Source organism: Tiliqua scincoides, chromosome 5 (assembly GCF_035046505.1).
Source record: "Tiliqua scincoides isolate rTilSci1 chromosome 5, rTilSci1.hap2, whole genome shotgun sequence".
Taxonomy (NCBI): domain Eukaryota; kingdom Metazoa; phylum Chordata; class Lepidosauria; order Squamata; family Scincidae; genus Tiliqua; species Tiliqua scincoides.
The window spans coordinates 88,884,388-89,026,296 of NC_089825.1; the positions used below are offsets into that span (position 1 = coordinate 88,884,388).

At 43.8% G+C, this 141,909-nt stretch overlaps 8 protein-coding genes and 1 pseudogene across 12 annotated transcripts; 6 read left to right on the plus strand and 3 right to left on the minus strand.

The window, feature by feature from the left end:
• The first annotated feature begins 15,324 nt into the window (after positions 1–15,324).
• LOC136651442 (uncharacterized) lies at positions 15,325–16,489 on the plus strand. Its single transcript, XM_066627824.1, has one exon. The coding sequence runs from the start codon at positions 15,343–15,345 to the stop codon at positions 15,910–15,912; it is 570 nt and encodes a 189-aa protein (XP_066483921.1). The 5' UTR covers positions 15,325–15,342; the 3' UTR covers positions 15,913–16,489.
• Positions 16,490–19,718: 3,229 nt separating this feature from the next.
• Positions 19,719–20,883, plus strand: LOC136651545 (uncharacterized). The gene has a single exon (XM_066628052.1). The coding sequence runs from the start codon at positions 19,739–19,741 to the stop codon at positions 20,306–20,308; it is 570 nt and encodes a 189-aa protein (XP_066484149.1). The 5' UTR covers positions 19,719–19,738; the 3' UTR covers positions 20,309–20,883.
• A 3,406-nt stretch (positions 20,884–24,289) lies between these two features.
• On the plus strand, positions 24,290–24,916 carry LOC136652332 (uncharacterized). Its single transcript, XM_066629267.1, has one exon. The coding sequence runs from the start codon at positions 24,290–24,292 to the stop codon at positions 24,914–24,916; it is 627 nt and encodes a 208-aa protein (XP_066485364.1).
• A 1,280-nt stretch (positions 24,917–26,196) lies between these two features.
• CALCOCO2 (calcium binding and coiled-coil domain 2) lies at positions 26,197–65,807 on the minus strand. 3 transcript variants are annotated; one of them, XM_066626906.1, is made up of 13 exons: positions 65,628–65,807; positions 51,013–51,212; positions 48,476–48,569; positions 47,713–47,846; positions 43,891–44,016; positions 43,096–43,254; positions 42,744–42,871; positions 38,237–38,327; positions 36,647–36,769; positions 34,526–34,621; positions 33,830–33,953; positions 28,574–28,602; positions 26,197–28,101 (listed from the first exon to the last, which is right to left on the minus strand). In XM_066626906.1, the coding sequence occupies exons 2-13, from the start codon at positions 51,202–51,204 to the stop codon at positions 27,916–27,918; spliced, it is 1,482 nt and encodes a 493-aa protein (XP_066483003.1). In that variant the 5' UTR covers positions 51,205–51,212; positions 65,628–65,807; the 3' UTR covers positions 26,197–27,915. The 3 variants fall into 3 exon arrangements, with proteins under 3 accessions (XP_066483003.1, XP_066483004.1, XP_066483005.1); XM_066626907.1 differs by lacking the exon at positions 65,628–65,807 and adding an exon at positions 59,948–60,050; XM_066626908.1 differs by lacking the exon at positions 65,628–65,807 and adding an exon at positions 55,280–55,446.
• A 136-nt stretch (positions 65,808–65,943) lies between these two features.
• ATP5MC1 (ATP synthase membrane subunit c locus 1) lies at positions 65,944–76,081 on the plus strand. Of its 2 annotated transcripts, none has more exons than XM_066626910.1 (5): positions 65,944–66,020; positions 69,246–69,294; positions 72,377–72,454; positions 74,341–74,516; positions 75,846–76,081. In XM_066626910.1, the coding sequence occupies exons 2-5, from the start codon at positions 69,256–69,258 to the stop codon at positions 75,958–75,960; spliced, it is 408 nt and encodes a 135-aa protein (XP_066483007.1). In that variant the 5' UTR covers positions 65,944–66,020; positions 69,246–69,255; the 3' UTR covers positions 75,961–76,081. The 2 variants fall into 2 exon arrangements, with proteins under 2 accessions (XP_066483007.1, XP_066483006.1); XM_066626909.1 differs by having other exon boundaries at positions 66,007–66,092.
• A 3,940-nt stretch (positions 76,082–80,021) lies between these two features.
• Positions 80,022–99,339, plus strand: UBE2Z (ubiquitin conjugating enzyme E2 Z). The gene is made up of 7 exons (XM_066628038.1): positions 80,022–80,368; positions 84,516–84,588; positions 86,157–86,344; positions 89,389–89,500; positions 90,125–90,237; positions 94,285–94,375; positions 97,020–99,339. Exons 1-7 carry the CDS (start codon positions 80,022–80,024, stop codon positions 97,188–97,190), a joined length of 1,095 nt encoding a protein of 364 aa, XP_066484135.1. The 3' UTR covers positions 97,191–99,339.
• A 244-nt stretch (positions 99,340–99,583) lies between these two features.
• Positions 99,584–117,961, minus strand: SNF8 (SNF8 subunit of ESCRT-II). Of its 2 annotated transcripts, XM_066628039.1 has the most exons (8): positions 117,811–117,961; positions 111,116–111,166; positions 110,456–110,594; positions 107,713–107,817; positions 106,316–106,388; positions 104,465–104,606; positions 103,513–103,587; positions 99,588–102,138 (listed from the first exon to the last, which is right to left on the minus strand). In XM_066628039.1, exons 1-8 carry the CDS (start codon positions 117,865–117,867, stop codon positions 102,001–102,003), a joined length of 780 nt encoding a protein of 259 aa, XP_066484136.1. In that variant the 5' UTR covers positions 117,868–117,961; the 3' UTR covers positions 99,588–102,000. The 2 variants fall into 2 exon arrangements, with proteins under 2 accessions (XP_066484137.1, XP_066484136.1); XM_066628040.1 differs by lacking the exons at positions 110,456–110,594; positions 117,811–117,961 and having other exon boundaries at positions 99,584–102,138; positions 111,116–111,149.
• LOC136654698 (5S ribosomal RNA) lies at positions 106,861–106,977 on the plus strand (annotated as a pseudogene).
• A 7,393-nt stretch (positions 117,962–125,354) lies between the features above and the next one.
• Positions 125,355–130,179, minus strand: GIP (gastric inhibitory polypeptide). Its single transcript, XM_066626866.1, has 4 exons — positions 130,106–130,179; positions 128,181–128,321; positions 127,579–127,710; positions 125,355–125,451 (listed from the first exon to the last, which is right to left on the minus strand). Exons 1-4 carry the CDS (start codon positions 130,177–130,179, stop codon positions 125,355–125,357), a joined length of 444 nt encoding a protein of 147 aa, XP_066482963.1.
• Between the last annotated feature and the right edge of the window lie 11,730 nt (positions 130,180–141,909).

Below are 141,909 nucleotides of genomic sequence, written 5' to 3' on the forward strand. Positions count from 1 at the left end.
TACAGTCTAGACAATATTGCATCATATAAAAGATAGAAGGTATAAATCTTAGCTTTAGCTGCAACAATATGTGGCAAAAAGATCAATTTTTCATTAGTACAAGCAGTTTCTTATGGTGACTATATTAAATAGCAGTGCAGCTACAGATATTTAAAAACATATTTGGAAAGATTACATCAAATTAAAAATTGCAGCAATTACTCTTTAGTAGTTCACAGCTATGCTGGGTACTAAACAATACTGAAGACTAAGCAAACAAAACCCGTGAATAATGAATAAATGCAATGACGTATTTTGTTTTCCATCAATCAATCGGACTGCTGAACAAAAATATATACATAAGCAAACAAGATGGATTATGAAATAGACGTTGTTAATTTAGGGCCCAATCCTATCCAATTTTCCAGCACCGGTCTAACTGCAATGCAGCCCCAAGGAAAGGGAACAAATGTTCCCATAACTTAAGGGGGCCTCTGTGACTGCTGCCCTACCACAAGATGTGGTGCCTGACCCATTGGCACAGCTGCACCGGCACTGTAAAATTGGATAGGACTGGACCCTTAGGCTACAATCCTGGTTACTTGGAAGTAAATTCCACATAAATCAATTGAACTTACTTTTGTGGTTAAGGAGAAAGGATGTTTGGAAAAGATATGCTGACATTTGGAGTCAAAGAAGAAGTATATTTTTAAATGTATGAACTTTGCTTCAAGTCAAAGTAGTCTATTGCTCAACATCCAGGACTTTGAGAACCATTAGGAAACAAACAAGCACATATAATTTGAATTTTTTTAAAAATGTTTACAGCCATGAGTCCATCCCTTGGATTTCTAACCATTATGTACTAAAACTAACCTGATCCTTTGGCTCCATTCCTTAGAATGTGTTTTAGTCTCTTCCCACATCTGTTGATAAGGAAAGGAATATGTTGTTGTGGTTGTCATCTTGATGTCTCTAAGAAAGGTAAAAATCACAGAAAAAAATAGCCAACTAGCACAGAAGCCATCTAAGCCATCTAAGACACAAGAATGGAGTCATCAGACTGGAACACAACTCAGAAGTTATTTTGAAGTAATAATTAGCAGAGCCACAGGGAAGGAAAACCTGCTCTGTTAGCAGAATCAGTCCCACCGTCACCAAGGAAAGGTTTATTTGTTTTGTTCTCAGTTGTCTGAACATGTCTTTCTATTACGGATGATTGCAATTATCAGATGACAAGCAGTGTATGTGTATATATGCACAGTTTCAAGTGATAAAAATATAGAGGCTTTTTTAAAGGCCTGAAAGTGTTGCTTTATACATATTTATTTTTTAAAACTCAATAGAAACATGCTTTTTATTTAAATAATGTTTGGATATACAAATGTTTCCCCATAGAGTGTGCTGTACAAAGGTTGTGGCTTTATGATATTTAAACTGATAATCAAGTACATACTTCCACTCCCACTCCTCCAAACAGCCTGGCAAACAAAAAGGAAGCTTTAAATCCGCCTGTATTCAGTTGTATACTAAATGACACCTGCAACAAATATCAATACTGAACATAAATGAATGTTTCTGCCAAACTCCTAACTCTTCAGTCTGAACCCCCACAAGAACAGAAATCCCAAATTTACATGTTTATATGACAGAGTCCCTGCTTCTGCTTTGACAGTGCCAGAAACATGGATTTCCAATATGAATGTTGTCCATAGGTGTGGGGTGTGGGGCTACAGCAGTGGTAGAGCTCAGTATAGCTTCAGATGCAGAAGGTCCCGAGTTCAATCTCTAGCATCTCCATTGATGTGTATTTATTTGCTATGTGGCATTTTAAGTAATGTTAGTACAGTGTTCGTTTAAACTTTTGAAACTTCCACTTTTTATAATTACACTCTTGTCTATTGGGACAAGAGTGTAATATCCACCTAGTGTAATATCCACCTAGCTTTACAAGACTAAAAAAAAAAAAAAAGCTTCAATTTACCAGCCACTCAAGCCTCTGTTTTTATTCTTTCTGCTATAGTGGGGGAAAACATTTCTGGAGTGTTTGTTGAGATTCATAGGATCAGGACTGTTCTGATGGCCTTGCAGTCCCCTTTGCCTAGCCTTTGATAAGAGCAGAGGCATGGTTGCTTACTTGCAAGTAAACATACACATGGCTGAGTTTCACTTTCCATTGGGCTCAATACATTTTTCTTGTCAGCTATCAGCTTGTCAGTTTCATGACTCACCAAAAATCAGGTCATGACCTCCTGGTGGGTCATGGTCCACAGTTTGGGAACCACTGCTTTAGACTGAACAAGCAATGTCCCATCTGCCCTTTGTTCCAGGCTCTGTATGGCACCTGGCTCTGATCAGTAGATCTTAGGATCCTAGAAACAAAGTAGCTTCAGCAAACCTGTAGTTTGCCAGTCCCTATGTGAAGGGATTGGAACTCGGTAGACACAGGGGTAGATTGGGAAAAAATAGTGAGAGAAAAGGGGTTCTCTGGAGTAAATACTGTAAAGTGCTTTAGTTTTGGAGCTTATGCTATTAAGTCTCCAGAGGGCCAAAGGCTCATTGGAGACTGGGAGTTCCCCGAAGGCTGGACTGGACGCCTCCAAGGGCCACAAGTGGCCCCCGGGCCGGGGTTTGGGCACCCCTGCCCTGGAATGACTGTAAAGCAGTGATTCCCAAACTGTGGATTGCAACCCAATATTTGGTAGGTCCCATAGCACCCGAGCAGAGCCTCCAATGAAAATAAAGGTGATTAGATAACCAGTTTCCTCAAGCCCTGAGGCTATTTCGACCTGAGGCTAAAAATCATATAGCTGCTAATTGCCCTATATAGAGAGCTCAGCTCCTGCAGTTTGCAAGTATGTGCAAATATAGGGAGATAAATGTTTGAGCATCTTTTGTTGGGGTTATTATTATTTGTAAATAAATACATATTTTCTTTGGAGATTTCTTTTTTTTTAAAGTCTTGTAAACCTAGGTGGGTCTTGATAGAGTATTGTTTTAAAAAATGGGTTCCAGTGCTAAAAAGTTTGGGAACCACTGCTTTAAAGGTTTGGCCCCGGCACAGTGGTTGAAAATGGCTGGTCTACACACACATACTATATCTTATAGTATACTATACTATAAATGTATATAGTATAAATGTACTACAGTATAAACATTGGTTCTCACACATTTAGGACCAGGACCCATTTTTTAGAATGAGAATCTTTCAGGACCCACCGGAAGTGATGTCATGACCAGAAGTGACATCATCAAGCAGGAAAATTTTTAACAATCCTAGGTTGCAATTCTACCCACGCTTACCCAGGAGTAAGTCCCATTGACTGTCATTGTCAAAAGCATATACATAGTAGTTTGCTAAAAGTAAAGGTCCGTAACATTTCCCCAAATGCAGTCACATACCATGGTAGCATCAAGTCTGATATATTAAAAAATAAAATATTGAAATGAATGGGGACCCACCTGAAATTGGTTCATGACCCACCTAGTGGGTCCCGACCCACAGTCTGAGAAACACTGCATACAGATAGAAAAAATGTAAGGTCTCTAGCAGCCTTGGAAGTGCAGGACACTGATTATTATTATTTAATGATTTATTTATTATTACTAAAAATAAATAAAAAATATTTGTTGGGGGTCTGGTGGGTCACCACAGACTGTGATGTCAAAAAGTGGGTCCCTGGACTCAGCAATTTGGGAAGCCCTGGTGCAGACCAAATGCCCTGTTCCCAGGCAAGCCTGCAGACAACATGTGTGAGGAGCCACACTGGACTCTGCCCTGGTGACCCTGGCAGGGCGTGACTGAACCCACTAGCTAGGGGGCGTGGCTTCCTTCCCTGCGCCTCATTTTGCCCTCCCCCTTTCCCGCCTCCATTTCCCCCTCAACCAACCTGCGCATGCCCCGCCCACAAGCCCCTTGGCTCCTCCTCGTCTTGCGTGATTGGTTGAAATCCGAGCCTAAAAGGTTCCGCCATTTCCAGTTCATCGGAAAAAAATTAAGCATCCTGCTTTCCCATTGGCTCAAATGGCATCCCGGGACGGGGAGGGGCGGTTTTGGTTACGTGTCTTTTTTAACTGGCTGACGTCAACTCGGAAACGTGGAGTGGGCGAGACATGGTTGTCATGGAGACTTCAAAGATGCCGCCGGTCCCTTGGAAGCAAATGCGGCTGCGCGGCGGATTCTAGCCTGGCCGCGCGCGCCCCTCCCCCGTCTCTCCCCAATCACATTCTGTCTCCCGCTTGGCCCGCCCCCTCCAATTCTGCACATGCGTACTTCTGATTCCAAACGAATCTTCCCCCACGTCTCCTCCTACCCATCCTCCCCCTGTACGAAAATTGGCGCGAGGCCAACGGTCGCTAACCGTGGTTCGCGGTGGGGAGGGGAGGAGAGGAGAGGCAATAGCCAATCAGAGAGCCCCGAGCCTTGGCTAATTTGCATGTTGAGGTCCCCCCTTCTGAAGGGCTCCTCCCTAACTGAAAATGGGCGGGAGAGGTGTTCAGTTGAAACACACACTGTACAGTACTCGACTGTCCCCTTGCTCGCTTCCTCCCTCCCCAGTCAAAGTGCACCACAGACAATCATGAACAAAATGGCTGACCCTCTGCTGTTCCTGTTTTGTGCTCCCAATTATAAGCCACTCTCTGTATTAGTTGCTGGAGAGGAAGTGTCTGAGGCTGGTTTTAAGACATTTCACTAGTAGTGAGTGCACACAGTACACAGAGCTGCCATTCTTGGAGTCAAAGCAGCCCCTTCCTCCAGGGACGTGTGGTGGGTGCGGAGGCAGGTGAGGCAGTGCCTTCCCACCAAAGTTCTTTGAAAAGTGCTGCCATCTTGTGAGGTGCCCAAGCACTCACAACCTGCCTGTTTGTGGGTGCCCTGGGAACCTCTCAAGATGGTGGCGCTTGTCAAAGGACTCCGGTGGGGAGGCACTGCCTCACTTGCCTCCCCACCCACTGCATGTCCCTGCCTTCCTCTGCTGTATAGGTCCTGCTAGAGCAGTGGTTCCCAACCTTGAGGAGCTTGCACACCAGTGAGGCAAAAATTGCAATTATTGTGGACTGTACTACTCCCCTACACACACAAAATACAATTCAATTTGTAATAATTAAGAGAATATTTATTAGAGATTTATTATTTATAGAGAAGATTTCTAGGTTGCTGCTTTTGTTGCCAGCTGTGGCTGCAGGGGGTCCATTCTCTGCTCTCTCTGGTGGTCTATGGGGAGGCATCTCCCAAGCAAGTGCCCCCACAATGGACTTCCAGAAATGGCAGAGATGGACCCCCCACAGCCACAGATGACACTTCATTGATGACAGTTTGTTCTCCACCCTCTCTGGTGGTCCATGGGGAAGCAGCTCCCAAGCGAGTGCTCCCCTCCATGGATTACTTGAGATGGCAGAGAATGGACTGCCCACAGCCACAGATGACACTTCATTGATGGTTACAGACAAATCTGTTCTCCACCCTCTCTGGTGATCTGTGGGGAAGCGCTTGCTCAGCAAGATGCTTGAAGTAATCAAAGGTTATCTTTTTTCTGAGATCTCGTGGACCACTTCTCAGGGTCTCACGGACCACCTGTGGGCCCTGGATCACAGGTTGGGAACCAGTGTGCTAGAGAAAGGCAGATGTTCAGAAGTGTAGTGAAAGAGAGTCATATAGATGGAAGGACATGAATTCTGAAAACAAATGCCTGAAAGCTGAGCTACACGTTTAGGCAGACGGACTGAGGCACTAGGAAAGACCACAGTGACAGGATTCTGGACTGTACCACTTCAGGTGGAGGAATACCCTTGTTGCATGTTCCCCAATATAATAACATCTACAAAAGTAAAAAAAAAAAAATTAAGACATCACTGGAAAAGATGTGTGGGGAAAAAACTTTTCCCTGTGTACAGTGTACTATACCTAGAAAAGCTTCTTTTCATAAGGGTGATTTTTTAAAAATATGATTTCCACCTCTAAAATCTCAAGTGGTACAGTCCACTCTACTGTTTACCCCCCCCCCTATTCTGCTATCTCATTCTCTACAGCAGTGTTTCTCAACTGGTGGTACTTGTACACCACTTGTACCACCAGTGGTAGTTGAGGTGGTGCCCAGTGGTACATGCAGGATCCCCTGAGGTGCCCAGACTCAGGATCCCTGAGACCAGCAATGCAACATGACAATCAGCAGTAGTAGGCTCAGCTCAGCAGGCAGAGCTCCACGTGCACTTTTTATGCACTCAGAAAAGCCCTCCCATCTGCCCTGAGCCTCTTACCAGTGTTTGTTATGTTGCATCTGGCCTGCCTATCCAGAAGTAACTGGTGATGACATCACCACCAGTTACTTCTGGTGGTACTTCCAATAGGTGGACCATGTGAAGTGGCACATCGGGGGATAAATGCTGAGAAACACTGCCCTACATAATGCCACATCTGTAGACAGGCTTTAGAATGTAGCAAATGTATGTTCAAACCACTTCTAACACACTAGTAGTGCAATCCTATACATGTCTACTTAGAAGTAAGTTTTATTAAATTCAATGGGGCCAATTCCCAGGGAAAAAAATGTATAGGATTGCAACTTTAGACTGCCTTGTCTTCACGAGTTGTCTGAGGTGAGGACATACATCTTCTTGGCCACATGGATGTAAATGCATGCACATCTGATGTGAATGTTAAACTGCAACTTCGTTTACTGCTGCGGTTCAGCTTCCACCTTTATGACATATTAGCCTAGGAACTTGTGATATATTAGGAACTTGCGTTGGCCCATCTACCACTCATGATTGCGCCCAAAGTAATCTTGAATATTTTATTTGTTCAGTTCTTATTTTCTGATGCCATTCCATGACCAAGACTGTCATGCATCTTTACATTTATTTTACATAAAATAAATGTGTCTTGAACTCACAAATATATTTGTATAATTTAAAATGTTCACATTTTATCTTTTTCCTGAACATAAATCTTAACTGCTCTTTTGGGAGGTCAACACCTTACTGTTTATAACTATTGTAGGTAAAGTAACTAAAGTGACATGAGTTCTGCAACTGTCAACCCTAAAAACAAACCATATATAATTAGCAAAAATTTAAGTTACTATACTTTGAACAAGAGACAGAAAGGGTGAAGGCTGTTAGAGGAAAACAATAATATCCAAATAAACATAAGCTTTTAGAGAGAAACTGATGGATGAGCAAATTAATTCCAGACGGATAGCCATGTTAAGTCTGCCAAACAGAAATTATAAAGAAGCTTTGTTAAATTAACTGTCCATTATTGTCCCACCCTAGAACCCTTCAAACTACACTCATTCATTGTGTGGAAGAGAACTGCATCTGCTGGTCTACCTACAGCCTTTTGCACATTCAGTGCCAGTGGAAGGTGTGAGCCGGGTTCACAACTGTGTGTACACAGAGGCTTTCATCTGACTGAGCATGCTGTGTAACCATGTCTACAGAGTCTATATACATATACAGTGCATATGCACACCTATAAACCTATTCATTACTACTGCTAAATTTGTGAAAGTCAAGAATGGGACCAATAGCACCTATCACACAGTCTCCTTCAAAGTGTTCTGTGTGCAATGGCTGTAGATAAACAGCCTGGCCTTCTGACCAGAAAATACAAATAGGTCTTCTTGGGCTTATTAAGGGGGCTACTTATAGTCAGGGAATTTAAGAAGCACTTTATTTATGTTAAGGGACACCATACTTTCTCTCTTGTTCCATTTTTATTTATCCAGAACTGATGGATAAATGCTCCTTCACCCAAATAATAAAAGCAGCACACTGAAGAGGGAAAGAAATACATAAAAAGCAGTTTTTGTAAATTAAGATATTTTTCTCTAAAGCAATCAATCTTCTGCATGCAGTCCTTCTACTCAGAAGTACCATTGAGTTCAGTGGGTCTTACTAGTATTTAAGTGAGTATACAATTGCAGCCTGAATCAAATAAGCATTTCTTATTTCAACCACTGCACCAGTTAAATGTCTCTTTTTTATTTGCATGCTTTTAAAAAAATGCCAATGTACCGCATGATAATGAGGCAAGCACAGACAGCTAGTCATGCAGAAAGCAATGGTATTCTTGATGTACTCTTGGGCTGTATAATGTTGCCAAGGGTGACAGCTGCAATGAGTTGAGCTTCCTTACAATGATGTTTTGTTGGTTTGTTTCTAAAATTCATATGCCATGTCATTGGCCAGGTAGATTGTGGAAGCACAGTTAAAAAAGAAAACAAGACAACATAAAATATTAAAATAGCTTGGGTTTATCTTGAAACATGCAGATAATTCCACACACCGATGGAGACTTGGGGCTGAGTTTCCTGAACAGCAGTCTACCTTTGCTTCAGCAGCTTCCCCTATGCTGAGAGGAGGTTTACAAGCAGTTTGTGATGTGCTTTGGGGGTCTTCCCTTCAAGGTAAAAAAAAAACAACACCTAGCTACCCTTGAGTACACTTCAAGTAGCTCTTTGAATCATCACCATTATACTTCTGTCCCACTGTTTGCCCTGAAACATCTTGAAAAGTAACATCTCGTTTTATATAGCAGGAAGCAAAAGTGAGGGGGGGACTGCAGCAGCTCTAATCTACTGTATATAGTGATGGGATAAAAAGCTCCCTGGCTGCCCAAGATATACAAGCAAGCAGAGAATGACTGGGCAAACTGCCTTTATCCCCTCCAGCCTTCATGGTGAGGTTATCTTGCCATTCCCCAGTATGAAATCCCCTTCCCCCACTGAAGTAGGAAAGAGGTTAGGTGACTCTAGCCGACCACCCAACAGCTGTTTTCCTTTTACCAACTGTTCTGATTCCCTAGCCCCTTCTCAGTGTCTCCCAACCTTTCCCTCCCCTCCCTTCTCTTCCCCTGTGCCCTATCAATCTATGTTGCCTGATACATGCTGCAGACTTGCAGTCCCACAGGAGTGATCATGTGATGGAAATTAGGGAGGGCATGTAGACAGAACTGCACAGATTTACAGTGCTCACAGGGCTTCCATTAAAATCCTTGACAACTTGTAATTGATGAGAGGGCCCTCCTGCTTCACTAATAGCCCAGACCTAGGAACTATCCTATTCCCTTGATGCTGTCTTTGGAAACGGAACAAAAATAGGCTTGACTAGAGATTAGAAGCTGGTTTTGCCAGTGAAATGTGCGCAATCTGAATAGGCTTCACAAAGCAGCTAAATTTTCACAAGACATTTTTTTACCTGATTGATAAAACCCTCAGTTTTTAATTGCGTAGCCTTTATTAGGATTCTGTGGGTCAAATAATGCACAGGTTAATGTAGAGATCGGCAGAAAGATTTTCCTCATAAATGGCTCCAATACAGAGAACAAAACTATCTAATGCTCCCCCATAGTTCTCCAGGTAAAGGTTCTTATATATTTGTTGTATGAAACCAGAATTCTATTAATGTGGAATGCTATTTAAAACAAAGTATCTCCAACCACCTTCATAGAACAGATAATTTCTTAGATCCTCAGAGTCCTATTAAAAATGAGGTTTATGTGGTAAACCCCTTTCTCTACCTATTAGAATTTTTATCTAACAGTAAATTAGCATCATACTGATCACTAGCATAATTATTCAGAGGGCATCTAGACATTTGGCTGTGACCAAATAACAAGTGACCTTAATTAAGAATACAGTATCTTCTTTTTCCATTCTTTTTAATGGTATGGAATTCCATTAAATTTTTCTTTCCCTCACATCTTGTTACAGCCTGACCAACACAGCGTGAATACTAATTACAGAGCAATTATTACAAATTAAGGTTAGCAGTAGTATATTCATCTCCCTTTCACAAACAGCCACCATTTACCAGTAAAGGCCAATATGAACCGTGGCTTAGGAACTGATGCTGAAAACAAGCCTCGTGATTTTATCATGTCAGGCATTCACTAGTATATTTGTATGCCTTCAATAAATGTCAGTGTTTTTCAACTTCTTTTTCTAGTAAATGTCAGCATTTGCCACAGGATGGCAAACGTCCAGAATTCTAAAGAAACTGCTTTTCATACATTAGGCTGCAATCATATACTGTACACACTTCCCTGGACATTCTTCCTAATGTCTAGCCTAGTATTTTTCAACCTTTTTCATCTCATAGCACACTGAGAAGGTACTAAAACTGTCAAGACTCACCATTGGTTTTTTGACAATTGACAAGGCACACCTGATTGCCAGTCAGGTGCTCACATTTCCCAATGGCCTACGATGACCCCCCCCCACTCCAGTGGCATACCTGCAGACCATTCATAGCACACCAATGTGCCACGGTACAGTGGTTGAAAATTGCTGGTCTAGCCTAAATCTCCTTCTCTGTAGTTTCAACTCATTGGTCATCCTGCCCTAGACCCCTAGAAAGTAAATCCATTCCTTCTTTCATATGATAGTCCGTCAGATATTTGAAGACCACTAACCATAGTTGAAATAAATGAAACAAGTTAGTTGTGGCTAACTTACCGTAAGTACCATTCATTTGGTGGTTAGGCAGGATTCACTTTCTCTGGATACAACCTAATGCATATAGACATGTATAAAGACCAATAAAGGAATAACTGAGTGGAACCGGTTCAAGACCTTCTGGCAACTGTGATGGTATGTCAAATGCTGCACCTCCTTTCCTGGAGATGGACTAACCTCTCCTCCGTCCAATCCCTGTATCAGAAATGGAAGGGAGGACAGAGAGGAAGCACTTCCTTCACACTTCCTCTTTTCCACCCTGTCCTCTGTTTCCATTTCAAAGAGTGGGAGGAAGGAGGAGCAGCAGTTAAAGTGCATGGACAAACAGAGGTATTTCCATTGACCTCCTCCTCAGTTGACCTAGTGGCTGAAACCGTAATAGAAGGACAGGAAACAAGAATGAAAGAAAAGCTGACAGTGGCACTTGCTCAGGAGGATTTGTGCCTCATAATGTCATGTAAAAGCTAAGCTGGATGTTAATTTACACAAAAGTACATGTGTTCACAGATTTATGAGTGAACCATGATTCTGAAATGAATACAGTGTATGTTGTGAATTAGCCACTTATTTATAACATTGTTGCATGGTCTTCCCTGTTGCTTTCGCTGTTGTTCTCCTCCAAATCATGGGCTTTGTTGCCATACCCCTGCTAATTGGGTATTACCCCTGCTAATTGGGTAAGAGGCACTTTTTCAAGTGGGTGCTCCTTTTTTTAGCAGGGGGAGAGTAACTGGCCCACCTCACCCCAGCACTGTCTGTTCTAGTGGCTGTCTGCTGGTATACATTTGCATCTTTTTAGATTGTGAGCCCTTTTGGGACAGGGAGCCATTTAGTTATTTGATTTTTCTCTGTAAACCACTTTGTGAACTTTTAGTTGAAAAGTGGTATATAAATACTGTTAATAAAAAAATACAGAAAAAAAGACTGTGTTCCAAATAAATGTGCCAGTTCTTTCACAGTGTTTCTCAAACTGTGGGTCAGGACCCAGTAGGTGGGTCATGAGCCAAATTCAAGTGGGTCCCTATTCATTTCAGTGTGTATTTTATTTTTAATATATTAGACTTGATGCTACCATGGTATGTGACTGCATTTGGGGAAGATCTGTACTTTGAACAGACTACCATGTATATGCTTTGAACAATGATAGTCAATGGGGTTACTCCCAATAAGTGTGGATAAGACTGCAGCCTTTGATATGTTTGGGGAATGTTTTTAAAGATCAGCAACTGCTTTTGAGGGTTAGGAGAACTCTTTATTTTAAACAAAATTTTTAACTTAGACTTATTGTAAACTTTTAATTTACTTAATTGATTTGATTTTGTTGTATGGTGGTGTTAAACATTTTCCTGCTTGATGACGTAACTTCTGGCCATGACATCGCTTCCAGGTTAATCACATTACTTCATATGTGTTCCAACACATATGTGTTCACATGTGTTCCAACAGATTGTCAACCCAATCCTATGCATGTCTACTCAGAAGTAAGTCCCATTACAGTCAATGGGGCTTACTCCCAGGAAAGTGTGGATAGGATTGGGCTGTGTCATTCTAAAAAGTGGGTCCTGGTGCTAAAAAGTTTGAGGACCACTGCTCTATGAGATTCAGCTGTCCTTCTGTAAAATACAGGTTGTCAGTCAGACAAAAACATGCTGGTGTTCAAGCTCTGCTTCTCACACAATGGTTAAATGCCCATGTGCTACATTACTTTAAAAACTTTGGCTGCAATCCTAACAAGACCTGGTTAGGATTGTGCCCTTGCCCTATCATATGGCTTCACAATGGGCATTAACCCTGTCCATCAAAGTGTGTGGATATGGATTAAAAAGCTTTCTTGGCTGCAAGAGAAGCCAGTTCATAACTTGTATAACCAGAGCTCCTCCTATCAGCTGACCAAGCTCTGATTACATCAAAACCTCCTGTGTCAGACAAGCTAGTCTGCAAAACTTCCAGCATGCTACTGCCAACAAGACAGTCAGGGAATTCCCTCCCCTTAGAGCTAAGCCAATGAAAGGACAGTTCATTTACACTTTATAGCCCTTAGTTGTATTTTCATTTTATGATTTATGACTGTTGCTCTTTGCCTTCCATATTGAATTAAAAGCCAGACTGCATATAACTGAAATTTTAAAAAACAAAATTTTAGTAAAAAGTGCAATTTTGATTACACATTTTATAAAAATTATCCTACTACATCTCCACCAAAGAAAAAAACTGTTCCTAGTGCACAGTATAAGCTCCTTCTCAGTGAGATTCATTGCTCTTTTGGAGAAAAAAAAAACTGTACAGGGATGTCAATATCTAGCCAAGAAATTACTGAATGTTATGCTCTGCTGCTCACATGATGGATGACTGCATGTGGTGTGTTAAATTACTTTGAACGTGTTTATCGCACCACAGGTTTCAGCAACTAATGGAGTAGTAATAACCATTCCTGATCAAATTTGTTGAAATGGATTTAAACAAACCACAAAAACCTTAGTAGAGAGAGGCAGAGAAGCCATGCCGCTTTAGAACTCTGAGTTCCTCCTATGCCAAGGTTACATTAAATCATAGAGGGACAAAAATTATTTGAACACCACTCACACCTTGAGTTCCAGTTTATTTTGATTAGTCATTTTAAAAAGTTCAGCACAGCATATCTGCAAGCAAGTCCATATAATCCTACCCGTCCTCTCAGGTCATCTAAGGGAGCTCTTCTGACTGTGCCACCATCTGTAGAGGTGAGGGGGATGGTGGTTAGGAATAGGGCCTTCTTGGTGGCGGCGCCCTGTTTATGGAATTCCCTTCCCCTGGAATTAAGAACAGCTCCCTCTCTGGAAACCTTTCAGCGGGGCCTCAAGACTTTCTTACTTATGAAGGCTTTAAACTGACACTCTGGGCTGGTGCTTTTTAAATTACTTCTATTTTAAGTGTGGCAATCCTGGGTATTTTAATGTTTTAATTGTTTTTAATGTATATTGTTCTATTTTATGTTGATGTTGTGAGCCACCTTGAGTCCCCTTTGGTGTGAGACAAAGGTGGGATAGAAATCCTATAAATAAATAAATACTGTAAGTCTGAATGCATCTGCATTCATCTGAGAGGGGCTTTGCGGGTGGAGTTTGAGTGGACAATTGAAGCAACAAATAGATTTCCTCTGGTATTTGACTCCTGCGGTAAAGAATCTGTGAGGCTGAATTCTCCAGTAAAGACAGAGTGCCATTTCTTAAATGCTTTATTTGACAGTTGTTGTAAGTCTCTATGGGCCCAATCCTATCCAACTTTCCAGCACAGGTGCAACCTCAATGCAGCCCTAAGGTAAGGGAACAAACGTTCCCATACCTTGAGGATGCCTCTCTGACTGCCTCTCCATCACAAGAAGCAGTGCATACCCCATTGGCACAATAGCACCAGCACTGGAAAACTGGATAGAATTGGACCCGATGTTGACTTACCATGCTCCCCCAACTTGCATAGATTACAATGCAGTGCATTTGAAACCCACACCCCAATTTTTAATACTGGCTTCTTCCCAGGGTCCTACATTTCAGGAGTGTTGTACAGTGAGTGTCTTCTTCCCAGGGTCCTACATTTCTTTCCAGGGTCCTACATTTCAGGAGTGTTGTACAGTATACAGTGAGTGTCTAGACAACCCTGTAATGTTGCCCACAGTTGTACCTATGGCGTGGGGGGGTAAAGAGGGTAATTTGTACCCAGGCCCAGGGTCCGAAAGGGAGCTTGGGAGCCAGAGGACGGGGTCCAGAGTCATACAGGTTCCTGAGACCCTGAGAACTCATACAGGTTCATACAGGTTCCTGAGTCACACAGGATCCTGAGAGCTCAGCACAGCCAACCCACCTCCCAAACCTTCCCCATGTGCTTTCTGTTCATCCAAAAGGAGATATGTGTGGAGGGGGATCGCTCCGCAACACTGAACACCAGGACTATGAGAAACACTGTGAATTCTTTCTCCTTATCTGCACTGTTAATTCTTTCTCATCTGCATTATAGCATAAATATATATGTTCAGATCAAATGTGCATTCTTATCCTCTTTTATTTACTTCTTCTGCCCACCCACACCCCCATCGCTGCCCTCCCCCCTCCCCCTTTGGGAAGGCCCCAAAGAAACATTGTACCCCCTGAGAAAATTCCTCTCCAGGACATTGATTGTACCCTACAGTGTACAACCAAAAGTGTACTAATATTACCTTATTAATAGTGTACTAAGATTACACTATTAATAGCGTAACAGTGTACACTATTATTTCTCATCTCTCTTCCAAATTTCTTGTAGGGTACAACAGTGGGCTACATTACAGGGTTGTCTAGACACTCAGCTCCTCTCCCTCGCTCTGCCCTCTGTCTCTGAGCTGAATCCCCTAGCTATCCACACTACAGTCCAAGGGAAACAATACTAGTAGTATTTCCCTCCCTCCCTCCTATCTGATTTAGAAGCATCTGCAAGAAAAAATTTTTTAAATCACTTATTTATTATTAAATAGGATGGCCAGAGCTGGAAAGAGCAGGAGTGTTTTGCTTCTGCTTCGGGATGAATGGAAAGGGGGAGAAGAACCCAGTGCTGCCAAGTCACTACTGGTGGTTGTCGACCAGCAGCAGCAGCTATCACTTTTACCTGTCTCACAAGGAGGCTCATAGCATCGAAGGTACCCAGGAAATCCGGTCCTGCAAGCCAGGCATAGGCAGTACAGCACCAAGTCAGCGCAGGACTTCCTTGTGTGTCAGAAGAGGAGTCGACAAAACTTCCAGCCTGTTTGATGCCAACAAGGCAGTCCGGGCATCCCCGCGCCACACCTCCTAGAGCTGAGCCAATGAGAGGGCAGCCCGTTGCCAATAAGAATGGACGCGGTCCCGCGCAGGTCGACAATTGCGGCTGTGTGTGGGGTGGAGCGCTGCGTGCAGTCATGGGGCTTCTATTCAGCCGGATCCACCAAGCTTTCCAGAGTTTCTACGGGATGGAGGCTCGCATTCTCCTGCTGGGTCTGGACGCTGCTGGCAAAACGACCATCCTCTATAAGCTGAAGTTGAATGAGACCCCCATGACCATCCCTACCCTAGGCTTCAACGTGGAGACGATACAGCCCATCAACAACATCACCTTCACCATGTGGGACATAGGTGGTCAAGACCGGATCAGGGCTCTGTGGAGATGTTATCATGCCAACACACATGGGCTGGTGTTTGTGGTGGACAGTGTGGATTCCAGTCGCTTTGAGGAAGCCAGGTTTGAGTTGGAGGCCCTTCTGGGTGCTGATGACCTGCAAGGAGTGCCTCTGGTGTTGCTTGCCAACAAGCAGGACTTGCCTGGAGCCTGGGCCCCCATGGAGGTGGCAGAAAAAATGGGACTGAGGAAGGTGTATGGTCACAAATGGCATGTGCAGGGCTGCTGTGCTATGAGTGGAGAGGGGATCCCTGAGGCAATGGCAAAGCTGGCTGAGATGGTCAAAGCATATCGTAATGCCCAGGGGACATAGGCTGTTTGGAAGGCATAAAAAGAACATCTCTTACACAGAACAAAACCCTGTTTGGTGATCGCCTGTTCTGAATCTGGTTCTCTTGCCAAGACCATTTGATCTGCATAAGGCCTAGAAAAGTTTGTCTTCCTTATTGGGACAGTTGTTGGACTTGTGAGAAGATGCACACACACTTTAGTTCTGGGTTTGGTTCCTGGGCACAACAGCATGTACTGTACAGGGCTGTTCTTTCAGGAGTGTTTTTATTCAAGATGTCATCAGAGGCAAGAAGACAGAACCAAGTTGGAGACTCCTGAAGTTTGGGCCTGAAATCATCAGAACCACTATCCCATCTCAGCATGTTTGGCTGGGACCACAGTGGACTATTGCAACCCATTATAAAAGTAATACTATGTATAACCCCCCCCCCCATTCACTGATCTTTTTTTTCATCCGAGTACCAGGAAAAACCCATTTCTTCCCTGATTTCATGTCCATAGCCTTGGTTCTCTGCTTTTGTATTCTTTGAGATTGCACTTTGACACTAATAATTTTTAACATTGTTTTATAACTGTTGAAATAATTCATTTCTATTACAATAGGCAACATTCTTATTATCTAAATGTTTTAAATTAAATAAATACAATGGAAACTGAAATCTTGCTTATTGACAACCCCTGTTTTCTCTTGCTCAAGAACGAGAGTTAATCATGTTGTAAAACACATTAGGATTGGTGGTGCTTCCAGAAATGGACATCATGCACCTGTGTGTTGGTAAAAAGATTTATTTTATTTATTTTTAATATTTTTTATCCTACTTTTCTCCCACATCAAGTGGACTCAAGGCAGCTAACAATATGAAATATAAAAACAATACAGTATATATTCAAAGCAATTAAAATATCAAAACAAAACATTAAAACACCCAGGATCTGCACAATTAAAATATAAATCATTTACAATAAAATATAATCATTTTTATTTGCTAAAAATAACATGATTTTATATATAAAAGGTGCCAGCCCCCAGTATCAGTTCAAAGCCATCCTGAAGAGGAAGGTCCTGAGGCCCTGCCAAAAGGTCTCCAGAGAGGGAGCTGTTCTTAATTCCAGGGGAAGGGAATTCCAAAATTGGGGTGCAACCACTGAGAAGGCCCTATTCCTAATCGCCACCCCCTCACCTCTACTGGTGGTGGCACAGTCAAGAGGGCTTCCTCAGATGACCTGACAGGACTGGTAGGATTATATTTACTGTGCAATCCTATACTTACCCTTGGCCAGCGCAGCAGCTGCTTTGCTGGCCTAGAGTGTCACAAACATGCTGTAAAGCACATCTGTGACTACTCTAGTGCAGGTAGCACCAGTGGAAAGGCCTGTGCCTGCCTGCTGGTGCTGCATCCCTGCTGATGTCAGAGGTGAGGAGAGTGGAATGAAGGTGGGGAGAGGATATTTTGGGGCAGGGAAGGCAGGGAGGCACAGTTCAGGCCCAAAGGAGAGCAAATATGGCAGAGCAGACTCCTGCTGTATCCTAACCTGCTTTCCAGGCCTGGCAGCATTACATGGGTCTGCTTGGATTTGCACCATCGGTTTAGCAGACACACATCTGAGTAGACCCATTGCGCAGGCTGGAGCGTTACACAGGGTAAGGGGAAAAATATCTCTTCTCTGCCAATCCCACCCTCATCCCAGGCCTCATTTGCCCCATTCTGTCCTCCCCCCCAAACCGGAACAGCCCTTTCCTGCCTCCTTTCTGCCCTTCCCATGCACCTGTGCTGCTTGGTGGTTTCCTTAACAGTGGTGGTCCAGCACAGGCCTTTCCACCTATGCTGCTGTCACCCAAGTAGTTATAAATGTGCTTTATGGTACGTTTGTGATACTCTAAGTCAGAGCAGCAGTTGCTGTGCCAGCAGAACACTCCATTAGGATTGCGCTCTTACTTAGTTGAGTACCTAAACACTTTGTTAGTAGTACAGAACTAGTTAGAAGGCCTGGGGAAACACTGAAAAAGAAAAAGGAAAAAAAGAAAGAAAAAACCTACTCAGGAGAAGAAAAAGCAGGTGAACAACCAGAATAAATTTTATTGTACCTTTAAATTATGTTACAGTAAACAAAGAATAGCTTGAGTTAGGAAAAAGAAGCCTCTGGAGGGGGCCAGAAAATAAACATTGATACCCACAGCCAGCTGGTGCTAACTAGTCTTGTTACAAATTCAAATTTCAAAAAGTGCCATTTTTGTACAATTTTTTAAAATATTCATTCTATGACTCCACCAATGAGAAAACTGTTGTTCCAAGTGCACAATGTCAGCTTCTTCTGGGTGTCATTCAGAGAGCTCTTTTATGAAAATACTAAGATGCCAATCAGCTAGCCAGGACCAGGAGACTGCTGAATCTTAAGTTCTGCTGCTCCCATGATGGATGGATGACTGCCAGCCCTACCCTATCCACTTTCTTGGGAGCAAACCCCATTGACTCTAATGGGACTTACTTCTGAGTAGGCACAGGCTTGGGCTGTGCATGTGGTGTGTTAAATTATTTTGCACGTGTTTATCGCGCCACAGGTTTCAGCAACTAGTAGTACGTACTAAGAGAACCATCCCCAGCTCAGAGGGATTGCAACAAGTAGCTAGAGGCAGTGAAGCCACGCCCCTTTAGAACGCTGAGCTTCTCCTATGCTAAGGCTACACAAAACCAGAGAGAGAGAGAGAGAGAGACAGATTTGATCATCATTCACGCCTTGAGTTCCAGTTTGATGTGGGGGACAGTCATTCAACGCAGCATATACCCGCATTAAAGTGTGCAAGCATCTGCATTCAGCTGAGTGAGGCTTTGCGCGTGCAGTTTGAGCGGGCATTTGAGGAAATGGCAAGATCTCTGCTGTCTGACACCCCAAGCCCATGCATGTCTACTCAGAAGTAAGTCCCATTCGAGTCAATGGGGCTTACTCCCAGGAAAGTGTGAATAGGATTCGGCTGTGACTCCTGCAGGCACGTTGAATTTCACTGGTACAAACAGAGTGCCATTTCTTAAAGGCTTTATTACAGGGTGCTTGTTGTAAGCTACTATCTTGCCTTATCAACCCCCCTTCCTCTCCCCCCCCCAGTCTTGTGGGGATCATAATGCAGGGTGTTTGTAACCCACACCTCAATTCTCAATGCTGACCTCTTCCCAGGGCCCTACATTACAGGGGTGTTGTACACACAAGGTCTCATCTTTCTCCCAGATCTGTCTTATGAGAGGTCCACTGTAGGGTACATTACAGGGTAGTCCAATCACGCAGCTCCTCTCCCTCTTCCCCCCCCCCCCAATACAAGTGCCCACAATAAGGGCATCAGTACAAGTCTCTCTCTCCCCCCCATCAGAATCAGAAGCATCTGCCAGAACATTTTGTTTAAAATTTTACTACATATTAGAATAGTTATTAGATAAAGTGAGCAGAGTTTGAAAGAGGATGAACGTTTTGCTTCTGTTTGGGGGTGAAGAGAAAGGGGGAGAAGAACCCAGTGCTGCCAAGTCACTACTGGTGGTTGTCGACCAGCAGCAGCAGCAATCACTTTTACCTGTCTCACAAGGAGGTTCATAGCATCGAAGGTACCCAGGAAATCCGGTCCTGCAAGCCAGGCTTACGCAGTACAACATCAAGTCAGCGCAGGACTTCCTTGTGTGTCAGAAGAGGAGTCGACAAAACTTCCAGCCTGTTTGAAGCCAACAAGGCAGTCCGGGAATCCCCGCGCCACACCTCCTAGAGCTGAGCCAATGAGAGGGCAGCCCGTTGCCAATAAGAATGGACGCGGTCCCGCGCAGGTCGACAATTGCGGCTGTGTGTGGGGTGGAGCGCTGCGTGCAGTCATGGGGCTTCTATTCAGCCGGATCCACCAAGCTTTCCAGAGTTTCTACGGGATGGAGGCTCGCATTCTCCTGCTGGGTCTGGACGCTGCTGGCAAAACGACCCTCCTCTATAAGCTGAAGTTGAATGAGACCCCCATGACCATCCCAACCGTGGGCTTCAACGTGGAGACGATACAGCCCATCAACAACATCACCTTCACCATGTGGGACGTGGGTGGTCAAGACCGGATCAGGGTCCTGTGGAGATATTATCATGCCAACACACATGGGCTGGTGTTTATGGTGGACAGCGTGGACTCCAGTCGCTTTGAGGAAGCCAAGTTTGAGTTGGAGGCCCTGCTGAATTCCCATGACCTGCAAGGAGTGCCTCTGGTGTTGCTGGTCAACAAGCAGGACTTGCCTGGAGCCTGGGCCCCCATGGAGGTGGCAGAAAAAATGGGACTGAGGAAGGTGTATGGTCACAAATGGCATGTGCAGGGCTGCTGTGCTGTGAGTGGAGAGGGGATCCCTGAGGCAATGGCAAAGCTGGCTGAGATGGTCAAAGAATATCGTAATGCCCAGGGGACATAGGCTGTTTGGAAGGCATAAAAAGATCGTGCCTCTTGCACAGCACACAGAACAAAACCCTGTTTGGTGATAACCTGTTCCGAATCTGGTTCTCTTGCCAAGACCATTTGATCTGCATAAGGCCTAGAAAAGTTTGTCTTCCTTATTGGGACTATTGTTGGACTTGCGAGAAGATGCACACACACTTTAGTTCTGGGTTTGGTTCCTGGGCACAACAGCATGTACTGTACAGGGCTGTTCTTTCAGGAGTGTTTTTATTCAAGACATCACCAGAGGCAAGAAGACAGAACCAAGTTGGAGACTCCTGAAATTTGGGCCTGAAATCATCAGAACCACTATCAAATCTCTGCATGTTTGACTGGGACCACAGTGGACTATTGCAACCCATTATAAAAGTAATACTATGTATAACCCCCCCATTCACTGATTTTTTTTTTCATCCGAGTACCAGGAAAAACCCATTTCTTCCCTGATTTCATGTCCATAGCCTTGGTTCTCTGCTTTTGTATTCTTTGAGATTGCACTTTAACACTAATAATTTTTTGACATTGTTTTATAACTGTTGAAATAATAAGAATGTTGGCTATTGTAATATAAATGAATTATCTAAATGTTTTAAATTAAATACAATGGAAACTGAAATCTTGCTTATTGACAGCCCGTTTTCTCTTCTTGCTCAAGACTGTGAGTTAATCATGATGTAAAACACATTAGGATTGGTGGTGCTTCCAGAAATGGACATCATGCACTGTGTGTTGGTAAAAGGATTTATTTTATTTATTTATTTTTAATATTTTTATCCTGCTTTTCTCCCACATCAAGGGGACTCTAGGCAGCTAACAATATGAACTATTAATAATAATAATAATAAACTTTATTTATATGCCGCCCTTCTCCCCAAAGGGACCCAGGGCGGTTCACAACATATTAAAAACAGATTAAAAACATAATTTAGCCACAAATAAAAACATATTAACACATTAACATATACCCATAAAGCAGTTTTATTTTATATAAAACTATAAAAACAATACAATATATATTGAAAGCAATTAAAATATTAAAACAAAACATTAAAACAAACACCCAGGATCTGAACAATTAAATATAAATAATTTACAATAAAATATAATAAATCATTTTTATTTACTAAAAATACAATGATTTTGTATATAAAATCATTTATACATAAAAGGTGCCAGCCCCCAGTATCAGTTCAAAACCACCACGAAGAGGAAGGTCCTGAGGCCCTATCAAAAGGTCTCCAGAGAGGGAGCTGTTCTTAATTCCAGGGGAAGGGAATTCCCAAAATGGGGTGCAACCACTGAGAAGGTCCTATTCCTAATCGCCACCCCCTCACCTCTACTGGTGCTGGCACAGTCAAGAGAGCTTCCTCAGATGACCTGAGAGGACTGGTAGGATTATATTTACTACGCAATCCTATACTTACCCTTGGCCAGCGCAGCAGCTGCTTTGCTGGCCTAGAGTGTCACAAACATGCTGTAAAGCACATCTGTGACTACTCTCGTGCAGTCACCAGTGGAAAGGCCTGTGCCTGCCTGCTAGTGCTGCATCCCCACTGATGGCAGAGTTGAGTAAGCTGCCGAGTAGCAGAAGAGGGGAGGGAGGCAGGAGAGTAGAATGAAGGTGGGAAGAGGATATTTTGGGGCAGGGAAGGCAGGGAGGCACAGTACAGGCCCAAAGGAGAGCAAGGATGGCAGAGCAGGCTCCTGCTGTATTCTAACTTGCTTTCCAGGCCTGGCAGCATTACATGGGTCTGCTTGGATTTGTGCCATCGATTTAGCTGACACACATCTGAGTAGACCCATTGGGCAGGCTGGAGCGTTACACAGGGTAAGGGGAAAAATATCTCTTCTCTGCCAATCCCACCCTCATCCCAGGCCTCATTTGCCCCATTCTGTCCTCCCCCCAAACCGGAACAGCCCTTTCCTGCCTCCTTGGTGGTTTCCTTACCAGTGGTGGTCCAGCACAGGCCTATTCCACCTATGCTGACTTGCTGTCACCCAACTAGTTATAAATGTGCTTTATGGTACGTTTGTGATACTCTAGGTCAGAGCAGCAGTTGCTGTGCCAGCAGAACACTCCATTAGGATTGCACTCTTATTTAGTTGAGTACCTAGACACTTTGTTGGTAGTACAGAACTAGTTAGAAGGCCTGGGGAAACATTTTAAAAGAAAGAAAAAAAAACCTACTCAGGAGAAGAAGAAAAAAAGCAGGTGAACCACCAGAATAAATTTTATTGTACCTTTAAATTATGTTACAACAAAACAAAGAATAGTTTGAGTTAGGAAAAAGAAGCCTCTGGAGGGAGCCAGAAAATAAACATTGATACCCACAGCCAGATGGTGCTAGCCTTGTTAGTAATCAAATTTCAAAAAGTGCCATTTTTGTACAATTTTTTAAATTCATCCTATGACTCCACCAATGAGAAAACTGTTGTTCCAAGTGCACAATGTCAGCTCCTTCTGGGTGTCATTCAGAGAGCTCTTTTATGAAAATACTAAGATGCCAATCAGCTAGCCAGGACCAGGAGACTGCTGAATCTTAAGCTCTGCTGCTCCCATGATGGATGGATGGATGACTGCCAGCCATATCCTATCCACACTTTCTTGGGAGCAAGCCCCATTGACTCTAATGGGACTTATTTCTGGGTAGGCACAGGCTTGGGCTGTGCATGTGGTGAGTTAAATTATTTTGCACGTGTTTATCGCGCCACAGGTTTCACCAACTAGTAGTACGTACTAAGAGAACCATCCCCAGCTCAGAGGGATTGCAACAAGTAGCTAGAGGCAGTGAAGCCACGCCCCTTTGGAACGCTGAGCTTCTCCTATGCTAAGGCTACACGAAACCAAAGAGAGATTTGATCACCACTCACGCCTTGAGTTCCAGTTTGATGTGGGTGCAGTCATTCAACGCAGCATACCCGTATGAAAGTGTGCAAGCATCTGCATTCAGCTGAGTGAGGCTTTGCGGGTGGAGTTTGAGCGGGCATTTGATGAAATAGCAAGATCTCTGCTGTCTGACACCCCAAGCCCATGCATGTCTACTCAGAAGTAAGTCCCATTCGAGTCAATGGGGCTTACTCCCAGGAAAGTGTGAATAGGATTGGGCTGTGACTCCTGCAGTCACGTTGAAGTTCACCGGTACAAACAGAGTGCCATTTCTTAAGGGGTTTATTACAGGGTGCTTGTTGTAAGCTACTATCTTGCCTTATCCCCCCCCCCAGACTTGTGGTGATCATAATGCAGGGTGTTTGTAACCCACACCTCAATTCTCAATGCTGACTTCTTCCCAGATCCCTACATTACAGGAGTGTTGTACACACATTATTAGGTCTCATCTTTCTCCCAGATCTGTCATATGGGAGGTCCACTGTAGGGTACATTACAAGGTAGTCTAATCACACAGCTCCTCTCCCTCGCCCCCCCCCCCATACAAGTGCCCACAATAAGGGCATCAGTACAAGTCTCTCTCTTCCCCCCCCATCAGAATCAGAAGCATCTGCCAGAACATTTTGTTTAAAATTTTATTACATTTTAGTTTAGTTATTAGATAAAGTGACCAGAGTTTGAAAGAGGATGAACTTTTCGCTTCTGCTTTGGGGATGAAGAGAAAGGGGGAGAAGAACCCAGTACTGCCAAGTCACTACTGGTGGTTGTCGACCAGCAACAGGAGCAATCACTTTTACCTGTCTCACGAGGAGGCTCATAGCATCGAATGTACCCAGGAAATCCGGTCCTGCAAGCCAAGCTTAGGCAGTACAGCATCAAGTCAGCGCAGGACTTCCTTGTGTGTCAGAAGAGGAGTCGACAAAACTTCCAGCCTGTTTGATGCCAACAAGGCAGTCCGGGAATCCCCACGCCACACCTCCTAGAGCTGAGCCAATGAAAGGGCAGCCCGTTGCCTGTAGGTCCTTCCTTCTTTCGCAAGGCTGTGTGTGGGGTGGAGCGCTGCGTGCAGTCATGGGGCTTCTGTGCAGCCGGATCCATCAAACCTTTCAGAGTTTTTTCGGGATGGAGGCTTTTATTGTCCTGCTGGGTCTGGACGCTGCTGGCAAAACGTCTGTCCTCTATAGGCTGAAGCTGAACGAACCCCCCAGGACCATCCCAACCGTGGGCTTCAACGTGGAGAAGTTGCAGCCCGTGGACGACATCACCTTCACCATGTGGGACGTGGGCGGTGGAGACAAGATTAAGTCTCTATGGAGACATTATTATGCTGACAAAGATGGGGTGGTGTTTGTGGTGGACAGCGTGGACTCCAGTCGTTTTGAGGATGCCAGGTATTGGTTGCAGACACTGCTGCAGGACTATAAACTGCAAGGAGTGCCTCTGGTGTTGCTCGCCAACAAGCAGGACTTGCCTGGAGCCTGGGCCCCCATGGAGGTGGCAGAACAAATGGGACTGAGGAAGGCATGTGGTCTCAAATGGCATGTGCAGGGCTGCTGTGCTGTGAGTGGAGAGGGGCTCCCCGAGGCAATGGCAAAGCTGGCAGAGATGGTCAAAGAATATCGTCATACCTGGGGAACATTGGCAAGCCATAGTATGGACCTGCCTCTTGCACAGAATACAGAGCAATCCCCTGTTTGATCACCTTTGCTGAGTCTTGTTGTCTTGCCAAGAGCTTTTGATCTGCACAAGGTCTACATTTACCTTACATATTGGGACTCTTGTTGGACTTGTGAGAAGATGCATGTATACGGGTACTTTATTTCTGGGATTGGTTCTTGGGCACAGCAACATATATTATATAGGGCTGCTCTTAGGAGTGTCTTGATTCAAGATGTCACCAGAGGCAAGACGACAGAACCAAGTTGGAGACTCATAATGGACTTGGGGTCCGAAATCATTAGAGCCACAACTACCCCATATCTGCACTTTTGACTGGGACCACAGCTGGTTATTACATCCCATTCTTTGTTAAATACTGTATATTATTCCTCCTCCCCCCTTTTCTGATTGTTTCATCAGCGTACCAGAAAATGTCCATCTCTCTATTTCATATAGCCTGGGTTCTCTGCTTTTGTATTCTTTTAGATGCTCACACCAATGATTTGTTTAAATATTGTTTTTTAACTGTTAAAGAACTGTAGCTGTAGTAATAGAAAAGCTTCTTTAAATGGTTTAAATAAATACAATGGAATTTGAACTCTTGTTTATTAACTCCTGTTTTCTATTTTTGCGCAAGAGTGTGGGTTAAACATGTTGTAAAACACATTAGGATTGTTGGTGCTTCCGGAAACAGAGGTCATGCAACGTGTATTAGTAAAGACTTAGGGCCTAATCCTATCCAACTTTTCAGGGTTAACACAGTTATGCTAATAGGGCATGTGCTGCAGTGGGGGTGGCAGTCATGGATGCCTCCTCAAGGTAAGGGAGGAGTTGTTCCCTTACCTCAAGACTGCACTGTTGCTGCATTGGTACTGAAAGGTTGTATAGGATTGGGCCCTGTGACTGCTATTTCACAAGCACTTACCTGGGAGTAAATGCACTGAAATAAATTGGAATTACTTTTGAGCAGACCTGTGCTATATTTGAGTTCTTTACAGTGAAATCTACTGAATCAATCAATCTTAATTGTTTTGGACCCCAAAACCCAAGGGGTTTTCCAGCCTGCCAGCTCACAGTTCTATTTGACCTTCTCCCTTTATGATCCTGCCATAGTCTTCTAATAACATGCAAGACACTCTTATTACTATGCCTTCTCATGAAACCTAGCATATCTACCTTTACACACAGTTCTCCTGGGAAGTAATTCTCCTTTGCTTCCAACCTTATAAGAATTATGCAAGTTGTACCCATTGGCATAAACATGCCAATGACCAAAAAAATCAGCACAGAACTCAATGACTGCTTGAAACAAGAAGAGGTCAAACTGAAGTCTGTTTATTTAACTGTAAGAGACTGAACAGTGCAACTTTAGATCTTCAGCACTAAAAATAATTTTTTTTTTACATGCCACACTCTTTAAAGCAGTATCAAATATAATTGGAAACAGGATGCTATGAGAACTCAAACAGAATCCCCAACAACATTAGGTATTTATCAGTAATTAATACATAGTATAATACCAGTAGGTGGTTAGTTACTGCTACAGCTTTTGGTCATGCATAGAACACGTGCTGACAGCACCAAAGCACATTAAAAAATGCAGTCATTTTTGCAAGAAGCAGTGTAAAAATTCTAGGCACTTGTTCAGTGTTAACCATTTTGAATATGTCCTGAACATAGGTTCTTTAAAACCAGAATCAAAGTTTGAATCCAAGTTCCAATGCAGCAATACAAGCACACAAATTCCAATTGAAGATTCATTTATGTTGTTGCTTTGATTCTTAATTTACCTATCAATGTTCCATCAGAGGGGATAAAAATGTTAATTACAGAAACAGGTTCAAGGCCTAGAGCCTTGCATTCCATGGGTTTCATAGACAGGAAACTGCCAAACAGCCTGGGAAACTGCTGCTGCTGCACAGGCTTGTAGAAGGCAAAAGAGCAGGCACTTGTATATGGAAGTAGTCTACATGTATGACTTTAAATAGCATTTTAACCCCACTGTTTAGCTGATGGCAGTTCCAGTAACTACTAGTGCTTTATATTGCTGGGAAGGGCAGGTGCAATTTCCAACCATATTAGTTTTAGAGACTTAAGAGTCTAGTGCCAGAGTCTTCCAGTCATTTCAGCAGGGTTGTTGCAAGGAAAAACTTTATGCCCATGTGTAATGGTCAGCAGCTAGATGCTCCTGGGGCAAAAACCAACCCTCACCCTGAGGGATATCAGCGCCACATATGGAGAGAAAGCTTCAGTCTAGAACTTTGATTCTTGCCTCTTTATTCAGATCTCAGTTATTGAAATGCTTTGCATTCATCAATAGAAGACACTTTAAAGACCAGTATGACCAAGATCTGATGCCAGAAGGTAAGCCTGTCAACTTGTCTCTCTGGTTACTCTTGTACAAACAGCTCAAAATGCAGGAATTGGTAAAGCTGCTACCACGCTTGTCGAATGTTTCACGATTACCTGTTCTCTTAGGTGTGAACTGAATACAAAGCAAGCCAATGTGGAATTTCTATAGTTTCCACAGCTAGACAAACTATATTACAAAATAGGTCACTTTTACACTAGAGAGATTTCTGTCAGTGACAAAACACGTATTGCTCCTAAGGATTCAACACTGTGTTATATTGTTTGTTATTTTATCAACTTTAGGGGTATCAACTTTAGTCAGCGTATTTTAACTGAAGGGCAACTTATATGCTTTTAAAATAAAAAAAATTTAAGACACAAATCACCATTAGAATTAGTAAAAGGCACAGTGGAAAAAAACTCTTTGAAAAAGAGCAGAATTTCAGCTGTTGAAGGATGTAGACAGTCAGCATATATGTATCCTTTTCCACAGCAGAAGCACAGTGCTCATTTAATTAGTAGTTTGCACAGTGGAAGGAAGAACAGATCAATGCTGAAGTCTCAACAACAGATTTCCTTCTCGCATGGTGAATTTAACAGCAGCATGAAGTCATTCTCTGAGTCAGTCTCTGCAAGATCATATGAAGAGAAAGAAAGAAGAAAGGGACACTACCCCAGTAGCTAGACTAATCTTGTTTGATCAAGTCATGGCAATAGACATGGTCTTCATATACTTGTTTGTCGGATTTGTCAAAGGTCTTGTCACAAAATGGGCACTCCAAAAGATGGCTTTGCACGTGGTCTGAGTACTGCTGCTCTCCAATGTCATTAGGGAAGACTTCACTGCACATGGGACACTTTTTCATAGATTCCTACAGACAGAACATGACAGTGGAAACAAAGGAGAAAATATCTTTCAGAGCACGTTTATGTTGCACCAAACAAACAACTTGGTTTTGGTGGGATTTGGGGAAGTGAGTTCAGGTACCAAGAGGGTTAGGGAGATGGATGATATGAGGCATTAAGGGCAAAGGCAGGAAAAACTAAGGGCCCAGAAGCATATCTGCATTTGTTGCACATTCTGTTTTCTTAAATCTGATTCCATATTGGGTCAGTCACTTGCTAAATTCAGATAATCCTTTTATAAGGACTCTCTATAAGGATTCCCATTTGTTTCAAGAATCATAAATGTCATGCAGAGAGTCAGTTGAATGGAGGAAGTGAAAGTAATCTATTGGGCTTCTTCTCCTTATTTAGCACCAAGAATTTTTTTGTAAACAGAACAAGTAAAGATTCTTCTTCCCAGAAAGATGTTCCCCCAAATCCAGGAATTCACAAACTTACCAAGTCTGTCTCAGGAAGTTTTGGGGGAGCTGCAAAACAAATAGTACATTTTAGCCATAGCAAGAAAGTGCAATGCTCTGACAGGAACTGATTGAGCCAAGCTACATGTGAGGGTCAATGAGTCAGTGTGTGCAGTCACAGGTTTGGCCGCCTTGTTACAGTTAGCTGCCTTGGGTGCCCTTCGGGGAGAAAGGCAGAATACAAATCGAATAAATAAATAAAAATACAGGTTTAGGTTTACTTGTGAGTAGCAGCTGCGTGTGGCTGCAATTCAAATCAGAACCATAGTGCAGTGAAAGGGGTATTTAGCCTTTAACTCAATGCAGTGGTGTAGTGGCAAATGTAGTGGAAGTGCAGTTCATCATGACACACTCCCACCACATCCCATTAAGATTTTAAACAAAAATCAACCCTAAAATGTCTTCAGAGTGTTTTCATCTCCTGCCACATTTCTGCTTCGAAACATGTGTCATTTAAAGATCTAGCTCATTTTAGCCCCAGCGTTTTGAGTAGGTGGCAATAGTTTTAAAATAATGTACAAAAACTGAAAATGGGATTTTAAAAATATATCCTAAATATGTCAAGGCTAGAGTGCTAGTGTTGGCATATTTTCTCAGAAGTAAATCCCACTGTGTTAAATAGGACTTACTCGCAGCTAAATGTTCAAAAGATCATAGCCTTAATGTAACATGAGCTATACACAGTCTCTTAGGAAAGACAACTAATGCAAAGATGCTTAGGGCCCAATCCTATCCAATTTCCCAGCACCAGTGCAGCTGCAATGCAGCCGCAAGGTAAGGGAACAAATGTTCCCATACCTTAAGGAGGCCTCTGTGACTGCTGCCCCACCACAAGATGCAGTGCATGCCCGATTGGTACAATTGCACCGGCATTGGAAAACTGGATAGGATCGGTCCTTTAGACATCAACAGATGTGTTCACTGAGGTGGTCTACCAGCACACACTACAGTAGCATGCCCCCGTCATACTCCCATTCACTTCAGTGGGGCATAAAACATTTTCACTAGATTGTACTCTGAATCTTTATACTGTATATTGTTGACATTTGTCTGGGCTTTTTCAGGTTTGGGAAATTTTCTTTAAACACAAACACACCCTCTACAAGCTCCCTGATTTACCATCTTAAAGAAAAAGCAGAAGTTTAATAAACAAGAACGCAGTCAACTAAGATCACTTCTGTACATACAGGGGACCACAGGGTGGCACTATTGGTTTTCTCCACAAGTCTCAACTTTGTTTTTTTCCTGCATAATCCAAGCAAGGCCCATTAGTTGGTCCTCACCACTAGCAGGCCAAAGGTGGTAGTCTTGAAGTAGGCCTTGATGGTATTTGGAACTAGTCCTATTACCATCATGATTTTATTATTAATTTGATTTTTACCTCGCTTTTCTTCCTGAAGAGCACCCAATGCAGCAAACAACCAATTAAAATACATAAAAAATAAAATACATGGACATTTGTCCTCTTACCCCAAATAAAGCCCCAGCCTGCTTAATGGGGCTTCTTGAGTCTGCCAGTCGCTGGAGCAGACTTGAGAAGCCCCATCTTGGGCTTCTGAGCCCGACATGGGGGATAGGCTCTGACAGAGGAGGTTGGTCCCACCCCTCCCCCCTCCCCTTTCATGCAGTGCTACACTGAATAATTGCACAGAGTTGATGAACAGCATAACATTGTCCTTTTTAAAGCGACAGGTCTGTTGTCCAGTATATAAGAGTATGTTTTATAGAGTAATCCATGTTATTTTGTGTTTGCAATCAGCAGCAAAGGCAGTCTGTCATATTATGGCACCTTGTACAAGAACACAAAATTAACAAGGCCAGGTTACCAAGTGCCTCATCAAAATGAGTTCATATGGTAGCGGCTCATCCATTATTTTCTTATGCTGTACAATGTGCTATTGGGAATATCGTGAAGACTTGGTAAAAATGTTCAACCAAGAGAAAGGACTTTATAGGATAAGTTTCTCCATGCTTCACCTCATCTGCCTAGATGGGGATGGGGCAATAACTCAGTGGAAGGGTACTTGGAGAAAGTCCCGGATTCAGTCCCTGGTGGCATCTCCAGGAAGGGTTGTGAAAGATCCCTGTCTGAAACCTTGGAAATCTGCTGCTAGCCAGTGTAGACAATACGGAGCTGGAGGAACCAATGGTCCAAATCAGTATAAGGCAGCTTTGTACATTCACAGATATTGCCCTTTCAGTTCCTCAGTTGTTGCAATCAACTGCACAGAATTTCCAGGGTTGCAACACAAAGCTGCTGCCCACGAAGGCTGAGCAAGAGAGATCCACCAAAGCTGGTGGTACACGCTTCCTTTCAAAGGTCATTTGGATGAAAAATGTGTTAAGTAAACACAAGACTATGCAAAAGTGCCCATGTAGAATGCTAAAGGGAAAGTGTCAAAGAAGAGAAAAGAATGTAGATGACTCTATTCCCATTCCATGTCAACAGCTTCCAATGGTAATTCCAGTGCTATTTTCTTACACATGAGTTTGCCCTGTGCTGTCCATGTTGCTCCTTCTTGCACAGTCAAAAAAGCGCTACACTCACATGTGACTCCTGTACCCAAAAACAACTAAATATGTCAAAAAGAACAAGCAGGCACAGTCACTGCTCCCAGACATAATACTATCAAAGGTAGGCATGCACATCTTAGAAAGTGAGCAAAAATTGCACAGGATGGGATGTCAAGCTGAAGTGGGGCAGCGGAATGGGGGGCAGAAAAAAAGAGGAAAATCAGAATGAATACACACACACCCCAAGAAAAGGCTTGATTTAAGAGTTTTTAAAAGTGAGATACACTATTTGTTCCCCACGTGGGCAAACAGCAGCTTGGCTGTATATATGTGATTATGACAGGAGCATAACCACAGGAAATAAAGGGTTAAACACACCATCCCTTTTAGTATTGCTCTGAACAGACTGGCAGCTCTAAAGTTGTATGTCTTTATAAAAAAAAAAAAGTCATCATGTGCAATTTGGTTCCAGGGCAGACAACTAGAATAAGTACAGTATGAAAAGAGAGAAAAATGATTAAATTTTAGAAATACATTTGAACTCTGGATTTAATGGACTAATGTGAGGAACAGGTGTCAGTTAGTACTGAATTTCTGTCAGATTTCAGCGCTCCTTCTCCCCAGTAGACCAATAAACCAGTGTGGTTCAACCTCGGGGTTGGAACTTCAGTGGGGTAGTGGCAACTTATGGGAACAAAGTAAGTTGAAGACCACTAGAGCACCACCAGGTGAAGGAGAGGCATCTGGTGTACCTCTTCAGATTCCAAGAGAATGCCCCAGTCCTGCTCAGGTTCTTAGCAATTGTGCTAAATAGCCTTCACCAGTGCCAGGCTTCAGGTAAGTTTTTCTGCTCTCTTTTAAATAAGAATATTTGGTTACAGCGAACAGTGTGGGGAGAGCATAACAAGAGTGGAGAGTGGGCAGATAGGGACCTGGGAGGGGGGGCGGGATTGATGGTGGCGGGATTGATGGATGATGGGAACTCTCTAAGGTGGACAAGTATGAGAGGAGCTCAGGGGCAGGCTCACCTACATTGCAGGGCTCCCTTGGTGCAGGTGCTGCTGCTCTCCATTCTGCCCTCAAAGAATGCTCGAGGAATGGAGATGCTCTGCCACTTCCTGAGAAACATCATGATTCCCAGAATGCCCTGGTCAAGAGCAGAGTGGAGAATGGCATGGCTGAGGAAGCTCTGTAAGGTAAGGGTCTAACAGATCTTCGTGGACATCAGAAAGCAGAAGAAATCTGTTATTTCTAACTTCTGTTGTACAGAGATCTGTTAAATTAAGGGTTCACTGTGTTTCACAGGAAAGAAAACATTGAGTTTGTTGACTCTGAGGACTTACGGTCGACAGAATTAAAATCAATGAAAAACAAGCAAAAAGAATAACACATCCATGCTGCCGAGTCTGAAATATGGTCTTAAATTGGACCAACATTTTGAGGGACAGGAAGGGAAAGAAGTGTGCAGAAAAAAACCAAGAAATTCAGTTTTATCATGGCTGCAGAAAAAATGACAGACATTCATGAAGAAATGGTGATATAGTCCTCAAGATCCGTGTAGAGTCAGACTTGGCCCCACCCGAGCCCTCTGGAGGCAACTGGAGCCCAGCTCCGGTCACCTCCGGAGGTTTTCCAAAGCCTGCAGAGGCAGCGCACATCCATTTACTGCCTCTGAAGGTTTCAGAATGGTCTGTGGAGGCAAAAAAATGCCACTTCGGAGGTTTCCTGAGGGAAACAAAAAGCAACGTTATTATGCCATATAAGGCATTCTGAGTCCCGAGCAAGCCCCCTTGGGAAACTGAAAGGGGCATTTTTTTGCCTCCATGGGCCATTCTAAAGTCCGCAGAGGCAGCAGGCGGACGCGTCTGTGGGCTTCAGAAAGCCCTCCGGAGGGGACCAGAGCACAGCTCCAGACCACTAGGGCTTAAAAGGGACTACTGCAGATTTGATTATCTGTGAATTTCAGCATCCGGGGTGGGGGGTGGGGTCTGAGAAAGGATACCCTGTGGATACTGAGGCCCACCTGTAATTGTTTTACAGCTAGTAACTCATGAGAAAAGATGAATAGAAAGCATCAGCAGAGGAAAATTATAAAACATTTCTGATGATATAAAAAGGGTCAAGAAGAGGAGAGGACACATTTGCCCCTACATTCAGTGTTGTACCTCTCACTATACTGTCACTTTGTACTTCACGGTTGCACACTACTGCACTGTCAGGAGCAAATGCTGATCCCTTACTATTTTCTCAGCTCATGTACACTAGAACAGCAACACCAGTCTTTGCATTCGCTTCCAATGCAAAAGGTCCCGTATTTTGTTCTTTTAGATTAGTACCTTTGCAGGGCAGTCAGGCATGGAGGGCTGCCATATGTGGCTCTTGCTCCCCACTTCTTTCTAACTGTTATAATGGAGATTTCTTTTTTCATCCAGATGCTATAAACCCCAAATAAGCAACTGAGCTGCTATTTTCTTAGGCGTGCCCAGCTTCCTCTGTGCACACTTATTTTGTGTGCTTCAACAATATAAATTAGCATATACAGCCAAAGTTTATACAAAAAAGCAATCTCCTCCACCTGCAAGCAGAAATAGTAGGTTTTCTTCATTGCAAAATTTGATTCCACATGCACACATGAGCTTCCATGAACAAATGAGCAGAAAATACAATTTCACACCTCTTTGTCTGTAAAAGGAATCAACTTAAAAGATACACGTGTACTCACCAGAGTATGGGTTCCCAAACACAAGGCCTGGATTTTCTGTTGACTGTGTTAATAACCCAGCAAGTGAATCAGGTATAACTTCTGGAAGTTGTGCTGCCAGCTCCTCATTCTCTTGTCTTAATCTCTGTACAAATGGCAGAATGTAAAGTCAACACCTTTTGAAGCTGTCTTGCAGGTAATTGAGCATGAAGCAGCTACCTGCACTTGAAATAAAGTACAGGTATCCCCCAATATCCACAGATCTGGTATCTCCCATTTCACTTATCTGTGGTTCTCTGTGGGTCCCCCATGCCATTACCTTCATTTTTCTTTACTAGGTGTGAAAGCACACTAGAAGGGACACAGCCAGAACATTAATAGGAAGCAGGAACTGTCCTGCTTCCTGTTAACATTTAGTCTCCTCCTCTAGTGTGCAGGCTTCCTGTCTACATGTTGTGTTCCTGTGTTAAGAAAGAAACTGTTCCTGTGCTAAATAAGAAAATGTGTGCTTCCATAGCTAACAAAGAAAAATGAAGGTAATGGGGCTGGGGGGGGCAAAGTGTTGCACATTACTTTATTTAGGGTTTCCCAGTATCTGTGGTTTCCTTTTCCACTGGGGGGGGGGGAATGGAACCCCCATGAATACAATAATTGCAATAATTGCACAAGAAAATATGCACATGAATTTCCTCAACCCCCACTTGTCAAAACTTGTACCTGAATCTCAGTTTTCATTTTGTCCTTTTCCTTCTGCAGGGTTTGAAGCAAAAAGGTTTTCTCCTTCAGTTCTTTATCCAAATCAGCATAGTTTTGCTGGGGGGAAAAAAGTGATTAGGCAATTACAAGCCAAAGTTCTCCAGAACAGCTACACACTGTCTTGGAAGGAAAATAATCCATGTTAAGGGTGAACTGATGGTTAAGGACGCAATCCTATCCTGCGTTGGAACAGGCAAGCCAAGAGGCTTACGCTGTATCCAGCACAGAATAGAGGCCCAAAGTGGCTCAGCCAGAGTAAGGCGAAATTTTTCCCCTTACCCTTGGGTAAGGCATCCTGGCCCCTATGGGTCTCCTCGGACTTGCACCAACTCCTGAGGTGGCACAAGTCCGGAGAGAGCAGGGTGGCTTCAAGCCACTACAAACTCTCTGGGAACGGAGGTTGGAATCCTGCATAACTGCTGGATCCCAGTCCCGCCTCCTGCTCCACACCTGCCCGCCCACCCCAGGGGCCGCCAACTGCCTGCCCTCCCCCTGTCTCAGAATGCCTCCCTCCCAACTCTTCCCCGCCCACCCCAGAGTCTTGCTTCAGCCTCTGTTGGCGCAGAGGCTTATTTCAGCCTCTGCAGACCAGTGTGCCTCCATGCACCAGCCTTGCTGACTCCTGAGGAGGTGCAAACATGCCTTACGGCATGTTTGCAATCCTCCTGGGCCTGCGCAAGGGACTTGGACTGGCCCAAGTTTCTTCTAGGATTGCACTGCATGTCATCTTCGTAGAAGCTCATATCTGTTGGTAAGGGACCTAGAAACTCATTGATACCTGCTGACCTTTACACTGGAACATCAGAGGGGCCTCTTGGTCCCTCAAGTCAACCTCAAATATGTCTCCCCATCCTGAAGAAAAATCTCTTACTATGTTCTACATGGTGTTTCCAAGACACCATTTTTGCGTACCCTCTAGCTTTAAAAACATGACTGGATGGGCTCCATCTTTTGTAATGTTCACAGAGATAAGTTTCAACAGGGAAGCAATATAAGATCACTCGCTACATTTGTTTTTCATTTATCTGCATCACTTTGAACCATGGGACTAGCTTTAATGGTATATTCCCCTACCCCTTCTCTATTTAATGAAAGTATAGTTGTTGTTTTTTTATGAAAGTGCTTGATGCCTGCTAAAACCCCAACAGTCCATGATGCTGTAATTTGACACCTCCAGTTTGTTATGAGACACAGCTAAGCTCTAACTACACAAGATAAGTGCTGGGTTTTATGAAGCCATCTAAAGGGTATCTACAGACTACAAAGACAATAGATGATCTTTTCTTATACAGAATAAATCTTGATGTTCTCTAGCATATTATAAATCAATACAGGTACTTCTCAAGTAGCCCCTGATCTCCACTCTTGCTTGATTCTAAGTAACTCAAGGGATGTAATGGCAGCCATCTGGCTGAGCACATGCACAAGGATGGCTTTCATACTGCATCCTTTGAGAACTGGAGCAGCATATGCGCCAGCCTTGCATGCCATAACAAAGCATTACTCAACAGAGTCACTGATGTAATGCAGAGAAATAAAAAGCTTAAAAGGAACAGAAGAAGCCAGTAAGGGTTTATTGATTAGTATTTAGGTTCATCTCTTCTGCTGCACACAATTTTTTACTTGAAGGAGGAGGGGGAAGAATATGAACAAGAGAAAGAACAGAGCATTATACTCTCCTTCTGAAAGCAACAGTAATTGCCCACTACAAATCAGTGCATTCTAGCTATACTACACCAAGCAGAGAAGGTACTATGAAAAGCAACTAGCAGAACCAAAACAAAAAGAGGAATATGCCCTTGTGCAGACACATGGACAAAAACTCAATGCTCCTCGAACTTCCATAGCAGTGGTATTCAGACTTTCTTCTTTCAGAGAATTGTTTCTGCATGGAATTGCCTATACATCTACTACAAAACCCATTCAAGGCTGCAGGGCTCATGTTCTAGGTCACACCATCAGTTCACATGAATGCAAAGTATATGTTCTACCAGTGAACTAGTATCCCTCTCTAAAGGCCCCCAACAACATGGTTCGAAAACCACTGTCCTGCAACAGAAAGGAGAGGGAAGGGAAGACTACCTGTCTATGCAAAGTGGCATTTAACTGACGATTCTCTTCCTTCAGCTGTTCCAGGTGTCTTGCTTTGTTTTGATTTACCTCCTGAAGGTTTTCCAGTTCAATCTGTTGACTCTGCATCTGTGACTAAGATGGAACAAGAGGCATCCCAAACCCATTCCAAATATAATGAGAGCATTGGGAAACCATACTATTTGGTTAAATACAAATTAAAGAAGAATTTCAAGCAGAGAGATAAAAATGAAACAAAGTGCATGGCAGATCCTTAAAGTCTCAAGCAAGGAGCAAAAATGCAAGAATTTTTATTTGTTAAAAGGTTGAGAAATCAAAACAATGAATGGACAATAGGCAAGGGCTGAAAGAATGGCAAAAGGAGAAAAAACCAGAAAGCAATGACAAAGAGGTTAAAAAACAAGCTAAAATTAATATAGGCATCCCCTGCTCATTTGACAGGCTAGGAACTGGAGCCATGGTGAAAAGCAGAAATGGTTGAAAAGTGAAACCAGGTCTTTTTTTTAGTTTACAAATGTTGCTTCCAATGCTTTTTTAGCTAGCAAACTGCAAGTGCCTCTTATCTTGCAAATTCCTGTTGTCACACAAAGATTTCTGCAAATGGACTCTCATTAACATCTTTGGGAATGGGAACAGAAGCAGAGCTAAAGTTGCCATTCGCTCTCTCTCTCACGCACACACATACACATACCTAAACAGTTTGAATCACCATGTTATATGCATATCAACACCCGGGAGTGCAATCTGAGTCTTTAGAATATCAGAAAGAGGTTGAAAGAGCAGAGCAGGTGTTGAATGAATGAGTTCTGGATATAATTGAAATGCATTGAAAGAGTAAACCATCAGAAAGCCCTACAGGAGACCCCTGTAGAATGCCCTAATACAAGCAACTGATTACTCTCCATATTGTTACTCATGCTGTTTCAGGGCTCTAGTTCCTAACTGTATGGTGGGTGGGCTTGCCTTTTGTGGGGCAGTAGCTACCTTCAGTGGTGGATTGCAGCAAAATACTTAAGCATCCTTGTGCATGACCTTAAGAAACCTAGGACTGATGAGGTCATAGGTCCATCTGATTGAATGGTTTTCAACCACCAGGCTATCTCTATCAGCCCTTGAAGCTAGTCAGTGGGCTTGGATGCTCAATCCACTGGCATACACCAATCCCAGCAGGTGGCTGGCTAGGACCTTTTGTTTTTGGGGAAACCAGATGAAAAGACAAACCTTTCTGACTACTTGACCATGTGGGCTTTCTGCCATGAAGCTGATTTCAAAGGGTATCAAGAAAACTAGGACAATGTTTACTGCAGCAGATATTTTTAGGATGCTGAAGTATCCCAAACGAAGAAAAATATGCAAAAACCAGAGGGGAATCAAAGATTTTCACCACAGTATGTGAGCCATCAGATGCTGAATGGGTTCAACCCTATTCACACAAGTACTGTTTCTTTTCCTGTTCTTCAAAAGATACTTTTTAAAAAAACAAAATCCTCTCAAATGCCTATATTCCTTTCATTCAGAAAAGGACTTGAAGCATAGTCCTGAAATGCAATAGTTTGTCAGGAGAATTCAGGAGTTGCCTACCTGAAGCTGATCCATGGAACCCAAAGTGGCTTTCAGCTTGTCTTCCAGCTGATCCTTTTTAGATAACACATTTTTATTCTCTTCTTTGATCCTGTTTGGGAAGAAATAGTGTGAATTAATTCTTACTGCTACATACCTACAGACAGATATAGGCACAATGCTGTTATCACTAGTTGTGTTGCCCAAACCATTAAAAAGCTCAACTTGGCTGCCTTTAGGCTTCAAAGTGTGCTGCCCTCTACTAGAGGGCACTCTCCTCTAGTAGAGTCACTGGCTTAGATTGAAAGAGCGACTTAGTGCCAAATCCTGAGGGCTTGCTATGCTGCCAGAACTTGTGTTCTGGTGACACAGCATGTGTTATGGCTGTCAAAAAATCAACAATTCATTCCATGCAGCTGGGCCACTGGAAAGGAGCCCTGGTGTCAGCAAGACGGCGTGGAGGACGGGCAGGTGGAATGGGTTGGAGACCAGGGTGCAGAGGGGGATGTGTCAAGGCTAGAAAGGGAGCAGTATAGGCGGTAGCAGTCTCATAAAATCCTATCCCCCTTCTGAACCTTGATCTGTCTTCCAGGATCCACTCAAACTAGAGTCAGCAAAATTGCTGGCGCAGGTCTATGTTGACCCAGCAGGGCAGTGAAGGCTTACCCCAGGCAAGGGAACAAATGCTCAAGTGCACAGAGGAGATCTCCAGGACTGTTCCCGCACGATGCAGCTGCAGGTGGTGCAGCCTGCATTGGCAGAGTTACACAGAATTGGACTGTTGGGTATGTCAAGGGTTTGAACATGCTCAGTGGAACCTGTGACTTCTTCCAGTGGAGAAGCACATCCCCAGGACACATCAAAAATGGCTCCAGTTTTCCTCCATTTCAAAAAAAAGGTTTGCCATGCAGCATGAGGAGATGCAGTTTAAGAAACACAAGCCCAGATCTATCTTGGACACACACAGAACTAGTCATTTAACTCTTCAGATACAACTCTGTCAGTACTGTCTGTCCCTATTTTCAAACTCAAACTTTGCCCACAGTTAACAAAAAGATGCCGATCTTGAATTCTGACCACTGTCTTGCTAACCTCTTCCTCCACAGCAACATGAGTTTCTGAGATGCCCACAGAGTTTCCAATAATTATTTTTGCTAATTTTGACTAGAATGACATTACATTTACCAAGTGACAATGTCACTAAAGAAGCAGGAACAGAAACGTGTAGAACCTGTGTGGCACTCCAGCCTGGATTAGGGTTGTTTGAACTGAGGCAGGGGGTTTTTAATGTCTGTTTCCAACTGAAAATCACCCCCCCCCCCCAAAGCAGCTATTCACCACAGACACTCAACCATAAGTTGACCCCACAGATAAGTCGGGGGCACGTTTTGAGCCATCAATCACGGAATTTTGTATGACCCTCGGAGAAGTCGGGGGTTAAACTTAGGGGGGTGTCTGACTATAGTTTTGTCTGATTTTACCCCAGGCCAGATCCTGCAAAATAACCTACCACTAATTGTTACCTAAGAACTGCAGTCTCTAATTTATGAAAAACATAGTAAGATTAGACAGACAGACAGACAGACAGACAGACAGACAGACAAAAATGTATTTATTAGATTTGTATTCCACCTTTCTCCCCAAGGGGCACCCAAGGCGGCTAACAATCAAGTTAAAATACAAGGCAACAGAAAAACATTAAAAATACAAAACACTTAAAAACAATTAAAACAAGATAAAATACATAGCAGCAGACTGAAAGCACACAGTAAAAGACATAATTTATAAATTTATAAAAACAGCCCTTATAGTGCCTCAAAGGCTTTCCTGAATAAAAAAGTCTTCAGGCCCCGCCGGAACGTTAATAATGAGGAAACTGCTCTCAATTCAGAGGGATTTTTATTCTTTTTTAAATTCTGGTCTTCACCACCTTTTTGTAAACACTATCAGAGTAAGTGCACTGTAAACTACATACCAGTAAAACAGTGGTTCCCAACCTGGTATTCACGTACTCCCAGGGACACTCAACAGGACCTTTAGGGGTACTTGAGAAAGAATGGCCGAATGGCAGAAAAGGGCAGGCCGTGTTCCAGAATGCCTTGCAAAGACCAGCAAGGAAGGAAGGGAGGTAGCTAGTTGGCTGTGAAAGCCCCACCAATAGCTAGTTTTTGGTCATCAATTCATCTATGAACCAGTGATTGAAAACCAGCACAGTCAGAAAGTTGAAACATAATATGGAAAGTGATCAATCACCCAGAATTTCTCAGCACACTTCTGGTGCAAAACAGTGCAAAGGCAGAGTCTTCTGTTCCTCAAACAGATAAAAAGAGAAAACACTGTGATGAATACATGAAGTCTGGGTTTTCATAGAAAGGAGATTAGGGCTTGTATTATTACAGACATTTTGCTAATATGAAGGGTACAATTTATTATTGCCAAGGGATATGCAAGTGAAAAGGGTTGGGAACCACTGCAGGAGATCCATGAATCAAATCCACCTTTAAGGTGGACATGAGGAGAACCATGAATCAAAGACACCTTTAAGGTGCCTGGTGTGTTAAGCCAGAAGCTCTACATACAACATATAACACATAACTGAGAGTGTGCAATTCAATTCACAGCAGAGAGATGAGATATTTGCAACCCTTTTTACTCAGAAGTAGACCCACTGCTTTCCATGGGTGTTATTCTTAAGTCATGGTGCACTGAATTGTAGCCTGGGAAGGAGGGTCCCATCCTGGTGTTTCAAAAAACAGACCTGCTTTGCAAGCATTTGCCAAGCAGAACCAGGCTGCAGCAGAAGGAAGGAGAATAAATGGTTAACTTTCGCTGGAATCTCCCTGGAAAGTAACTATAGGTACAGCCTATTTATCCACAGATTTTTTATCTGCGAATTTGTCTCAACAGGGATGGGGTGGGGGAACCGAAAGTCACACACACCTTTGCCCTGCGCTGGCATCTCAATCCATTTTCAGGCAGCCCAAAACACTGCAAAAAGGCTCTGCCTTGCCCAGGCAGGGAAACAGCACTGGAGCCCTAGAAGAGGTTCCCCTTGCAAAGGAACAGTAACACTCCTGGAGCCCCTGAGCCAGCAAAAAGGCTGAAGAGGGGAAGGGGGGGGGCGAAAATCTCTGTAGCCAGAACACATGCAGCAAGGTGGAGTGTGCGCTTGCTCTCACTCACTCACTCACTCTCAGAGGGGCAGGTGTGGTAGCAACAGAGGGGATTGCTTTAAAAAACCCAGGGAGTGTTTGCCAAATTCCCCCCCCCCCCCATTGAGACGGTGCAGGCAATCACCAACACAAGCAAGCCTTTCCACCAAGCAAAGCATGAGATATAGCCTACAATGCTCTCCACACTTTCCTGGGAGTAAGCCCCATTGACTGGAATGGGGCCTACTTCTGAGTAGAAACACATAGAGTTGGACTCTTAAAAGATCAGCATCCCATGTGAAAGAAGTCAGGCAGCTAGCAACGGGGAAGGTTGAGTGCGGAAGGGAGGGGACTGATAACAGCTGCCTTAGTTTCCTTCTATTCAGAAGTGTCAGGCTGCAGTGTATTTGCATAACTCTATAGAATTTAGTGCAACACGTTTTTTGTATGCACCTAGTCACGGAACGGAACTAACATGGATAAATAGGCTCCACCTGTATAGCAACTAATGAGGTGCCTGCCTGAGCTGAGCAACAAACTTTTCAGAGTTGAAAGGCTCTGCCCTCTGATTGACCCAGAGATAAGGCAAAGTGATAATTGGAGATTGATTACTTGGCAAAAATTTCACGTGACTATCTACAGTAATCATTAAAATACCACTGTAGTCAGTCGCTTGAGGTGCATCTACAGTTAAATATCCTTTACCTCCACACAGCTGCCTTCTATGGCTGCTATAAACGTAAAAGTAAAGCTCTAACACCATCTGATAATTAATGCAATGTGTAGCTTGGGCCTCATCACCTTCTGATGCAAGATCTACCACAGAGTGTTCATTCCAAATCTATATCAGAGCTCTCAAGGGCTATTCATGTCTCTCTAACTTCCTTCAAATCTTCTCTGAGAAGCCTTTGGTACATCCTCTAAGTCCCTTTCTCCTACTGTTACCAAGCCTAAGCATATGTAACTGAAATGAATTCATGTTCTTCTCTTTTCTCCATTTCTTCCCCTTCTTCTGATCTTCCTTGTGTCGCATTTTAGATTGTAAGCTCAGGGCATATATCTGTAAAGTGGGGGAGGGCGCTCCTTGATTTTGGTTTTTGATATTAATATGCAATATCAACATTATTATTTTTAATATTGCTGTTTTAATTTGTTGCAACTGTGTTTTTTTGGGGGGAAGAATCAGCCAAAATGTGGTACACAAATGTAAAATACATATGTATGCAGGCTCATGAACATATACACACAAACATAAAAACTCTGCTTTTGCTGAGAATAGCTAGACAAAAATAAGTTTCAAATATTGGCATTACTGTCTGCAAGACAATCAAACTGTTTCAGCCAGTAACTGCCAAAAGAAAGAAAAATGCACTCACTGTTGCAGTTCTGCTTCTGTTGAGCCGTACTGGGTCTCTAGTTGCGCAATTCTCTTTCTGAGATTATTCGTTTCTAAATTGAATTTTTCATTACTGCTCCTTAAAGCCTTCAAGTTTTGTTGAAAGTCCTGAAGAGTCAGATAAGACAGAAATCAGACCATAGGAGTCAACCAGCTTGTAATCAGTATCATACAGAACCTCAACATATTTGCAGCTGACAAAGATACAAAATGAAAACTCCCATCATGTCATGTCACAACTTTAATCCCCTCTCCTCAAGATTCAATTTTTTTTAATCAGTTACTTAATTTTCTCACTGTGGATAAACATCTCCAGCTCAGCTGGTCTCTACCTGATTTTCCTTTTGCAGTCGTATGTTATTTTCTTTAACATCAGCCAACTCGGTCTGAGCAGAGCTTATCTCTAAAGCCTGGAGATCCTGCACTCTCTGAAGCTCAATGTTCTCAGTCTGTAGCAGAAGGACTTTAGCTTCATACACCTTTGCTTGCTCCTGGACACACATAAAGGGGGAAAGACAGATTGCATATGTTAGACAAGGAGCTACTCTAGACATCTGTATGGTTACAAACACAGCATGCAATCTGACCATGCAGAAATCTTCTGCCTTTTCTTAAACAAGGTTTCCAAAATACTGGAAAAAAGGTAAAGGCATTTCTTTAAGCCATTTCTGCCCAACGCAATAGGGATCAAATGTGTACACCTGTGGGCTGGGCAGAAATGGGCTAAATTGGAACATGAGAGAATGGAGGAAATCAATTTAAAGAAAAGCATCTGCTTTTTTCCAATGTTTTATAAGCTGGTTTTGTACACTAACTGAGGTTCCTCCAGTCTGCTTTCATAGTGGTCTTCTTTTTATGCAAGTGCATTACAGTCCATGCCTCTCCTTTCTCAATCCACTTCCCAATCCCTGCCAAAATTATTGTTACAGTTAAGAAAACACACACACACACACACACACACTCTACTTATCTGCGTTTTGGATGAATCATGTACATTTATGATATGCATTCTGCTGGCAGAAAAGAGGTTTGACTCACAACAATAAATTCTATATAATTCTTAAAAAAAACAACACCCCATGTTCCTTGAACCACATGGACACCTGAGTGTTTTAGAAAATTGCTACCTCTGTGGCCTTGAGTTTTTGCTCCAGATCTTCCTTCTGCTTTTGGAGCCTGGTTAGGTTTTCCTTCAGTTTCTGGTTGTCCTGAATCAAGGTTGCATTTTGTTGTTCAATTTCTTCCACTTCTCCCTGACAAAAATGACACAAGTTGAGATATAACCACACAGTTCTGCAAAGAGACACCAATGTCTCAAAGTGCAGTCTGTTTTTCAAGTGGAGTACCTGTTCAGTGTTTCTGGTAGCAAGACTTCTGACTGTAGAAACCTCTAAAACTGCCTGCAGCAAAAAGGTAAAATGGCAAAAGCAAGAGGCTAGCAGGGTTTCTTAAAAAGGGGACAGATGGAGCAGCATATGCATCTGGATATCACTCTTGGGCAAGTCACTATGTGACATACAGAAGATTGAAGGAGGACTCTCCAGAGAGCACAGCTGTTCACAGTATCAGATACTTTGTTTAAGTCAAAGCACTTGACACTGTGAGCAGATGTGCTTTCCAAGAGCTCCTCCTTAAAACTTGGCTGACCTAAGAGATGCATCAGCAACATTTGATCTTAGCACAATTGTATATAGTGTTCATCATGGTGAACTGTCAGGATATTTTGCACCTCCAACGCTTACCACCTTCAAGTCTTTTAAATGTTTGGGCATCTGAAGGACCGCATTCTCCCATATGAACCTGCTAGCTTGCCAAGATTCAGCAGACAAGACGCTCCTATGTGTTCCACCAAGATCAGACACAAACTTGGCTCCAGCCAGGGAGACAGCCCTCCCTACAATCACACCCAGGCTCTGAAACCCTCACCCAAGAAGAATGTGTGATTGGTTCTGTTGCTAATAGCCTTCTGCAGCTAGGCCATAAAAACACTGCTTTTAAGTTGTAGGTTGGGGAGAGGTAGATCATTCTCTCTGTGTCTGTTTAACTGCTGTTATTGAAATTGTACATGCACTACTTTTAAATGAGAATTTTACTTTTTGTTTGTTTGTTGTTGTAGTTATTTTTGACCATTTTTATGATGAAGAGGTGAGATTTAGGGCAAAATCCTAACCAGTTCATCTCAGAAGTAAGTCCTATTTTGTTCAATGGGGCTTACTCTGGAAAGTGTGGTTAGGATGGCAGCCTAAGATCCCTTAAGGTTAAACCAATATTTAAAGTGCAACTTAGTGGCAAATGGTCACTTAGGAAAGGGGGTCCCACGTTAAATCCTATAACATTCTACAACAAATGTAGCAATATAATCAATCACACTGGCCCCCTGTGGAGCAAGGAAAGTAAACTCACCCTCATTATCTAGGTTAGCCAGTCCATTCAACCAAGTCAGGTCATAAGTCACACAAAAGTTAGCTAAAAGGCATCCAGAGAAGTTAATAGTCAGATCTTTAGAAACAGATCTTCAGATCAGGCAACTTTCAGATAGGTTAGTTACATAATCAAGCTGCTTAAAAATTTCATTACTAGAACCCACGTGAGCATTCCAGTCACCCACCAATAGGAGCTGAGCATCAGGATATTTGGTCTCAAATCGTCTGATAATGGTGTTTAAATAATCCCATTGGTGGACCCTCAAATCAGCAGGAGCGGGTGGAATATAAATATTAGCTACACATAGAGCTCTAGGAGTGTTCTTGACCCTTACAATCTGAATCAGACAGAAGCTGTCAGCCATATAAATAGTATACAAAATTAAAAGCCCCCCCCCCACAGGTCTACCCTTAACCCCCATCTTGTGAGCAGGGAGTGAGAGAGATTTAAAGCCAGAGTAACAAATAGGCTTAATGGACCAGGTTTCTTGCAACAAGATTAAATCATCTCTCTCTAGGAAAGGACCAAACTCAGGGTCACCGAGTTTCCTTGCTCAGCCAGCCACATTCCAGGATAAAACACACAGGGGTAAATTCCCGGTGGCCAGATAGAGATTGTCCCTAAAAGTGGGATGGGCAGCTGAGCGAAGCTTTATCCGTCATACAGGCTCTAAAGCTGTCGTTTTTCCCATGTGCCCATTATTGGATGAAAAACCTCTCAAAGAAGACAGCCTAGAAATTGAGGGAGATGCATCTTTGGATATATACGGTGGCAGGTCAACAGATGGTAAATTAGTTGGTTCCGAGTTATATCCCTCTGCTTCTGCATCCACATCTAACCTGAGAGCTGAGTGAGAAGCAGAAATCTCCTTCAGGGCCTTACAGGACGTTGGAGCTAATTCTAACTCCTCAGTACATATGGCAGCATGCAGAGAAAGATTCATGTTGGACTGTGATGGGCCTCTACTGAGGCGCTGTGCAAATGTTGGATAGCTGCATTGAAATGGCAGTCCTCCTCCCTGTGAGACACCGGGCACAAAAGGCCAGCCCCACTAGGGCGGTCCCTCTCACTGGTCAGATCAACCCTCTTCTTGAAATTGTAGTTGACGTGGGTAAGCTGTCCCAAGACTCCGCTGCTTCAGCTAAAGGGATTGCAGGCGCAGACAAAAGCTGAGCTCCTGTCATCTCGGGCAGCAGCAAAGGATGTAAATGCTCCAGTGCTTGAAAATTATTGCATAAACTGGAGGAATAAGTGTGACAATCCATATAGATCATTCTCTCTCTCTCTCTCTCTCTCTCTCTCTCTCTCTCTCTCTCTCTCTCTGTGTGTCTGTTTAACTGCTGTTGTCATTGAAATTGTATATGCACTACTTTTAAATGAGAATTTTACTTTTTATTTTTTTGTTGTAGTCATTTTTGACCATTTTTACGATGAAGAGGTGAGATTTAGGGCAAAATCCTAACCAGGTCATTTCAGAAGTCCTATTTTGTTCAATGAGGCTTACTCTCAGGAAAGTGTGGTTAGGATTGCAGCCTAAGATCCCTTAACTAAACAAATAGGTGCAGCCCATTCTCCCTTGCTGCATGGAACTTCCTGCAATGCCCTCTATCCCTCTTCTTCCAGTTCCCTCCTCAAAGCCCACTTCCTCCATGAAACTTCTGGCTCAATTCCTTTATTCTTACTTTATCCTCAACTCAGAGGAAGTCCAATATATCTGAATGCATTTGTTCAGTCATACTATTATCCTAGCCTCTCCTCAACCCCTCCTATTGTCAGCAGCCTACATACATTGCATCTAAATGTAGACCTTAAGCATTTTGAGGTAAGAACCTGTAGTGTTTTGCTTATCTTATTTTATAAAATACCACAAACAGTGATGACTGCTAAAAGATAATACAAATGGCACAAAGCAGAGTGATGTTTCCACATTGCTTCTTTTCTGTCTGCTGTGCTGCTTAATTGCTGTTAATGATACCGGTGAGCACACATCCATTCCCCATCAGCTGAAAGCAGAAACCACATGTAGCAGAAGTGCTTATCTACGATGACAGTGCTCATCAACTATAAACCTGTTGATATACTCTTCTTACAAAACACTTTCTCTGTTCCACTCACTTTTGATCTGATCATTTATCATGATCAGGTGGGGGGGGGGGGAAAGAAGAGCTCTGGGGTGGAACATTTGTTCCCTTACCTCAGGCCTGATATTGCAGCTGCATTGGCACTAGAAAGTTGGATAGGATTGGGCCATCAGTCAGGTACTGCAACATGTTCATGTGCATGACTGCAGTACTCTTTCTTAACATCTATTGAAAGAACCAAGTTTCAGGCTGCTTATATTCTTAAGAGATGAGCAACATTTTGGGGATGGAAAACTTTCTCATTCAGACTCAGTTCCACTGAGTAGGCACTTCACTTGAGGATGGTTTGGAAGAACCTCTTTTATGGGACTTTATGGGATGCAAATGTGGATGGTGAAAACCTTGCAAGGGTAGCCTCAAAACAAAATTCAAGATCTCACCAACCTGTGTAGTGACTACCAACATGTCATCCTCAGCTTCTGCCCGGAACTGAAAGGGGACACTGGCTCCACGGACTAATCCATCCTGGTCAACATAACAGAACTGATAATATTCATCATCCTTGGGCAGGTAGTAGGCTAAAAAAGAAAAAAGCCACATCTCATTTCCAGCATCTCATGTATACAAACTAGACAAAGGAGATACAAGAATCCTAGCTACATACTGAACAAACCTGCCTCTGATCATGAGCATTGGTCCGGGCTGAACATTTTGTCACCTGCAAGAAGCAGGAAAGGATAATAAAGAGCGCCAGACAGAAATGGTATCCAGGATGATTTAACATTCCACCAGCAGCCAAGTTGTCATTTTGAACAGCAAAAAAAAGGAGAGGGCTTTACTGATAATCACCACAGCATGAGTAAAATTTGTCATCAAACATAACTGGGGCACAAATGTTCGAAAGTTTTCAAAGAATGTATTTTTTGTTCTGTTTTTAAAAATTATCTCCCTGAAATAATGGCCAATGGTTAACCGACAAAAATTAAACTGGAAAAGAAAAAGCCACTTGGATACACAGCAATTGGGTACCAGCTTCTTTTGAAGTAGTCACTGAAGGTGCAAACAAAGCCTCGATTTCAACAACCCATCCCAAGCACTGTACTGTAATTCACTGGAAAGTTAAGTTGCCGCACGTAGCAGCAGTTGTAGCAAAAAGTACATAACTGCATTTTTGCCTCACCCAATCTCACCCCTTCATACAACTGACCTTTGAACAACACTTGCTGTTTGCTGCTGTCCGGGCTACTTGGCAAAGGTGCCCACATGAACGTGTAGTATTCACGGGTTGTCTTCCATCCCACCTGAAACAACAAAACATTTTTGTGGCGGTTTTGATAAAACTGGAGGTGACTCAGGATTAGGATAAGTCAGAATTTATGCTGTTAACCATTGTGCCAGTGAGACACTCCAGGGACAGAAAAGAGACACAGGTCCACATGGCAGACTTTAAACAGATTTAATAATGAACTAACACTAAAAACTGTAGTTCTGTGCAGGGGACTAGAGACGTTTAACAGAGAATTTTCAGCAACTTTCCAAAATTATAGTTTCCAAGATTCTGGGGAAGCCCAACTGTTCAGGGGTATAAAACTGAGCTGTAAATCTCTAGTGAAGATAGGAAGTTCATCATTCTGCAAGCTGAGAGGAAATGGAAAGATACACAATTTAGGGAGCATCCTAACCTACACTGGTACAGCCAGGCTGCATGGCCTGCACTGTATCCAGTGCAGGTTAGGTGCAAGCTGCAGGTCACCTTGGGGAAGGGAAATATTTTTTCCCCTTAGCTTGTGTTGAGCCCCAGCCTGCCCTATGGGGCTACTCAGATCTGTGCCAGCTATTTAGTTGGTGCAAATCCATGCAGCCTGTGTAAGGCTGCAAGGCCTGGGAATGGGGGTTAGGATTTGGCATGCACTGCTGCTGCCAATTCCACCCCTCCCAAGCCCAATCCTTCCCGTTCTGCCCTTCTACCCACCCAAAATGCTTCCTTCCTAAGAACATAAGAACAGCCCCACTGGATCAGGCCATAGGCCCATCTAGACCAGCTTCCTGTATCTCACAGCAGCCCACCAAATGCCCCAGGGAGCACACCAGATAACAAGAGACCTAATCCTGGTGCCCTCCCTTGCATCTGGCATTCTGACATAGCCCATTTCTAAAATCAGGAGGTTCCACATATGGCTTGTAACCCATAATGGATTTTTCCTCCAGAAACTTGCCCAATCCCCTTTTAAAGGCGTCCAGGCCAGATGCCAACACCACATCCTGTGGCAAGGAGTTCCACAGACCCACCACACACTGAGTAAAGAAATATTTTCTTTTGTCTGTTCTAACTCTCCCAACACTCAATTTTAGTGGATGTCCCTGGTTCTGGTGTTACGTGAGAGTGTAAAGAGCATCTCTCTATCCACTCTGTCCATCCCCTGCATAATTTTGTATGTCTCAATCATGTCCCCCCTCAGGCGCCTCTTTTCTAGGATGAAGAGGCCCAAACGCCGTAGCCTTTCCTCATAAGGAAGGTGCCCCAGCCCAGTAATCTTCTTAGTCGCTCTCTTTTGCACCTTTTCCATTTCCTACCCCAGGAATGCCCTTCCACCACTGCACCCATCTGTGCTGGCCTCCACGGGGCTCTGAGCCAGCACTGGCAGACCAGTACACTTCGTTGTGCTGGCATGGCCAGCTCACGAGTGAACGCAAAAGTGCTTTACAGCCTGCATGAGCACAATCCACAATTTGAATTGGGCTGTGAATGTTATAACATCTGGACATTTTTTTCTTTTGTATACATCAGGACTCTCCAAACCCTGGCCCACAGACCAGATCTGGGGTTTGGAAAAAGCCCTCCTCCCTACCCCCTGAGCAGTGCTTAATGTTCTGCATCCCTGTGCCCGGATCAGCTTGGAAGAAATGCAGTGCCGTGGCAGAACAGTAGGTGCCACTCAAGACAGAGAGGGGGTTTTTTTGTTGTTGTTTTTTAAGGACAGAGCAGTTTCTAGTTTATGGAGTTAGCATACATCCAAGCTTCACTGATCTCTCAATCTCTTTCCTAACTTCAAGATAAACCTCTTAGCATTAAAGAACTTCATCTGCTAACCTCTTCTTCTTCTTCTTCACATCCCTCATAAAATCCTGAGCCTTTTATGACTGCTGCAGTGATCTTGCTTCCTTCTCTTCTCCCCTGCCAGAAACCACTCTGCTCCAACTGCCAGGTATCCCAGGATTACAGTGTAAAAGGAAGCATCAGGCTTTCAGCACTGGTCACACAACTAAAACCACTGGTATGTGTGTATATTTGTATAGGAAGGAAGTATACATTTGTCTGCAGTAATACAAAACTATCTATTGTAAGCCACCTTGGAGGGTCATTTAATCAAAAGACAAGGCATGAATTGGTTCTATGGCTGACTGTTTCTGTTTTATAATACCACTTTTTTATAAAGTTTAAATAGGGCTTTATTGCTATTTTTTTATCACTTGTGTTTCACCACTGTGACCTGGAGAAAGCGAGATAGACAGATCCAAAATACATAAGATATGAATGTTTTAAATAACTACATAGGAGAATTCCATTCTAACTAGTATTCTTCCTAGAACTATGCCTGAGCCTTCAGAGAAGGAAAGATAGGTCTTCATGATCCCAGCAAGCTACTACATGGAAAATCAGCAGTTTAGAATCTATCATGAGTGAATTCTGGCATACGTGTTGGATGGTTTAAAAAGGCAGTGGCTTTCTCAACACAAACTTACCCTGAATATGCCCACCCAGTCCTTTGTGCGTGGTGTGATGTGCTCAGAAAGACTGTAATGGCAAGTTATATCTGCTCCAGGGACATAGAATTTCTCCAGGTCAGTAAAGACAACTTGAGAGAAGTGGCAACTATCCAGGAGGATAGCGGAAGTGGGAGGTTCATCCAAGTTGTTACATAATGCAGCTTCCATGCTGGATTCTGTGAAAGGACAAAGAAGACGCATATAAGAAAAAGTAGACACATACAAGGACAGCCATTGTCAAAATCGGCCTCAACTTCAGTGTCACTGTCATGTCAACTGTATCTAATAAAAGAATCTTCATGTCCTGACTGGAATTTTGCCTAAGAAAACATTCTGTCAGTGTTGACAGAATGGGATGATTATATTGCAAGGCAGGAAACGGGGTATGCGCCAACCCCACAAAAAAAGAGCACACTTGCAGCTCCATCCTTTCTCCTGTAAGAAACTAACCACACATTTACTGTACAGGCAAATATATGTAAACAAAACACTATATTCATCTTAGGGCACAATCCTAACCCACTTTTCAGCACTGACATAAGGGCAATGCAGCTCCTAAGTAAGGAAACAAACATTCCTTTACTTTGAGGAGACCTCCTTGAGTGCCCCCCAACTGCAGGATGCAGCACATGTCCCATTGGCACAGCTATGTCAGCGCTGGAAAGTGGGTTAGGATTTGGGCCTTAGTTGTTTAAAGAGCAGTTTGGGGCGGGTCAAAGTAGTAAAGCAGTGCGTGTGGGGGTCTATTCCTTTCCCCACCAGCCACTTCTCTGCTCCAAATTTGCTATTCCCTGCTTCTTTCTTGCTGTGGTATTCCATACACGTGCTTAGAACCTTGAGAGGACTGAAGGAGGGAAGAACCTTGTGCTTCTTCTCCCACTCCTCATGCATGGAGTCTGTATGTAGCAAGAAAGCCAGCAGTGCCTGTGAGTTTAGCTGCAAGCAACTGCAAGCATCCCCCCCCCATCTTGTGGCTCTCTATCCAGAACTCTCCCTGTGAGAGAGTTGCCACTCAGAGTTACCACATTTCCCTTCTGTACCTTGTTCAACCAGCCAATGTAACCCAGACCCCCCAAGTGTTATATGGTAAGCAGCATGGCTCTGATGGAGGGGGCTGAAGAACAGTAGGGGCTGCTAATCTGGTGGATGCTGTTCTTGTGTGGAGGGGGAAATTTGTTGGGGGATGCTCTGATCTGTTGCGGAATGGCTAATCCAAATTCAATAATAAAACGGAGTTGCCTCTGAGTGTCTGTTGGCACAGTGTCATCAATAATACACTATAGAACGGCACTTTTGAGCACTAGGACCCACTGTTTTGGGACTTTTTCATTGTAAGGAGGAGGAATATATTGGGGGGGCTGCTAATCTCAAGAATGCTGTTTTTGTTCTGAGAGGGAAATGTGTTGGGGGATGCTCGGATCTGTTGTAGAATCTGGATGCAATAACAAATAATTATTATAATAATTGTATTTATTATTATTATTATTATTATTGGGGTGCCAAAATTTTATGGGCCCCAGGCACCAAATGGCCTTTGTACACCACTGATCTGGCCTCTGTCATGAATTCACTAGGTGGCCTTAGGCAGGCTATTCTCCTTTTTACCTTAGCCCTCACCTGTTCTCTCACAACCAAGTTAACCAACAATGAGGGACCCAGAAATGGTATGACTCTGAGGTGAGGCAAGGCAACTGCCTCAGGTAGCAGATTTGGGGTATCATTAAGGGCAGAAAAATAGAGATAGACAAGAGTTGAGCCATGGGACACGATCCACCATCCTGTGCAACAAGCCACAACAAACCAGAAGCTGCATAAAAGTACAGTTAGTTCAGGACTAGCCTTAGGCCAAACAGAGCCCCATGCAAGGAGTATTTTCAGTGCCTCCCCTCCATTTGCTCCACTTTTGAATACAGGTACTTCATTTTCTATTCCATTTGCTGTAGCCCCTTTCATGACTTAATGCCTGACCTGCACATAAGATTTATCCCTGGCATAAAAGACAATAAATCTGCACGCAAGGATCTCTCAATCTGTATTTACCTGTGTCATATACAACCTAATCAAAATCAAATGCGTTTCCTCCAATCTCATACTTTATTTTAAGAACAATGGAAAGGCCTGGCGGTGGTCCGTTCCGCACTGATGTCCCAAACCATTGCCTGGGTCACCTTTCTCTAAATCTGGTTCCTGTTCATTTCAATGAAACTCGCACAGAAAAATTTCAAGGAAGAAGAAAGAGTAAGAAGGACTTCAGGCAATAACATATCTCAAGCCAGTCCTGACAACAAAGAGAAAAACAAAATACAGTGAACCAGAGCAGACCCTGGCTAGACACCAGAGGGTAGGCGAACTATGCCTAAACAGCTTTCCTGCCAATCTGAAATTATTTTGATTCCAGGAAACTAGAAGCACGAGCTCCATGACTGATCCTCACAGCAGTGTGCACAAAGTGAGACATGACCTCGACAGATAAAAGAGATAGAGAGCATTCAGGGTAAAGGAAAGGGGTCACCGAGGAAAATGCCAGCCAATGAACTCATGCAATTAGTTTTTATTCCTATGCTTGTCTGGGCCATGATCAGGTCAAACCAGACTGGATGTCAACAACTGTCAAGAGAAAGAGAAAAAGCACAGCTCTTAAGTTGCACAGCAGAGTCACACAGAATCCTGAAAGATGTTTTGCTTTCGATTTAAAAGAAAAAGAAAACAGCACACTTTCAAAACTAATGTTTAGAGCTGCTTTGGATGGGCATTTCTGCCTAGGTTCAAGAGATCCCATCTGTTATTACTCCCCCTCACAACAACAACAACAACCACAACTGCAAAAATACAAGCTGCATATCAGGCAAAGTCACAAAGCTTGACAGAAAAGGTCTCTGATTGCAGGTTCCTGGGTATCTAATAGCAGGATTTGGAGTTATTTATAGCAGAAATCTGAATGGCTTAAGCCATGAGGAACATGTTGTCCAACCAATTTGGGATGTAAGGAAAGTCCCCTACTCAATTCAATGTGGCCTCAAAATTGCTGTGTTACTCCTGTCAATTTCCAACACATGAAGCAAAAAAGTTTCAAATAGCCACAGGCAGGTGTTGGCAGAAATGATCTTACAAGTGACATAAAATTTGTCCTCAGAGAACCTCAAGAAGCAGATGTCAGAGAACATTTAGGGCTGTGGAGCAGGAGATAGGCAGTTCTGATCCATGGGGCACAATCCAGTGGGGTGCCCCCCTGCAAAATGTCCACAGAAATTAGTTGGTGAGATGCTAAGTGTGCTTGTGTGCTTTCCATTTTCTTTCAATAGGACTGCACCCCCATGTTAAATTTGAGTGCAAGCCTTCCTCTTGGACTTCCTCAAGTTCCCATAATGTGTTGAGTTGGCCCTGGGTGGCAAAAAAGAGAGGGAGCACAACACAATACATGTCACTATGCCCTCAGCATCTCTCTTTTCTCATCCTAAAGAAGACTGCCTTCATGAGCACCCCTTAGATCAGCGATTCCCAAACTTTTTAGCACCAGGACTCACTTTTTAAAATGGTTATCTGTTGGGACCCACTTAAGTCTACCAGACTTTTAAAAAAAGGAGATCTAGAAAGAAATAATATTTTTTTTATTTATACGTAATAATGACTAGTAAAAAGACCCTCCAACTATCTCTCTATTTACATATACTTGCAAACTACAAGAGCTCAGCTCCTTGCAAGTCAATTAGCAGCTATCTTGCAAACTGGAGGAGCTGAACTCTTTGCAGGGTAATTAGCAGCTACAGTGTCTTATTTTTAATAGCCCAGTCCTTGAGGCAATTAGTTATCTGATCTTTCCACCACCCTTTGGTGACCCACCAAAAATCAGGTTGTGACCCACCAGTGGATCTCAACCCACAGTTTGGGAACCACTGCCTTAGGTTCTGAAAAGACACCAGCAAATAAGAGGGAAAGATCCTGAGTTTTGGAAGCAGAAGTGTGTAGCCGAACTGGGGAACAATGGTGACGATATCAGGCTTTCTAACATTTCCTGTGCATTGTCATCTGCACCTTTAAGTGTTGCTGAAGACAAAGCAGCCACTCCAGAAAAAAAGGCTGGCAAACATCTTCTGCACACCACCAACCTGTTCCCACTCCCATCTCTTTAACTGCATTTGAGTAAGCACTGGCTGTGCTGACATGGAGACTTCTCTAAAAAGAGAGAGAGAGAGAGAGAGAGAGAGAGACACACACACAAAATAGCGCTAGGTTCACCCAGTACCTGCCTGCCTCTTGCTGGAGAGTTGATCTCAAAATCCCAGTCTTGCCAATAGACATGGAGCCCAGTTCTCCACAACAGAGCTTCAGAAACACAAGTACGTCTCTATAGGGCAGCAAAGAGAACCCTTTGCTGTGTGCTGCTTGTTTCTTTCTGGATTAGGCACTCCAGATAATGGCTGCCTATAATAGAACTAACTGCCAGCTCTTCCATTTCCTGTCATTAAGGAAATATTTAATGGCCATGCCTCTTTAGAGCAGAAATCACACAGGTTGTTGCTTTCACTTTCAAAATGCCACAGAAAAACCATGCCTTACTTATTCCTGCCTTTCCAGCACAGGCAATGTACCTGTGCCCTGAGGCAAGAGGCAATCACACCACCAGTAGGAGTCATGGAACAGTATTTGGGTGAAACCCAGTGGTGAGAACTGGGTCCTATTCCTGGCCCTACTCCTATGCCTTTCACAGTCACCAGCCATGCAGAAATGAAGCCTGTAAAGTTTTCCTCATCACTGTATCTTTGTGCCAGGAAAAGCTTCTCCTGCTCAATTTCTGACCGCTACAGCTTAGCATTCATTTAGCACTTTGGGGATACAGAGCACTTCACTTATGTTTCCTCAAGCCCAAACTAGATGCTGCTTTTTACATTAGCCTGTCATTAGTCTTGATGGACTTATTTTCTTTCAAAAATAGCAGCCACTGGAAGGGGGGCAACTTGGGACCACGGAAGTGGGGCTTAAAAGTCTGCCCCTGGTTGAAAAACATGGTCCTGATCCTGATTGTTGCCCCAACCCACATGGCTTCTATTTTCAAAATAAAAAGTTAAGTCCATCGGTGCTAACAGCAGACATAAAGTAAAACAAAGGCAAGCCCTCAGTAATTCTTACTAGTGAAGTAAGGAAATATTTTCATACCCATATTGCAGATAAAGGGCTGTGAGATAATCATTTGCCTGAAGACACCTGAGGCCTTCCCCCCTGGGGCTATTTTTATCAGGTAGCCAATAGCTAAGGAAAGACCTAAATGCAGTGGCCCCAGTCCTGGTCTCACACACAGCACCACTGCTACTGTCTAAAACATTTTTTAAAGAAGATCTAACAGTAGATCTATTGTTGTGTTAAGTTCGACGCTCAGATAACGTCGAAGTGAATTCCTAGAGCATAATTCAATCTCTTAGCTGCCATGCTATGATAGCTATTATACCTATCTTAGAGGCAGAGGAGCAAGACCAGAAGAAAAGTTGGCAATCCTACTGCAGAATAAAATATAAGTTATGAAATTGCTTTCACTTATCTTGATTTATCTCACAAATGATCTACATTAGAACTAGGGTGGATAAGCAGAAATCTCTTTTCTGATGTTTAACTACAGATGGGAAAACAGAAGCAAAGGTGCAGATAAACTAGGCAGTGGTCTGGCTTTCCTCTTGCCCAAGCTGCCAGATCGCCTCTCTCATGCTTCTTAGACTGCATGGATTTCTGATGTAAAATTTGTTTTGGTTAACAGGATGTCACGGCCAACGTGAATAAAAAATGAACATGCATGGAGCAAAGTCAACGCATGAGGATTGAAAGGGGAATAAGGGTTATGAGAGACAGTCTCAATCTGGAAAGAATTCAAGAATAAACAACTTGAGCATAAATTATATATGCAGCCATGGTTAACAGCACCTCTGCTAACACACAGGTCTCTCAATTAATAACAACAACAACCTCAAAATAGCTCTTTAGAATATTCAACGTGCTTCGTAATCTCTACAAGTCACTTTTTTATTGGGGGGGGGGCCTGAAGCAATATAAGGTCGAGTGGCTAAGGCTACCAGTTCATTTAAAAGGTAAGATTTGAACAAGACAGTTCCAGGCTCATGGCTCAGTTGCTTACCTACTACAATATACTATGTAAGAACATATGAAGTTGCATTATATTTGTTGGAATTGTAGGTTGACAAAGATGCCAAAAAGAAAAGTCTGCCTTTCTCTCCTGCTTGTGGACTTCCCAGAGGCAGCTGTGATGGGAAACAGCATGCTGGCCTAGCCTAGGTGGGCCTTTGACCTGAAACAATAGAGCTGCTCTTGTGTGAAAAGCGTACTTTTTGTGCAAAGAGCAGATAGTTTTGTATCTGAAAAGGATATACACAAATAGCTTTTACTGTATTATTTGTTATAACAAAGAATGGAAAATTGAAATAAAGTTGTTGTTTTTTTTTTAAATACTCAAGCAGCCCACTGGTGCAAATCTCAGGTGGGGATTTGGTACCTGAATTTCTGGCACCTTTGGGCTCCAAGAAGACTCACTAGCAATTCCCAAGGAGCCCTGTAATATTAGAGCAACTCTCTCAGTCAAGTTGCTCCACTGTCAGTTCCTTCCAACCATTCCATCTGCAAACAGGAGCTATTCACTAAAGGTCCCCAAGTCTTCATGTCTCTTCCCAGGTACCTAGGATTGAATCCAGCCATTCTCCATGCAAAGCAGGCATGTTGCAGCTGAGCTACAGCCTTCCCCATAATGCTTCACATATTGTTATAGTAATCCTCAAAACAATCTTATAAGGTAGACAGGTTGTTTTCTCCTAATATTGCCAATGGAGGAGGAGATACAATGAGATGGTGGTTTGCCTAATACCACCAACAGAGCATGCGGCAGAAGTGACATTTTCAACTAAGGACTTCTCAATTTACAGTCTTAACAACTATACACAGTGTGCTCTCACTCTCTCTCTCTGAAACTTTAGTTTCAGTTTCTTGTAAAACCTTTCCAGATTAATTATAGCACAATAAACATACAGCAGCTGATACACACCCAAATACTTCTGTTGAGACAATGGGGTAGGACCCAAGAGAATAGGGGGGAAAAAAAGAAAACCAAACAAACAATGGCCGATTCTAGCAGGCTGTGAGTGCAGAAAAGCCTACAACCAATTAGCCAGTGTGCCGATGGAAACGACTTCTCCAGTGATAGTCAGTACTAGTCTCTAAAGTGAAAGTACTCAGAAAAGGAGAGGAATTCTCTTCCCTCCTCCCTTTGTTCAGTTTTATGGCAGGAAAAATGATAAAGAGCAAAGCAACATATCCCCCTCCCCCAGTTAAGAATTAGAATCCATATGATTGGATCCATTAGATTAGAATTCATATAAACTCTACTCCTACAGTTATGTAGTTGGTGGCAGCTGACACTTCTCATGCCCTCACCCCTGTATACAGCCTCACTATACCAAATTAAGGGTGCATTCTCTTCAGTAATGTCCAAAAAGAATAAAAAACCCTATTTATCCACCTGCCCATTACCATGATCTCCCATGCTAGTGCAGCTCTTCTCCCAAGGCGTGTCATATATAGGGTTGTCATCTTTTTTCCCCTGACCTTGCTCCTGTATTTTAACAGCACCCTGTAATGTAAAGACTGCACAAAGGCCCTGGAAAGGATTCGTGTGCACGTCAGGCTATTTTCAGAGACACAAGGAAGAACCAGGAAAACTGTGACAACCTGAGTAACACACATGACATAACAGCACACTTTTTTCACACTGTAATATATAAAGCTGTATTAAAAAATTTTTTGCCCCATTTACAGTAAGCAAAAGTAAGGTCCAGTGTGGTGTAGTACAATGATTCTCAAACTTTTCAGCATCTGGACCCACCTTAAAAAAAAGTTTATCTGTAGCAGTACCTCAAGCCTCTAACTATAATGGTGATTGGGCAGCAGTGTTCCCCCCTACAAGAGGCAGGTTGTTTACCGTTGATGCACATAGCCTAATCTGCCCTCTCAGTTTCATGAACCACCAAAAATTGTGTAGTGACCCACTGGTGGGCCATGGACCCACAGTTTGAGAACCACTGGTGTAGTGGATTAGGGAGACAGAGGTACGAAACCCCACTCTGATATACACTGAATGACTGACTGTGAGCCTGTAACATTTCAGGCTAACATGCTTCCTAGAGTTGTTCTGAAGATAGAACGGGATAATACCCCCTGCCAAAATACTTCAAAGGATGGACAAGTTATAAGCAGGAGAAACAAACAATTTATAGATACAGAAACCAGCTTCCAACCTTCTGTCACACTTCAGCATAACCAAGGAACAGAATCCTCCAGAGCAGGGTTATGCACCTAGGACACTTCTCAATTGCTGGAGTCACCAGAGGGCATGCTTAGCTCCTACAGTATCCTAGCATGCACCCTTTTTCTTTTTCCCCATATAACTGAATGATTGCCAATGACGAGGGAAAGTAAATGAACAATGGCCCTCGCCAATTGTGATAAGAAAAATGAAACATATCAGATTGCAGAGTGACTCACTGCATCCCCCAGAGGTCCGTGCAAGCTCTTCCTGTACACACACCCCACCCATCATATAAAGGACAGATCTTTCACTAATAAATGTTTTTATACTTTCCAAAATGATCTCTCAGTCATTTGTCATTTAAAAAGCTATCTCCTTCCCTTGTACAGGACTAAATAAATCATACTGAAGAGAGACATAGACAAGAGCATGGCATCAAATCTCAAGCAATGCCACTGCTCTGACTCCTTCCTTCATTTATTACAGCCTTGTCTATTCCTCTTGTGATGGTAGACACTTTTATAAACAATCCCTTTCCCAGTCACTACTAAGGAAGGAGTTAGGCATCAACAATAAATTAATTCCCCCCTCCCTTCCACACTATCTACTCACCCTTCTACCCAGGCAGAGGACAGAAAAGCCTTCTTCACAGAGAATGACAAGCAGCTGCTATTTCCCCAAACAGAGACTTGAGAGATGATTGGCAAAGAAGGAAATCTGATACTTTCGCTCATGGGACCAGCCCAACCTGGAAAGTTACAGCTGAAAGCACCTCCCTTTAAAAGGGAATGCTGGGAGAAGTAGTTCTGTATGTGGGCAGAGACTTGACACTTGTTGCTAAGTAGATTTTCCAGGCTATCCAGTCCTAAACAGTTTGAGTTAGATCTAGCAAAAGTTTAAAGGTTTTGTTTCCAGCCAGCTGACAGACCCTGAAGCCTGTCAGATCATCAATTAAAAATGGAGGAGCAGTAAATTTGCTCCCTTTTCTGACACAAATCTTCCCATGTAGGAAGTGTGTTATTTGTAAATGTTACAAGATAGCATATGCTAGTCATTTTGAAATCAAATGTACATTTCGAGAAAATGCAGGTCATTTTCCCAAGTACTCTTGATTTTTGACAATACAGTACTTTTTAAATTCCCTGAATCTCCAAAGAGAATGAAAAACCTCTCAATAGAACAGGATTTTTTTTCTATTTAAAAATTCCCCTTTACAGTTTTCTATATCACATAAACATCCACACGTGCAGCATTACAGACAAAAGGTTTTCCTGCAACCCAATCCTATGCCTTAGAATACAGGTGTCAAACAAATGTGGGCTGGACATGGCCCACGCAAGCTCTTTATGCTTCCAGCATATGTTTCAATGGAGGTCTCACAGTGCCACCCTTACAGCAGTGCCACCTGTTAAGGCTCTGGAAGGGATGGAAGGAGTCAAGGAATGCCATGGGAGAAGGTGCAGACCAACATCAGTGAAAGAAATGCTGCTGAGGTTCCGTGAAAGAGCCAAACTATCACATGGGCCATCCTTTCAACAGCGCTATTTCTGCAAAGGTGGCAATTTGTGGAGCACTTGAGCTGCAAAGTGAAGCCTTGGCAGAAACGGTGTAGCTGAAAGGGCAACATGAATAATTGACCTCTCCTATATTTTGAAAATACAGGTGTGTGACTTTCGGTTCCCCCACCCCACCCGTGTTGAGACAAATCCACAGATAAAAAATTCATGGATAAATAGGCTGCACCTGTATGACCAAGATTTGCATATTTTTCTGTCATTTGCAACTAATGCAACTAAGTGAGAAAGTGTTTATTTGTGGCCATCATCTGCTTAATCCATTTTTGCCTGGCCCAAAGGTGTACACATTTGGTCCCTGTTGCATATATGCAACATTGGGCAGGAATGGCTTAATGATGATGTCACTTCCGGCCCTCAGCAGGTGCCATGCATGCAATTCGGCCTGCTGTATGAATCAAATTTGACACCCGTGCCTTAGGATATAACCCTATTCATGCTTACACGGGAGTCTATCTCACTGAATTCAATGGGACTTATTTGCAAGTATAAACATATTGTAGAATCAGGCTTTACCTTTGTCATAAGTGTGTGGGCTCTCTCCACACTTTCTCCCATTTTGCTTCCTAAACATTCAGAAACATAATGTGATTCTAATAGGCCAATTCAAATTATGGTTACTTGTAGGGAAATTCAACTGAGCTAAATGAGAGTTACTTCTTGTTAAGTATGTTTATGATTATCTACCTAAGTATGGTTATCTACCTATAACATCCATTCTCTTGCAATGAGATTGAATGAATTGTTCCCAAAAAAGGTGGCAATCATATGACTTAAAACAGATTAATGTCTCCTCCTACTGGTTGGTGAGTGAACTGGGAGGCATCTACTGATCCACTTCAAAGTTTGGATCCCATAGTACCTCCTTCAAAGCAACCTTCCAGCAAAACTATCTGTAATTGTCAACTACACAGTAAGAATCAAGAGAGTGAGACACGTTCAAATTAGGTCAGCATGACTAAGTTGGATAGCTCAATAGTAAATACTACACTGGGATGGCCAGATAAGAAGAAAAACATCTCAAAAATAAAATGCTATTTTTAAACAAACGTATACAATAATTTATATAGATTTAGAGCCTGTTATGTTTTTAAGTCTGAAAACAAGTAATATTTCCTGTTTCCAACTCCACTGCATTCAACTGTGTGAAGAACTCCTGCTCCCTCAAACAACTCTTTCCTTTCTCCTTGCTATCCTTATGCCTGAGCTCACATGAGCTTCAAGTAGCCCTGGAATAGGGATGTTCTTGTTCTCCACTTTCTCAAGAAGTACAGTGGCAACACTACCAGACATGCAGCACAATCCTAATAACATTTACTTAGAAGTTACAGTGCAATTCTATATATATTTATTCAGAGGTAAGTCTACTTATAGACAGAGAGGCTTGCTCACTGGTAAGCACGCATAGGACTGTGCTACTAGTTTCTTTGGGGTGAGAGAGCATTGGGGGTCTGTAGTGACTTCGTAATGTTTGCTTGATTTGGAAATATAGCAGTACCTTGCACTTTCATCAGGTTAGGGACCAGAGCATGGACAAAGTTCAAAATTGGATGAATATCAAAACATAGCCTTACTTAGTTTGCAAATTTATTTTGGCTGGCAAAAAACATAAATAAATAAATAACTGTATAAAAAGAAATATAGAAATAAAATAAAAATAAAGATAAGAATGTTGATGAACATTGTGGAGGACTGGAGATCATTGAAATCGGATTAAAGAGCAAGGTACATGGACAAAATTTGAAACGTGGTTATAATTTAAAATGGCTGAAAGTGCAAAGACATAAAAGTCGAGTGGATGAAAACACCAGTGGAGACTGTTATGTACTGTGCCATTAAGAGGCAGGTCAAAATTTGAGTGCAAGACCTAACAATCCAGTCCTGCTGCAGAGGCCTTGGTGAGTGGTTAGGAACCTGCTCTCCTCTTTACCAAGTGGCGTTGGGAGGTGGGAGGAAACGGTAAGTTTTGCAGGCATCTCAATGCACTGTGTAAGTGGCCCCTTCCCCTCACCTTCCAAGCCATTCCAGGCACTGAGAGCAATGTGGAAACGTCTCCTCTGCATTGCTTTCAAGTGGATCAGGATCAGGCTTTAGAAGTGAGGAGGAGGGGCTGCTTACATGACACTTTGATGCCTGCAAAACTTAACATCCCCCCCCCAACACCACTGTTTTAACCTGAGAGAAGAGACTAAGGGCAAAAAACTGAAATTTAGATGCCTCAGGCTGCAATTTTATACTTCCTGACCTGGTAGTAAGCCCCACTGAACACAAATGGACTTACTTCTGAGAAGACATGCATAGATTGGTCTGTCAGTTACATAAGGATTTAAGATGATTTATTTTGGATAGTTTTACAATAAACAGTTATTGCTGGAAGCCTGAAGTACAGCACCTCTTTCACGAATAAACTTAATAAGTTTACAGTATTGTTTGCTTGTAGCAAACGGTAAGTGCTGCAAGTCAGTAGACCTAATACATCACATCAGATTGCCAGTGAAAGAACTTGCATCTCAAGATGGTTCACTTTAAGCCATTGGTTCTCAAACTGGGGTGTCACAATGCCCCAGCCAGAGAGACCTGACTTCTGCCCCCTTAAGGAGAAGGGAGGGGGTACAGCAGTGACATGATTCACTGCTTTGCACCACTTTGGAGGGTTGCAGGGGCTTCCTGCCACTTACCAGAGCCTGCATCGACCTCCTGGGGCTGTGGAGAGCCCCTACGCCAGCTTCCACAGGACTCCCACACTGCAGAGTCAGTAATAATCACGTTTGCAACCACTTTTGGTTTCATGAATGCAAAACCAGAGTGGTTGTGATCATGATTTTGAGGGTCTCTGCAGCATGGGGAGCCCTGCTGAGGCTGGCATGGGCACTCCCCATATCCTCAGGAGGCTGCTACAGGCTCTGGTAAGTGGCAACAAGCCTCTGCACCTCTCCAAAATGGTGTGATCCAGCAGATCACGTCAGTCTTCCTCCCGCCCCCGCATTTACTTACAGCAGCTCAAGCTCTCTCTGAGAGTTTGAGAACCACTGGTCTAAACTGTAACCAAGAGAGCAGTAGTCAGTTGTTTGAATATACAGAGGACTACGGTCAATTATTGAGCAGTGTAGGTTTGTGTATTTTTAAAATGTAGGGCCCCTTGATAACATATGCTATAGATCCCACATTAGCTTAACTCACTTTTGCCCAGTCCACAGGTGTACACATTTGATCCCTTTTGCATATATGCAACATTGGGCAGAAATAACTTAATCTGACTCTCATCCTACCTGGGTGGCATTGGCTTCAACACTCTCTCTACAATGTTCACAGACACATTTCTATTACTGTACTTGCTAGTATTAGTACTTATATACAGCTTTTCAACAGAGTTCACAAAGTGGTTTACAGAGAAAATCAAATAACTAATGGCTCTAATGGCTCCCTGTCCTAAAAGGGCTCACAATCTAAAAAGATGCAGAAGAACACTAGCAGACAGCCACTAGAAAAGACACTGCTGGGGTGAGGAGGGCCAGTTACTCTCCCCCTGCTAAATAAAAGATGAGCACCCACTTTAAAAGTGCCTCTTACCCAGTTCGCAGGGGTTAATGGGCTAAAGCCTAGTTTGCACAGTGGTTGATCATCCCTTGACAAAGGAAACATCATGAGAGCATTGTGTATGAGAAATAAGTCGTCACAGATGCAAACCCAGCAATCAAACATTCATATCAACTCACACACAATGCTTGTCAGAGGACTTGGGCTGCAATCCTAGCCACCACTTACCTGGGAGTAAGGCCCACTGAATATAATGCTACTTACTTCTGAGTAGACATACATAGGATTAGGCTCTCAGTCCCTCATATTCAGCTGTTAGTCATCACCACAAACCTTTATTCAAAACTAGCGTAAAGAACCCATCATGTGTAAGCAGAGGCATAAGTGTCCAATTCTATCCAACTTTCCAGTGCCAGTGCTGCCGTAATGCAGTCCCAAAGTAAGGGAACAAGTGTTCCCTTACCTTGCTGAGGCTTCTGTGATTGTCCGTCTACCACAGGATGCAGTGCATGCCCCATTGGCACGGCTGCACCGGCACTGGAAAACTGGATAGGAGTGGGCTCTAACTCACTGACCCAGTGCCAGGGCAGTAACATCACGATGGTGTGACTTCATGATGTCACTCCTAGGTTCTCCCCGGAGAAGGGGCTGCTGGCAGCTTCATGCCCCCTTTCCTTTTCCTGTGGAAGCTCCCTTTGAATGGGCACCCCTTCTGAGGGGGAGCTTCCACAGAAGGAACGGGGGCCCCAAGGAGAGGGTGACAGCCCAGGGCTTCAACTCACAGTGCCCCTCAGACTCTGCCCTTGGGGTGCTGGTGGCTTTGTGCCCTCAGTGGCGTACCTGGGGGGCAAGGGGGTAAATGCCCCAGGTGCCACACTTGTGGGGGCAGCGACACCAGCCTTGCCCTCAGCACCACCCCCTTCTTCTCAAGGGGGGCAGCCATTCCCCAGGGCATGATTTGGGGCTGCCTGTCCTCCAGTGAAAGGAGATGCAACACCCAGGGCATTTGTCCCCCCAGGTACGCCACTGGGGGCAAGAAGTCACCAGCACCCCCCCATAACAAGGGCAGAGCCTGAGGGGCACCATGTGCCCCCCTTGGCACAGCACCCGCGCAGGTGCCCCTCAGGCTGTGGCCTAGCTAGGCCTCCAACAACTGAACGCAGAACCAAAGAGTCACGTGCCTGCTCTGACTGGTGGGCAAGGACCACAGGAGCGTTGCTGCCCTTCCCCACGTCAAGAAGTGTCCTGGCTTCGGAATATCACGTGACTCTAGAACGTTTCTCCGCCGCCGCCCATTGGTATTTTACTCTTCGTTCTGTCAAGGAGACCCACGTGACTCGCCTCCTCCCTTCATCGCGCTCCATGGAGTTTTCTAACGGGAGCGCTCCCCGCGGAGCCATCCAATGGGCGAGCGTCGAATCCTGGGAACCGGCCAATCCCCGCGCGAGCGCGCGGGACGGAGCCAATAGCGAGCGAGGAAGAGCTTTTTCGCGTCCCGTCAGCCTCCGGGGCAACGTTCTCTTGCGTCGCGGCGGCCAATAGGAACGGAGGACGCTGTGGGGAACAGTGGCAAGGTGAGCGAGTGAGGGCGGGCGCGTGCGCGGGGGGTTTGGGCTGTGCCTGGTCGGGAGAGCCTCGGCTTTGAGGTGAGCGTGGAGGGGCTGCCCTGGGGCAGGAGGGGGAGTGCAAGCCAGCCGGGTGGGCGAACCGTCCGTCGGCTGGGGCCTGGGGGAGGGCGTCGGTCAGCTCGGGCCGGGCCCCTGAGGCTGGGGGCTGAGCGGGGCCCCTGGGGACTGCTCCCTGGCCCCACTGAGAAGGCTTCAGCAGCCCTATGCAGAGGCAATGGAGGAAACAGGGGTGGAAGGCCCATTACTGGTGAGCCTTTCTATCTTGCCCTGTCTCTGCCCACCAGAGGCCAGTTTAAGTGAGAAACCACCTCACTCTTTGGGTCTGTGTGGCGTAGGCATTGGGGGTTCCTCTAGAGAAGGGAGTCCTAAGGATGTGCAGTTCTGGGCTGCCTTGTGATTTAAACTTTTATTTAAATGAAATTAAGTTTTTATTTTAATTATGTTTACTTATTAGATTTATATGCAGCTTTTCTAAAAAAAAACCCAAATGGTGTGCAACAAGCAAACATGAAGATAAAACAATTAAAATCAACTGTACAAATCAAAACCATTAAAAGATAGCAATAAAAGAGCAGGTTAAAATTTGTGCAGCATCAAAGTGAAGAAGGGGTCCTTAAGGAGTGCCTCCCTCCCTCCCCATTAATAAAATTTTATTTTATTATTTCCTAAGTTTTTTACCCTTCTTTCTACAACCCAGTGGGGCACCCAAGGCGACTCAAAACATAAAAGCAGTGGTATCAAAACTTTTTAACATCTGGACTTGCTTTTTTAAATGGCACTCTTATGTCTCAAAAAAGACATAGTGGAAATGGAAAAGGTGCAAAAGAGAGCAACTAAGATGATTACTGGGCTGGGGCACCTTCCTTATGAGGAAAGGCTACGGTGTTTGGGCCTCTTCAGCCTAGAAAAGAAATGCCTGAGGGCGGACATGATTGAGACATACAAAATTATGCATGGGAAGGATAAACTGGATAGAGCGATGTTCCTTATACTCTCACATAACACCAGAACCAGGGGACATCCACTAAAATTGAGTGCTGGGAGAGTTAGAACAGACAAAAGAAAATATTTCTTTACTCAGCGTGTGGTGGGTCTGTGGAACTCCTTGCCACAGGATGTGGTGATGGCGTCTGGCCTGGATGCCTTTAAAAGGGGATTGGACAAGTTTCTGGAGGAAAAATCCATTATGGGTTACAAGCCATAACGTGTATGTACAACCTCCTGATTTTAGAAATGGGCTATGTCAGAATGCCAGATGCAGGGGAGGGCACCAGGATGAGGTCTATTGTTATCTGGTGTGCTCCCTGGGGCATTTGGTGGGCCGCTGTGAGATACAGGAAGCTGGACTAGATGGGCCTATGGCCTGATCCAGTGGGGCTGTTTCTTATGTTCTTATGCAGTGATTTGTGGCCTTTTTCATCTTGCAGCACACTGAGAAGGTAGTAGAGTGGTCAAGGCACATCATGTGTATTTTGACAGTTGACACCACACTGCTGGCCAAGGGCTTACATGCTCCCAATGGCCCTGCTAATATATAATCCTCCAAACTCCCACGGCACACCTGTAGACCATTTATGGCACACCAATGTGCCACAGCACAGTGGTTGAATGTATCTTCTCTGTTGGGACCCACCTAGCATTATGAGACTTAAAAAGTTTCACCTTACCGAACTACTCAAGTTTCTAACCTTTTTACAATGGTGGAGAGGGGGTTCCTTCTGGAGCTTTTGTTGAGCTGTGCATTCATAGCTCAACAAAATTGGATCAGGACTAGTGACCTTGCATTCCCCTTTGTCTGTCCTTCATTAAGAGCTGAGGCACATTTACCTACTTGATCATGTGTTGCTCTGTTTCAGTTTCCATAGGGCTAAAAACATTTTCCTTGTCGGCTATTGGCTTGTCAGTTTTGCAACCCACCAAAAATCAGGTCATAACCCACTGTCTGGTCCTAACCCACAGTTTAGGAACTGCTGGTGAAAGGAGCACACAACATAGTAAGATTTAAACAATTAAAACAAATCAGACCCCAATGGATCACCTAAAATCACATTTGTAAAAAAAGTACCAGTCCAATGTGTCAGCAGTTAAAAGCCTCTTTGAATAAAAAGTCTTAAAGCCCTGCCGAAATGATTCCAGAGAGAGAGCTGGTTCTAAATTCCTAACAAGAATTAAAAATTTACGAATTCTGTTCTTAAAGCTAACAGAATTATTGTGGTACAGTCCTTTCTAGGGACCAGAGCTTCTGATCTACAAAATTAGGGGCCTTAGGTTGTGAAGGTTTTGTCACAGTAAATATGATAGTTGCTTATGATGAACGCTTTAATCATAATTAACTAGCAGAAGGGTAAGACAAATGATTGGAAGAAGCTGAGGAAAGCTAATGGACCAAAGGAAGTGGGACAAATGGACTGAATGAGATAATTGCTGTGAAGAGAATAAACAGAAAGTGGACCCAACAAATATGGAAGTTTGTGGGGGGGGGGTTTCAGGAGGGTGATGATGGGAAGAGGAGTAAACTAGGATGCCTTCTGTTAGGTTTAAGAGTTGGAAAAGGAATTTAAAAGAGATGGGGGAAATGGCTTTGTTGCCCACTCTGGCCCCTTTCTCAGTGTGCTGTTGCAAGGTGTTGGATGAAAGGTGTAACTGAAAAGTTCGTCAACTTATAGTAAAGTCTGTGACCTTTCTGCCTGACTGCTTTTCACAACTACTAGCTGGTAGAGGTATGTGTAGGGTCTCAATCATAGGCTTAAATATGTTTCTTGTCTAATCTTGATTTATGTAAATGAGAATTTTTGTCTTGGCCATGTTAGTCTAAAACTTGTGTTCTGCTGTTAATTTGTACTCTGTATATATTTCTTAAGATAATTGTTGTCTGCCATCTACAGTGTCGGTCTGCAGCTGAGCTGTTATCTGGTTCTCTTTCCTCAAGCACTCTGTCAGAGCTAGTCTGACTTTCCAGTTTAACTTTGGATTGACATGTTGCAAAACCTTTATGAAGAAAATGGTTTTATAATATGCAAAAGAAGCTGAATTTTATGAATTAAGATGAATTAATGAAGAACAAATTAATTTTTCTGTAGTAATGACAAGTTTTTTGCATACTGGACTTTCTGGGTTTTTTTGTGGGGAGCACATATGTGGGTAAATGTGGTTTTGTTTTCTTTTATTCAGGATAATCAGAATGCAGACTCCAGTAGCTCTCCTGGCTTCGCCAGCTTTGGTAAGAAACTCTTGGCTCTCAGATGCCTTTTAACGGGGGAGATAATACATATTTTTCTAGTACCGTAGATACTCGCCTATAAGGCGAAAAATTTCTTCCCAGAAAAGCAGCCTGAATCATTGCCCTGCCTTATCTCCAGGGCAGGCAAGCAGCGGGGGTGGGGGGGAAGGCGAGTGAGCCAGCCAATCGCTATTGAGGGAGGGAGGGAGAGAGAGCGCGAGCGAAGGAGCAAGTGTTCTTCTGCTGAGAGGAGGCTGTGCAGGCTGGGGCTGCTGCTGAGCATTCGCAGCTGCCTGTGGGTGTGGTGCGGGTGTGCTCCATGTGCTCCTTCAGGCTGTTGTCCAGCTGCAGAAGCTCCAAGCGCAGGGCAGGGCAATTGCCACCACAGCCATCAGCAGCCCCCCTCGCTCAGCACCAGCGCCCACGGAGGCATCTCTGGAGTGGCACCCAAGACAGAGCAGGAGACAATGAGCTGTGTGTGGGAGGGGGCATCTGAGCGAGGGAGAAGCAGTCATTTGAAACAGCTGAGTCCATCTCCTCTTTCCTTCTTGTTCCCCCTTCCTACTGTATTTAAACTTCAAGCACTCCATTGGAAAGCCCAACTTGCTAACCCCCTTCCCATCTCCCCACAGATGAAGTTGGACAGGGTGGGGAAGGGGGGAGAGTGATCTTTTTAGAGAGAGAGAGGCAGCCTGCAGAAGGCTGCACCTTTGTTTCTCAAGCCATTGAAAGGGTTAAGTCCATCTCCTCTTTCCTTCTTGTTTTTGCCCCCTCCCCCTTATTGAATCCAAACTTTAAGCTCTCTGTTGCGAAGCTGAGGCTTGCTAGCCCCTCTCCCCATAATCATTCACCACTGATGAAGTTGTACTGGGGGGGAGAGGAAGAGTTAACTTTTATAAAAGGAAAAGTTTGTGTGTGTGAGAGAGAGAGCACTTAAAACAGTTAAGGCTACAATCCTAGCCTCACTTTCATGGGAGTATAGATGTATAGGTGTATACATACTATGTATATATACTTTTTTTTTAATAAATTAGTGACTGTACAGTTCTTAGGTAACAATTACTGGGAGGTTATTTTTCAGGATCTGGCCTTGGGTAAAATCAGACAAAATTATAATCGGACACCTCCCTAAGTTAAACCCCCGACTTATCCGAGGGTCATAGCAAATTCCATGATTTTGGGCTCAAAACCTGCCCTTGTCTTATCTGTGAGATCGACTTATAGGTGAGTATCTGCGGTACTTTACGTTTCCTTCATGACTTGTCCAGTGAACTGTCCAAGGTCACTGAATGAATTCTTGGTAAAGTGTGGTTGAACCTACCTTAAGTGCTAAAGGCAAAGGTTTCTGATAGAGGTGTTCAGCCAGTTTTGGAAATAGGTCTACAATAGTGCATGCAAAAAAAAGCATATTTGCTAATCGCTCTACTAGTACTGATCTACATTTGACTTTGATGACTGACCAACTTTCTTACAGTTTTAAAAGAAACTTCACTTGGCTGGGGTTACAGACAAGTGCCTCTTCACAAATTTGTGTTAATCCAAATGCACTCTTGAAACCTATGAAACAAATGGGTGACAGCGTCAGGTATGCCAATGCACACTGAATTTAAAATCTTGTGCTCCTGTGACAAAATAGTTAGGCTGTTCTCATGTTAGGGCTTGTTAGGTTTGTGACTATTAGAATGAATGATTAATCAACTGAGTTAATGGATTTTTAAAAAAAACTGTGAATTTCAACCTTTCTATGAGGGATGGCAGAATGGCTGTTCTAAGGTGGCGCTTGCTGCAACTTTTATTCTCAAAAACAAGAGTTGTAGGGAGGAAAGTGCCATGTTAGTCATATGCAGATTTGCATAGTTGGCATATTTAAATGAATTTGATCAAATATTTAATTCTATACACACTTACCTGTAATTGAGTCCCATTGAACATAGCAAGGTTTGCTTCTGAGTAGCTGTTCCTAGAATCTTGCTGTAAAATAGCTTTAACTGGGTAACAGTCCTAGCTGCTTGGGAATTGTGCTATTGGTTATAGATCTGAAAGTCAACTAGTCATTGGCTTTCAACTGGAGTCTCAAGGTTGCGTGCTTCAAACACACCAGGTGTATTGGGTTATAGATTTGGGACAGACCAGAAAGTTGTAGTAAAGGTAAAATTAATATTCAAGTCACCTTGCACCTTAAAAGACTAACAGATTACAAAATACTGTACAGAATAAAAAGTTAAAAGCTAAATGTTGTAAGTTGGAGTTCAATGTAGGTCCTGTGTCTGGAAAGGCAATGGCTTTCAGTGCTCTAGTTCATCCTTAACTGCAGTGATGCTGGATATACTATCCAGCAAATATGATACATTAAAATATAAGCACACAAGTGTTCAAATCTTGCTAAGTTTAATATGACTTACCTGAGCCAAATGCTCTGGATTGTGCCTAGTGAACTTTTTGTATCAAATGTTCTTTAAGAATTGCACAGATTCACATCTAGTTATCCAGGCACTAAACAAGGAGAATCTTGGTATGCTGGATCAGAGGAGCCTGTATTTAATATTTTTACACCACCAGGTCCTTTCTGTCCAGTCAGATCCTACAGGTGGCTAAAAAGCAGTCAGTTATAAATAACATAAAAATAAGAGTGGACAATGAACTGAAAAATATTTTTAAACATTTAGTCATGTTACATGGGACCAGGAAGAATTGCTACCCATGCACAGAACCTCTAGTCAGGCTCAGTTTGGAGTCAAATCCAGTTTCCCCTTGACCCACCTTCAGCATAAGATCTTGTGTGATATCAGGCAACCCATACCAAAGCAAATGTACATATGATCATAGTGGAGATTCTAAAGAAAATCTAAGGTAACTGCCTTTTGCTTAACAAAAGACAATGTGTCTCATTATGAATTTAGGAAAAGGCCGTATTTCAGGAATAGAAAACATTCTTTGTATATATTAAACTCAGTTCCTGACCTCTATAATTAAAGCATCTTAAGTAGGAAGGCTGGGAAAGACTCTGCCTAAGAACCTGAATTGATTCAGTTGGTGCGCAATTATCTGTATCTCAATTTGGATTAAACATCTATTTCTTCAGTTGCGCTGCTGTTCTCGAGTGCTGTCCAGGCCAGTTTCCCTTTCTGTATTAAGTGGGCCAGAGACCCGGACTGTGCAGGTAAGAATAAATGATGTGACCTGTCTTTACTACATTGTTCATGTTCAGGAACTAGGCTAGCTTCTGGGCCCTTATAAATGCATAACTTGTGGGCCAGAATATATGCTAGTTGGAATATATCATCAGACCAGTTCCAACATGATGTTCTTTCACTAAACGTATGTGTGAAATATGATGGAAAGCACTGTAATCTTGCAGTTGCAAGTTTTCCATGGGAATCTAGGAAGCTAGATTTCTACCAAACTTATCATAGATGACTTCCTACAAAGCTGGTATGGGCTTTAGACTTTGAAATTAGTGTATACAGTTTTTATCATGGTGTTTCACAGAAGGAAGCTATAATAATCGTCCACTAAGTATAGAAAAATCTTGACATGCATCAACCATCCATTTTTCAAAACAAATGTCCTAGTCTTCATGGTGGCAGCTAGAGAATAGAGGAAGCATGAAAATACACAAGTAACCCAAGATGGAAAACCGGAGGAGGCTAAAGATCAGGCTTCCTGTTATCAAGATGTTTGCCTTCCATTCTTGTTCCATGTAGGGAATTTTACTGTTCCGCACACTTATTTTTTCAGCACTGTGGTGTCTGGCTTTCCCCACCTTCCATCAGTTTTCAAAATTCCACTTGTATGGGGATAAGAGGAAACATATACACTTGACTGACTTCTGTAAGCACCAAGATGGGTTGTAATTGACCTGTCAGAGGGAAGAAGCAGAGTAGGAACAGAGGTTCTATTAGGAGAAAAGTAGGTTATTTTAGGGAAAAGCAAAGCCCTTCATCTAGGAAACCATTTTAGGGTGCCCTAGAGCACATTCCTGCATTATGTTTGTAGCATCAGAGCCATGAGAAAGTTCAGGTCACGTATGGAGAGCTCCTGCTGTGAATTCTTCCTTCACAGGCTTAATCCCTCCTAGGAATTGGGGTGATGCTGGCATGGGGTGAAGCTGCGGTATGTGGTTTGGGGTTCTTGTGCTACTGAAAATGTAAAGCTGCAGTGGCTAATAGTTAAGAAGGCGCTCTTGATTTCTTGGCAGAGATGGTTATCTTGTTACTGTTCCTCCCTAGACTCCTAATTAATAGAACTCAAAGGCAGAGAGATTTTGTTGCAATGCTGTAAAATAACAATGTTCTCAAACCAAAAAAGACACAAGAGGATACACCGACATCCTTTGTCCAGTTTTATAATTGGATCACAAGTTACTGCATTTATATGCAGTCTTCATAAACCCTGTTCTGAAATTCTTCTATTCATACTATCTAGCCTCCCACAGTATTTGCTTTCACCCCTTCAGTCACGGAGTGGATTTGTGCACAGAACTGGTTCTTTGTACAACCTGCACGTGGTTGCCTTAAATGAGAACTTTCAGAATAACCATAATGGTGTGGTACTGCTTGCCTTAAGCCATCAATACTCTTAGCTGAATTGCAGGTTGGCAACTCTTTCTCCAACATTTGACTAGGGCAGGGGTCAGCAACCTTTGTGATAATGTCATCGTGACACTGCCAAATTTCTGGGTTGCTGAGCTCTGTGCTGTAGCTTTGCTGTGTGCCAGAGTCCTGGTGCAGCCCTGGAGTCATGGAGTCTGTGTGTTGGAGTCGCAGTGCTGCTGCCTCCTGGATAAGAGTGCTGTCCAACACTGGTGATAGCCTTGGGACTGCAGGCTGGATAACTTTGGTTGGCAGGCTATAGATTGCCAATCCCTGGACTTGGGGACCCAAAATATAGAAGCCTGTGTCTGCCAGTGGTCTTCATTTCAGTTGCCTCCCATTATTGAGAATAAGATATTGTGGTGGTTTGTGTGCAGCCTGCAGTACTTGGAAAACAGTTCATACACCAGATTCTTGTTTCACAACTCATGCTAATCACTTGCTGTTTCCCCAGTCATTTGGCGTTTCTCATCGTCAGCCAGCTTACCGGGAATTCCAGACCACTGCTGTCTCCCGTGATATTGATACTGCTGCTAAATTTATTGGTGCTGGTGCTGCTACAGTGGGAGTAGCTGGTTCAGGAGCTGGAATTGGAACGGTGTTTGGCAGTTTAATCATTGGTTATGCCAGGTAAATGGTGGATGGTTGGGGTTGAAGACAGACAATGCACCTAATTTTGTAGGAGGTAGTTTCTAAAAGTAGAGGGTAGTATTAAAACTCAATCAGGGAAGCCTGGAATAGAAAGAAATGAAGGTTCCCAAATAATTCTTAGTGAAAAATCTGTCAGCAAAGTATTCCATTAACAATCTCTTAAGAATTTCAGTTTGAAAAGAATGTTCTGTAGCATGAGGCAGAGCTGGTTTCACCTAGGAGATCTTTATCTCTGTGCTGTCAAGTTAGCTGTCTTGTGCTAAACAAGCAAATATTCAGTGTGGATTGATTGATTAAACCTGACCTCAATGAACCTTTACTACAGGCTGGTTTTTGTGCCTCCTAAGATGCCAAAACTTTTCTTAGGGAGTCTCATGGCTAAAGGTCTGTAAGCAGCAATTTTTTTAAGAGATGGAACAAATCTGTGAATTTATTCAGGCAATATTCTTGCAGATCTTTAGACATGGTGTGGCTACACAGAATGAACCCATGCCTGTCATTTAAAATAAGTGGCCCCAAGTCAAACAAATAATTCCACTTTCCCCAGTTTTCCTTCTTGCTTCTCTTCCACTCTTCAGGGTCCAACATTAACAGTGAACTCTCTGTCTATAAAGTGGGGTTTTTGTCTTGGGAACCTTTGGTATTCTTAAGCTTGGAAAAACCTATGAGTTGGACTACTGGTCCATACAGTCCAGTATTGTCTTTAACTCTACACTGTCAGTGGCTCTCCAAGGTTTGACAGACCTTTCTCAGCCCTACCTGGAGATGCCAAAGATTGAATCCAAGACCTTTTATAAGCCAGGCCAGGCTACCACCCCTTATCTATACCCCTTTCCCAGCTGTACCAAAGACTGTAATAACCCTAATGTCTGCTTCTGCTTAGTGAGTAAAGAGGCACATTTTAAAAGTGGTTGCTCTCAGTTTAGCAAGGAAAAGAACAACTGGTCCCTAGTCATCCCTGCATAATCCCTCCCAATGATGGCTGCAGAAGTTCCTTTCTTTTAAAGAATGTACCCCTCTTTGGGACAGGGTAGAATCTTCTTACTCCTTTGCTGTGTAAACAGCTTTGAAAACTTGTGCAAGAAAGCAGTATATAACTACTCTAAACACTTTGGAAAGATGTGGTGGGTCTATCAAAGAATGTACTTGTCTTCTAAACAAGGTTCTGCCAGTGTTTATTGTGACTTCAGTTCAGTTCTGAGCTTCTACAAAAATATTTCAAAGTGGACTTCAGACATGCTTTGCAGCTTATGTTGGAGAAGCCAGTAGTATTATCTTACAGGTCTTCCTTTTGTGTTCTACGCACAGGAATCCATCCCTCAAGCAGCAGCTGTTTTCTTACGCTATCCTGGGTTTTGCTCTCTCAGAGGCCATGGGGCTCTTCTGTTTGATGGTGGCATTCCTCATTCTGTTCGCCATGTGAAAGCCTTGTAGCTATGCTGCAGCTGCCATCTGTCTGTGTCCTCTCCGGTTTGAGTCCGCCTTCCTTGCCAGAGTGTTGCAGATTTAAACAAACTTTCTCTAAATAAAGAAGATCCAAGTTTTGTTTGTGTTTTTTTTTACGGTCCCCTCATCCACCAAGGGTTAAGATTAGTTTCTTGGTCTTCATGTTTGAATATAAATATATATACATATACATATGCTTTGGCGAGGGGGTGGAAGAGAGGTATTGATTTCTGCTGTAGCACATGCTGATTCCTTTTGCAGCAAACCACACAAATATGTGGCTAAAAACCCAGGCTTTTTAAAAAGCACCAACTGTCATTGGTGCTCACAACTACTTTCTAGAACAGTACTTCCCAAACTTTAGCACTGGAACCCCCTTTTTAAAATGACAATTTTATCATAATCCACATAGCTTAACTAGGCACAAAAATACAGAAATGAATATTTTATTTATTCATAATTAATAAGCTGAGAGAGCAAGAGGTGCAGTTAGGGACTTCCAGGCCAGACAAAAGGCTGAACCTAGGTTTACATATGTGGTCTGCAGCACACCAATTACTAGATAACAGTGGAAAATGTGATGTCTTAATTTGGAGGTATGAACATCCTCATACCACAGGTTAGCATTCCAGCCATGAGAGCAGTCTCTCCATCTGGATTTCCTACTGCTGCAATTGTCTTTTGCAAACTTGGCAAGAGTGCTTGCAAAGTTTAAATATTTCAGAAACATTTCATGACCCACCAAAAATTGGCTCATGACCCACTGTTGCGTATTGACCCACAGTTTGGGAAACACTATTCTAGAAAATAAGACTTACTCAAGAAAACTATATTATGGTCTGCCAACTGGTCTCCAAATTTGGTTTTACTAAATTTCATGGGGGGGGGGGGAATCAGCAAATGTGTAGTTTTGCATTGTATTGCTTCCTAAGGAATGGGAAAAGATGTTCTTTGGTTAACAATTGAGTATGTATGGGGCATCCATATCTCTGCTCAAAAAGGTTTCCATATTTATTGGAGCATATCTGCTTTTCTACAGCCTTTAACTGCTGTGACCTTATACTCTTCCAGATACCTGTCTATAAGATTTAGCAATCTTGTCTACCTGCTGTCCCTTATGAAGTTCTGCCCTTTGATAGGGCTGTGATGTGCTTTTGAGATTACCTCTGCATCTTTATTCTAAGCCAGTTTTCTTTGACCTTAGGGTTGGGACCCCAATGGGGTCGCAAAGCCTCAGTTGTGGGATTGCCACAACTTAGAGGAACAAAAATGATTGAAGACCTCTGGACTAGAGCACCACCAGCTAGAGGGAGACATCTGATGTACCCTTCAGGTACTAGGAGATTGCGTCCCAGTTCTGCTCAGGCTCTGAGCAACTGTGCTAAAATAGGTCTCAGTAATAGTATCAGAGCCACGGTGGTATAGTGGTTAGGGAGACCTGGAAGATCCAGGTTCAAATCCCCCTTCAGCCACACAGCTTCCTGGGTGACCTTGGGCCAGTTACTTTCCCTCAGCCTCACCTACCTCACAGGCTGAGGACAAAAAGGGGAGCAGCTGTGTACAGGGCAAAGAGCTTGCCCTGAGCTCTTTGGAGGAAGGGTGGTAAAAAAATGGGAATAAATAAACAGGCTTTAGGGCTGCTTTTTCTGCTTTCTTCAATAAGAATATTTGGCTACTGTGAACAGTGCTGGGAGGAAAAGTGATCATAAACATCACAGAGCCTGGCTGGATCAGGCCAGAACCCCATCTAGTCCAGCTGTCTGTCTCCCAGTGGCCCACCAGGTGCCTCAGGGAGCGCACAAGACAGCAAGATACCTGCATCCTACTGCCACTCCCTTGCACCTGCCACCCGGAGGTGGCCCACCTCTAGAAGGAAGAAGCTGTGTGTACCCATCATGGCTTGCAGCCTGTGATGGGCTCTTCCTGCATCAATCCAATCCCCTTTTGAAGGCACCCAGGCTAGGTGCCATCACCACATCCTGTGGCAGGGAGTTCCACAGGTTAATCACATGGTGGGCGGGTATTGCCTGTGCTGACGGCAGGCACTCAGCTTGGGTGGCTGCCCTCTGCTGCTGGACGGTGAGGCTTGCAATGGCGCTCTGGGGCTGTCACACGGGAAGTGGCGGGGATCTCTGCTCCAACTCGATGGTTCTAGTGCCACTGTTGCTGCTGCAGTAGTGGTAGGCCTAAGGATGAGGTAGACGCTCTAGGCATGCGGTGAGAGGTGGTTGGAGGACCGAGGCAACCACTACCCTGAGGGGCGGTGCTACGCTCATAGCGGTGGAATTTCCACTTGGGGCGTGGCTACAGCCGCGCAGGCGCAGAACCGGCGGGCCTTGCCCGCGGGAGCCACATGGAACGTAGGAGTAGGGCATACTTCCGGGTAAATCTGTGCAGTAGTGTCGTTCTCACGCAGGTGGGGACGCTCTAGGAAGCGCCATCATGCTGGAGGACTGTTCGGTGGTTCCGGAGCGACGCTTTAGGGTGGCCGAGGTGAGAGCGCAAAGGGTCACGGTATCAGTAGTTTTTATATAAGGCTTCGGGTTCCCCATTGAAGCGGCTACAAGCCGCCATGTGAGGGGCAAGGACGCTGCAGCTGCCCAGTGGTTAGTGCAAAGAACCCCATAAAGCCGGTGGTGACACTCTTATTTTCTTGCAGCACAGCTGCCTGTTCTTTAGCTGGACTTTGCGTTAGTTACTAGTCAGGCCCCACCCATGATGATGAAGATGCAGTGGTACTTTGAAGGAATCCTGCTTTTCTCATAAAACTAGGGTAACCATATCCAATGGAGCCTAAGCCTATGCCTGTGTACTCAGATGTAAATCCCATTATAGTCAGTGGAGCTTACTCCCATGAAAGTATGGACAGGATTTCATCTTCAGAGTCCAAGCCTATGCCTGTGTACTCAGAAGTCCCATTATAGTCAATGGAGCTTACTCCTGGGAAAATGTGGGTAGGATTGCAGCCAGAAGGCCTGTACCTTTAACCACTGTATAGAAGAGGGAATTGGGGCAGCATGGAAGGGTTTAAAAGCTGCACCTGCCCCAATTCCCTCTTCTATTCAATGGTTCAAGCTATAGGCAGTCTGCCCCCCTTTGTATCTGCTCACCCTACATACAATTACAGAAGGAGCTATACCAGCAGGCCTCTCTTTTCTGGCAGCACTGCTGAAGCTTCAGTTGCCACCCTGAAATTCAGCATTCGGTGAGGATAAAAGCTCTGCTTCTATCAGATTCACCACATCAACATGGAGATGTGGGAGTGGCAGCACCTGTTGAATAGTTCCCTGCACGGTGAACCTTTATAAAAAGCATTGACTTTGGTTGTTGAGCCCCAAAACGTCAAAGCCGTGCAGCAAAACGGAGCCTCTGGCCATGCCTGTTTGGTCCCTGTTGTGTGTACGCAACGTTGGGCTGAAAAGGCTTAAACTCTGTGTTACTTTAGACTTAAAGTAGCCTTAGACTTAAAACTTAAACTTGTTTTCTAACTTAAAATGACGTACTGCTGTGCGGTACGGCAGTCTTGTGCAAAGAGGCACACAGTTACGCAGGGGGTGGGTGGACTGAGGGCTGCTCTTTTCTCTCCTGCTCAGGGGCAGCCACTGAAAACGGAGTGTCGGGAGAGTTCGGACAGTCCAAAAGAAATGCTGTTACTCTGTGGAACTCCCTGCCACAGGATGTGGCGATGGCGCAGGTGCCTCTGAGAGGACTGGACAGATGCATGGAGGAGAGGCCACCACCGGTGCCAAGCCCGGACGGGTCTGCGCAGCCCCGGTGCCAGAGGTGGGCTGCCTCGGATGGAGGGAGGGGGCTGACTGGGGGCCTCTGGTCCGCTCCAGGGCTCTTCTGAGGGCCCAAAGCGCAGTCGACGGAGAGCCGGAGGCCAGGGCTGCTGGGCCTCCTGGCACCGCCCACTGCATCAGCCGGGCGGCCGCTCTGGACTGCGGCCTCCGTGGTCGCGGTGGGCGGGGCGGGGACCGCTCTGCCCGCCCCTCGCTGGCGCCGGAGGTCCCGGAAGCGCAGCCGGGACTGTTGGCGATGATGGCGGAGAGTCCGGCCGCGGAGGAGGCGGCGGCGGTGCTGGCGTCGCCCACGGGCGGCGGGCCGGGCTCCGGCGCGGGCGGCGGCGGGCCGGGTGTGTTCCTGCCGGCCGAGCTGTGGGCGGTGGCGGGGCTGGGCTCGGCCGGGGACGGCGGCGGGGGGTCCGGAGCGGGGTCCGGGGTCGGGGCCGGAGGCGCCGCCGCCGCCGCGATTCCCCCCGCCGCGGCCGCAGCCGCGGCTGCCGCCGGGGTGCTGCTCTCGCACTCGGCCTTCTGGGACCCCACCACCAGCGGCGACTGGGACGGGGAGCGCCCGAGTGCCGCCTGCCTACTCCGCATCAAACGGTGAGCGCCAGGAGGCGGGCGGGGGTGCCTCTGAGCATGTGCAGACTTCTGGCCGCTTCCTCCTCCGTCCAGCTCTCTGTCCCAGCTGGGGCTCTGGGAGGACCTGTAGTGTAGCCAAGGGTGTCTCTGAGCATGTGCAGACTTCTGCGCTCTTCTTTCTCCATCCAGCTCCCAGCCAGGGCTTGAGGGAGGACGTATAGTGCAACTGTTACCCTGCACATGCCTGATGTCATCTGATCTCAGAAGCTAAGCAGGGTCAGGCCTGGTTAGTACTTGGATGGGAGACCGCCTGGCAATACTGCGTGCTGTAGGCTTATACCATAGTCTTTCGAGACTGAAGGTTGCCAACCATAGTGCAGGGAAGGGTGCTTCTGAGCATGTGCAGAATCCTTAGCAGTCAGGGACATGCGGTGGGCAGGGAGGCAGGTGAGGCAGAGCTTCCCCACCAGAGTCCTTCAAAAAGCGCTGCCATGGGAGGCACCCAAGCACCCACAATTCGTGCGCTTTGCCTGCCTGCTCCTCTGTCCTCCCTGCTCTGCGTGTGGGTGCTTGGGTGCCTCCCATGGTGGCAGCCCTTTTCTAAGGGCTCTGGTGGGGAGGGCTCTGCCTCCTCACCCACTGCATGTCCTTGGAAGCAATCTTCCCACCCACCCATCCCAGTTTTATCCCTGGTTTTGGAGGTGGAAGGAATCCAGGAAGGTCATTGTCTTTTCCTCCTCCCCTTTGGCAGGGCTCCAGTGCCTTAAAGAACTATGCCACCAGCAACTGGGTGCAGCATAGGAATGCAGTGTTGGGGGGGGAGGTGCACCTGTTGAATTTGTACATGGCCTTGAGCAGGGGTGTCAGACATAAGGCACGTGGGCCGAAGGTGGGCCCAGTTATAATTGGGCTTCATCGGGCTCATATCATGAGAATATGAACAAGATTTGCATGTTTTCTTTTCTATTCTTTGCAGCTCATGATTTCCTAGGTGAGAACAAAGTGCTTTTTTCTGGCTATTGTCTGCTTAATGTCACTTGCTGCTTAATAGTATCAATTCTGGCCCTCAGCAGGCACCATGATTGGTAACTTTAGCCCTCTGTAGGAAACAAGTTTGACCAGACAAAAGGCTGAAACTGGGTTCACACGTGATCTGTGGCACACCAATTACTAAAGAAAATTGGAAGATGTATCTTTTTAATTTGGGGGTATGAAGATTACCTCGTACTAGCTAACAATTTTCTTCTGCAAAGCAGGCAAGGGTGCTTGCAAAGGTTTTTTCCGTAATGTTTCAAAAAAATTTTGCAACCCACCAAAATTGACTTGTGACCTGCTGGTGGGTCCCTCCCTATTGTTTGGGAAACACTGCCCTAGAGCTGTTAAAGGCATTGATGCTGACAGGCAAAAAGAGATGATCATTCTCTATATTCCGAAAAGTGTTGGGTAGTACAGTATAGGTGCTTAATTATAAGAGCTTACTTAAATGGTATGATCCTCTTCCCAGGGATAGTAAATCTCACCCACCCTCATGTGAGCCTTTTAAGTGCCTTTGAAAGAAAACCATCTTTTGGATAGTTTCTACCTCTTACTTGGCTTTCTTGTTTTGCATCAGATGACATATAACATATTTACAGCTGTATTTCCTTTCCCAGTGTGATAGCTTTGCTCCTTTCTCACATATATGAAATACCAAAATTGCTTCTTCCTCCCTCCCCCCGCCCCAAGATATGAGGGCTGCTCTTTCTTCAGATTACTTTCATGGATTTAGTGCCTTCCTCCACTACTCACCCCCAATTTTCTAAGTGCTTTATTTTCTGGCCCCTTAGTTTTCTTGCTTTTCATCTGATAAAGCTTTACTTGGAGTCTTCCTTCAGGACAGAGACAAATTTCTCTCCTAATGCACAGGTGGTTCCTGCCCGCTCCAAACCATACAATCTTGGGGAGTGAGATTCTGACTCACAACTTTTCTTATAACACTACACTTTATAAGAAAGTATTTATTTACATTCTTCTGGTTTGCTTACTGAAGATCTAACAGTGAAGAGTAACCATGTTATATACCCAAGGTTAGTCTATATACACACCCTCTCCTATATTCTTCATTAGCAGTGTCCTTAAAATCTTGGCCTACAGGCATACACTAACAGGATGAATCTAGAAAAGCATTAAAATGGTCAGTCAAAAGATTCTGACGATACACCCATAGACAACAAGTCCTTTAGGCCAGTGGTTCCCAACAGTTTTTCACTTGCGTACCCGTTGGCAGCCCATTTCCATAAATTGTACCCCTCATATTAGCCCCGCAAGGCATTCTAATGCCATCCCCACAAGGCATTCTAATAGGCCTGCCTTTTTCTGCCATTATTCAGTTCTTTTTCAAGTACCCCTAAAGGGGCAAGTACCCCGTGGGTGTCTGTACCCCAGGTTGGGAACCACTGCTCTAGGCACTGATTTTTAGCAGTACCACAAAACTTCTCTCTAGCATTATTTAATCTGTAGTAGAGAATATTCCACATAGATTGCATCAATTCTGTTACCTAGCCGTTCTGAGAGGCAGAGCATAATTTCCATTCTACTTCTGTGGATCCGAGGTTGTTGCCTAAGGACATATGTGGAGTACTCGACAGAGATGAGATTGGAACCCAGCTCTCTAACCTGCGTTATGCGAAAGGATCCCCCCTTTTTTTTCTTTTGGGTAGTACTATATGTAGCATAACATTAGTATTTCTGATATATACTCTTATTAAAAAAAGCCTTCATTTCCAGGGAAATTGTGGGTATGCCACCATGCCCATCTTACCTATCCCATGTAGAGGAAAATGAGGCTTTGAGAAGATTCTTCAAAACCTTAGTTAAAAAAAGAAAATTTTAGGTGAAGTCAGAAATTATAATAAGATGGAAATTCTCCTTCTCCATTTATGGATGAATTAATCTCTTTAGCACAGACAAATGCTAATGCTAAATGCAGTCCTTGCTGTCTCCTGTCAACACAACTGGATAAGACCGATTTGGGAGACTCTGGATGTGAGAGCTGGATCTCACATATGCAGCCTGACAAGAATTACGAGGCAGATATTTTTCACATTCTGATCTGAGGAAATAACCACGGCCTCATTCTGAAGCAGGACAATAAAGGAGGAATCAGCCAAAGGGGACAATTTGGATTTTTTCTCTCCAATTAACCATAACTATTTCAGGAGCAGTTATGGCAGTTTTACACAATCCTCGGAACAAAAGCTTTATTGTCAGAACAAGTCAAGGAGTACCAATCGAAAGTTAACTTGTATAGAGCTTCCGTCTCCAATGTGCTTTGGGACGCCTCCCTGCTCCATTGTAGAGTAAGCTGAATTCTTTGTGTCCAAAGCAGGCATTGGGCTTTGGGCCGTTGTTTGTTCAAAGGACTGCTGTTGCTATCATGCGCCGTTGACATAATTTCCAGATACAGCAGGAGGTGCCAGGCCACCCCACTTGCTTCGCAGCAGCTGTCCTTGTTGATTGTGGAAGTGCAGCTTTTTAACTGGATCTGGAGACAGTTGCCAGTGACTTACAATGTAGGTGTGACCCTATGCAACCAGGTTCAAGCCAAGAACCTTTTTCCCTGTGACTATGTGCACTTGGCAAGAGGCTGAAGGTTGAGGAAGCCATTCTTCATAGGTGGATGAAGGCGGTGCGTTTCTTCGTGTCCGACTGTTCTCTTCTGATCTCAAGTGCAATGGCAGAGCCCAAGCTGTGGGGCATATGCCTGTTTCAAGATCTCTGACTCTTCCCTGAGCAATGCTGTGGCTTTGATTTGAGAAGAGCATCCATAAAATATATCGGTACTGTGAGGGGAATGGGTGGTAAGTTGTGACAGAGGAAGAACTGAGTATTGATTGAAGTAGGGCAAGGGATGACAAGTCTAAAAAGGCATGAGTTCTCTCTCTCTCTCTCAATTGTATTTATTTGTCTTCTGGAGTGTTTAGGGCAGATTGCATACAGGCAGCTGTGAAGACTAGGAACTTGGGTCTTGGGGGCTTTCACTTTAAGCTGAAGGTTTTCTCTCTCAAGAATTCAGCAAGAGACTCTCAGGGATGGAGTGCAAAGCTGGGAGCAGCCTGACCTTACTTGAGATTGGGATGAACTCTAGGAACAGCCTTTGACAGACAACTGCCTTTGTTTGTTTTCTCAGAGATATCATGTCAATTTATAAGGAACCACCTCCTGGAATGTTTGTTGTGCCTGACCCTCAGGATATGACCAAGGTATGTGGTGATCTAAATGCTGCCTTCTGTAGCGTGCTCTTTTATGTCCTTCTGACAGGGTTTTCCTGCTGGGTTTTGAAGGAGGCTGACGTATTGTAGCTCACCCCACTGTGCCTTAAAATTCCACTAAGTCAGCAGCCTGTGGAGGTAGTGGAGAAAATGTGAGGCTAAATGGAGTTTGCACAATATTTGCTTATCCCAAGAAACCTTAATACTCTTTGGTTTGTTCTGTTGCATGTGAAGAAACATTGCTATATTATAGCATACCGAATTTATCGCCACATTTCACCCTATGAAGTGAGTCAGGCAGTGAGATGGCAGCTGGTTCAGAGTTGCCCAGTGAGTTTCATAGCTGTGGCGATTTGAGCCCAGGTTCTATTCAGTGCTAACCACTACACTGGTTGTGGTGTTGAAGAAAATGGGTGCAATGTAACAGGAAGTACAGACTGTTGGTGGTTGTCGTTGTTTCTAAAGCGCCCACATTTGCTGCAGTCTGAAAGAGTTAAAAAGCATGAGAATGGAGATCTGCCTGACTGTGCCAGAACAAAGAAAAGTGGTACTAGCCATCATTTACACCAGGGGTCTCCAAACCCTGGCTCAGGGGCCAGATGCGACCCGCAGCAAGCCTCTTTCTGGCCCACAGCCAACCTCTTGTCCCCTGAAAGCCAAACTCAACTGAACATGACCAGAACTGTGCTCTGATAGTGTCTGGAGGGTGTTCTAAGAGCCAGAGAAGTTGAATGAATGAGCCCATTCATTCATTTATTCACTCACATAAGTTCAATCTCTAATTTAGTTATTTTAAATTTATATTTAAAAAATTTTTCCAGCCCTCCACACCACACCACATATTGGATGTGGCCCTCTGGCCAAAAAGTTTGGAGACCCCTGATTTATACCCAGATGGTTACTGGCTGATCTTCCCTTGCTGGTGCCCTTGTTGCAATAGAGATGGTGCAACTACTGGTGACAGAGTAGCCCTGACTTCTGCGCTTATGTCACCTTATGTGAATGTTGCAGCAGGATGATTTTTGAAAACTGAATGAAAGCTTAAAGCTTTGTGTAAAATACCACACCAGGAAAACTTGGGTTCCGCAACCTGCAATTTGTATCTGTCTGAGTTTGTTTTTGTGGTTCTGATTGGTATAGTCATGGGCAGTGCAGAGATACATGTCCGGCACTGCAGTTGTAATGCATTGATCACTGAAAATTCTACTTGGCCCACCTAGGTTGCTGCAGCTTCACTGAAGGTGGGGGGTGGGCAATGCTGACTCCACAACTCAGCTTGGCATTCAGAATACAGAGGCTGAGATGTTGGGGCTCCTGAATCCTGTGCTCAGTCTTCCACAGAATTGGACATGTTCCACTTCGGCAGATCTAAGTTAGTGCTAAATTTTTGCATTTTTCCCCCAAATGGGGAAACGGCCCTTTTAGTCCCTTTGTCCCAGTGGAAATTGAAATCCGTCTTCACCCAATGTTGTCTTGCGGTCAGCTTGCATTCTGAGCAGGCTTTGCCGGTGCTACACCCAGTCAGAAGTGTTTGCACGAGCTGGGCTTTTCTCTTGCAGATTCATGCGTTGATCACAGGCCCCTTTGACACGCCTTACGAAGGGGGTTTCTTCTTGTTCCTGTTTCGCTGTCCTCCAGATTATCCCATCCATCCGCCACGGGTCAAGCTGATGACAACTGGGAATAACACAGTGAGGTTTAACCCTAACTTCTACCGCAATGGGAAGGTCTGCCTCAGTATTCTAGGGTAAGGAGTGCAGCGGCTTGAGCTGCTGTCCAGGGAGCAGCCCAGGTGGGTGCTTTTGGGGAGGATCACACTTTTGCATGCAGCTCTCTTGGTACTGAAGCTCCAGCGTTGTCTAAAGTGGGGGATATGTTTCTGTAGCGAGCAAGTAAGCTAATTACAGGCAGAGACAGAGCAAAGGATCAAAATTTCTTGTTGTTAAGAATAAGATTACTTATATACCACTCTTTTCAGTGAGAGTAGTTCACAAAGTGTTTTACATGGGGAATCATTTATTGATTTATTTTGTCCTAAAATGGCTCATAATCTAAAAAAATATAGAAGAGACAACAAGAACAACTGGGAAAGATGCCACGCTGGGGTGAAGCGAAACAATTGCTCTCCCCCTTCTAAATACAGTAGGGCACCATTTATCCACTAGAAGGGCATGGCAGAGTAAATGATGCCACCTAGGCAGATAACCATGGGTCACATTTGGCCCATGCACTGCCCCATTCCTCCTTCTACTAGAGAGGCAATCTTTATTGTTCTCAAATTGCATTCTGCCTTCGAGTGGCTTCTGATGTTTGAAAGATGCATCACCAGTCAGAACGACCCCTGGTCTGGCTGGCAGTGCTTCCTGCGATATCTGAAACTGCTGTTTGTTTAATTCACACTGTTGGTGGTGCTTAGCTTTCTTTTCTGGGCACCTGTTTAAAACACAAATGCACACACTCATGCTATCAGAAACCACAAAGCATTCCCTTGAATGTTTGTGCGAGGCTTTTTCCTGTTAGTTGTAGTCTTTGTTTTCAACCCTTAGTTGAGAACAGTTCAAACCAAAATACCACGGGGAGCCTCTGCGGTGCAAAGGTTAAACAAGTGTGTATGAAGAGTGTACTGTACGGTGGTTCTCATGCACAATTCTCTAGCTTCTGTTGGTGGCCTCCAGACTCCACATGGGACTTGGTGCAAGATCCCAACAGAGATCTTGGTATTGTCCTATTTTTCCCTGTCTCCTGCAGCAGTCATGAGAGGTGGGAGTAAGAAGGAGGTCTGCATTTCTTTCTTTTAGGCACTTGGCTAGGTGAGACTTCCAGGTTCTGCCAGCAGCGGAGTACACTTGAGTGCTGTGGTTTGTTTTTCATTTCTCATTAAGAAAAGTTTGATGTACAGCCCAATCCTAACCAACTTTCCAGCCCCAATGCAGCCCCAAGGTAAGGGAACAAACATTTCCTTGAGGAGGCTTCTGTGACTGCCCTACCGCCACAGAATGCTGCACGCACCCTATTGGCACAGTTTCATCGGTGCTAGGGAGTTGGTCAGGATTAGGCAGTTATTTATCTCCGTTAGAGGTAGGCAAGAGGCAGCTTAGGAACCCAGTCTGGCCCTCGAGAGAACCACCAATCCAAGAGCTACTCTGTCCTCCCAGATGAGCAAGGCACAAGCAAAGAGCTCTTAAAATTCCTCATGTCTCCCCAGATGTTAACAGCAATAGAGGCTTTAACCAAACTTTCCATTACACCAGTGGTTCCCAAACTTTTTCAACTGTCATCTCCCTTGACCTACTGGACCATTGGCCACACCTCCCCATTAGGCCTACAGTCCTATACCTTGTATAGGGCAATTGGTTTTTTGTGAGGATTCTGTGGCTCCCCAGGGGAGTCACAGTTTGGGAACCACTGTCTTACACCCTTGAGTTCTTCCCCATGCGTGCTTCTGTTTTCTTTCGCCCTGAGTACGAGGAGCACGAAGTGCCATTTGCTTGGATCTTGGTTCATGCAAGCAGCACCAGTTGGAGGTGACCCTTCTGCTCTGCTTGGTTCCAGATATGGTGCTGTTAATAAGAATGACCAGGATGTCGAACATAGCTGCTATCACCAACATCCTGAACAGAAAAAGATCAAATTAGCATGTGCCAGCCCATGAACTTCTGGATCGTAATCTTTGGGGAAACCATTTCCTTTTCTCTGCCCCATTTCTTGATATTGAGAGCAGATCCCAAATACTATCTCTGCATAAGAAATTCCAGCTTCCAAGGCACGTAGAGAACGAAGAAGTTGACTGCCTCACAGCTCCTTTGACACAGGGGCTCTCCAATACCTGAGCACAATATGCATTTTAAATCTATTTTATTAATTAAAATATTTATGCTACACATTTTTCCCCAAAGGGCCCCCCGCAGCAACTTGCAACAATAAATTTTGACTTTGTTGCTATAATCATGAAATACCCATTAGACACAACAAACCAACAGCTGTGCAGGGCACTGAGGCCGTGTGCCTTGATCACTGGAAGTCTTGCCTTCCCCCCTTGCCCCAGAGAATTCCAGCACATTTCCTATTTTTGTCCCCAAGAGGTGTAGAAAAATCACTTTTTAAAAAAGTGCATACTGAATTCTCAGGGTGTTGAATTCTGTGCCACCTGCCAAGTGTTATTTTTATATGGTGCTTGTGTGAGATTATAAATTGTACTCTGGACACAATGAGTGGTGTTCACGATAGTTTTATAGTTGTTGGGCAATCAGCATTCACCTCTCAGAAGTGTGGCGATATTGTTCTTCATGCTGCTCTGTACTTCAAGAATTGGTGGTTCGTAGCTGCCCCACTCCCAAACCTGTTTTTGAAATGTTTTAAAAGTTATGTTGTCACCATGAGTTACATAGAAGTACATCAAAATCTACACATGGTTTTAGGGCAGACTCGGGTCCCAGCAGTATGACTTTTCTGAAGTGTTTACTGTAGAGATTTTTTTTTTTTCTAAAGCACAACTGTTTGATTAACAAACTCAACTAAAAAATGTGGTTGTGTCTGCTCATATAACTGATCTGGGAGAGATGGCCTCAAAAGTTACTTTATTTTCTCTTTCTCTTTCCTGTGCCTTGCACTAAAAACACTTTCACTATAACTGTTAATCCATTCCTTTTTCCGCTGCCTATTTTTAATGAAACCACCAAATTATTCCACTTACTACATAAGAAAATTATTTTTTTTAAATATTCAAAGCAGTTGTATAAAATTGTGTTTCTATATGTGAAAATTAAGCACTTATCTCTTACTGCCCAACAGCACATGGACTGGTCCAGCCTGGAGTCCTGCACAGAGCATTTCATCAGTCCTTATCTCAATACAGTCTTTAATGACAGAGAACCCCTATCACAATGAGCCTGGCTTTGAACAGGTAAATAACTTGTGTTCTCATGCATTCTGTGGAACTCTTTGCCACTAAAAATTGGCCTGTATGACAGTTAGCCTTAAAAGGATTTTTGGCAGAGCTCTGAGACTTGTTAAAAATGCTGACTGAGGCATCTCTTTAATCAGATGCTCCAGTCTGCCAGATTACCACTGAGAGATTTGCTTTCTAATTGTGAAAAACCTACTATGTTGGAGTAGGATGGAGAGGAGGAAACATGCATTGAAAAGTCACATTGGACCTGCTGCAACTATATGCTAACAAAACTGATTTGCAGTGTAACAGGGTACATACTCTTGCTGTTAGCAGACTAGGAATTTGATCTCATTATCGAGTGGTTCTTTTTAACAGTTCAAAAGTTCCCACTTGGAACAAGTAAGTGGAGCAGGGAAATGTATTGCTTAGTTGTCCTTTCGCAGCAGCTTTAGACTGAACTTTCAAAACCCATGTTTCAGTCAGTGATTAACTGAAGTCATTGGTCTTCACAAATACCAGCCATACCGATTAGAGGTGTGCCTAGTCTCTATTCTTGTTCTCTCCCCTCCCCCGAATTGATCAGAATTTTAGTTGTGTATCTTGAATAGAGGCTTCTTGGTAACTTATCTTTTGCAGGAGAGGCATCCTGGAGACAGTAAAAACTACAATGAGTGCATTCGACATGAGACCATCAGAGTTGCTGTGTGTGATATGCTGGAAGGGAAATGCCCCTGTCCAGATCCTTTACGGTATGTCTTAGGGGTCACAATGGCTTGAGTTGTGGAGCTTTGTCATTGGAATGGGCAAAAAAAGGCAATATGTCTTCCCCAAAGCTTGACCCACAGTGGAGAAAAACGTCTCCCAATGTGAAACCCATAACTTGGCATTCCCTCTTCTTATGCAGCTCCATGATTATGTTTGTCACTAAACGGGTTTACCAGCCTCTCTGTGTGCTATCCTAACCTAGGCCGGTGCAGCACCACAAAACTGACCTGGAGGCCACATCTAGCCCTCGGAGGTCGCATGTGGCCTCCCAGCTTCTGCAAAGGGCCTCCTCGATGTGACCAGAAGCCCCTTCTGGTTTGTACTGGTCACATCCGGAGATGTTCTGAGGTGCACCTCCAGATGCAACCAAAAGTCACTGGTATGAGCTGGAAGTGACTTCCAGTCTTATTGGGATGCCTTCTGGGGCATGAGCTCAGCATCTGTACATGGTCAAATTCATGGATGCCAAGTCCAAGGGTAAGGACTATATTTTGGCCAAGTAGAGAATGGGAAAAAGCCCTCAAAACCAACACGTTTTGTTAGAACCCAAGAAATCCAACCCTTGATTTTGGAGCTTGCAACAGATAGTTCTTCCTTCTTTCCATGAGTGGTAGAAATGTAAGAGAAGTGCTGTGTGGTATAGTGACCAGAAGCATGAGCTTCTGGAAGCTGGAAGACCCTTGTTCAAATCTCTGCTCCATCTTGATCCCAATAGCCTCATTCAGATGTAACGGAAAACCCTTGCTTTCTATGACATGAACTTTGGAGAGCTCTTTTGTATACTACTCCCCTCTTTTCAACACTGGGAGGAGGAGATTTTAAGCTTGTTTTCTGTTTCAACTGAATCGGTTGCTTTTAATATACTAACACTATGTGATCCAGACTTATTTTCGATAACTGTGGCTAATAGTTCCCCAGGATTGTAAATAACAGAAAGCGAAAGCAGAAACGTTACTTCTTTCGCAGACGGAGAAGTTGGGGAGGGAATCGGACTAGTCTGCAGCTCTCCACATCTCATTCTTGTAGTGGAAATTATGATATTTCTGTTGCGTCTGAATTGGGCCACAGTGACCACAGGCAAGCTCCCCTCTTCCCCAGCCATCATATATGTATAATGGAGGATTAATGCTGTTTTGGTCTGTAGTATGGAAGTCTGAAAATAATTGAGGAGTTTGATTAGATTTGACCTCATTTTAAAAGTGTTGAATGTTATGAAGTGTGCATTGCATAAAAGCAATTTTTTTAGTGTTGGTTCTTAAGATTCCTAATGGTTGAAAAAGCTATATACTGTAGATACGTATCTAGTACCTGAAATTTTTGTTAAGATCAAGTTCCAATTCTCACTTCGCCTTATCTCCGGGTCAATCGGAGGGCAGAGCCTTTCCACTCTGAACAGTTTGGTTTCTCTGCTCAGCTCAGTAAAGCTCAGGCAGGTACCTCCTCAGTTGCTATAGTTACTTTCCAGGGACATTCCAGCCAAAGTTAACCTTTTATTCTCTTTCCTTCTGCTGCAGCCTGGTTCTGCTTTGCAAATACTTGCAAAGCAGGTCTGTTTTTTGAAACACCAGGATGGGACCCTCCTTCCCAGGCACCATGACTTAAGAATAACACCCATGGAAAGCAGGGGGTCTACTTCTGAGTAAAAAGGGTTGCAAATATCTCATCTCTCTGCTGTGAATTGAATTGCACACTCTCAGTTATGTGTTATAAGTTGTATGTAGAGCTTCTGGCTTAACACACCAAACACCGTAAAGGTATCTTTGATTCATGGTTCTCCTCATGTCCACCTTAAAGGTGGATTTGATTCATGGATCTCCTACAGTGGTTCCCAACCTTTTTCACTTGCATATCCCTTGGCAATAATAAATTGTACCCTTCATATTAGCAAAATGTCTGTAATAATACAAGCCCTCATCTCCTCTCTATGAAAACCCAGACTTCATGTATTCATCACAGTGTTTTCTCTTTTTATCTGTTTGAGGAATAGAAGACTCTGCCTTTGCAATGTTTTGCACCAGAAGTGTGCTGAGAAATTCTGGGTGATTGATCACTTTCCATATTATGTTTCAACTTTCTGACTGTGCTGGTTTTCAATCACTGGTTCATAGATGAATTGATGACCAAAAACTAGCTATTGGTGGGGCTTTCACAGCCAACTAGCTACCTCCCTTCCTTCCTTGCTGGTCTTTGCAAGGCATTCTGGAACACGGCCTGCCCTTTTCTGCCATTCGGCCATTCTTTCTCAAGTACCCCTAAAGGTCCTGTTGAGTGTCCCTGGGAGTACGTGAATACCAGGTTGGGAACCACTGTTTTACTGGTATGTAGTTTACAGTGCACTTACTCTGATAGTGTTTACAAAAAGGTGGTGAAGACCAGAATTTAAAAAGAATAAAAATATATCTTATGATCTTTTACTATGTTTTTCGTAAATTAGAGACTACAGTTCTTAGGTAACAATTAGTGGTAGGTTATTTTTCAGGATCTGGCCTTGGGTAAAATCAGACAAAACTATAGTCAGTTAACCCCCGACTTCTCCAAGGGCCATAGAAAATTCCATGATTGTTGGCTCAAAACCTGCCCTTGACTTATCTGTGGGGTCGACTTACAGGTGAGTGTCTGCGATAATTGCTGTGGGAGTAGATTGAAAAATGGCAAAAATGCCTAATGTTTCAGTGGTGTGAAATAATTTAAACCCTAGCTTTTACAGTGACCTCAATGTGCTATGTAAAAGCCAAGGCCAGATAATATCTAGGAAATTCTATTTTTAGAAGGCTGAACTCTGCTCATGTGATGTCCAGAAATGATGACAAACTTCATTAGTGTTTTCATTATTGCAGTAGAACAGCAGTTGTTTCTTTTTTCTGCTGATGATTAGTTTTATATAATTTTTATTGGAAGAAAACTGGCTTTCTTTACCAAGTTACTGTAAGGATTCCTAGTTAGCAGTTATGTGAGTTATTGCACTAAGTTCTCTAAGCCAATGGGACACCAGGTTTCTTCTCCATCCTTTCCCAGAAGCCCCCAAATACCTTCATTTCATCATATTCTCTGCTTTAGTAGAGCAAAGGTTGAGAGGTTTAGCTGAAAGAAACTCCAAACTACCCAGCAAGCTTTTATGACTAAGGATTTGAACCTGTACTGTATGGTCCTGTGTGTGTGTGTGTGTGTGTGTAATATATTCAATATATTTCAACTGTTTGTTTTTACACACACACACACACACACACACACACACACACACACACACACACACACAGGTCCAGCCTATTTATACACAGATTTTTTATACACGGATTTGACTCAACACGAATGGCCCCTGCAAATAAGAAAGAAAGTGCTGATCCCTGGAGAAGGGGGAAAATGCATCCCTTTAAAATCAGTTTTTAAAATTGAACAGTCCTTTAACAACAGCCTCCTTAATGACCGGGGGGGGGGGGGGCCATCAGGCTAATAATCCATCAATCCTTCTCTCTCCTTCAGACCCCTCCCTTCCCCCAGCATGTGAAAGAAAAGTGATCATTTTGCATTGGTGAAGGGAGGGGCTGAGTGAAGTACTGATGGATTGTCTTCTTAATGACTCTTAGAGTCAAAAGGTCAGCAAGGCTGTTTTTCAGTCACTGGAGCAAGGAAACTTTGTTTTTTAAATTGTTTTGCTATAGTGTGTGTTTTTTTTTAATCCACATGAGTGCTTGGAACAGAACCGCACAAATAATTAGTCTCAACCTGCATATATATATCTATATAGTTGAGATATATATATATATATATATACACACACACACACACAGAGGACCATACAGGTTCACACACACACACACACACACACACACACACACACACACACACATATATAATTTTTTATTTTTTACCTGAAAGTCCTATTGAATTCAGTGGAACTTACATCTGAGTAGACATAGGATTGTGGTATAAAGGTGATCTCATACTGGTATTCTACTAGTTTTTCTGCAGCCATCTCATTTAAAATGTTTCCCATCATGTGTTGTTTACACCTTGTTGGCTTTATTCACTAGGGGAGTTATGGAGAAGTCATTCATGGAATATTATGATTTTTATGAGGGTGTGTGCAAAGAGCGGCTCCATCTCCAAGGACAGACGATGCAGGTAAAGACCAAATGGGGTTGTGTGTTGCCCAGTACGCAAAGATTAGTTTATTTTTAAAAAGAACCACCATGGACTGAACGCTTGCCTTCCCTTTTGAGGTGTAGGTTTGTTCAGTCAGATGCTTTCCTGAAGGGGGGAACAAGAGCTGGGAGGAGGTCACAAGGTGTGGGGGACAAATAGGAGGAAATGGCCTGAAACTAACTTAGGAATACGGTACTGAGGTTGCTACAATTGGAGCTCGTGGGAGGCGGGCCACTTGAATATATCTTGGTTCTTAGAGCCATGCATCATATGGAAGAGGAAGTGATTTTTGTGTAAGAGGAAGTGATTTTTGCACCTAGAGGGGGTCCAATATTAAAATAATGCTTACCTGGGGGAAAAAATTTGTCTTGTGCACCTAAGTCACAGCTGAAATAATACTCTCATTATATTTCCCCTGCAGCTAGAATACAAAATTTAGGTGTTTAAAATTTTTTAGAGTGCCAGATTTCATCATTATTAATTAATAATTGACTCAGTATGCCAGAATCGGGCTAGACGGTCAACAGACTCACAAGTCCTATCTGTTGTATGGTGCTTCTTCTGTCAGCAAATAAGGGTTGCCTACCTCAGTGCATCCGCACTTTTTAAATGCACCTACGCTGACAGTTTTTTTTAATTTTGCTTTCCTTTTTCTGCTGTCTTCTGTTGTTCAAGTTCAATTGCCTTTCCTCTTCTTCTCTCCCTCCTGCTCCCCACCTTCTTTCACCCAGTTCAGATTATCAAATGCTAACCTGCGTGAAATTGGGGGGGGGGGGCCACAATACATATGCTGTAGAGAAATTTGGGTTACATTTCTTTCAAAAAAAATCTAAAAATGAAACACTTGTCTCTGCCCATCACACACAGGCAAGTTAGGGAGTTGAGCTCTAAAATAATCCTGACTTTGACCAATGCATCCAGATGATGCATTTAAACCGGGGTGCCCAAACCCCAGCCCGGGGGCCACTTGCGGCCCTCAAGGACTCCCAATGCGGCCCTCAAGGAGACCCCAGTCTCCAATGAGCCTCTGGCCCTCCAGAAACTTGCTGGAGCCTACACTGGCCCGATGCAACTACTCTCAGCGTGAGGGCGACTGTTTGACCTCTCATGTGAGCTGTGGGATGAGGGTTCCCTCCACTGCTTGCTGTTTCACGTCTGTGATGCAGTAGTGGCAGCAAAGAAAATGCCAGCCTTGCTTTGTTCAAGGCCTTTTATAGGCCTTGAACTATAGACCTTAATTCATTTATATAAGTTCTACCTCTAGTATATTAATTTATGTAAATTTATTCAAATTGTAAATGTAAATTAATTCTTTCCCCCCTGGCCCCCTACACAGTGTCAGAGAGATGATGTGGCCCTCCTGTCAAAAACTTTGGACACCCCTGCATTAAAAGTTCCACCAGCCTCACATGGTAAAAGACATGTGCATTTTGTGACCATACATGCTGGTCAGATGTTAAAACATCGTCCCAACCAGCCCATGCTAGTTTTTTTTTTCCTCCCCCCTTCTCTCACTCTCTCTGTGTCTCCAAGCCTATAATCCCACACTTTCAGCTGAAGTGGCAGTCTCGTAACAAATGTCACATAAGCCTGCTGATAGTATGATTTCAGTTGCAAAAGGGAAGAGAATACGAAAGATTTCTTAAGTTTTTTTCTGCAGAATGGAGTGTGTTGTGGCATGTCTGTGCTACCAATATAAACTTCTTTTATTTAAAACACAGTCTCTCTTTCTCTCTCTGTTCCCCCCCCCCCCGTGAAATACGGTTGCCAGGGATATTTCTGGGGGGCGGACGGACCTACTGCAGTTATATCTTTTTACACTTATTTTGTGGATATTTTCTCAGTGAAAAGGGTACAAGTGTGAACTGAACTAAACTGTAAATTGTCCTTCTGATCTAACAGGTTGACTTCAGTAGTCACTAAATGAAGAATTCCAAGTTCTTATTGAGTAGTCTACCATATTTTAGCTCTTTTTACCAGAGGACATGGTCCAACCGGAAGTTCTTTTGTGCATGCCTCATTGACATTAGTTTTATTCCAGAGAGGCTTGCATAAAACAATTTCCTATTGGATTGTACTAGGAGACCTCCACAGAACGCATGAACAGCTAATATTTATAAGCAAAGCACACTGTGGTCCCACCTTCTCTCCAAGGAGTTCAGGGCAATGTGTGTGGTGGTTCCTCCTTCCCTGTCCCCATCTGCCCATTTCATTCTTACAATCATGTGAGCCTGAATGATGGTGATTAGCCCAAGGTCAACCAGAGAGTTTCGTGGCTGGGTGGAGAGTTGAACCTGGGTCTCCTGGGTCCTCGTTTGACACCAACAATTACACATAACTGATACTGTACTGAATGTAACTTTTGCCACTTAATATACACACTGCAACTTTCTAAATTTATCCTCATAAGATAATGGATTTCCATTGAGATTCAGCAGCAAGTCAGGTTTCTGGCTTTTCTGTGGCTTTAAGTTAAAAACCACTCACCCCTTTGGAAGAATGTGTACCTGTGCTTGGTTCTAGCAGATGAAGGCAGGCCGTTGCCATGCTCTGCTACCAACCCACAACAAACAAGAACTTCAGAAGGTCTCAGCTCAAGTTCAAATCTTCTTTCTGCTTCCAGGATCCTTTTGGCGAGAAGCGAGGACACTTTGACTATCAGTCCCTTCTGGTGCGTTTGCAAGGAATCCGCCTGAAGGTGCAGGAAAAACACCAGCAGGAGAATCCAGACATAGACTCGGAAAGCAGCTCCTCTGAAACGGAGACAGATACTCAAGGGAGCATTAAGGCTTAGATGCCTCCCACCAGATCGCTTGGGAACCCAAGACGTGGGGTGGGACCTTCTGACACTGGCACTGTGGAGGACCCCAGAGAGACCCAAGAACCAGTCTGGTTCCAGAGTGGAGAAAACACGGGTGGAAAAGCATCCTTTTTCATTGTCTCCTTCAGTACTCTGGTACATGCTGTTAAAACTAAAAGAGGATTTGATGCTAAAGTCAAACCAAACTTGTGACAGGCTACAGTTTGCAAGTGGTCCTTTCGCTGCTGGAGACCACCTAACGAGCACATGGCATAAAGGTATTCTGGAAGCACCTGACGATGGGTGGGTTTCTGTTCCCCTCTCGATTCTAAAAGAGCATGAGGTAGAGCATGACTCTTCATTCTGTCCTCTCTATTTCAAAACATACTGCATATTCCTAGAGCCTCTCTCAGCCTGCCCTCAGCAGTGGAGTCTGTGAAAGCACTTTTGACAGGTGTGTGTGTGTTTTTTGTTTTAAAATAAGGAGCCCTGTTTTGTAATTTCCCTGTTGGGTTGAGATTACCTGTCCTAGACAGACCAAAGAGGAGGAACTTCTGCTAGAACTGGGCTTTAAGGAGATTTAAAAAATTTTCAAAGCTTTACTCCATTCTCGAGCTTTCTCCCACCCCCTTCAAATTGGAATTCAGGCAGGACAAGAGTAAAAAACAAACCAGTAAAATCTTTTAAATGTCCATGTATTTTAACCTTGTGAGCAACCACCTGTCATCAAAGGTAAAGTTACTGTTTCTTGTGGATCATTCTTGTTGGTGCTTTTGGGAAGGAGTCATCATTCTGGTGGTCGATCATCCCTGTTCTCTTCTCTCCCCCCCCCCCCCCCAGAAGGCTGTATATATAATCTTCCAGGAATGATTTAGCATTTTACTTCAGGGAGAGCTGTGGAGGAAAGGCAACTCTATGCAACTCTAGTCCACATTTGCCAGCGACAAGGGAGTATCAGTAATTGAAGCAGCAAAATGCCAATGCTAATCTGAAAGCTTTGAGCTATTGCAAGCTTTGTGCTCAAGCTGCTTGAGACTCCAGCTTCTTAGGGAGTAGGATTAGGAGTGCAGCAGTTTCAAAAAGGATGCACATAATACATCAACATCAGCCTGAGGTGGACCCTAAACAGGGGGACCAAATAGGACTGTTGAAATCCTCAGTGGGAGAACCGGGCCAGGTTGTGTGTGTGCGCGTCTACCCATGTCTCAGTTGCAAATGAAATATGGGGTTACACCTGTGTGTCAGTCCAGTCCACCATCAGTTCCTTCTCTTGGACTGCTGAATTGTGGTATATAGACAGACAACAGCTGGCATCTTGCAGGACACACTTCAAGAATTGAATTGTGGAATGTTCTGAACCATCCAATCAGCTGGCAATCTCTTTAAGCTTTGAGAGTAGAACGGTTTCTAGGTAGAAAGTGTTGATACCATACACAGTTCCAAGCTCTTTATGCTTCTAGAAACAGCTTTAAAGTGTTCGAAGCCTGAGCAATGTGTCTGAGCTGCAGGTGAGCTGATCAACTGAACAAAAAACTTGGGGTTGAGTGGGTGGGGACTGTTGTTTGTCTTATTCGCAGCCAGAAGCCTCTTGCCCAGGAAGGACTGCAGTTGGCCAACACAGTGACACACATGGAACTGCACAAGGTTACCCCCTTTCCATCTGTCTTTAAAAGCCCATGGGTATCTGCAGGCACAGCAACAAGGATGTGTTTGTCCAGTTATTCCTGTGCATCTCTATTGGAAAGGAGGATGTTGTTCTGTTTCAAATGTTCAGGAAACTTCCTATTAAACAAAATGTCCATATATCTGCTATGGGGAGTGGGGTGGAATTGTATCTTTACTTGTAGTACAGAGGAGAAAAAAGTTATGAATAGTGGATGGAATCATACAAAAGCTTCATAGTGCAACTTTGCATCTAGATGCCTTGTGGCAAAGACCTCTGAGGTGGGTTACTCTTATCATGTTTGTTTTAATCTTGGATGTTATCCAGCAAGACTCAAATGTGCCGAACCCCATTGAAATTGGTGAGACTTGAGTGCCTGGCTGAGCTCTGAAGCCCCTCTGAAATCAGTAGGGACTTAGGTAGGCCTCATTTAGTGGATGATGCCAATTGTATATTTGGCTTCGACCCCTCTGTTGTCACCAGGGCCCGTGTGATTCAGAGGGCCAAGTTTCTGATGCATGTTGGCTGCCGAACCATTTCATACATTTCTTTAAAACAGAAAAAATAAATGAAAATGCCTTATGTGGTTCTTTCTTTTTCACGTGACTCGCATGTGGATGTAAGGAAAAAAAAATATGGTTTTCTAGCTGCCCATAGTCACCTGTCAGCTGTTCTGAATGTTTCCATTTCAAAAAGTGACAATCCTAGATGACTGATCTAGACAAATGTTTAGTGACAGAATTTTAGGCCTAACAAGCTAAAAATGCACAAGGGTCTTAAAATAAAGAAACCTTGTTTATATACAATTGTACATACAGTTTTTTGTGCAATAAAGTTTGTTTTGGCAGGATCTGCAGTCTTTATGTCCGTCTGAAGAAGCAAAATGGGAGCTCCTTGCCTTCAGTGTGTCCTTTGAGTCTGACACTGCAGTGGCAGAAAGTGTCACATCCCCCCCTTCTAAAAAGTAGTCAGCAACACATGAATGTTCTTATGTCCACATAGGCGCATAAGTAAATTATGAAAACAGTGTTTCTCAAACTTCATGCATTCACCTACACATGTTCTTCATTTGCTGTTGTCTTCAGTGTCAGTGGGACTGTGTTGGTATATTTGTCCATTCCTATGCTCAGGTTCGTGAGGGAGCTGATTCTCTTCTTCCTCCTCCCCTGAATTTTACCTTCCATTGATTTGGGAGTGGTTGATGTTTGAGACATCTCATCTTCCTGAGCTACCCCCAACCAAGGGAGTTCTTTACAAATGTTAAAAAAAGCATATGTCCTTTAAGGTAGCACCTTGCCCACCCAAAGAAAAGACAAACATAGCCAATTTTTCAGCAGATCCCCCTTTTGTGGACTTGCAAAGCTCTTTGCTTTCCTTGTTTCTTGTTTGTTCTAGAGCTTCCTTTTTGTCTTGCTTGCCTACTTGTTGCTGATAAAACATATGAAAGAGTTTAGTACCTCATCCTTCCACACACACCCCTTTCACAAACACAGCTCTTAAAAACTGCATTAGATTTGTTAACAAGTAAACTTCCCTTTCAAATAGCAATGGTTAGACTACAGGATACATATTCTGACACAAAAAAGCCCTACTGGGCTGTATATTGTTATCTACAGTACTTTCTCCCACAAGACTATTTTTAAGCCACTTGAAACACATTCGTTTCCTTTAGGAAAGATCTCGAGCATAATCTCTTTCTTCTTCCTAGTCTGAACAGCAACAAGATGATTGCAGCCAAATGCAGATCCTGACTCTTGCCCAGACTGAAAGCCTGGCTGTAGCCCACTCCACAGCATAGGACAGGGAAAGGAAATGAGCTTAGAAAAACACTCTTGTTGACAAAAAGCTAGACACTCTCATTATGGAGCGGATCAGGCCTTAGGGAAACCACTGCAATTACCTAGACTTGCAGTCAATGGCCAAGCAAGAGAAAGAGCTTTTTTTTTTTTAACCATAGATGGCTTCTGAAGCCTTACTCCTGCACCTGTGTAAGGACTTCTGAGAATAGCCACAGAACTTTTTTGCTGTTATTTCCTTAGTTCTTTCAGGCTATTACCACTGAGTAGCCAAGCTTTCAGTCACGTGCTGCTAAAAAGGTACCCCCTGAGCAGTCCTCAAAGCTATCATCCCCACCAATGGGGAAAGAGTGCCCAGCAGCCTGTTGCGGTGTCATAAGAGCAAGTCAGCTCTGAAAAGAAACCACAGTTTTATTGCACTGCCAGTGGCTGCATCCATTTGGTTCAGAGGTTGGGTTTGAGCAGCCTTGTGATTGCCTAGCAGGACCCTAGGCATTTCAGGATAGGGCACAAGTTGCTGAACTCATGGCCAACTTGTCCATGAAATATAACTTGTCCTATGATGGTAGAAGAAAGTGGCCTACCACAATCTATAGCCATCATAAGCCATACAGAATATCTGCTGCTGAAGGGATCAGTATGCATGAAAGGAAATCAGGTATCTACCTTACCTAGCAAGTAGGGAAGGGGGGAGCAGGAAGAGGGAAAAAAAAAAAAAGCATAGTACAACTAATCTAACTACTTCCATCTTCTCTACTTCTTGAGTAGGAGGAAGAAAAAATGTCTGGTATTTCCTCCAGATCACAAAAGGTTATAAAGTCACTATACAAACCAACCTCTCTATTTTGTTGAAGCTCCAGATTCAAGGCCAAGCTACATGTTATGTTAATTGCTCCAAAGCACTTGTCTGTTCTTATTTAACAATAAAACACTGGGGGAGGAGGGAGTGAAATCTGGGTAAGAACAGTAGTTTTTTGGGGTGTTAACCCTTTGCCCCCAGCCCAGCACCAACAAAACCTTCCTTCCCAAGGAAAATAGGCAGGGGGAAGAATACCAATTTAGCATGTAACCATGGCAGGGACAAAGAATTACAGCTCTCCCCTCAGGCTGTAGGTCCAGATCTCTACATTTCAGCCAGAGAAAGGAAGGAGGTCAATGTAATTTAGCCTTTGGTGTGAAATTGGCACCAGGAAATAGGAGTAAACAGGTTGTGCTGCCATTTTTTATATAAGATTTTTTTTAAAAATGCAGAAACATTAAAATAAAGTCAAGTTGTTGACAACATGCAACAGTGCCACTCCGTTGAAATGAAGAGGGTCAGAGAGTTCGGTCTCCTCCTCTGGTGTCAGGGTAAAGCTTCCTTTGCTTCTTCCGGTGTGATTTCCTGAGAGTAAAGCTCGGTGAAGAGGGCTGGGAGCCAGTACTGTGGTTCTGCTGGAGCCTGAGTATCAAGCCAAGCCATGCCTTCCTTCAGCAGATGATCCTGTAAAAACAAAAACTCACAAAGTGCCACCAGGAGGGAAGAGAGTCTGCCCTCAAAGGGTTTTCAAACACATGTGGGGGACGGGGACAAGGACAGGAGACTTTGTAGGTCCCTAGCCACCCCTAGAGTTGTGGTAGTGATAGAACAGCCAGAACCTAAATACAGGCCATTCAATAAGTTAAAATTCTACACAAATTTTTAAAAGCATTGCAATTAATTTAACGCTTGTATCCAAAGGAAGAAAATCTTGACTAAGCACCATTGAAATCAATGGAGACAAAATTAGTCATGGCTAATTGAAGTCCCATTAAATGGGAATGGGACCCTTTCTTTGAATACAACCCAATGTGCTTTTCAGATGGTTGCAGTCTTTCCACTAGGGTTGCCAAATGACCAGTAAACAAAACCAAAACACACGCCTGTTCCATTAAAAGAAGCTTGATATGCAGAAGTTAGCAGATGAAGCTTTTCATAGCGTGGTATCACCTGTGCTCAGTGTGGAGGCTGTGATGTGGGGGAAGGTGCTGCAAAGCTCTGAACAACTAGGTTCAATACTTGGTATCTCCAGATGGGCTGGACCCTTGCCTAAAACACCAGAAAGCCACTGCCAAGAAATTAGGGCTACACTGAACTAGATGAACCAACTAAAATGTTGTGTGTGGGGAGGGGGGGGCTCATGTAAACTTGCCTCTTTTTCAAGAGTTGCAGTAACAAGTTTTGAGAATGGTGCAGTGGTTCAGAAGCTGGACTTAGACCTGGAAGATCCAGGTTCAAATCCCTGCTCACAAAGATTTCTGGGTGACCTTGCACCAGTCACCATCTCTCAGCTTCACCTACTTCACTGGTTTGTTGTGAGGACAAAAAAAAAGGGGCGGGAGGAACCATGTATACTACCCTGAGCTCCTTGGAAGAAGGGTGATATAAAAATGTGAAAAAATAAAACTCTTACAAACTTTAACAAATCAGATGGTTAAGGGAGGTTTATAGTAGGGTAGGCATCCATGGTAGATGATCTGTGAACAGACTTCCTACCCACCCACCCACCCCTGCATAAAACAGTCAGGTACGTAGTATGATACCAAGGGAAATGGGCAAAGAGCTTCCAGTCAGGTATACCTTTCAGATCCACTTGTCTCCTTATACAGCTGACTATAGTTTCTCTTTCCCCACTTCAGTCTGTTCCTTCACCCCCCCTCCCCCCATCGGCCTTTCCCCAGCTCCCCTCTCCCCAATCTTTCAGATTTTACAACTGGAAAAAAAATGATAAACATGTGCAGGGTTGCAAATTTATATTCCTAATGCAACACAAGTTGTCCAGCTGGCAAATTTGGGCCTTTTTTCTTTCTTTTTACATGCACCGCTGTATTTACATACCAGCACCTGCTTGGCTCGTTCCGTCTCCCACTTTAAACTGGACTGGATTTCGCTGATGGTTACGTACCCCTTTTTCTGAAATGTGGCAAAGAGAAAGCAGGGTTTTTTTCAAAGACTGCTCCCAAAGGCTGAAGAACAACCAACCAACACTAAAAGAACAGATACTTCGAGCATGCCATTTTGTAGGTGGAGATCCACAGCTCAGTGGAAAAGCAACTGTTTTGCAAACAGCAGGTGCCAGGTTCAGTTCTTGGCGTCTCCAGGTAGGACAAAGAAATATTCCTGTTTACAACCTCGGACAGCCACTGCCAGTCAGTGTTGACGATACCGAGCTGTGCAGACCAAAGGTCTGACGTGATACAAGGCAGCTTCTTACCAACATAGATTCCATACATAAAGGCCCAGTTTCATTCTCCAGCATTACCAGTTAAATAAGCTTAGAAAAAACCTCTGCCTTAGAGAGCAGCTACCAATCAGAATAAAGACTGGGTTAGATGGGCCAATCTGACTCAGAATAAGGCAGCATCAAACTTTCATGAAAACATTGCAGAGGTAACACCAGCTCACATTCCTCTGTTAAAGTATCCGTGGGTTGTATCCACAATTAGATTTAGGACCCAGTCCTAGCCAACTTTCCAGCACTGACACAGTTGTACCAATGGGGCGTGCACTGCATTCTGCGGTGGGGGGGGCAGTCCCAGAAGCCTCCTTAAGATAAGGGAACATTTGGTGCCTTACTTTGGAGCTGCATTGTGGCTGCATCGATGCTGGAAAGTTGGATAGGATTGGGCCCTTAGTCAGTCATGACAATGCAACTCAATGTATGTCTCATCAGAAGTAAGTCCAATGATGTTCACTGCGGCTTACTCCCAGGTCAAGGAAACACTTCCTGAGAACAGTTGAGGGAAAGAGATTGACTTCACACTGACATATCCTCTCTCAGGATAAATACCTCAGCAAGCTGTATCACAACCGTGTGATCCATGTTCAGTTCAGCTGGCACAGACTGGATCAGGTATGTTCCACCAACAGGAAGGATTCCAAAGCCATTCCCAAGAACTTTCAGCTTCTTAATTGCGCGGATGAGGTCATCCCTGAGGAGGAAGAATGAGGCGAGGGGTGATGTTGGGGCACTCACATCTTCAAATATGTCCAGGGTTGTGTGTAGGTTGCAATTCTGCAGAAGCACAGAAAAGCCACAAAATGTAGCACTGGGTGCAGCATTTAGCTTTCTGAGAATCTCAGCTCTTTTTCTAAAAAAGGAATATGTACACACACACACACACACGTTTCTAGCATTTGTGGCTCTGAAGATAACACAGCAAAAAACAAAAGAAAGTAGTACCCAAACAGGAAAAAGGAAAAATGGAGGAAAACACCACAGCTATAAAAAACAGTCATACAGTGGGCCAAACAGTTGCCTGCTGAGGGCCAGGAGTGATGTCGTAAAGCAGGAAGTGATGTCATTAAGCAAGCCATGACCCAAATTGAGCACTTTTTTCTCACTTAGAAGTTCATTAGCTGCAAATGTCAGAAGAGAGAATAAGCAAATCTGGATCATATTTTAAAGATATGGGAGAGCCCAATTATTATGCGGTCTGCCCTTTCAAGCAGTGACATCTCAGCTGCACCTCAGTGGCACTGCTAGGAGGTGCGGGTTGCACCAGTTTGATGTGTATGGGGGGGATGACACCACTACTGATCAAAATTTTAAAAATCTTGGTATTTTTGAAAACTATCATATAGCATTCAATGCGTAATTTCATGTGGCATGTGCCACAAATGGTCCACAGGTATACCGTAGAAGTCTAGGGGAGGGCACATCAAAAATTTACAAAAAGCACACCAAAATTTGCAAAAAGGTAAAATCATTCTGTAACACCTCTACATATTCAGTGGCATCTCTACACCTGTGGGCTGCATCTGCTGACACTATACCACCTATGTTACCTACCTAGTATACTTATAAAGCAATTATAATTTATAAAAATGCACACTTGGAAGAAAAATACATAACACCGCTTTCTGCACTTCTAAGGAAAACACCAAAATCCACAAAAAAGAAAAACCATTTTCAGCCACCTCTACTATTCAGACAAGGGTACTTCCAGGTGGGAACGAGAAAGATGGTTCAGATGTTATTTTGAATGCAGGGAGTGGAATTGTGCCTGCTGGTCTCACCCCTACACACCCCTACACACCCCTACACACATTCAGCCAAACATCTGAAAGAGTTTAAGCATGCTAGAAGTGGGTACACACAGGCTCTGTGCATGCAACCGGGGACTCTTGCATATCCAGAGACTCCAGCTACATATACAGAGGCTATGTGTATACAAAACATACTTACATAAGCTCTTTCAGACACTATACCAAATGCACAAGGGGAAGTGGTCAGAGTGACATTTAAACAGACCTAAAGTTCAAGTATGACACAAACCCATGCCCTGTCTCTCCTATGGCTATCAACCCCTTATCTACTTCTTCTGGTTAGACAGTTGCAATCTAGAGGGCAATTCTGCTTTTCAGTCCAATACCACCTCTGTGCTGAATCCCAAAATAGCCCAGTGCCTCAAAAGCAGTCTTTCCAGTTAAAACTTCTGCTTAATTGGCATAATTTACTGGATTTTCCCAGTGCAGAGCACAGCATGATCCACCAGCATCCTAGACCTTACCAACAAAAATTTTGTAACCATACCAAATTTTGCCATTTAAATTAATTTGATTTGCTTAATTTGTGTCTTTTTAGTGCACTGTGTGGAAACTTCATTTCTAGGCTGGAAGTTTTGAACACAGGGCTTACTGGCTGACGTCCTGAGCAAATTTTCCTCTTCCTTTGAGCACTTGCTGGTGGAGTTCCTCCAGTGTTATTAAACCTAGTGGAAAGAAGAAGCAGAAGACATATGAAAGCATAGCTCAGACAGGAGACATTTGCTAACATATTTCTGGGAGAATTCTTAGTACTGTATTAGTATTCCCCCAAAAAAATCAATCTTCAAAACATATTTAAAAAAACCCACAAATGACTGAAACGTATAGTAAGGCTATTTTTGAATGATGCAGCAAAAATGTAAGACAAAATTAAGACAGTCTATCATTTAACTAATTATCACTAAAAACTTCTGGATGCAGTCCACAGTGCCACATTAATATCAACCCAGCAGCAGCTCATACATTAAATTTTAAAGCCATAACTGACAATTCAATTTAAAGAACTTTAAGATTCATCAGCATCACAAAAGGAAAGACTTTCTATTTTATACTGCATTTTGTATATATTATTTAAACAATGGCTTTGAATATTTACATTTTATCTTTATTTGCTTATGTGTTTGTCTATGTTATGAATGCAGCAACTGTTACCCTGCACATGCCTGATCTCGTCTGATCTCGGAAGCTAAGCAGGGTCAGGCCTGGTTAGTACTTGGATGGGAGACCGCCTGGGAAAACCAGGTGTTGTAGGCTTATAACATAGTCTTTCCAGACTGAAGGTAGCCCAAATATCACCAAAGAGAGGATCAAGTGATGTGGTGATGCACTTCCTCGAGCCTTGCACCTGGGGCAGCCCATTTCCCCCTGCCCTGGCCTAGCAACACCACTGCTCTGCATATGCAGGATATAAACTCGGGCACTTGCAGCATCTACAGCATGGTGGTCATTAAGAGGTCAAGCTAAGAGATTAGATAGGTGGTACCAACCACACTTTTCTGAACAGAAAATTTCCAGGCAACCCCTGCAAAAATAAATAAATACAAAAAATAAGCAGGATTGTTGCCTTCTGCCTGCCCAACATTTCACCTCTTGTTTGCCTTTCCATCCATACTTAGTTGTTGCTAAGGGAAGGGCTTTCAAATGGTGGTCTCCAAGCATTTTTATTCTCCTGGCAGAAACATGGCAGATTACGGTTAAAATGGTGGCCTCCATGCAGTTGAGTTGTAATGACAGGGCACCATTTTGTCTGTAAATAGAATTATGCTAGAAGCATGTGAGTGACATCACTTCCAGCTATTTTCTAGCCAAAAAGAAAAAGAAAAGAATGCAGCCATGTTTTAATGTTCCTGGGAAACTGCTCTAGCACAGCTAGAAAGCTTTCCAGTATGAACAATCAATACAAAGAGCGAATACCATGAACAGGCAACAGGGAGAACTACCCAAAAAGTTCCAGTTCTAGACAAATGAGTTCTTGGATGCTGTCCTCACCTCCGTTTCGGTGCTTCAAAGCTAGACAGACTTCAATAATCTGCACACCAAGCTCATAGTAAAAGTCTCCAACTCCCAGCATTTCAGACCAAAATCCTTTCCCAGCTGCAAAAAAGGAGCAAAGATAAGTGTGAAGATACAAGCAGAGAAGAAGGCTGGGGATTTTCAGAGATTCTCAGGGACCCTATGATGCTCCCTTATGCCACCTTCTCCTGGGGGGGGGCAGGTTGACATGATAGGTGGCCAGGTAGGGTATGGCAGGTTCTTTCTCCTTCCTTACCGATGATGTCTAGAACATGCCTCGCAGAAAATTGTCCTTCGACCAAAAGGAGGTCCATAAGAATAAGAACACCTCCTTATTCTCATCTAGTTCTCCCTGTTGCTGGGTATAAATAAAAGAAAACCTGCACTTGAGTGCAAGGGAGGACTGACTGAGAATAAGGAGTCATGCACAAATTCCTTGTTCCCAGTAACATCCCAACTGCAAGCACTAGGTGAGGGAGATCAACAGGGTTCTACAGAGTCTCAGGCTATCAGGGCTGGTCGAACTCCAGTCCAAGGATCCAGGGTTCGGCCAAATGCTTCCCTCCTGTGACCAGCGCTCACAGTTCTGGAGCACTGCAGCTCTTCTTGTCCCCAGATTGAGACGACGCAACGCTCTGACCAGTCACATCTTTGTGGGAATCTGGGAGCAATGCCTGCTGGCCAGAGCATCACATCATCCTGATCTGGGGACAAGAAGAGCTGTGGTGCTCCGGAACTGTGAGTGCTGGTCACGCCAGGGAATGCATTCCCAGTGTGCAGTGGTTGTGCTTTTAAGTGCCCTATGTACACACAGGCACTGCATCTATGCTCTGATGGATCATCACTAAAAAAGCACACATACAAGTGTACCCAATTTACATAGGATGCAAAATTCAGCTCTTTAGTTTGTGCTACCTTGGCACAGAATTTTTATTTATTTAAGAATATAGAATACAGTCATCCCCCTGTATCCACAGGGGATACATTCCTGATGCTACTGCAGATACCTGAAACCGTGGATAGCAGCAAACCCTATACTTACTGTTGCTCTGTGCAAGCTCTCCAAACGACTTCCTCTTCATGTCTGCTTGTTACCGCTTGCCCTCGAAATTGCTTCTTCTTCACACTTAGAGGGCAAGCACTAAGAAGCAAGCGTGAAGAGGAAGCATTTGGAGGACTGCAAACAGGCAAACAAAAACAGATGAGATAAGCTTGACTAGAGCGGGGGGGGGGGTTATTTGTGAACCGTGAACATAAGAAGAGCCCTGTTGGATCAGGCCAAAGGCCCACCTAGTCCAGCTTCCTGTATCTCACAGTGGCACACCAAATTCTTCAGGGAGCATACCAGACAACAGACACATTCTGCATCCTGGTGCCCTTCCCTACATCTGGCAATCAGATGCAGCCTGGCTCTAAAACCAAGAACTTGCACATTACCTACTAGTAACCCATAATGAACTTTTCCTCTAGAAATTTGTCCAATTCCGTCTTAAAGACATCTAGGCAAGATGCCAACACTACTTCCTGTGCCAAAGAATTCCACTGACTAATTACACGCTGGGTAAAGAAATATTTTCTTCTGTCTGTTCTAACTCTCCCAACACTCCTTTCGTGGATGTCCCCTGGTTCTGGTGTTACATGAGAGGGAAAAGAGCGTCTCTCTATACAGTCTGTCCATCCCCTGCATAATTTTGCATGTCTCAATCATGTCCCCCCTCAGCGCATCTTTTCTAGACTGAAAAGCCCCAAATGTTGTAGCTTTTCCTCATAAGGTAGGCACCCCAGCCCAGTAATCATTTTGGCTGCTCTCTTTTGCACCTTTTCCATTTCCACTATATCCTTTTTGAAACGAGGCAACCAGAACTAGACACAGTACTCCAGGTGTGGCCTTACCATCGATTTGTACAACAGTGTGTTGGCAACCTTCAGTCTTGGAAGACTATGGTATCGCGCTCTGAAAGGTGGTTCTGGAACAGCGTCTATTGTGGCTGAAAAGGCCAATTTGGGAGTGACAATCCCTTCCACACTGGGAGCAAGTGCAGTCTGTCCCTGGTCTGTCTCCCTGGCTATGGGCCTTCCTTCTTTGCCTCTTAGCCTCAGACTGTTGGCCAAGTGTCTCTTCAAACTGGGAAAGGCCATGCTGCACAGCTTGCTTCCAAGCAGGCCGCTCAGAGGCCAGGGTTTCCCACTTGTTGAGGTCCACTCCTAAGGCCTTCAGATCCCCCTTGCAGATGTCCTTTGTACAACAGCATCACAATATTAGCCGTCTTATTCTCAATGCCTTTTCTAATGATCCCAAGCATAGAATTGGCCTTCTTCACTGCCGCCACACATTGGGTTGACACTTTCATCGAGATGTCCACCACCACCACCCTAAGATCTCGCTCCTGATCTGTCACAGACAGCTCAGAACCCATTAACCTATATGTGAAGTTTCGATTCTGTGGATATCTGAAACCACAGAATCCGAGTTCGCAGATACAGGAGAGCAACTGTACTTACAGCCCTTGAACTGAGAAGAAACCGGCTCAGAGAGGCCAGGACCCACAGTATAGTGTAATGACTGATTTAAGCCTAGGATACGTTTATTTGGTTAAAGGGTGCTATCCATTTTTTGAGGCACTGGAACACAGAAGATTTCAAAGAGCCCCAAGGCTAACATAATAGTGACAGCAAAATCCTTCCCCTCAGCCCCTCCTCAGCCTCCATCATTTCTTACAAGCCAGTGGATCCACGCCGATCGTTGCACACATGTCTTGGAACTGCACCCTGAACTGGGGGTTTTTACGGATCTCTTGCTTGTGTTTACTGGCAAACTCTTCAAGGTTCGTTTTAAATGTGTCCAGCTGCTTGGACATCTGTAAATGAAGCCAGGGAAGAGAAAAGGAGAGAGAGAATAGACTCAGCGACTAAAACACTGCACTCCCCATTTTACAGCTTTGAGATCTATAGCAGGCTGATGTTTCACATGGGACAATGATCCAAAGTCATTTCTACCAAGAAGCAATTTATGGCCAGTTCCTCTGAGCCCATATTGTCCTTCTAATAGTTCAACACTACTGCTGGATTAAACCAATAAACCATTCATCTCTGCATCATGCTTGAGCAGCCAGTTGAGTGTAATAGGGAAGCTCACAAGCCATGGATAATGGCCCAGACCCCAAATAGACCCATCATCCATGCACTTTTCTATCACCAAGCTACTGATGCCCCCAATTATCACAACATCCTGTGGCAATAGGTTCCACAGACAAAATATGTATCACGTGTAGAAGCCTGGATGAAAGCAAGAGGAGTTCGAAGTTCTCTATGGTTGCCCATTTTCCAAACAATCATCCTACTACCTCCAAGAGCATATTTAGCTGTTTTCCCATCTCACCTGGGCTAACTGATCTTCAGCCAAAACTGTTCCACGTTCCTTGTATTTGGCCTACAAAGAAAAAGCAGGTGTTAAAATTTTTTTTTTAATTATCATATGGGAGGGATTGTAAGATGAGACTTTTTTCCTTCAAAGGAGTTTGATCCTCTTATACTCCACATCAACACAGGGCCTAATCCTATCCAATGTTCTAGTTCTAATGCAGCTGTGCCAATGGGGCATGCAAGGTATCTTGCAGTGGAGGGGGCAGTCACGGAGACCTCCTCAACGTAAGGGAACAAATGATCCCTTGCCTCGGGGCTTCATCAGCACTAGAAAGTTGGATAGGATTGGACCCTTCTTTGTGAATAGTATACGGTGCACACAAGTACCGGCAAAGGAAATAAGGAATCACCTATCAAAATGTTTGCCGAGTGCCTAACTGACAGCCCAATACAAATAAATAAATAAATGCTCACCCACAATTACCCCAAGCTACTGATAGTCTCAAAATGCCTACTACAAATTGGCACAAAAATCACACAATGCAGAGTTCAAGCTGGAAGTTGCACTTTACATTGAGGAAAGTGACAACAATATGGTCAATCGACACAAGTCCGGGGCCAGCAGAAACCACACATAGGAGTGGCATACACACACATACACACACACCTAAGGCAGCAAATCACAGCTGCAAAACTAGATGGCCAGGTACAGAGAGTAAATTTGCGCTGACACATCTGTGCTGACATAGCATGCTACACGGGAAGAACTTAATGCAATTCAGTTGACACTGAAAGCAGAATTAGCTACCAGTGACTTAAGGGTAGAGATCTTTAAAGGTCGCTAAAGTAGCAAGGGCATCAAGCTACTTCATGTACAGAAAAGCTCCTGCTGCGAGACATCGCACTGCTGTGGCTCAGAAACAGCTTGAAGACTTTTAGGAATCGTTAAGTAAATTTTGTGATTTTGTGAAGAGAAAAACAGGAGAACATAGACACATCCAGCACAGACAAGGCACCATTAACCCTGGATATTCCAATGAACCAAAAAGAGAGTAAAAGAGACAGTGTCCATCAAAACAAGCAGGCTTGAGTGTGACTCAACACTCGATTGGGTGTTGGCATGCACTTCCAATGGCAAGAAGTTACTCTCCCCACACTGTGACATTCAAAAGAAAGAGAAGGCCAATGGAGAAGTTTATGAGTGGAGGGAAATGCAAAATGGGTGGGTGGCTATTGATCTGAAAGGGAAAGTGGAGTAAAAAGTGCTATTCATATCAACCTGGTGACTTTTTTCAGACCAAAGAATCAATGTTAATTACAGATTCTGTGCTGGCACATGTCAGTGCATGACAGGATCAAAGAGTGGACAGGAAGAAGACTATATTAGACATCACCTCTAGTGCGATGAGAACATTATTGCTGCCATTATATATTTGGGTCCATTGATGGCTTGCGCTAAGGAAGCTATGGGAAACATGGACATGTACCAAGTGAGCACAGTTTCACCAACTTCAGTATTGTGCTTCCCGCGCTACACAGTGGGTTAAGGATGCATGGGATCGAGTGCCCCACACAGTGACTGCTAATAGATGAATCAAGGCTGGGACTACAAGCAGAACAGACAATGAGGAAGACAATGGCACAGAGAAGGGAACATCACGCTTGTTCTTCCCTGGGTCTCCCCACCCCAGCCTGTCACTACCATCCACTTGAACGCTGAAGATGGGAGGTCTGAATGAGCAACTATGTGTTTACTAATGAATAGAGGTGTTTGTTTCCGGTGAGTAAGACGACAGCTTAAGTCTTATTGAACGCAATGGGCTTACTTCTGAGTAAACTGAATAACACCGTTTTCAACCACCTCTGCTAATGAATTTCTGTTATTAAAATGTTATCATTTTTATTTATTAGCTTCTGTTATTACTTTTATGAATGTTTTCAATTTAATCACTTTAGCCAATTTATTCAACTTCATGACATTACCAAGATCAATTTACCAATAAATTATAATGTACTAAAATCAAGGCTTCCAATAAATGTCAAATAACTGTTGTCTCATCGTATACTGCTGTTATGCTAAGGATCGTGTTGTTAGCCTTGTCTCGCCATTGGCAGCGAGTTATTTGGTTTCTTCTAGATGCATCTGTCATGTCATTTGGGATCAATTCGTATATAGATTAAAGATGAGAAAAAACAAAGAGATGTTTAATGTGCTCATCTTGCACTCTCCATCAACTTTTCACCCAGAAAATATGGTAGGCACACTGATGCTACAGTCCTTTTTTCCCCTCCATTTACCTCTCCAGGTTCTACAATCATAACAAGGAGGCCTGGCTGAGGGTGCCTTGCCCACAAGAAGTCCACGTGAAAGGCTCTTGTGAAAGAAACTTGGTCTTCTCATTTCCGGCATGAATCCTGGGGAACTCCCTCCCTCTGGAAATGTGGCAAGCTGCCTTTATGCATAACCTTTAGGCAGCCTCTGAAGACCTTTTCATGTTGTCAGGACCACAGCAATTAGTCTTCGAAGTAACAGGGCTTTCTGGACATGTCTGGTAACTCCCTGCTGCCTTGCAAAATGGTTGCACTGTTTTTACAAACGGGCTCTGGGTTTTCCTTTGACTGAAGGTTTTCCTTTAGGATCGTTTTGTATTTTGTGGTTTTCATCATTTTATTGTGTACCACTTAGGGTGGAAAATGCAGTATTCTCCATTTACAAGGAAATAAATGTTTAACATACAAACCAGCCTTGTGTTTTCCCAAACCTAGACAAGGCAGCTCATTCAAGTCCTGGAAGGAAAGGAGTCACACCAGATTTGCTAGTCTTGTTTCTGGCATCCCCTAGAGGTCCATTACAACCCTAGCCTGACCCAGAGCATATTGCAAAAGCTCTTTAAGAGAGGAACTTGTGTTGGCTAGGATAGGAAAAGCCTGTTTGGTCAAGACCAGAGCTATAACTCTGGAGCCTGAAGTGGAAACTGCCCTGGGTGCCACACCAAGGGGGGGGGGACTGCACATGACAGTCCTTCAGGCTCCACCCTAATTACAGAGGAGGCATTGGCAGTGTGTCACACTCCCCATTCCTTCCACAGGAGAAGGAACGGGGCCACAAAGCCACTGAAGCAAGTGCCCCTCCTCCGGGAAGAACCCAGAACTGACATCACATGACACTAGCCATGCAACATCGTGACGTCACAGCCCTGGGTGCCAGAGCAATGCGTTACAGCTCTGGTCCAGACAGTCCAAGAGCAGAATCTCAGGGATAGAACTGTAACTTTGTGGTAGAGCACAGGCTCTGTGTGTAGATTCAGCTCCTAGGAGGAGCTGGGAAAGATCCATCGAAAACCCAAACAGCACATATCACACAGACCTAGGGTCCAACTCAGTTCATAGGTTTATGTATTCTCCTACCCCCATTACCAATCCAGACTCCTGGCCGCCTTTCCCTCTGCACTTCTTGAATTTGACTAGGAAAATTTATTTATACCAGCTTGGATTTTTATCCCATCTTTCATTGAATTGGGCCTAGAAACTGACCACAAGCCCATGAAAGTAATTTAAGAGAGGTCTGGCATGATCACTGGCTCATACGCAACACCTACACTACAAGTACCTGGACATTTTTCAAAGACAGACCCATGGAAGTCAGAATGATGTAACCCAGGCATGTGTAACTGTGGCTAGACCCACACTCCCCACAAAGAGGTGCAGTTGGTGCACCAGCCTTAGCTAGGCAATGGATCACAAGGAGAGATTGTGACAAGTGTTATCCTCTCTCATCATAATCTCCTTGAGCTGAAATGGTTTAGGAAGGAAACAGTCACAGGATCGGAAACACAATAATGAGAAGAGGGTTATTCTTTTCTCAAGCTTTGCTCTTTCACCTTACCCCATATGTTTCAGGGTGGGAAGAGGAGAAGGAAAGGTGGCGAGGCATGCCAGAGAGGGAATGAGATGGTCCTTAGCAGGCCCAAAGCTAACTGCTGATCAGATTATTTAAAATATTAAACCAGTAAACTCAACAATACATTGGTACCTCAAGAGGCTGCGGAACAGGATCGCTCAAATAAATAAGACCCAATCTAAGAGCAGGGGTGTTAAACATAAGGCCCGTGGGCCAAATGTGGCCCCCGGAAACCATTTATCTGGCCCCTGTTACAACTGGGCTCTTCCAGCTTGATAATTGGGCTCTCTCATATCTTGAAAATATGAACAAGAGTTGCACATTTTTCTCTTCAGTCATTTGCAGCTAATGAGTTTCTATGTGAAAACAAAGTGCTTTTTTCTAGTCATCATCTGCTTAATGATGTCACTTGCCGCTTAATGATGTCATGGCCTTCAGCAGGCAGCATGAATGCTAACTTCAACCCTCTGAATGAAAAGAGTTTGAGATCCCTGATGTAGAGTGAGGTGGTCAAATTCTGGATTGTTCCATCTCAGAACGCAGGTAGGGAGCAATATATCTGAATCCTCTATCTCAGTGGTTCTCAAACTTTTTATCACTAGGATCCACTTTTTAGAATGACGATCTGTTAGGACCCACCAGAAGTGATGCCATTAACCTGGAAGTGATGTCATGGCCTGACGTGACATAATCAAACAGGAGAATTTTTAACACCTCCCCCATACGATAAAATCAAATCAATTAAGTAAGTAATTAAGAGTTTGCAAGAAGTTTAAAAATTTATTTAAAATAAAGAACCCTCCTAACCCTCCCAAGAAGTTGTTGATCTGTTTAAAAAAAATCCCCAAAAATCCCAGAGGCTGCAATCCTATCCACACTTACTCAGGAGTAAGCCCCATTGACTATCATTGTTAACAGCAGATACATAGTAGCCTGATAAAAGTACAGCTCTGTAATATTTCCCCAAATGCAGTCACATAGCATCGTCTAATATACTAAAAATGAAATATACACTGAAATGACTGGGGATCCACCTGAACTTGGCTTTCTCTCTGGAAATTATTTGGGGAATGAATAGATGGGGATGTGACCGAAAATGGAATCTGATCCTTGAAGCCTCAATTCCACAAGCCATGAGAATGTGACATTCTCAGTTCTAATTTCCAAACCTTAAGGCATCACATTTACAAGATGCATTTATTTAGAGAAGAATTAAGCTATCCCCCCCCCAAAAAAAACCCTAAACTAAGAGGCTTTGGACATGGAAGGGGGAGAGGAGAAATCTGTATTTTCAAGAAGCAGGAAAAGTACTAGATATGAATGGGGATCATCAGCTACACAACAACATAGTGCCAATGTGGAAACCCACAAGAATTCATGACAAGCATCAGTGATTATGAGCACATGGTATGGGTATGAATTATACACTTGTTTTTAAGTATAATCTATCAAGTAGGTCACAAAAAATAAGAATTCTTACAGTACTAACAGTTCTGTAATGGGGGGGGGGGAGAACAGGATGCTCAGAAACGTAGCCACATGATATACCTCCACATATTAGGAAAGGAGCAAGAAAGATGCTAGTTTTGGAACAGGAAAGTAAGTCTGAAACTATATAGAGAGTCTCCTTCCTCCTCAGCAAACATTCCCAAATGCCCACATTTATCCAGAATTTGGATAGGGTATCAAAGTTGGATGTGTGCCCCTCACAGAAGCTCACACTTCCAACGCATTCTGGTGAGACACAATACCCACTTCCACCCGGCAACACAGAGATATACCAATCAGTCTTTCTAGAACAAGAACACTAAACAGACACAAGTGGGGAGGAGAAAAAGTGGGTGTGAGCATTTCTGGAGTGGGAATAAGAAATAATGAAGGGTGGAACAGGGAGGAGGAGCAGATTGAATCCAGCAACATTTATATGTAGTAAACACCAGGGAAGATGTGGAATAAATTATTACTATTTCATATTTTTGTCCTGCCCTTCAAGGAGCACAAGGCAGTGTACACTGTTCCTTCTCTCCTTTTGTCCTCACAATAACCCTGTGATGTAGATGAGGCTGAGAGAGAGAGTGACTGGCTCAAGTTCAACCAGGAAGTTTCATGGCTGAGCAGGGATTTGAACCTGAATCTTCCAGGTCTACATCAAACTCCCAAACCACCACACCAGTGGTCCACAACCTGGAGTACATGTACCCCCAGGGGTACTTGCCAGGACTTTTAGGGTACTCTAAGAAGAATTGAATGATGGCAGAAAAAGGCTGTTTTAGAATACCTTGCAAGTTGGCAAGGCAGGAAGGAAAGCAGCTAGATGTCTGCAAAAGCCCCACCAACTGCTTTTTTTGTTCATCAAATTCTGTATTAGCAGATACAGGTCAGAAGCCAAAAACATAAATTTGAAATAACAGCAACTATATTAATTATAAACACATTAATTATAAACACATTTATGGAAATGGGCTGCCAAGAAGTATGCAAGTGGGGGGGGGGAAGCATTGGGAACCACTGCACTACACCATCCTGGCTCTCTTATTGCTATAATAAGATAAAATGCTCCTGAACATGTGCAGAGTGTCCTAACTCTTTCAAGGCTGAGCAAGTTGCTCATTCTCACCAACACCCCAGACTGGGACTAGCAGCTACTCCATTCTCAGGTGCCAGGTGCACGTTCCAAATAGAATCTTGAGAATCTCATTCATTGATAGAAAGGATTCTCTCCTCCATCCCTCCTCCTCCTCTGCCTACAAGGGCTGGGAGGGAGAGGACCATGGAAGGAAGATCAACAAAGGGAAGGAGGAAAGTCTCACCTCTGCCAGCTTCTTCTTGGCGATGGCACCAGCCCCTACCCCCCGGCGGTGCATCATAGAACCCAGGAAAGGGGGAGAGAGGGAGGCGATGTCTAAACTGGGAAGCAGGAGAAGCCCTGCGAGTGGGAAGGTGGAGCTGCCTTTTTGCAAAGCCTTCCCACCCACTACTACACGTCATGAGTATGCGACAGGAAGGAAGAGTAGTTACTTGGGGTTGTTTCTCCCTTTACCTTCCTGAGTTGGTGGTGGGGCTACTTTCTTTCTGCACACCCCCCCCCCCCCCAGTTTGATACTTCCCTGACTAGGAGCAGGGAAAGCATGCAAGATCCTTGTGAACATTTCCAAGACTGACAGCCCAATCCTATGCATGTCTACTCAGAAGTAAGTCCCATTAAAGTCAATGGGACTTACTACCAGGAAAGTGTGGATAGGATTGGCCTGTGAGGCTGCAATCCTCTAGGCACACTTACCTGGGAGTAACCCCCAGTGAACTATAATGGGATTTACTTCTGAGTAGATATGCATAGAATTGGGCTCTAAGGCTGCAATCCAATATCCCACACTTACCTGGGAGTAAACCCCACTGGACTAAATGGAACTTACTGCTGAGTAGACATGCCTTGTAGACACTAAGGGCCCAATCCTAACCAACTTTCCAGCACTGGTGCAGTCTCAATGCAGCCCCAGGGTAAGGGAACCAATGTTCCAGTACCTTGAGGAGGCCTCTGTGATTGTCTCCCCACCACAGGATGCAGCGCATGCCCCATTGGCACTGCTGCACCAGCCCTGGAAAATTGGATAGGATTGGGCCCTGAATTAACAAGCAATCAATTGTACAGTCCCATTAACCCCAAGGTCCCATTAACCCCAACCCCCTCCATGGATTGCAGAAATCATTACAGGTTGGGTGTCCCTTATCCGGACTGCTTGGGATGGGAAGGTGTCTGGATTTGGAAATAATTGCATAAATATAATGAGAAATGCTTCCTTTTGCTCTTTTCACTGTTACCCATACGGGTGTCTGCTGGCCTCTTTGACATTTTTCAACAATGTCTGTTCACACCACAGAGCAGAGAATAAAACTTAGAGCCTGTACCTGCCCTGTATGTGGGAATAAGCACAAGACCTCCTAGTGTTCACATGACAGAAAGTTTAACATTTCTGCCCAATGTTGCATATATGCAACAGGGATCAAATGTGTACACCTGTGGGTTGGGCAGAAATGGGTTTTAAAAAAAAGTCTTGGACAAAAATGTCTGGATTTCAAAATAATCCCAATTTCAGATGTCTGGATAAGGGGTACTCTACCTGTACTATCCATGGCTAATTATTGTATTTTCTGATTACAGGTGTATTGACAGGAATAAATTTTTCCAGATTTTTTTGTTCTCACTGTTCATACAAGACTGATACAGTCATAGTTTGCATGTATTATATGGGGGGTGATGGGACTTTTGGATCATCCTGAACTTTAGGTGCCCCCCTCCAAGAGGACTCATGGTGGTTCTTGCTGCAAAAGACGAGCACCGTTCTCTCTATTGGGAATGTGGAGCCTTGTCATCCATCCCACTTGGGAATTTTGCACAACTTGAAAATATGTGCATGCATCAAGCCTCATGGCAGGCACTTAAGAGGCAATCTTATGCAAGTATACTCAGAAGTAAGTCCTATTATAGTCAATGGGATTTACTCCCAGGTAAGTGTGGCTGGAATTGCAGCCTTATTCCCCCACGCATTGTGCTTTCGCCTGAAAGCAGTTTGCCCCTGGGCTGCATTGGGTTCAAAAGTCTGTCGGACGCTAAGATGCTGGGGCAACCCCACCGAACTCAGGGTTGACTTCCAAACATACCTGCTAAGGTTTGTACTGGATGGAGAAATTGGGTTCAATGTGCTCTCACATCGCCCCCTAGTGGCACTTTGCTTATATTAAAACCCCCACAGCAGCTTTAACCAGTATAATAGTGGTGAACAACTTTGGGTCCCTATAATGGGGAGGGGGGGGTTTGCTTTATTCCAGGCTGCATGCAGTATCCCAGCAGCATGCCTCCTACCCTTCCTGCAAAACAGCCCAATGCTACCAAAGATTCTATAAGTTAGATCCTTTTCAAAGGGGGAGAGCAATGGGGGGGTCTCCCCTGTACGACCAGCTATTAGAAAATTCTTTCTTGCATAATGCAAAATGAGCAAGTTCCTTTGCCTCATCCAAACGTTGGCTTCCCCCCCCCCCCAAAGACTACTAAAGTTTAAGAAGGGTTGAGGGAAAACTACAACAGACTTTCTGTGCAAACTGACTATGAGCTCAGTTCCGTTATTCAAAACAAACTCCTGGCCTGAGCGTGTGCCCAGAGGCTCTCTGTTCCTTAATTCAAAGTGTATGTCTACACCCTTCAGACGCTATTTTGCATCTGGCTCAAGTTGCTGGTCCTCAGGGTTCTAATAAAAAGCAAAGTAGATTCTACAAGTCTGAAGTCTGCCCACTCCAGGTTGGTAATAGATGTTATGTTGGTACTCGATCGCTCAGCTGTCCAATACAACTAAAGAGCCATGTTTAGGGCTGTCCCATTAATAAGGCCAACTGAAGCTCTTGCATCAGGCAGTAGATTGGCAGCGGGGGGGGGGGAGTCTTCATCTCTGCCTGCCTACTTGCCTCTGCTGCCCCTCCTTCTCCTTCCAGGGACTGGAAGAGGGGAATAGGGAGGAAAAACCAATGCTGAGGGCTTAGTTAATCATGGGAGAGTGGGAGGACCAGAGGCTGGCACCAATGTCCCCTGTAAGTTTATTTTACTAATAATGCACAGTTCTGTAGTAGTTGCATAGCTGTTACTGTCTGTAGCACTTGGTGATGACATCATGGTAACTGCTGAGCAGGAGAATCCAACAAAGACTTGCCACCACTGCATAAACAATTCCACTCAACCAGGCCTGAGCTCAATGGCCCCCGGCCAGAGTTCCACTCCTGGCTTCTTTCTGCCATGCCACCATTTCACAGTACGCAGCAACCTTTTCCAGTTGCACAGGGCTTCTGTTGCAGCCGTGCAGCCGTGCAGGAAAGACTTACTTGCTTATATCATCAGGTAAGGGGGACAACATTTGGCATGCCACCTCTGGTATCAGACAGCGCTGGCCACATATTTGGTCTCTCTGCACACAGTTGGGAATGGACCAGTTTTCCTTTCTACCCAAAAGATCTACATAATTAAAAACAGAAGAGCAACTACACAGTGATACTCAACCTTTGGCCAGGCCAGGGTGATGTAAGTCAAGCCACACACAGTGACCTTGTGCCTTTCCAGTATGTATTCAATGTTGGGGTTAGTTTGCTGTCATCTATTGAGCTGGGAACAATGCCACACTTGAGAGACAGCCAGAAGTGTTGGTTTGAGTCTACTCCATGACCAGACTTATGGGTTCGCCTGCTCCTGTTCAAGCATGCCGAAGGCTTGACCAAACTAAAGCGCACTAAACATTTTTTATTGCACATGGAAAATGACAGAAGAGCTCAGTCTCAGGTGTTGATGTTGCATGCCCATGCCAGTTAAATCCACTGTCTTTGAAACAAAGAGCAGGAAGATTAACAGCCCAATCCTATGCATGTCTACTCAGAAGTAAGTCTCATTAGAGTCAGTGGGGCTTACTCCCAGGAAAGTATGAACATAACATAAGAACATAAGACCAGCCCCACTGGATCAGGCCATAGGCCCATCTAGTCCAGTTTCCTGTATCTCACAGCGGCCCACCAAATGCCCCAGGGAGCACACCAGATAACAAGAGACCTCATCCTGGTGCCCTCCCTTGCATCTGGCATTCTGACATAGCCCATTTCTAAAATCAGGAGGTTGCACATATGGCTTGTAACCCATAATGGATTTTTCCTCCAGAAACTTGTCCAATCCCCTTTTAAAGGCGTCTAGGCTAGACACCAGCACCACATCCTGTGGCAAGGAGTTCCACAGACCGACCACACGCTGAGTAAAGAAATATTTTCTTTTGTCTGTCCTAACCCGCCCAACACTCAATTTTAGTGGATGTCCCCTGGTTCTGGTATTATGTGAGAGTGTAAAGAGCATCTCCCTATCCACTCTGTCCATCCCCTGCATAATTTTGTATGTCTCAATCATGTCCCCCCTCAGGCGTCTCTTTTCTAGGCTGAAGAGGCCCAAACGCCGTAGCCTTTCCTCATAAGGAAGGTGCCCCAGCCCCGTAATCATCTTAGTCGCTCTCTTTTGCACCTTTTCCATTTCCACTATGTCTTTTTTGAGATGCGGCGACCAGAACTGGACACAGTACTCCAGGTGTGGCCTTACCATAGATTTGTACAACGGCATTATAATACTAGCCGTTTTGTTCTCAATACCCTTCCTAATGATCCCAAGCATAGAATTGGCCTTCTTCACTGCCGCCGCACATTGGGTCGATACTTTCATCGACCTGTCCACCACCACCCCAAGATCTCTCTCCTGATCTGTCACAGACAGCTCAGAACCCATCAGCCTATATCTAAAGTTTTGATTTTTTGCCCCAATGTGCATGACTTTACATTTATTGACATTGAAGCGCATCTGCCATTTTGCTGCCCATTCTGCCAGTCTGGAGAGATCCTTCTGGAGCTCCTCACAATCACTTCTGGTCTTCACCACTCGGAAAAGTTTGGTGTCGTCTGCAAACTTAGCCACTTCACTGCTCAACCCTGTTTCCAGGTCATTTATGAAGAGGTTGAAAAGCACCGGTCCCAGGACAGATCCTTGGGGCACACGGCTTTTCACCTCTCTCCATTGTGAAAATTGCCCATTGACACCCACTCTCTGCTTCCTGGCCTCCAACCAGTTCTCAGTCCACGAGAGGACCTGTCCTCTAATTCCCTGACTGTGGAGTTGTTTTTTTTTTTGGATAGGATTGGGTTGTTAATCAGCAACTGTGCACACTGGGATGGCAAACTGCCTGTCTACCGGAGGTGCTCAAAGGTAATATTTCACTTGATCTGTGGGTTTTGTCTTTTCTGGGGCCAGCATTGCAACTATTGAATGCACAAGAACAACAGCGCATGGCCAACCTTTTATGAGAACTCAAAACATATTCAGCTTGGCAGCATGAAAGACCTTGTGGGACATCATTCAGACTGGGCAAGCAGCAGGGAAGTTCCAGCCAGGAGAGAAGGAAGGGTTAATGTTTTGGTTTTGCATCAAGCAGGAGGCAGGGGAGGCAGAATAGGCTCTCTTGTCCATCTCTGAAGGAACTGATGATCATTGGATCAAGGTTTTTTCCTCTGGAAGAGTGAGGTGAGAAGGTGGGGGAGGTGGTTCCTAGCCATCCAAGAGAAACTCTTGGCATGGCTCTGACAGGCTCACTGATTGACTGACTGCAATGAGACTACTTCTGAGTAGAGCTGCCAAGGATTGGGTCATATTGGTAAGCCTCCCAGCTGATGCACGTGACCCCTCTCCTTCTTGCCGCTTCTGTCGCCACTCTCACGCAGTTCGTCCCACCCCACCCCCTGCCTTATTTACAGATGGGATGGGGACATCAGGGGAGTGTTTACAGAGAATTCCGACACACAGACACACACGTATCCCGACAGCAGCTCTGTTTTCCCCCCGCTGAGCTGCAGCTGACATTTTAATGGAAAATACTCAGAACCAAGTCTTTCAGAGTCCCAAAAACATTCTGGGCGACTTGGAAAGTCCACCCATTACGACCAATTTTTGAGTTGAGAAAGGGGTGGAGCCTCAACTTGAGTCCAGACGTGCTGGATTTGCCCATCTCTGGTTCAGATCCCGGAGGTGGCCATGCCAGATCCAACCATTCACACAGCATTCTGCTGCAAAACTGAAATTGTTTCCCCAGTCATCTCACACAGTTTTCTCATTCTAAAGTCTTCTGAACGTGTCTCCTAAAGAGGAGGTTCAGTTGCTTAACACCAACTGAAATTTGATCCAGTGAACTGACAACCGTTATGGTTTCTGAGTGGGCTTTGCCTATGGTTTCTTCTTAGTTCCTTATGCTGCCTATTGGGGTTTATTTTAGATTTACTTTCCTAACTCAAGGAGGAAGTGTTCTCCTCCCTGCCTCAGATTAGATGGGCAGCCTAATGGGCATTAGAATGGGCAGCCTAAGAACATAAGAACAGCTCTGCTGGTTCAGGCCATAGGCCCATCTAGTCTAGTTTCCTGTATCTCCCAGCGGCCCACCAGGGAGCACACCAGATAACAAGAGACCTGCATCCCGGTGCCCTCCCTTAAATCCTAACCTGATAGGTCACACCACCAGACAGCAGTGCAGTTTTTTGGGGTGGGGGAAGGCATTCCAAGGCTGGCCTGAAGGGGGGTGGGACCGGCAGAGGCTGAAAAGCCAAATAGTCAGCACAGATTTGAGAAGCCCCATTTTGGGGCCTGGGGCTTTCTTCAAGCGAAGAGGACCTCCAGTGTCTTATTTATTTATTTATTTATACAGGTATTTATACACCACCTTTCTTTGGACTTCGGATTTCTCCTCAGACTTTAATCCAAGGCGGTTTACATAGGCAAGCCATTCTAAACCCCAGTAGGGATTTTTACAATTGAATAGTTCTAGTCTTTCATAGAACTCCTCGTTCTAGCTGGATTCCTTCTGGCCTCTCTCTGGCCCTTCACCTCCCACTGTGTCTTCCCAGTGCCCACGGGATATGGCGGTCGCCATTTTGGCGCCGCTGTTCCTCAGGTGTTGAGAAGGATAGGACTGTAAGTCTCCACTCAACTCTTAACTCACCCCACCATCACCAATTAAACCTACCAGTTAACACAAACTTTTAAACAATTAAACCAGAACATGGACATTACGGTTCCTGAAGGAGTTTTGTTCCTGTTCAATAACATTCTGAAACATGTCTCAGCTTGAGAAGAAATTGTTTTATTATTGATGTTTATCATCTTGAGTGGTTGTAACTCACTAGCAAAAGGTACAAAACCAGGAGAGTATCAAAATGAATCTGTCTTCACCAAGGAAGCTACTGAGCCGGTACAGAACTCCTAGAAAAAGACAGGCAGGGAAAGAGAAAAATACAATGTTCAGTAAGGAGCCTGATGATGGGGAAGGAAAAGAGAGAACAGTGTGCAACTAGATTGGATATTCCTGGCTCGGCCATGGCACATTACTATTTATTTGTTTGGTTGGTTTTCACTTTCATAGAGCTGAAACAAACTTACCACCCAGATTTTCTCATAAATTCCTTCTCTGTGGAAAGTGATGGTGAACAGTCACAAAACGGTCACTGATATACGAACTGATTTCCTGTGAATGCTTTAAGCTTGACATCGGCAATCGTCACTGAATAATTTTTCAGTAGCAGTCAACGTTTGACAATATCTGACAGCTGACATGCAGCAGCCGTCAACATTTGACAGCACGTGGGAGAGTCCCTGGCCTATTGCAATCTAACATGGCGCCTCTCCGATTACATGGTGTTTCATTAGCACCCCTAAAAGATTGTCACCTGCAGCAACTGCTTGGCTTGCATGCACAGTCCAACTGGCCACCAGAAGAAGAAGGGAAACAAAAAAATAACTACTCGCTCACATTGGCCTGCAGAGGTCAGCAGAAATCAGCCATGCCAGAACTTCTTGCCTCAGGATGTCCTTCCAGTCAGCAGAATCTTTTGGCAGCGCAAGGCTACAAGAAAGAAATTGTGTGTAAGGTAGGTATTTGCTTCCAGTGGAATCCCAGAGACTGATCCAGAAAAAAAAGGAAATTGTGTAACTGGGGCTGGTGCTCGGTTGTCTGGGCCACTAAAAATCTAGTGCCGGCAACTAGGAACTGGAAGCATTTTTCTAGACCTGCTTGTGAGTACAGAGCAGCAGCAGGGCACCTAGTGGGCAACTGGCTTATCACAGTGTGGGATTTCACAGACAATCTCTCTGATTGAGCAATATGGAAATATGAAGGACCAGCCCATCCATAAGGCCAACGGAAGCCGTTGCCCCAGGTTGTAAACTGATGGGGGCGCCCATCTCTATCTGTCCACCAATTTGTCTTCACTGCTTCTCCTTCTCCTTCCATTCGCTGGATTGGAAAAGGAAGAGGAGGGCAGAGCAGAAAAGGGAATGTGTGAGGGGGAGTGCTCAGCCACTGGAGACTAGCAGCCCAATCCTATCCACACTTTCCTGGGAGTAAGCCCCATTGACTCGAATGGGACTTACTTCTGAGTAGACATGCATAGGATTGGGCTGTGGGAGAAGCAGTGGCTGGCACATCCTTGGGTAAAGGGGGCATCATTTGGCATGCCACCTCAGGAGATCTTGGGTCAGCCCTGAAAAAAAGTTTTTCTGCACTGCATGGGAAAGACCCTTCTGAAACTCCAGAAGGCTGTTCCCAGTTGATATTGGCAACACTGAGCTAGATGGACCAATTGTCTGACTTGGTAGACAACAGCTTCCAATGTTCAAAACAAATGCCAGCCATCAGCAACCAAACTGTAAAAGTAACTACCCTGCAGACTGCACTGCCTGAATAAGTGTATATAAGCTGTCCTGTGACATGATAGAAGGTACTTGCAACCAGATCCTGAGACTTACAGCCTAATACTGTCAGAATATGAAACGTGGGGAAAAAATTTGCTGGAATAAAAAAGCTGCAGGGAAAATAGAAGTGGGCAGGAATCAAGAATCCTGTTCTTGCAAAATTAACTTGTGCTTTGCAGTGTGATAGAAGGATGGGTTATTTTTGTTTGTTTCGCATATGCATCATGCCTCTAAATTATTATCATCAAAGCCTTTCTGGAACAGGTATAGAAGGCTTTGAATTAATCTGTATCTGTGACATTTTGAATGCCACTAACGGCCCGGTCCTATGAACCTTTCTGATCGTTCCACTGTTGCAAAAAGCCCAGCAACAGTGTGAAGATCACACTTCTACCAGGCCAGTCGGAGCTACTGCCACCACAAAGCAGCAGCAGTGACATGCTGCTCTGGAGCCCGGGCTCCACTGCTTGCAGTAAGCTAGCAGTGGGGGGCATGTCATGAGCAGGGAGGGCAATGGGAGTTTTGGGGTGGATCAGGGAAGGGAAGGGGTGAATCCAGGCAGCACCAGCGTGTGTCAGAATTCTATCTCCCCTTGCCCAGTCCCTCCCCTTTTCTCTCCTTGGACTTATGCCAGCTAAATAGATCCAAGGAGACCCAAAGGCAGCCTGAAGGCTTATAAAGAATTAAGCATAAAAGTTTTTTACTTAGCTCCAATTAGCCTTCAGGCAGTGGCATAGCAAGCAGGGGATGGGGGGAGGTATGCCTCAGGTACCATGCTGTCACATGAGGGTGCCACATGAGGCCCAGCGAAGATGGCTTCCGCCATCTCTTAGTATTTCAGTCCAGGGATCACTTAGAAACACAAAGAGGCAGCCACGGTGCAATCTGTCCACCACCCTCTTCCTCTCATTGAGCCTCCCAAGAGAGGAGGAAGGGGGCAGTGGCCAGATCACAAGCTGCTTTATCCTTCTCTTCCTGGAGAACTTGGAAGTGATGTCGTGACTTCACAACATCGTGTGACATCACAATGTCACAGCCACAAGATCTGGGACCCCTAGCTACACCACCGCCTTCAGGTCATCCCACCACCACCACCATCATAGCATACAGCACACAACTTCTTGGCAAGGCTGCTTGCTATAAAGTGGCAGGGAATAGGATAGGGTTGTTAATTGTCCAGTGATAATACAAGAGATTGTGACTAGTTTTGTCTTCGACTTTCAGCTTAAATGCTAAAATGGAATGTTTCCCCACGAACCAGTCAGGCTGTTTATCTCACCTCTGTTTTCTCATGTTTTGCAGCAGCCAAGTCAAGAAATCCTTTGCTTCCAGGGATCTACCTTCAGGGCTTTGACTGCTTGTACCTAATGCTGGGCGTTCAGCTTCTCTCTTGGATGGGTCAAGGCGGTTACTGAGGGAAAAATGCACAAGAGGGTATCACTCTGGGATTCCTTTTAGGAACGCTGGAATGCTTCAGCAGTGCTGAGTCCACTTTCTCCTCCAGTTTGGATCAAGTTGCTAATTTTTAAACAAGCGACCCCCCCCCCCCAAGCATGCCAGTGGATGTGGCTGGCTGCGTGTAACTCAAATGATAATGAGAAGCTGGAGAGAAAAAACACAGTGGATAATTACTCCCTCTTTCCACAAGGATACATAAATGGCCACAGTCACTTTCTTGTAAGTTACCTCCCATTATTTTTAGGTTCAATCAGTTCATTTTCAGGCAGGCATCTATAACTGGCACATAGTACCAAATGTGGGGAAGGCATTGGTCAGTTTTGGAAGGATAGATGGAGGGGGAAAATGCAGGTAAGAAGGGAACACTGAGAGACCCCTAGTCTTCTGAGGCATATTTGGAAGTGATCTATGCCAGAGACTTACTCAATGGTGTTCTCCCTCCTGTTCAAGAGCCACTCCACAAAGTTCTTCTTCAGCATGTTGTCCAACGTTCGACTGTAATCGCTTGCTAGGGTTCCTTCTGAATACTTCTTCTGCAGGATCCGGGGATTCTTTGCATTCGCCCTGGGTTAAAGGAGAAACACACAGAGTGCAAGTATTAGGAATACCCTTGCATCCAGCTCTAGATCAGCAATTTCTGTGAGACCAATGCTATGATCCCCTCTTAATATTAGTCATCCTTTTAATTGAAATATCAGTACTGTACAATTTTCAGGCATGACAAGGTGTTCATCGGTGGATTGATCAGGACTGAAGCAGGGGTCTTTCTTGACAGGTATAAAGAATGGGGGGGGCACAATTATGGAAATGGTAGAGCCATTCCAGTGCTAATCTCTCAGCCACCTGTGGGTCTCCAGTTCTCTTAAACAACTCCACCCATTGACAGAGGAACACCCATCTATCTTGGACAATGGGTGTCTATCTTGGGACAATGCTACCCCATTGTCGGGAGGGGATGGTGCGATAGAAATGGTTAAATAAACAAACAAATAATTAACAACAGTTCCAAAATAAAAATAAGTAGAAGGACACTAAAAACTAGTCACTTAGCAGATTACACACTTGCCAAAAAAAGAAAGGTAATGGTGGAAGGCCTTCAGGAAGGGGAAACTCCCTAAGTCATGGAGAAGACCCTCTCCCAACCAAATATAATTCAGATGCTGGCATGAAACAGCAGGGTCGATGACAGGAGATGCATCATCAGATAGCTGTCCAGGGCGCTCAGAAGGATCCACTGTCAAACCCTGAGACTATTTCTCCAACCATCACCTTTATGTCATGGTGGTGGTGCTTCTCTCTTGGGAGTAGATTGCCAAAGACTCCTGAAACCCGGAGCAAACAGTGTTGGGCAGGTTCACATGGGGGTTTCCATTGGGGTGCCACCTCTACTAACCTACTCTATTCATAGCTATGGCAGTCCCTAATCCTCCAGTGCAGGGGTCTCCAAACTTTTCAGTACGAGGGCCACGTCATATATTTTACACATTTCATGGGCCGAAAAACATCAGTTTTCCATAGGGCAGAGGCAGACACGTGGTACACTGTTTCTGCCTGCTCCATTGTGAAAACCCGGTTCATTATGATTTGTTCATGCATGTGCAAAAATGATGCTATTTCCTCACTGCAAATGTTTTATGGCATTGTAAGTCAACATGCGGAACCCCTATTTGTTTTATGAGCAGGGGTGAGGTTAACACTGAATAATTTTGGTTTGAGAGACTTAAAGCATATGGCCCACATGGCTGAAAATGAGGGTTAGCCAAGATGACACCACTCTGGTCATTTGGAAAGGAGTGCAGCAGACAGAACTGCACATGTTAATTGTCTTGCCGCGTGGTTGGGAGAAAATATTTAAAGCTGCTGCAGTCTGGAAAAAATCTTGTGGTGGGCTGGGTGTGAGCCCTGGGCTGTAGTTTAGAGACCCCTGCTCCAGAGGAAAAGGGCAGGAACTTCCTTCCAATGTGAAACTAGAAAAATGACATATTTGTTGTAGTTGTAAGCAAATATATTTATTCAGTGTTATGGAGAAATCCACAGTCAAATTCAAGAATTTCAAAGTTCATCAATACCATCAGTTCCCCACAGAAGCAGCTCCTGTACGTCACACTGTGCAGTTTGCAGAAAGCGCAGTTTGCTTTTTCCCTTACAACAAGTAATGCTGCCCTTTCCCTTACTTTCTCTTACTGACTTCCTTACTGTTGTGTCATGTTAGCGCAAAACAAGGATACACGTTTTACTGGACAGAAGTTCATGGTAAAGCATTAGGCAAGGCATGAGGTGAAACCAGCCTTGGAAAACCAGCCTTGGAAACCAGCCCGGTGCCGTTTACGTCTGGTTCATCCACTTACCTGGTGCTGTTTTCTTCCATCAGGACAACGCTGAGAGAGAACATAAGGAGGGCGAGAACTCTGAAGGGCATCATGCTCGAGTCCTGTGATTTAAAAACAGCACATGGTACAAGTTTCATTTGGATGGGAACGAAAAGGGATGGTGAAATGTGAATTAGGATGCTTGGAAATTCCAATAATCGCCACCCCCTTCCCCTGATAACAAATGTAAGACACAATTCACTGAAAAGTTATTCTGTGAAGCTTCATTGGTCAGCTCCTATTCATTTTAATGGGACATGCATAAGAGAACTATCTGATGGATTGTGTTCCACACAATAAAGTTTTCCGCTTCCCATTCTGCAACCAGAACATAATCCACCTCCCCTTGTCTTACAATAGGAGTGCTTCTGCAACTGCCTTAGCTTTCTAATATAGATTGTATACGCTGCTGTATATAGCAGCATCAGTTTCCAATTTGTGAAAAGGGCCATCGGGCTCCAGTTAAGTGTCTTTGGCTGCAGTTCTAACCAACTTTCCAGCACTGACATAAGGGCAATGCAACTCTAAGGTAAGAGAACAAACATTGTCTTACCTTGAGGAGGCCTTCGTGGCTGCCCCCCCCCCCCAGCTGCAGGATGCAGTAGATGGCCCACTGGCACAGCTATGCCAGTGCTGGAAAGTTGGTTAGGATTGCACCCTCTGATGTGCAATGTACAGTATACCTGGCCCTCAAATGGATGCATCAAACATGAAAAAGTCTTACCTTTTGGATCTTGCAAAGTTGCTCTTGAGAAGCGGAGAGGTTCTGGCATCCAACAGTCACTTAGGGGGTTCTTTATATACCCCAGGGTGTGACAAAGTGAGGCCATATCTGTGGCAGAAAACAGGAAGCCCCACATCTAATCAAACTGGGTTAAAAGCAATTTAGAACAGCACTCTGGGTTCACTGACCTATGGAGCATGAAAATGCCCTTTTAGAGCATGTTTGCATTCATGGTAATTAAACTTTTGTTGTATTGCTCAAATGAGGATCTGGTGCATTTTCTATAATTAAAGCCATTAACCATCCAGATTTCCCCCAGAACATTCCCCTCTTAATTCCCCACAACATCCATAAATGTTGCCTTCTCTGTGACCAGTCCTGAATTTTGTCTCTTTCTCCAGTTTTCTACCAAATTTAGGGCTGTTACCTTTTAAGATGGAAAATTATCACAGTCCAGCTTTCCACCATTCACCAGAGTAGAATAGACAGGCTACCCCTTGACTTATTGACATGACAGCATAATCATGGATATCTAGGAAACTACCATGTCTTTAAGTTCTTAAGTAGATAGTTGGAAAACAGATCACTGAAGCCTAATGCTAATTAGAGTCCCAGCACAACAGTGGCGGGCCTGGAGGTGAGGCAGGGGGCAAATGCCCCTAGAGCCATGTCCGCACAGCGTTGCGGACTGCGCGGAAAGCCTTCGGAGGCTTCCAATGTGGTCTTAAACAGTACGTCTGTTTATATACTGTTTTAAGACAGTGGGAAAACCTCAGAACAGTTTCTGAATCATCCCCAAAGCTGCACAAGGCTCCATTGAGCTGGGTAAGTACGGGAGGCGGCATGGTGTGAAGGGCAGCATCGCAGACATTTGCCTCGGGGCCCATCAAGGGGCAGGTTCGTTAGTGCAGCACAACCCTATATTATCACTCATTATTAAGAATATTGATATACCACTTTTCAACAAACCAGTTCCCAGGGTGGGCTTAACAGAGAAAATGGTTGGCAACCTTCAGTCTCGAAAGACTATGGTACAAGCCTACAGCACCCGGTATTCCCAAGCGGTCTCCCATCCAAGTACTAACCAGGCCTGACCCTGCTTAGCTTCCAAGATCAGACAAGATCAGGCATGTGCAGGGTAACACAGAGAAAAATCAAATAACTAAGGGCGCAGTCCTAACCCACTTTTCAGCACTGATGTACAGGCAATGCAGCTCCAAGGTAAGGAAACAAACATTCCCTTACTTTGAGTGGGACTCCATAAGTGCCACCCAACTGCAGGATGTGCCAACCCAACATTCCATTGGCACAGCTATGCCAGTGCTGGAAAGTTGGTTAGGATTTGGGCCTAAATGGTTCCCTGTCCCAAAAGGGGTTATAATCTAAAAAGATGCAGAAGAATAGCAGCCAACAGCCACTAGAAAAGATACTGTGCTGGGATGAAAGGGTCAGTTACTCTCACCCTGCTAAATATAAGTGGAGCATCTTCTGAAAAAGTGCCTCTTTGCCCAGTTGGCAGGGATAACAGTTTAGCAGGGATTAAGGGGATATATACACTTTCTGGTTTCACTTTCTGCAACTCCTGTAAAAACTGTAGTCCTGATGACACTGAGAACTGACATTAATTTGAAGTCTTGTGCCGTTACAAAGTTTTGGTGGGTTCAAATGATGATACAACGTCACAGGTGCACCAACCTTTTAAAGTAAGATAGTGGGCTGTATTCCAGGGGGATCCAATGTGTTGCGGAATTCAGTAGAGTAGTTCACTGTCTGATCTGTGTTTATCATTGTATCAACTGAACATTGCATGGGTGGTTTTACCATCTTCTATTATAAAACACAATCTATCTCACAACATACCAGTAGTTTTCATTAGCGGTTCATAGGCAAGAACCATGTCAAACTTCAGCTCTCTAGCTTTAACCAGAGATGAATTGATGTTCAGGGCAGCATGACTGCCATGTGGGTGGTTTCAATGACTTCTACATAAAACACTGTGTATCTCACAAAGTTATTTTTATTAGTGATCCATAAGCAACAACCATGCCAAATTTCAACCTTCTAGCTTGACCGGAAATAGGAGATGAGTCAGTGAGGGCTTTTGCTTTTATATATATAAATATAGGCTGTGATTGGCTTTATATTTATTAATTTTAATATTTTATTCCGGAATATAGTTTTTTGTAAATGCTATTAGCCACTTTGGAGACCTCTGCCAAAAAGTGTGATTATAACTTTAACAATGAATGAAAGAAGCCCCCTTGAAAAAATGGAGATTGTGGTACCATGCCCTTGTTCTGCCTCCAATGCATGCAGAGCCATCGCTAGATGCACCTGGAGCACTGATGTCATGACATCATGATGTCACCTCTGGTTCCGCTTCTAAGAAGAAGTGCTGGTGGTGGTGACCCCACAATCCAGCCACCCTGTCTGTTCCTTCTCCTTTGGTGGCTCATGTTGTGAGACACACTGTGATTTACATTGAAGGTGTTGTTCCTTCTAGTTTCTTCAGTGGCATCCCCCTTCAAGTGGTGCACATGAGATCTTGCCGGTGGATTGTGGCCTGCGAGTCAAAGGCATTTCTCTGCCACTCGGCCTCCATTAACAGTGTCCACTGTCTCCAGCAGCTTGGCCTTCCCTCATGGTAGTACAGCCTCTGAATGGCACTGTAGAAATGCCACAGCGATGTAAAACAGCGAAACATGTGTCAAACACCAATCTATCCACCATATGCAGGGCTGGCAATCAATTAATGCGAAGTGTATAGCCCAGTGGCTTTATGGCCTCTGTTCCAGGCACTGCAAGCCAGATATCACATTTCCACAAGTGCTACTTGCACATTTGTTTTTCCTTCATTAAGTGCTCCTGTAAGATTGGGAGTTAATAGCATGAAATAAATATCTCGCAATATTACGGTCCTGCTGTTATGAGCTATCGCTTGCCCTTTCGTCCTATCAGCTTGGGGAGGGGGGATTTCCTTTGGAAATGCAGCCTTGGTCTAAAAACACCTTATCACACTCCTTTTAACTTAATGCCTGGTGTATACAGGGGAGCGGGGACACGGAAGCTATGCTGGCAACCCTGGAGTGTGTGGTTTCACACCAGTCTAAATGTTCCTGTAATAATGAAGATTGGTAATTCCCTGCTGCCACTGACACACACACACACACACACAGAGAGAGAGAGAGAGAGAGAGAGAGAGAGAGAGAGAGAGAGAGAGAGACATTTTGAGACTCTGATTGAGGGGAATGTTGATAAATTGGGGTCCATAGAGTTCTGCTGCGCTGTTAACACTTGGAACTCCATCATAATAAAGACTTTCATGGCAATACACTGGGATGGTTCACATGTGCATGTTCGTCACTTGACTGCACCATCAAGGGATAACTTGTACATATGAAAGGGGACCATCACAGATTTTCACCCCTTACAGACAGAACTTTCATATCCCAATACGATGCTTTCCAACTGAGCCAGTTTACACATTTTGGCTGGGTCCACACACAGTGGAACAAGATGACAATGAAGTGGTAGGATGTTGAGGGGATAGGTTGGGCTGAACCATGTCAGACAACAAGACAAGGTACAGTACTTCTGAAAGGTCTGTCATGTAAGAAAAAAGCTAGCTCCTTGAAAATAGAAAGCTAGCACTTCAGGGAGAGGGGTTTATCTAGTCCAGCATACTGCTCCCCATAACGGCAAGACAAATGCCTCCAGGAAACCTGCAAGCAGGATGTGAAAGGATAGTCCTCTTCTACTCTTGCTGGAAGGTTCCATATAACCATCACAACTACTGGTTATTGACAGATGTCTCCTCAAGGTGGTGCTCTTAATTCTACCACCTTATTCAACAGTATTTGTAGAGCAGGCTCAACAGCCAGCCCAAGCCTGTCTGTGACATGCCAAGTGCTGCCCCAGTTAACCAGTAATGTGTCAGCCCCTGCTTCTCAGCACTCCCCTCCACATTTCCTCTTCCTCTGTCCTGCTTTTCTTTTCCCAACCCAGGAAGTGGAAGGGGGAAAGTGGAGTCAAGTTGGCAGATAGAGATGAGTGTCTCTCACCAATCTGCTGCCTGAGACAACCACTTCAGTTGACCTTATGGATGGGCCAAACCTCGCAGGCTCATGCTACCAATTGTCCACAGTACCAGAACAGTGTAGCAACTAACATATATTGTTGGCAGAAGTCCACATTGATCCATGAAGGTGGATCAGGCCCAGGAAGGGGATTAGGATTTGGTGGGCACCACTTTCACTGAGCCTGCCCCTTTCCCGGGGCCTGAACAGTGGGCCAGACTGTCTAACTGGTAACAGGTCTCCAGGTTTTTAGATGGAAGTATTTTCCTAGCCCTAACTGGCAAATTCTGAGATTGAACCTGGGACCCTCTGCACACCAAGGTCAACCCAAAACTCCAGGCACCTGTGTCAAATGCTGCCCCTACTTACCTAGCGTTGTGCCAGCTTCTGCTCTTCTCACTCCCTGCAATGAAAAATGACAAGGGGATCAGAGCAGTCATTTGAAAGAGAAGAGAATGGTGGACTCAAGCACTGCAGACACTCTAGCTCTGCCATTTTCAACCACTGTCCCATGGCACACTGGTGTGCCATGAGTGGTCCACAGGTGTGCCACAGGAATTTGGGAGAAGGTGGTTTATTAGTAGGGCCAATGGGGGATGTCAGCCCCCACTGGCAGCTTGGTGTGCCTTGTCAATTGCCAAAAACCCGATGGTGTGCCTTGACAATTTTCTTGCCTTGTCAGTGTGCCATGAGATTAAAAAGGTTGAAAATCACTGCTCTAGCTCATCATTGTCTTCTCCTCCACATTTCCTCTCCACTCCATTCCACTCTTTCTTTTCCTATCCCAGGAGTTGGAAGAGGAGCAGTGGATGTAGATGGGCATCCCCTTACCCATCTACCGTTTGAGGCAACCATCTTAGTTCAGTGTTTCCCAAACTGTGGGTTGGGACCCACCAGTGGGTTGCAATGTGATTTTTGGTAGGTCGCAAAACTGACAAAGAAAATGTATTGAGCCCTAGGGAAAGTGAAACAGAGCCATACATGCATGTTTACTCATGAGGAGGCAGATATGCCTCAGCTCTTGTCAAAGGCCATGTGAATGCAAGGCGACCAGAATGTTCCCAACCTGATAAACATGGAGCTAAATGAATGTTCCAGAAGCCCCCCCAATAGTTAAAAGGATAAAAACAGAGGATAAAAACAGGGGTGGTGAATAGCTTGATGAAAATATCAGCTCACAGCCCAATCCTGTGCTTCCCAGAGCCAGGGCTCTAGTGGCACCAAAATGGCTACCGCTGCATCCCATGGGCCTGGGAAACACTGCCAGGGCTACTTAGGAGAAAGGAGCTTATACCCCCTTACCCCATGTAATGGCCAGGTGGCTCCAATGGGTCTCCTTGGCTCTGCACCTGCACTCTGAGTGGGTGCAGAATCAAGGAGACTCATGTCAGGTCTCTCGGGGTGGGAGGGGGGTTAGTACATAGCAACAGGGCCTGTTGCCATCTCCTCCCCCCTCCCGCCCTCCGCCCTGCCTGAAGGGGGCACAATGGAGGTTTTTGTACTTATAGGTGGTAGTTATGATGTGGAGAGAAAGGATAGAGACCCTTCCCTATAATGATAGAACACAGTCTTGTCCTGGCGATAAGATCAGAACAGGTAAAAGGAAGTATTATTTCACTCAAGCTTTAGTAACCTTGCGGAATTCACTGCCACACGACGTGATGATGCTGGCCACAAGTTTAAAGGGTGTTAAAAAAAAACCCCAAGCAAATTCATGGAGTATAGGTCTAAATATCTGTTGTGATAACTAAGTAGAACCTGCATTTCAGATGCAGGATATCTGTGAATATCAGTTGCTGCGGACATGTGATAAAAGAGGAGGGCTTTTATCTGCATGTTGTGCTTGTGGGCATCCCAGAGGCTTTTGGATGACCACTGTTGAAAAACAGGATGCTGGGGTAAATGGACACCTGATCCAGTATGGGTTATGTTTATGATCTTAGGTTCCCTATCCTTTCCCTACTCCCAGCTGCCATCTCTCTCCTCCCCCCCCCCGCCCGCCCCACTTCTTCAAACAATGTCTCAATTCAAGGTCTTATGGTTGTCACATATAACTGAACTGCAACATGAGTGCAAGATGACATGTCCAAGCATTTCGGTGCGCACTGTGAGCATAAAGCACAGCATTAGGAGAAACATAGGGAGGATGTTTTTTCTGGACTGTACCTTTCAGACTGCAGGTGAGTAAGCATATGATAGGGAGGGTTGTGTGTTTTAATATTTCCCCCAGTAAAAAAAAGTACTTTCTACATTTACAAAGCTAGATAAGTTAGGTCAGCTTTCTACCTTACCTGCTTGCTATCTATGTGAAGGGCTAGGTTTCTTTCTTTCTTTCTTTCTTTCTTTCTTTCTTTCTTTCTTTCTTTCTTTCTTTCTTTCTTTCTTTCTTTCTTTCTTTCTTTGCTTTTTGTTTTTATATGAAAGAACATTTAAACATGAAATCTGAACCAAAACCGTGTAGCAAGAACTGCGTCGTGTGGTTTGCTCAGTCATGTGTTTCAAGTCTGGAAAAAAGTATCTAATGTGTCTACAATGGTTCCCATCATGTTATCACTGGGAATTTCAGATAACAGTGTTAAAATTGTCCCACCTGTATGGGATGCTACATTACAGAAATAGCTTGCCATTATGGATCAGCTGCAGCACAGCTGGTGGTGTGTTTGAAGTGGGCAAAAAATAAAGCAGAGATACTGGAAAACGGTGACATGTTCAAATGAGAAATGGGTTGCTCTTCTTGTTGGATCATTTTCTCACTCGTGTTCCTCCCCCTCTGCTCAATTATTTCCAGCTATCAGAGAGGAACTGTAGCTCTGAACATATGGAGAAGGTCCCACTCTCAATTCCAGGCATCTCCAGGTAAACCTGGGAAAGACCCCTGTCCTGTCTGAAAATCCAGGAGCAACCACCTCAAATCATTGTACACAATACTGAACTTGATGGACCAGAGTTCTGCATTTGGAGATGTGTCAGAACCAAAAGTAAGGACATAAACACCTGTGACTTCAGAGTATGAAGTTCCCTCCCTTCAGTTTCTCATAATTTGTTTTGCTTGTAGTAAATTCCTAACATGATTACATAATCTGCGTGTGTGTGTGTGTGTAAGGTAGAGGCAATTATGATGCACAGCCGTTAAACTATTGTCAAGCTTATAAATTCCACAATTTGAACAATATCATAGAAGACTTCATTGCGGGGTAGTGGTAGCTAAATCATGGTATGGACAAAGTCCTAATTACACAGGCTGTCTGTCGTCTAAGTTGTAGTAAAAATGTGGAGGACATATGTTTCTCCTGTTTAGACCAGCTGATAATGTTAGTGGGGGAAATGGATTAAAAGTAAGAAGCTAGCACCAGTGCACTTCTCTGCATTGATGAGAGGGTGGCTGAAAAGACACAGGATTGCAAGGTGTCAATAGGATTGCAAGGAAATGTTGTAAAACCTTGTTCTCTCAGGGCATTAATCACAAGGACCAGAAACCTAACAGCTTCATTCCACTTTTTCAGAATGAAAGGGAAGATTCTTGGAATTTGGCATATGTTTAGAGCATAAGTCTTCAGACCCAACTTGCAACATGGGACCCCAATTTAAATTATTTAGTGTATATGTCTTTCTCCTTTTCTCTCTAGGGTAACCAGATACACGGGGCTTCTGTGTTTTTCACAGTTGTGCAAAAGAGAGAATTGTAGCAGGTTTAGCTTGCCGTGCAGGGTTGAGAAAAACAGGACCAGCTGAAGTGACCTCTATTACTATTGAAGATTAGAAGCAAAGGAGCCCTAAACTCCTTTGCAGCCGGTAATTATCTTTCTCTTCTGTTTTTAAGCTAAACAACAAAAGGGAGATGGTGATGGTGCCACTGATGTAACCAACCTAAAGTTAGGGCACAACCCACTTATGGGTCCTGACCCATCAAGTGAAGACCAATGCACTTATTTTTAAAGGGTTATTGCAATAAATGGCAAAACACAGTCTATGATGTGCCTTCCTGCAAATATTTCTGAGCAACTAAAAGAGATTATTTGGAAAAATGAATGCAAGTAACCAGCAGTGAGTTGATTAAACACAGTACAGTAAACTGGCAGTCATTAAGCAGGAAAAATGGAGAATAGAAGATGAAGCTAATGCCATAAGAAAAATGGATTTCCCATTTTGGTATCTTTTTCCAAGATGTCAAAGTTGCTTGGTCCATTTTTTATCTGAAACACTTGAATATGTTGTTTGAGAATAAAACATACACCAACCTAATATTTTTGGAAACATGCTAAAAAAATGTTTCTTTTTACTGATTTTTAAAAACAGTCCTGTATTATAACAGAATATTGACTCCCCATTCACAAATGTTGTTAACTTGCCACCCCTGCTAACTGGGTAAGAGGCACTTTTTCAAGTGGGTGCTCCTCTTTTATTTAACAGGGGGAGAGTAACTGGCTCTCCTCACCCCAGCAGTGTCTTTTCTAGTGGCTGTCTACTGGTGTTCTTTTACATCTTTTTAGAATGTGAGCCCTTTTGGGACAGGGAGCCATTAGTTATTTGACTTCCTCTGTAAACCCCTTTGTGAACTTTTCTTTGAAAAGTGGTATATAAATACTGTTAATAATAACTTCTAGGGAAAGCTGAAAAATCAGTAGAAACCTAAACTACTGCTTTAACAGAGATGAATTTAGATTAGAATTGTAGCCCTAAGGATACTCACATGCAAATAAGTTCCACTAAAATGAAACAGCATGTTTAGGACCAACATGCAAGTCTCACAAATGTCTAGAATCAATAATTTTGTGAATTCCAAGCTTTCTGAATAAAGTATCTCCGTTTTCTTGTTTGCTGTATTCATATCTATTTTGTAATCAGATGCATCTTAAGGTATACCAGAACTTTAAAGACCTCATTATAACTAATAATCGTTTCAATTGTGTTTTGCAGCATGGATATTTCAATGTAACATATATCTTAATCTCAAATGCTCTGCAAACATTTGATGATCAGAGGATACCTTTTGAAACTGTTGCTAAATTACATCTTCCAAAGTATGGTTTTTTAAACAGTAGAAGAAAAACAATATAAAATGTGTTAATAATCGGAGAGTTAGTTAGGAAAATAAAGGTTGATCAGATACATGAACAAGTACCTATCCTATCTGTGACAAAAGTGCACCTATGTCCACTGAAGCAAGTTTATTACAAGCACCTAATGGTGTGTTGTGAATGTGAAGTGGGAAAACAGTTTTATCACAACAGTCACACCATGTGTATGTTTTTTTCCCCTACCCTTGCTTCTCAAAAATGTTTACATATAAAAGACTTCATTAACCCTTGAAAAACTTATGGGGGCAAGATGAATGTGTAAATAGATATAAAATACATATCTATCAGGTAAGAAAACACTGAAGGAAAATGAGTCAAAATAACTTTAATAGAAAAATCACTCAAGGTTTTCCACTTGAGAGACTTCTCATTTCAATGGAATGTTCCCTTTCAGTTGTCCAGAATGGCTTTAAATAATCAAACTAAAAAAAATATGAAAGAAAAGGGGGAAGCATTGAATGAAACAGAGGACAACCTTGAAGTTCATAAAATGTTTCTTGATTGCAATAGTGAAAACTGGAGTTCTAGTTCAGTTAAAGGCAATATTTGCACATTGAAGAAGGGAAAAAAACTGGAAGAAGAGAAAGGAGGGGGAAGATCCAATCTTCATCAAAATATGCAGTCATCAGATCTTAAGCTATGTCTTAAGCTATGTCAGATCTCAATCATCTTCTGAATGACGTCCACTCTTTTCCAAAATGATCTAGCTGCTTCTTTTGTGGCCATTTTCTAAATATTATGCATCTGGAATTCCTCCATCATGGGGACACTGATGATTTATTATAAACTAAAAATCTTTACTATTTGCTTGGAAAGCAACAAAAAGCCCTGTGGCATCTTTAAAGACAAACAACTGTATTGTGGCATAAGTTTGTGAAAGTTGGCAGACATTTACATATATGACTACAGGTGGAAAACAAACCCAAAAAATAATTTTTACACAATGGGGCCAAAAGAATTGCTTGTTTGAAAGTGGTTTGCTCTGGCTTGAAAATCCATGCAAATTTTTTATACTTTTTAAATAAAGTGTATTGTGTGAGCAGACTTACACAAATCAAAACAACCAGGTATTAAGGTATTTTAAATCCATCAGCATGTATGTAAGATTTTTGCTTTAAATTAGGAAATTTCTTCACAATTTGAGTACCCTTTTTGCCTGTACATTTAAAATATGGTGCATTAAAAAAAATTTAAGATACTGATTTTATAGTTTAAAAAACCAAGAAAAAGACAAATAAAGCTTATCTGGATTACAAGTAACAGCTCTTAAAAGGATGGATCAAAGAAAGATACAAACTATTTGAGATCTTAGTCAAGAGGGTAAGATTTTGTTTGGAACTTTAAACACATGATATCTCAAATATTTCTTTGTAGTGTGTATTTCAAGAGATCTACCTACCTGAAAAAAGGTTGAGTGAATTATGTAAATGCCTGTTTTTATGTTTTTGAATAGGAAATAAATATTGCATTTTTAAAATATTCCTCACAGCAGCCTTCAGTATTTGCATGTTTACAATTATTTCTGAACTGAAATAATTGGTAAAAGTTTTTGAGGGGTAAAGGTTTTTGAGGGGGCTGTCAGATTGTTATATTCCAGTCTTACACTCAGTGATAAATACACCATTTGAAAACAGGAAAGTGAGTCCATGAATCAAACAATGACCTCCAACCAGAAAAAAATCTAATGATTTATCAAAATACCAAAACCTTAGAATAATTTTGATTTTGTTTTTTTTCTCCCCACTAATCAAAGGAGTACTTTGAATTTAGGCTCACATTGAGTTACAAGCAAAACTTGATCTCAAAAAATAAATCAGTGGCCATTGTAGATTTCAGTGCAAGGAAAACATGTGAAATTTAAGGAGTATTCTTGTATATAGACAAATATGTAAATACATATTTACA

Excerpts from the sequence above, each read along its gene's own strand:
- SNF8 (XM_066628039.1), bottom strand. The coding sequence starts at position 117,867 with ATGATGCACCGCCGGGGGGTAGGGGCTGGTGCCATCGCCAAGAAGAAG. Across the intron at positions 104,607-106,315 it reads TTTGCTCAGGACGTCAGCCA|GGATGACCTCATCCGCGCAA; the intron begins GTAAGCCCTGTG and ends CTTCCTCCTCAG. Across the intron at positions 102,139-103,512 it reads AACGAGCCAAGCAGGTGCTG|GATCATCTGCTGAAGGAAGG; the intron begins GTATGTAAATAC and ends TTGTTTTTACAG.
- GIP (XM_066626866.1), bottom strand. The coding sequence starts at position 130,179 with ATGATGCCCTTCAGAGTTCTCGCCCTCCTTATGTTCTCTCTCAGCGTT. Across the intron at positions 128,322-130,105 it reads ATGGAAGAAAACAGCACCAG|GGCGAATGCAAAGAATCCCC; the intron begins GTAAGTGGATGA and ends CCTTTAACCCAG. Across the intron at positions 127,711-128,180 it reads AGGAGGGAGAACACCATTGA|TAACCGCCTTGACCCATCCA; the intron begins GTAAGTCTCTGG and ends TTTTTCCCTCAG.
- UBE2Z (XM_066628038.1), top strand. The coding sequence starts at position 80,022 with ATGATGGCGGAGAGTCCGGCCGCGGAGGAGGCGGCGGCGGTGCTGGCG. Across the intron at positions 89,501-90,124 it reads ATGAGCCTGGCTTTGAACAG|GAGAGGCATCCTGGAGACAG; the intron begins GTAAATAACTTG and ends TATCTTTTGCAG. Across the intron at positions 90,238-94,284 it reads CCCTGTCCAGATCCTTTACG|GGGAGTTATGGAGAAGTCAT; the intron begins GTATGTCTTAGG and ends TTTATTCACTAG.
- ATP5MC1 (XM_066626910.1), top strand. The coding sequence starts at position 69,256 with ATGCAGACTCCAGTAGCTCTCCTGGCTTCGCCAGCTTTG. Across the intron at positions 72,455-74,340 it reads CAGAGACCCGGACTGTGCAG|TCATTTGGCGTTTCTCATCG; the intron begins GTAAGAATAAAT and ends CTGTTTCCCCAG. Across the intron at positions 74,517-75,845 it reads TTAATCATTGGTTATGCCAG|GAATCCATCCCTCAAGCAGC; the intron begins GTAAATGGTGGA and ends TTCTACGCACAG.
- LOC136651545 (XM_066628052.1), top strand. The coding sequence starts at position 19,739 with ATGGGGCTTCTATTCAGCCGGATCCACCAAGCTTTCCAGAGTTTCTAC.
- CALCOCO2 (XM_066626906.1), bottom strand. The coding sequence starts at position 51,204 with ATGGAAGCTGCATTATGTAACAACTTGGATGAACCTCCCACTTCCGCT. Across the intron at positions 44,017-47,712 it reads TGTTGGTAGTCACTACACAG|GGAGAAGTGGAAGAAATTGA; the intron begins GTTGGTGAGATC and ends CATTTTTGTCAG. Across the intron at positions 33,954-34,525 it reads AAATGAAAACTGAGATTCAG|AGATTAAGACAAGAGAATGA; the intron begins GTACAAGTTTTG and ends CCATTTGTACAG.
- LOC136652332 (XM_066629267.1), top strand. The coding sequence starts at position 24,290 with ATGGGGCTTCTGTGCAGCCGGATCCATCAAACCTTTCAGAGTTTTTTC.
- LOC136651442 (XM_066627824.1), top strand. The coding sequence starts at position 15,343 with ATGGGGCTTCTATTCAGCCGGATCCACCAAGCTTTCCAGAGTTTCTAC.